The sequence below is a fragment of the Semicossyphus pulcher genome, unplaced genomic scaffold (genome assembly GCF_022749685.1).
Source record: "Semicossyphus pulcher isolate SPU_LCO1_2020_fin unplaced genomic scaffold, fSemPul1.0.p SCAF_15, whole genome shotgun sequence".
In the NCBI taxonomy this organism is placed as follows: Eukaryota; Metazoa; Chordata; class Actinopteri; order Labriformes; family Labridae; genus Semicossyphus; species Semicossyphus pulcher.
The window spans coordinates 18,987,014-19,131,192 of record NW_027211659.1 but is presented as its reverse complement, the minus strand read 5'-3'; the positions used below and the strand labels follow the sequence as shown (position 1 = coordinate 19,131,192).

At 39.9% G+C, this 144,179-nt stretch overlaps 3 long non-coding RNA genes across 3 annotated transcripts; all 3 read right to left on the bottom strand.

Moving 5' to 3' along the window:
- Positions 1-3,581: 3,581 nt before the first annotated feature.
- LOC138592911 (uncharacterized) lies at positions 3,582-27,777 on the bottom strand. Its single transcript, XR_011308232.1, has 4 exons — positions 27,654-27,777; positions 18,029-18,134; positions 16,426-16,596; positions 3,582-3,682 (listed from the first exon to the last, which is right to left on the bottom strand). It is a non-coding gene; the product is annotated as an uncharacterized lncRNA (long non-coding RNA).
- A 20,901-nt stretch (positions 27,778-48,678) lies between these two features.
- Positions 48,679-71,794, bottom strand: LOC138592912 (uncharacterized). Its single transcript, XR_011308233.1, has 4 exons — positions 71,671-71,794; positions 63,112-63,217; positions 61,509-61,679; positions 48,679-48,779 (listed from the first exon to the last, which is right to left on the bottom strand). It is a non-coding gene; the product is annotated as an uncharacterized lncRNA (long non-coding RNA).
- A 5,913-nt stretch (positions 71,795-77,707) lies between these two features.
- On the bottom strand, positions 77,708-102,599 carry LOC138592930 (uncharacterized). Its single transcript, XR_011308235.1, has 4 exons — positions 102,476-102,599; positions 93,205-93,310; positions 91,602-91,772; positions 77,708-77,808 (listed from the first exon to the last, which is right to left on the bottom strand). It is a non-coding gene; the product is annotated as an uncharacterized lncRNA (long non-coding RNA).
- Positions 102,600-144,179: the final 41,580 nt, after the last annotated feature.

Below are 144,179 nucleotides of genomic sequence, written 5' to 3'. Positions count from 1 at the left end.
TCTAAAAGCAGCATGTTCCTTTCACTGAGTTAATGTTATTTTATGGTATAAATTTCATGTTGTAACTGTTTTTCCCGCTTCGCCGTTCAGTGACGTTTGATAAAGAAAAAAAAAGAAAAACCAACTATTTTTACTTGCGTCGTGGTTTTCTTTCTGAGTTTCTTTGAGAATTTTCTGTGATACAGAGCATGTTGATTTTTTTTTTCTCACCGGGGGAGGTCGCGAGATGCATTCCAAAAAACAAATAAAAATGTAACATGATTAAAAAATGGCATATTTTATCCATTATTGTCAAGATACATTCAAAATAGTAGTTACATTTGAAATATAACAAAGCGCAAAAAAAGTGTCCCTGAGGTAATTGCGACTGATTAACAGCATCGTTTCAGCAGGTCAATTTACAACAGCACAGGAAATGCAGCGCCATGTGAACGTAGGTAGGTACATTCTCAGCACACCAGCTAAATACCTTATCTTAGGCTTTAAGCTACTATGAAACGTTGGTTAATACTAACCAAAGAAGAAGCGGAGAGACCAGCGAGGAGGCCAGCGGAGCAGGAGAGATCAGCGGAGGCGGAGAGCGGACAAGCACCACCATCAGCAAGGGCGTAAAGACCTCTGAGACCACCGTGGTAATATCCATCATCAGTCGGAGCAGCTCTTCTCTAGGTGTCGAAAATATCAAGATGAATGCAATATGTATCTGCATGTGTCATCGTCAACAAACTTCAACACCTAACATGTGTTGCATGCGCCGGGGTACTTGCACTTGAAAGCCTAAAGCCTGTGAAAAGGCTACAGACACTGGAAAACCAAGCATCCCTCACTTGCTGCTAAACCAGTTGTTTTTTTTCCGCCGAAAGGAGCAAGAGTTGTAAGGCCAAAAAGCCCTTATGAAACAAACAACAATCCCAGCCAAAGCTCAAATGGCATCATAATGATGCGCCATATTTAATTGCACAGGCACAAAAGCTACACAATCGAGGAAACATGAATCAAACCCGCTGCTGTAGCAATAAGTCAGTTAATGTAAGTACAGTTTTGACGGAATTCTTAATGCTGTTTTGCACCGCGCTGGAGGGGACGTGCACAGGTGAGGACATGTTAAATAAACTTGACAATAAACTTTGGGACGATTGCATTGGTGTGTATACAGACAGTGCTGGAGCAATGCTGGGGTAGAAAGGACTGAAGCAAGAGTCTTACAAGTGGCACCTCACGTAAATTTCAGACACTGTATTGTTCACAGACTGCGCAAATTAAAATGGGCAGGGTTCATATGGTTTCTATAAGATGGAAGACTCCATGGAGGAAAATGCACTGAATGTTAACACAGTGAACAAGTCTATATCATTACGCAACCTCCAGTTCCTCCTGGAACACTTTAACAAGTATTTTCCAGAGGAAACCGATACGACTGAATAAGATCACCATTCACTGTTACGCGGGAAAATCATCTGACATCAGACCTGGAGGATGCATCAGTTGAACTGTCAAGTGGCCGAACGTTACAGACACCGTTTAATACCAAGACGCTGCTGAGACGCTGAGTTCTGGATTTCCGTCGACGGGGAAAACACGCAGCTATCCAAGATCGCTATGGATGTCCTGATGCCCTTTGGCTCTAACTTCTTATGTGGAAAGACTTTTTGAGCACTGACTTGCATGAAAAAAAACAAAAAACAGTTCGGCACGAAACATGGATGATGATCTCCGAGTGGCCGTCTCCAAAATTAAACCCTCAATGGGCTTGCTCTGCTCCATGCATTGTGCCCACCCATCTCATTAGGTGTGTCTAATGTTGAAGCAATGTGTAGAAAAAAAAATTCAAATTCAAAATGTAATTTTGCACTTGAAAGCAACAATGTAGGTGTCGCTGCTCTTCACGCACACAGACATCACCTTATTAAATATTGTATTCAGTGCTACATGGAAATTACTTGTATTCTGCGTTCTCTTGAATATTCAGATAGCAACAAGTTTTTCTTTAACTGTCATTCCCTCCCACACACAGCCCAGCTGTCACTTGACACGAAAATGATCACAAGCAACATTGTAAGCAAACCCTCAACAAGAACGATGTGATCAACAAAGCTTTTTAAAAAATCTTTTAATGCTTTTCCTCACCTTGTCAGTGCTTGCATGATTGTTGAAGTGAATCCTTTCTTCTCCAGACATGTTTTTCTGACCGCGGTGAGGTTTTATTATTGATCCAGATCCAGCAGCGTCTTCTTCAAAGTCAGCTTTGCCCAGAGTTGTCAGAAGAAGGAAACTCGGCTATCCCAGGCTGGGGTGCTCCTGAGAGAAAAGCATTTTGGAGACTCAGGATGTGGTTTTAATCCACATCAAGCAACTTCAACAAACATCCTTAGTGTTATTTAAAGCAAAAAAAAAAATAGTAAAGGTATAAAAAATTAATTTGTACTCAGTAGTTAAATATCAAACTATTATTTTATTCATCCATGTCAGAACACTTTATCACAGATTTTTTACAAACCATCAAATACTAGTGAATGAAAGAAGTAAGTAATAATAATACTTAAATTGATATAGGCAATGGCAGTCAAGTGCTCTGAAGTGCAATAGTGAACTATAGCAAACCTAAACTTTAAGAAAATTCTCATCTTGGCACAATCTGTGTCTTTATCAACAAAATTACTATAAAAGAGAAACCAAATCTGTTGGCTATAGAATACACAAAGTGGATAGTTTTTAAAAAAAGTTTACAGATTTCACTGTTGTTATATAAAAGTTGCTTATTGCTGCTTTAGGAAAATAAGACAACTATTTTCAGGAATCTCTGAACCTCTGAATCTCTAACCCGGCACCTCTCAGATTCTATTGTTTTATGAAGACTGAGAAAGTGCTCTGTTGGTTAGTGTCCATAAAGCACTGCAGAGGCAATGCTTTGCTGCTGCAGGATTCATTGTATAAGTATGGTACAATTCTGTTCTGAGCTCTGCCTTTTTCAACATGGAGCATGCGCCACTCTTTTTTAGTGCTGCATCAGGCAACCTCATACAGTGTAGTTGAAATAATTCTCCATGCAACAGAGTGTTGCACTAACAAGGTGCTTGCATGCACCAAGATAGTATCACATACCTGTAAAAGATACATCAACATCATTCATCAGCTAACATCTGAAATAAAACAATTTGATGAACACATGCATACATCCAAGTCAAGTATATGACTACTAAAACTTAAAGAGACAACATCATTATTCCTACTTGCCCTTTACAGTGTGTGTAAAGGTTGTCAGTCATCCAGGTCATTATATACAAGATTAATCCACAAGGTAACTGGACTTGGTTAAATTTGCAAGTCCAGTTTCCTTTTAGAATAAATGATCTCCCTATCAGTTTCCCCAACAAAGTCTATAGGGGCATCTCAATAAATTAACCATATCGTTCAGGTACTTTGAAGGTGGCCTCATACATTGAATTTATTTTCTGTACTTGTGAATGACCACAAGTCATCTTGATGCTTGTGACCTCTAAGTCATCAACCTGGATGAAAAAAGTAGAAAATGCAAAGATAAATTGCTGAAACACTGAAATATACATCACAGCTTACATTTGAAGCCAGCTTCTGTTCTCCTGGTTCCTGCATCCTCTGTCGTTATATAGCCTGTTACTGCTATTGAGGTGCACTCTCCCCAAACAGTGAGAAAAGGAATGGCCTGAAACAAAAAATAAAAAAATGGAATATGATAAAAGCATTTTAGCATATCTCTACTACATTCACAAGTCAGACGGAATACATTTTCATTCCTCTGTGCACTTCTCCTGTGTGTAGTCTTGAATGCCAATAGTTAATTTTCAATCTGAAATACCAACCTTTCCCTTTTTTGTTATTAGACAATGAGTTAACTGCATTATTATTCATATCTGATTGCCATTTTAATAATGATAAAATAACTGTAATTATCATTTCCAAATCTGTCATGCAGACCAGCTAACTTTGGGCCATTGTTTCCATCTCCCCAGAGTTGTTGCAAACAGCCAAAAAGAAATGCATTACTCAAACGTGTTGGAGATACAGGAACAGGATACTACTCAGTGAAGATTGATGGTGGAGTTTGACGACAGGGAGTAACCTCACATGACACACCGGGGGTGATTAAGACACAGTGGGGGATGATTGAGTGACTGACCTTAACTTTAGTCAGTTTGATCACACTGAAGGAATGACTGGCTGCTACAATTAGAGCAGAGACAGTGGAATGTTTTGAAAATCGGAACTGGGATGAACATGTGACTGCTGCCATATTGCAACGAGAAATGCTCCCCAGCCCGCAAGGCCCACGAGGAAGCCATACCTGTAGCCTAAAAGATGTACTTTCAATTTCAGTCTATATCTCCTTTCGAGAGATTGCCTTGTGGGCCCACCACCTGCAAGGAAAGGCATATGGGTCGGGTGCAATGCAAACCGGGCAGCAGGCAAAGGCGGGGGCCTTGGGGTGCTGATCCGCGGCAGCACTTTCGGTTGGCCTCAAAGAAGTTCTGGCAAACTGTTTGAATACTCAGGAAGGGGAAGCAGGGATTGGCTCAAGCTGTTTTTAACAGGGGTGGAGAACTGTTAACCCGGACTGAGGATATTGTGGAGCGGTGGAAGGAACACTTTGAGGAAATCCTGAACCCAGCCAAAACGTCCTCTGATGAGGAGGCAGAGTCTGAAGTTCCAGGGGAAGCCTTATCTATATCTGTGGCAGAGGTCGCGGAGGTAGTCTAGAAGCTCCTCAGTGGCAAGGCGCCAGGTGTGGATGAGATTCACCCTGAGATGCTAAAGGCCCTGGATGTTGTTGGGCTGTCATGGCTGGCACGCCTCTTCAATGTCACGTGGAGGTCTGGGACAGTACCTGTGGAATGGCAGACCAGGGTGGTGGTTCCCATTTTCAAAAAGGGGGTGTGTCCCAACTATCGGGGTATAACACTACTCAGCCTCCTGGGTAAAGTTTATTCCAGGGTGCTTGAAAGGAGGCTCCGGCCGATTGTCGAACCTCGGATACAGGAGGAACAATGCGGATTCCGACCTGGCCGTGGAACAGTGGACCACCCTCTCCTGGCAGGGCTGCTTAGGGGGGCATGGGATTTTGCTCATCCAGTCTACATGTGCTTTGTGGACTTGGAGAAAGCTTATGATCGTGTCCCCCGGGTGGTCCTGTGGGGGGTACTGCGGGAGTATGGGGTACTGGGGCCGTTGGTACGAGCCATCCAGTCGGCCTCCAGCAGGCATTGGGGCGGTTTGCAGCCGAGTGTGACGCGGTTGGGATTAGAGTCAGCACCTCCAAGTCTGAGGCCATGGTTCCCTGCCAGAAACCAGAAGATTGCCCCCTCCGGGTGGGGAGTGAGTCTTTGCCTCAAGCGAAGGAGTTCAAGTACCACGGGGTCTTGTGCACGAGTGAGGGTAAAATGGATCGTGAGACTGACAGTGGATCGGTGCAGCATCAGCAGTAATGCAGGCGTTGTACCGGACTGTGTTGGTGAAGAGGGAGCTGAGCCTGATGGCAAAGCTTTCAATTTACCAGTCGATCTACGTTCCAACCCTCACCTATGGTCACGAGCTTTGGGTAGTGACCGAGAGAATGAGATCGCGGATACAAACGGCCGAAATGAGTTTCCTTCGGAGGGTGTCTGGGCTCAGCCTTAGAGATAGGGTCAGGAGCTCGGAGATCCGGGGGGAGCTCGGAGTAGAGCCGCTTCTCCTTCGCGTCGAAAGGAGCCAGTTGAGGTGGTTCGTGGGCGCCTCCCTTTGGAGGTTTTCCAGGCACGTTCAACTGGGAGGAGACCCCGGGGCAGACCCAGAGCTCGCTGGAGGGATTATATATCCTGTCTGGCCTGGGAACGCCTCGGAATCACCCAGGAGGAACTGGAAAATGTTGCTGGGGAAAGGGACGCTTGGGTCACCTTGCTGAGTAGGCTGCCACCGCGCCCCGGCCCCGGATAAGCGGAAGATAATGGCATATTAAGGCTCTACATGTAGCCTTTGTCTGCTCCTTCATCAAAACGTGCTTTGCTGTTTCATATTGTTCCGTGCAGAATTGAAAGATCATCGACAACCCTAAAATGTCTGCTAAGTAAGGTGGCCTTACGAAGCTGGATGGAATAAACAGTATGGGCATGATTTATCTCACGATGCGCTAGATTGAGAAAAAAAAGTAATAATTAATCTACTATTAAGCACATCCAATTAACATTTAAACTTCATTATTATGAAAGTTGACATGGTTTTATTTGGCACATTACTGCATCTTCACCAAAGAGTTTTTCAACTCCTCTAGACGAGAGAAGTGCATTTTTACCACTTGTTGCAGGTTAAGGTGCAATGTCCTCCCCCATGCTATAAATATGTTTTGGTTCTTCAGAATTAGTAAAAGAGATGATTAAGAATGGAAAACTGTCTTATATGTCTAAAGCACTCATTGAAACAGCAAAGCACGTTTTGATCTTCTCTCGCTGCTTTAAGCGTCTTTTGACAAACATAGAATATTAAACGCTATATGACATAAAACAGTATTAAGCACATCCAAATTAACATTTAAACTTCGTTATTATGAAAGTTGGAGTTGTTTTATTTGGTACATTACTGCATCTTCACCAAAGAGGAACATATGCTGTTTTTCAACTCCTCTAGACGAGAGAAGTGCATTTTTACCACTTGTTGTAGGTACAGGTGCAATTTCCTCCCCCATGCTATAATAATGTTAAGCTTATTCAGAATTACTAAAAGAGATGATTAAGAACGGAAAACCGTCTTATATGTCTTAAAGGCACTTATTGAAACAGCAAAGCACGTTTTGATCTTCTCTCGCTGCTTTAAGCGTCTTTTGACAAGTATAGAATAATACACGCAAAATGACATGAATCCAATATAAAGCACACCCAAATAACATTTAAACTTCATTATTATGAAAGTTGACATGGTTTCATTTGGCACATTACTGCATCTTTACCATAGAGGGACATATGCTGTTTTTCAACTCCTCTAGACGAGAGAAGTGCATTTTTACCACTTGTTATAGGTAAAGGTGCAATGTCCTCCCCCATGCTATAAACATGTTTTGGTTCTTCAGAATTACTAAAAGAGATGATCTAGAAGAGATAACTGTCTTATATGTCTTAAATGCACTCACTGAAACAGCAAAGCACGTTTTGATCTTCTCTCGCAGCTTTAAGCGTCTTTTGACAAACATAGAATATTTAACGATATATGACATAAAACAGTATTAAGCACATCCAAATTAACATTTAAACTTCGTTATTATGAAAGTTGGAGTTGTTTTATTTGGTACATTACTGCATCTTCACCAAAGAGGAACATATGCTGTTTTTCAACTCCTCTAGACGGAAGAAGTGCATTTTTACCACTTGTTGTAGGTACAGGTGCAATGTCCTCCCCCATGCTATAATAATGTTAAGCTCATTCAGAATTACTAAAAGAGATGATTAAGAACGGAAAACCGTCTAATATGTCTTAAAGGCACTTATTGAAACAGCAAAGCACGTTTTGATCTTCTCTCGCTGCTTTAAGCGTCTTTTGACAACTATAGAATAATACACGCAAAATGACATGAATCCAATATAAAGCACATCCAAATAACATTAAAACTTCATTATTATGAAAAGTTGACATGGTTTCATTTGGCACATTACTGCATCTTTACCAAAAAGGGACATATGCTGTTTTTCCACTCCTCTAGACGAGAGAAGTGCATTTTTACCACTTGTTGTAGGTGAAGGTGCAATGTCCTCCCCCATGCTATAAAAATATTTTGCTTCTTCAGAATTACTAAAAGAGATGATTTAGAAGAGAAAACTGTCTTATATGTCTTAAATGCACTCACTGAAACAGCAAAGCACGTTTTGATCTTCTCTCGCTGCTTTAAGCGTCTTTTGACAAACATAGAATATTAAACGATATATGACATAAAACAGTATTAAGCACATCCAAATTAACATTTAAACTTCGTTATTATGAAAGTTGGAGTTGTTTTATTTGGTACATTACTGCATCTTCACCAAAGAGGAACATATGCTGTTTTTCAACTCCTCTAGACGAGAGAAGTGCATTTTTACCACTTGTTGTAGGTACAGGTGCAATGTCCTCTCCCATGCTATAATAATGTTAAGCTTATTCAGAATTACTAAAAGAGATGATTAAGAACGGAAAACCGTCTTATATGTCTTAAAGGCACTTATTGAAACAGCAAAGCACGTTTTGATCTTCTCTCGCTGCTTTAAGCGTCTTTTGACAAGTATAGAATAGTACACGCTATTTGACATGAATCCACTATTAAACACAACCAAATAACATTTAAACTTTATTATTATGAAAGTCGCCTTGTTTTCATTTGGCACATTACTGCATCTTTACCATAGAGGTACAAGTGGTACTAGTCAATTTTTCTCAATTGTCATTTATTTTCTACCAGTGAAAATGAGCTACCCTGGCTTTCATATGAGTTACCTCACTTTTAATACAGTGAAAGTGGTATTACTCAATTTCCCTCAATTTTCTAGCTGTCAACACCGCACAATTCAAACGCACGTACGTGTAGGCTAGGACTTTTGTGATTCACATGAGTCGTGTTTGTGTGTGTGTGTGTGTGTGTGTGTGTGTGTGTGTGTGTGTGTGTGTGTGTGTGTGTGTGTGTTGCAATTTTTCAATATGTCAAAGGATTATGACTACCAGAGATAAAACAGTATATTGACAAACTCAGTATTAGGGCTGCACAATATTGAAAGAAAAATTTACATTGCAATTTATACTTTTTCTGCGATATAAAGATAGAGATGCTGCAAGTATTTTTTCTGTCTTGTCTTTGTTCAGTATTTCTTACAATTTGCCGGTAACTATCCCCGTGAGAGTAACATATTAGACACAGAATCCTACAGCATATGTTGGCTGCGGACCCATGTAGCAACACTCTGAAAATGCATAGGAAGAGAAGCAAAAAGGTTCCCTTTAACTGCTGAATCGGACTCATTTGCCAGCTGCTTGCAATAATTATTTTCCCCAGTAGGTGTCAGTAGCAGCTTTGGTATATTATCAACTGGTTCTGAACTCCCAGTTAAGCAGGAAAAGTCCAGTCGGAAAGCATTAGACCATCGGGTTAACAAGCTGGTTTTTTAATCATTAGTTATTATTTTTTCACCCTATACCTGTTTCATCCAAGGGAACTAAAAAGAAAGCATCATTACATCAGCAGATGGGTGATCACATTTTTATTTATTTATTTTATATGTTACATTTCAGTCAAAATTGAGCAGGTGATCACAGTTTTAGTTTTACTTTTTTTAATATACAAAATATTAATGACTAAGCAGACTGACATGAAAGGTCACAGAATAATTAGTAGTCTTATTTTCTTTATTGCGTACATATTCATAGACTAAGTAAGCAGAAGCAGCAATCTCGCTGAACGCCGAGAAGGCGTTCGATAGGGTCCAGTGGGAATATCTTCTTTCCACATTCAGTCGGTTTGGATTCGGCACTCATTTTATTAAACACATCAAACTTATCTACACTGACCCAACTGCCTCAGTTTACACTATCTCGGTCTCCTCTGATTACTTCCCTCTCTTCAGGGGGACTAAACAAGGATAGCCCACTACTTTTTGTCTTTGCAATAGAACCCTCCAAGAACTCTCCATAGCTCTCATGTGCAACAATGCTATACAGGGTATTACACGCGGTGGCCTAACACATACTGTCTCACTCTACGCAGACGACTTGTTATTATATGTCACCAACCCTGTCCCAACCATACCTGAAGTCCTCAGAGTCCTGGAGGAATTTGGAAAAATATCAGGATACAAACTTAATTTCAATTAACAAGAAAGCTGAAGAATTTCCCAATCTGCCATTTAAACTCACAGCTGACTTTTTCACATATCTGGGGGTAAAAATAACCAAATCTTATCAACAGACTATTTAAAGCAAATTTTAGTACACTACTCTTTTAGAACAGTGTGAAAAGGATATTAAACACTGGTCTATTTTACCCTCATCTCTTATTGGGAGAACAAATTCTGTAAAGATGAATATTGTTCCAAAGTTTTTATATTTGGTTCAAGCGATACCTAAGCGATTTTTGACACACTCTCAAAGTCTTACGGCTGCATGGTTGTGCCCTCTCCTACAATTGGTATCTTCGGGGTATCCCTAGTTTCAGCTGGTACAAATTTCTCTCCTTACTTTCATAAAGTCATTGCCTTTTCCTCTCTAGTAGCTAGACGTTCAATTCTATTCAAATGGAAGGATGTAATCCCTCCATCACACAACCAATGGATAAAAAATGTGATGCAGAACATCAAGCTGGAAAAAATCTGATGCACCCTTAATGGAACTATCAGCAGATTCCACAAAACCTGGGACCCGTCTATGAACTTTGTGAATAATTTATCTGGCCTGGAACTATGAACTTTCATCCCCTCAGGTGGTCTCTCCTATTAATGCTTAAGAACAGAATGCACCTTATTTTTTAATTTAACTCTTTTTAAATGTTATTTATTTATATACTTTTGTTTAATCATTTTCATCTCTTTTATTGTTAAAAAAATTGTTCTTTTTCCTTGTTTGTAAGCCTTTGTCTGTGGGAGTTTTGAAATGTTTAGTTTTGTGTCTTTGAGAAAGCTGTTTGTCGATGATAGGGGTGTTTGGGTTGTAGTTTGTCCATACGTATGCTCTTGTTGAGGTATATCAATGTTTTGTTCTGCAATGCAAAATCTGTTACAAATAAAGTGTTAAAAAAAACAAAAAAGCAAGCTGATTTTATTATAAGACTGTCTTTTTGTTATGTTTGCAGTTGCAGTAGCTGTATACTATCATGATTACTTATTCAAAAAGGTATTATGTTTAAGAGCTCATAGAACTCATAGGTATTACGTTTAAGATCTCATATTACCCCTCTAGAATATTGCATTCCCTGGATGCAGGCCTGCTTGCGGTACCTTAAGTCTATGAGAGTAGTACGGGAGCCTTCAACTGTCAGGCCCCCCCACCCTGAGTCTCGTTCTGCTCAAGGTTTCTGCCTGTTAAAAGGAAGTTTTTCCTTGCCAATGTGCCGAATGTTGCTAAATGCTACTGATGGTGATTCATGTTGGATCTCTCTCTAAATAGCATAACAAAGAGTATGCTCTAGACCAACTCTTTTTGTAAAGTGTCTTGAGAGAACTTTGGTTATGATTTGGCGGCATACAAATAAAATTTGATCTGAATTTCATTTGATTGATAATGAAATAATACCATTAAGGATGATTGTATTGATTGTCATTTCAAATTTGTTAGGGTTATTTGGGGAAAACTGACAGCCCTTTTTAGCTTGCACATTGAGGAGCTGTAATGCATTTAACCTTAACTTTAAGAAAACCTTGTATATTTTTATATATATAACTTCAGCATTTTTCACTCATATTTTCACCACTTCAGATGGCAGATTTTCTTTCCACCTCATTTTCCCTTCAGTAAAGACGGCCTGAAATAGGCTGTACAAGTCATTTACAACATATTTGACAATGTGGCAGACTTATCCAGTCTGAAAATGCTTCAGCACCACCCATCAAAAACATGAACCAATGAGGAGTGGTTCGACACTCAAAAGTTTATCAAATCAAAAACACAGACAACCCTGAGCTCAGCCTCCAATACTGGGGAACACTATGAACATACAGAGGAACACTCAGAAGTAAAAAAGAACAGCATGACAGGCACCAACTAGATCTATCGAAGAGTCCATTGACTCTAATGACTTCTGGAAGAAATGGCACTCTTTCACCAAACCACACAAAGAAGAATTAGCTGTTCAAAATGGTGAAATCCGGAAAAAACAAAGACAATCATAACCCTTTAAACTATCACATAACTGAACCTGAGCTACTGGCCAAAATCCAGGCCCTGCAGCTGTGGAAAGCCAGCGGTCCTGACTGTATTTTAAATGAAATGCTGAAATTTAGCGAAGCACATGTGTCAGCCACAACCTGGGAAGGTTATTCTGCAACATCCTAAACAGCCGACTGCAAGACTTCCTCAGTGAGCACAATGTCCTGAGCAACAGTCAGATTGAATTTACACCAACACATCGAACTGCAGACCACATCCATACCCTCAACAGCCTCATTAAAAAACACGGCCGCAAAAACAAGAACAAAATCTTCTCCTGTTTTGTAGGCTTTAAAAAAAGCATTTGATTCGATTTGGCATTATGTTCTGTTCTTAAAATTAATTGAGAAGGTGTAGGAATTCATGACATCAATAAAGCATGTGTACACATATGAAACATGCTGTAAAAATTGAGAAACAGAGTTCTTTTACCAAAGAAGAGGGATGAAACAGGGCTGCAGTCTCAGTCCCACCCTCTTAAACATTTATACTGATGAATTGGCTAAATCATTGGAACAGTCTGATATCCCTGGTCTCACCCTGTCTGACACACATCAAATGCCTACTGTTTGCAGATGATCTGATATTGCTGGCTCCATCTAAGGGGGCATTTCAACAGGAACTGGATCACCTCCAACCCTTCTGTCAGGGCCCTGACAGTTAATTTAGACAAAAGAAGAATAATGATATTCCTGAAACGACCAAGGGGTCAGGGAAGTTTTTTCAGTTTTTATTGGGCCCCACTTGACATAGACTAATTTCCATTTTTCATTAGAATAAAAAAAGAGCTATCAAATGTTATAAACACCTCAAAACAAGTGACCCCAACTCGTACCATCACAAAGCACTGCAATGCCAAGAGGAGAACATGGAGAACATGGAGAACACCGTCAGCCAGCTAATCCTGAGGCTCAGCTCCTCTAACAGGCGTCAGGACAGCCCTCACACAATCCGGACCAACCACATGATAGATAAAGAAAAACAACATGACAACAACTATTGGACATGTAGCACAAACAGAGCAGCAAATTGCTGTGTTATTCGGCTCTAAACAGACAGTACACAGTGGCACTGTGACTGATGAGACTATAACCAGGTACAGACTCAGCGAACACAGCCTGTGTCTACCGAGACAGGTAGACACAGAGGCACCAGGCTCCAGAGAGGACAGACTGTGTCAGCTCTGTCCACACAGACAGTTGGAGACAGAGACACACTTCCTGCTACACTGCAGCAAATATGAACATATCTCGGAGAAATCAAATACAGCAGCCAAGCTGCAGAAAGATATGTCCAACATTTTCTACTGTTATCAACTCTTGCATGCATTGGAGTCCCTGTTAACAGTGAAAAACAGATTGGCAGCTGTGTCATAAGCACGGGTCCTAACGCAGGTTGACGAGGCATCGCTTCATCCAATTATATTGTTATCAGAATTATGCATGGGGACAATTCATCAGTAGCTTTATACTGATATTTTCCGGACATATACGAACATTTTCCCGCGCGCCTATGAAGTTTTGTTTCAGCTCAGTTGAGAGGATTCAAAGGTCCGGAGCCATGCAAGTTAGGCGGTGAGGAGTACGCAGAATTGGAGCAGACCAGCTGTTTTGCCTGAACAAGACGAGAGGTAGGGGTGCAGGGGTGCAGAGAGAAGCCTTGGAGGCGGGCTGGAGCTTTCATCCCCATTAACAACTTAGAAACGGTAGCCTATTTGTATCTCTGCTACTTTTTTGGCCATTGGCTTTTTCCTAAACTTTTGATTATGTGGGCAAAATCCACATTAGGGTGGGCTGAGCCCACACTTGCCCATAGCTGCGAGGCCGTCTTAGTATGGTAATTATGATCTCATCTCACCGAGCGTATCTTTTGACTAATAAGCTACCTACCTAATAAGTCATCTCTACCATATACACAGAGGTGAAAGTAACGAATAACAAGTACTCACATTACTGTAATTTAGTTGCTTTTTCGTGTACTTGTACTTTTTAGAGTATTCTTTAAAGTCAGTTATTTTACTTTTATTTAAGTAGGCTATGTTTTAAATGAGGCAAAGTCATTTGCTACAGATATACATCCATCCGTTAGCTACTGAGTTAAATATTTATCTACGGATATTGCGAGCTAGAAATAAAAACGGACTTGGACCAAACATCAATCAAATGCATCACATCACATCACATCCAAAACAGGCGAATCAGATCAAATTGTCATGCATCGCGTCAAAAAAAGCGGTGCTGGTTGAAGCCAAGAAGGAGAGCAGGTCTGCAACTACGAGCCCGACGCATAACGTGAGTGATGGGACAGAAGAGAGTTCGGATGATCTTGTTTCTTAGAAATGTAGGCAATTGTATATTAGAAATGGGAAAAATGGGATTATATAAAAACGCTTGTTTTTTCTGAATGATGTTTTTTTTTCTTCTAAAAGCAGCATGTTCCTTTCACTGAGTTAATGTTATTTTATGGTATAAATTTCATGTTGTAACTGTTTTTCCCGCTTCGCCGTTCAGTGACGTTTGATAAAGAAAAAAAAAGAAAAACCAACTATTTTTACTTGCGTCGTGGTTTTCTTTCTGAGTTTCTTTGAGAATTTTCTGTGATACAGAGCATGTTGATTTTTTTTTTCTCACCGGGGGAGGTCGCGAGATGCATTCCAAAAAACAAATAAAAATGTAACATGATTAAAAAATGGCATATTTTATCCATTATTGTCAAGATACATTCAAAATAGTAGTTACATTTGAAATATAACAAAGCGCAAAAAAAGTGTCCCTGAGGTAATTGCGACTGATTAACAGCATCGTTTCAGCAGGTCAATTTACAACAGCACAGGAAATGCAGCGCCATGTGAACGTAGGTAGGTACATTCTCAGCACACCAGCTAAATACCTTATCTTAGGCTTTAAGCTACTATGAAACGTTGGTTAATACTAACCAAAGAAGAAGCGGAGAGACCAGCGAGGAGGCCAGCGGAGCAGGAGAGATCAGCGGAGGCGGAGAGCGGACAAGCACCACCATCAGCAAGGGCGTAAAGACCTCTGAGACCACCGTGGTAATATCCATCATCAGTCGGAGCAGCTCTTCTCCAGGTGTCGAAAATATCAAGATGAATGCAATATGTATCTGCATGTGTCATCGTCAACAAACTTCAACACCTAACATGTGTTGCATGCGCCGGGGTACTTGCACTTGAAAGCCTAAAGCCTGTGAAAAGGCTACAGACACTGGAAAACCAAGCATCCCTCACTTGCTGCTAAACCAGTTGTTTTTTTTCCGCCGAAAGGAGCAAGAGTTGTAAGGCCAAAAAGCCCTTATGAAACAAACAACAATCCCAGCCAAAGCTCAAATGGCATCATAATGATGCGCCATATTTAATTGCACAGGCACAAAAGCTACACAATCGAGGAAACATGAATCAAACCCGCTGCTGTAGCAATAAGTCAGTTAATGTAAGTGCAGTTTTGACGGAATTCTTAATGCTGTTTTGCACCGCGCTGGAGGGGACGTGCACAGGTGAGGACATGTTAATTAAACTTGACAATAAACTTTGGGACGATTGCATTGGTGTGTATACAGACAGTGCTGGAGCAATGCTGGGGTAGAAAGGACTGAAGCAAGAGTCTTACAAGTGGCACCTCACGTAAATTTCAGACACTGTATTATTCACAGACAGCGCAAATTGAAATGGGCACGATTCATATGGTTTCTATAAGATGGAAGACTCCATGGAGGAAAATGCACTGAATGTTAACACAGTGAACAAGTCTATATCATTACGCAACCTCCAGTTCCTCCTGGAACACTTTAACAAGTATTTTCCAGAGGAAACCGATACGACTGAATAAGATCACCATTCACTGTTACGCGGGAAAATCATCTGACATCAGACCTGGAGGATGCATCAGTTGAACTGTCAAGTGGCCGAACGTTACAGACACCGTTTAATACCAAGATGCTGCTGAGACGCTGAGTTCCGGATTTCCGTCGACAGGGAATACACGCAGCTATCCAAGATCGCTATGGATGTCCTGATGCCCTTTGGCTCTAACTTCTTATGTGGAAAGACTTTTTGAGCACTGACTTGCATGAAAAAAAACAAAAAACAGTTCGGCACGAAACATGGATGATGATCTCCGAGTGGCCGTCTCCAAGATTAAACCCACAATGGGCTTGCTCTGCTCCATGCATTGTGCCCACCCATCTCATTAGGTCTGTCTAATGTTGAAGCAATGTGTAGAAAAATGAATTCTAAAATGTAATTTTGCACTTGAAAGCAACAATGTAGGTGTCGCTGCTCTTCACGCACACAGACATCACCTTATTAAATATTGTATTCAGTGCTACATGGAAATTACTTGTATTCTGCATTCTCTTGAATATTCAGATAGTAACAAGTTTTTCTTTAACTGTCATTCCCTCCCACACACAGCCCAGCTGTCACTTGACACGAAAATTATCACAAGCGACATTGTAAGCAAACCCTCAACAAGAACGATGTGATCAACAAAGCTTTTTAAAAAATCTTTTAATGCTTTTCTTCACCTTGTCAGTGCTTGCATGATTGTTGAAGTGAATCCTTTCTTCTCCAGACATGTTTTTCTGACCGCGGTGAGGTTTTATTATTGATCCAGATCCAGCAGCGTCTTCTTCAAAGTCAGCTTTGCTCAGAGTTGTCAGAAGAAGGAAACTCGGCTATCCCAGGCTGGGGTGCTCCTGAGAGAAAAGCATTTTGGAGACTCAGGATGTGGTTTTAATCCACATCAAGCAACTTCAACAAACATCCTTAGTGTTATTTAAAGCAAAAAAAAAATAGTAAAGGTATAAAAAATTAATTTGTACTCAGTAGTTAAACATCAAACTATTATTTTATTCATCCGTGTCAGAACACTTTATCACACATTTTTTACAAACCATCAAATACTAGTGAATGAAAGAAGTAAGTAATAATAATACTTAAATTGATATAGGCATGGCAGTCAAGTGCTCTGAAGTGCAATAGTGAACTATAGCAAACTTAAACTTTAAGAAAATTCTCATCTTGGCACAATCTGTGTCTTTATCAACAAAATTACTATAAAAGACAAACCAAATCTGTTGGCTATAGAATACACAAAGTGGATAGTTTTTAAAAAAAGTTTACAGATTTCACTGTTGTTATATAAAAGTTGCTTAATGCTGCTTTAGGAAAATAAGACAACTATTTTCAGGAAAAGACAATGTGCTGAGAAACCCTGCATGTTTTTCTATTTGTGGTTGAATTGCTCTCTACTTTCCTTCTGAGAGCCAAAGACCTTTCAATCCCACGGTGCCAGGAGTGTTTAGCCAGAGCATTTCAGACAATCCAATTGTCATGGTGTTTTTAGGAAAGTCTTGATGCTTTTCAAAGTAAAGCGGCACCTCTCAGATTCTATTGTTTTATGAAGACTGAGAAAGTGCTCTGTTGGTTAGTGTCCATAAAGCACTGCAGAGGCAATGCTTTGCTGCTGCAGGATTCATTGTATAAGTATGGTACAATTCTGTTCTGAGCTCTGCCTTTTTCAACATGGAGCATGCGCCACTCTTTCTTAGTGCTGCATCAGGCAACCTCATACAGTGTAGTTGAAATAATTCTCCATGCAACAGAGTGTTGCACTAACAAGGTGCTTGCATGCACCAGGATAGTATCACATACCTGTAAAAGATACATCAACATCATTCATCAGCTAACATTTGAAATAAAACAATTTGATGAACACATGCATACATCCAAGTCAAGTATATGACTACTAAAACTTAAAGAGACAACATCATTATTCCTACTTGCCCTTTACAGTATGTGTAAAGGTTGTCAGTCATCCAGGTCATTATATACAAGATTAATCCACAAGGCAACTGGACTTGGTTAAATTTGCAAGTCCAGTTTCCTTTTAGAATAAATGATCTCCCTATCAGTTTCCCCAACAAAGTCTATAGGGGCATCTCAATAAATTAACCATATCGTTCAGGTACTTTGAAGGTGGCCTCATACATTGAATTTATTTTCTGTATTTGTGAATGACCACAAGTCATCTTGATGCTTGTGACCTCTAAGTCATCAACCTGGATGAAAAAAGTAGAAAATGCAAAGATAAATTGCTGAAACACTGAAATATACATCACAGCTTACATTTGAAGCCAGCTTCTGTTCTCCTGGTTCCAGCATCCTCTGTCGTTATATAGCCTGTTACTGCTATTGAGGTGCACTCTCCCCAAACAGTGAGAAAAGGAATGGCCTGAAACAAAAAATAAAAAAATGGAATATAATAAAAGCATTTTAGCATATCTCTACTACATTCACAAGTCAGACGGAATACATTTTCATTCCTCTGTGCACTTCTCCTGTGTGTAGTCTTGAATGCCAATAGTTAATTTTCAATCTGAAATACCAACCTTTCCCTTTTTTGTTATTAGACAATGAGTTATCTGCATTATTATTCATATCTGATTGCCATTTCAATAATGATAAAATAACTGTAATTATCATTTCCAAATCTGTCATGCAGACCAGCTAACTTTGGGCCATTGTTTCCATCTCCCCAGAGTTGTTGCAAACAGCCAAAAAGAAATGCATTACTCAAACATGTTGGAGATACAGGAACAGGATACTACTCAGTGAAGATTGATGGTGGAGTTTGACGACAGGGAGTAACCTCACATGACACACCGGGGGTGATTAAGACACAGTGGGGGATGATTGAGTGACTGACCTTAACTTTAGTCAGTTTGATCACACTGAAGGAATGACTGGCTGCTACAATTAGAGCAGAGACAGTGGAATGTTTTGAAAATCGGAACTGGGATGAACATGTGACTGCTGCCATATTGCAACGAGAAATGCTCCCCAGCCCGCAAGGCCCACGAGGAAGCCATACCTGTAGCCTAAAAGATGTACTTTCAATTTCAGTCTATATCTCCTTTCGAGAGATTGCCTTGTGGGCCCACCACCTGCAAGGATAGGTATATGGGTCGGGTGCAATGCAAACCGGGCAGCAGGCAAAGGCGGGGGCCTTGGGGTGCTGATCCCCGGCAGCACTTTTGGTTGGCCTCAAAGAAGTTCTGGCAAACTGTTTGAATACTCAGGAAGGGGAAGCAGGGATTGGCTCAAGCTGTTTTTAACAGGGGTGGAGAACTGTTAACCCGGACTGAGGATATTGTGGAGCGGTGGAAGGAACACTTTGAGGAACTCCTGAACCCAGCCAAAACGTCCTCTGATGAGGAGGCAGAGTCTGAAGTTCCAGGGGAAGCCTTATCTATATCCGTGGCAGAGGTCGCAGAGGTAGTCTAGAAGCTCCTCAGTGGCAAGGCGCCAGGTGTGGATGAGATTCACCCTGAGATGCTAAAGGCTCTGGACATTGTTGGGCTGTCATAGCTGGCACGCCTCTTCAATGTCGCGTGGAGGTCTGGGACAGTACCTGTGGAATGGCAGACCAGGGTGGTGTTCCCATTTTCAAAAAGGGGGACCGGAGGGTGTGTCCCAACTATTGGGGTATAACACTACTCAGCCTCCTGGTTAAAGTTTTTTCCAGGGTGCTTGAAAGGAGGCTCCGGCCGATTGTCGAACCTCGGATACAGGAGGAACAATGTGGATTCCGACCTGGCCGTGGAGCAGTGGACCACCCTGTCCTGGCAGGGCTGATTAGGGGGGCATGGGAGTTTGCTCATCCAGTCTGCATGTGCTTTGTGGACTTGGAGAAAGCTTATGATCGTGTCCCCCGGGTGGTCCTGTGGGGGGTACTGCGAGAGTATGGGGTACTGGGGCCGTTGGTACGAGCCATCCAGTCGGCCTCCAGCAGGCATTGGGGCGGTTTGCAGCCGAGTGTGACGCGGTTGGGATGAGAGTCAGCACCTCCAAGTCTGAGGCCATGGTTCCCTGCCAGAAACCAGAAGATTGCCCCCTCCGGGTGGGGAGTGAGTCTTTGCCTCAAGCGAAGGAGTTCAAGTACCACGGGGTCTTGTGCACGAGTGAGGGTAAAATGGATCGTGAGACTGACAGTGGATCGGTGCAGCATCAGCAGTAATGCAGGCGTTGTACCGGACTGTGTTGGTGAAGAGGGAGCTGAGCCTGAAGGCAAAGCTTTCAATTTACCAGTCGATCTACGTTCCAACCCTCACCTATGGTCACGAGCTTTGGGTAGTGACCGAGAGAATGAGATCGCGGATACAAACGGCCGAAATGAGTTTCCTTCGGAGGGTGTCTGGGCTCAGCCTTAGAGATAGGGTCAGGAGCTCGGAGATCCGGGGGGAGCTCGGAGTAGAGCCGCTTCTCCTTCGCGTCGAAAGGAGCCAGTTGAGGTGGTTCGTGGGCGCCTCCCTTTGGAGGTTTTCCAGGCACGTTCAACTGGGAGGAGACCCCGGGGCAGACCCAGAGCTCGCTGGAGGGATTATATATCCTGTCTGGCCTGGGAACGCCTCGGAATCACCCAGGAGGAACTGGAAAATGTTGCTGGGGAAAGGGACGCTTGGGTCACCTTGCTGAGTAGGCTGCCACCGCGCCCCGGCCCCGGAAAAGCGGAAGATAATGGCATATTAAGGCTCTACATGTAGCCTTTGTCTGCTCCTTCATAGACAGTGTATTGTTCCGTGCAGAATTGAAAGATCATTGACAACCCTAAAATGTCTGCTATGTATGGTGGCCTGACGAAGCTGGATGGAATAAACAGTATGGGCATGATTTATCTCACGATGCGCTAGATTGAGAAAAAAAGTAATGGTTCATTACTGCATCTTTACCAAAGAGGGACATATGCTGTTTTTCAACTCCTCTAGACGAGAGAAGTGCATTTTTTTACCACTTGTTGTAGGTATGTCCTCCCCCATGCAATAATAATGTTAAACTTATTCAGAATTACTAAAAGAGATGATTAAGAACGGAAAACTGTCTTATATGTCTTAAAGGCATTTATTGAAACAGCCAAAGCACGTTTTGATCTTCTCTCGCTGCTTTAAGCGTTTTTTGACAAACATAGAATATTAAACGCTATATGACATAAAACAGTATTAAGCACATCCAAATTAACATTTAAACTTCATTATAATGAAAGTTGACATGGTTTTATTTGGCACATTACTGCATCTTTGCCAAAGAGGGACATATGCTGTTTTTCAACTCCTCTAGACGAGAGAAGTGCATTTTTACCACTTGTTGTAGGTACAGGTGCAATGTCCTCCCCCATGCTATAATAATGTTAAGCTTATTCAGAATTACTAAAAGAGATGATTAAGAACGGAAAACTGTCTTATATGTCTTAAAGGCACTTATTGAAACAGCCAAAGCACGTTTTGATCTTCTCTCGCTGCTTTAAGCGTATTTTGACAAATATAGAACAATACACGCAAAATGACATGAATCCAACATTAAGCACATCCAAATAACATTCAAACTTCATTATAATGAAAGTTGACATGGTTTTATTTGGCACATTACTGCATCTTTACCAGAGAAGAACATATGCTGTTTTTCAACTCTTCTAGACGAGAGAAGTGCATTTTTACCACTTGTTGTAGGTGAAGGTGCAATGTCCTCCCCCATGCTATAATAATGTTAAGCTTATTCAGAATTACTAAAAGAGATGATTAAGAACGGAAAACTGTCTAATATGTCTAAAGCACTCATTGAAACAGCAAAGCACGTTTTGATCTTCTCTCGCTGCTTTAAGCGTCTTTTGACAAGTATAGAATAATACACGCAAAATGACATGAATCCAATATTAAGCACATCCAAATAACATTTAAACTTCATTATTATGAAAGTTGGAGTTGTTTTATTTGGTACATTACTGCATCTTCACCAAAGAGGAACATATGCTGTTTTTCAACTCCTCTAGACGAGAGAAGTGCATTTTTACCACTTGTTGCAGGTTAAGGTGCAATGTCCTCCCCCATGCTATAAAAATGTTGAGCTTATTCAGAATTACTAAAAGAGATGATTAATAACGGAAAACTGTCTTATATGTCTTAAAGGCACTTATTGAAACAGCCAGAGCACGTTTTGATCTTCTCTCGCTGCTTTAAGCGTCTTTTGACAAATATAGAACAATACACGCATAATGACATGAATCCAACATTAAGCACATCCAAATAACATTTAAACTTTATTATGAAAGTTGGAGTTGTTTTATTTGGTACATTACTGCATCTTCACCAAAGAGGAACATATGCTGTTTTTCAACTCCTCTAGACGAGAGAAGTGCCTTTTTACCACTTGTTGTAGGTGAAGGTCCTCCCCCATGCTATAATAATGTTAAGCTTATTCAGAATTACTAAAAGAGATGATTAAGAACGGAAAACTGTCTTATATGTCTTAAAGGCACTTATTGAAACAGCCAGAGCACGTTTTGATCTTCTCTCGCTGCTTTAAGCGTATTTTGACAAATATAGAACAATACACGCAAAATGACATGAATCCAACATTAAGCACATCCAAATAACATTTAAACTTTGTTATTATGAAAGTTGGAGTTGTTTTATTTGGTACATTACTGCATCTTCACCAAAGAGGAACATATGCTGTTTTTCAACTCCTTTAGACGAGAGAAGTGCATTTTTACCACTTGTTGTAGGTACAGGTGCAATGTCCTCCCCCATGCTATAATAATGTTAAGCTTATTCAGAATTACTAAAAGAGATGATTAAGAACGGAAAACTGTCTTATATGTCTTAAAGGCACTTATTGAAACAGCCAAAGCACGTTTTGATCTTCTCTCGCTGCTTTAAGCGTATTTTGACAAACATAGAACAATACACGCAAAATGACATGAATCCAACATTAAGCACATCCAAATAACATTTAAACTTTGTTATTATGAAAGTTGGAGTTGTTTTATTTGGTACATTACTGCATCTTCACCAAAGAGGAACATATGCTGTTTTTCAACTCCTCTAGACGAGAGAAGTGCATTTTTACCACTTGTTGTAGGTACAGGTGCAATGTCCTCCCCCATGCTATAATAATGTTAAGCTTATTCAGAATTACTAAAAGAGATGATTAAGAACGGAAAACTGTCTTATATGTCTTAAAGGCACTTATTGAAACAGCCAAAGCACGTTTTGATCTTCTCTCGCTGCTTTAAGCGTATTTTGACAAATATAGAACAATACACGCAAAATGACATGAATCCAACATTAAGCACATCCAATAACATTTAAACTTCATTATAATAAAAGTTGACATGGTTTTATTTTGCACATTACTGCATCTTCACCAAAGAGGGACATATGCTGTTTTTCAACTTCTCTCGTTGAGAGAAGTGCATTTTTACCACTTGTTGCAGGCTAAGGTGCAATGTCCTCCCCCATGCTATAAAAATGTTGAGCTTATTCAGAATTACTAATAGAGATGATTAAGAAGAGAAAACTGTCTTATATGTCTTAAAGGCACTTATTGAAACAGCAAAGCACGTTTTGATCTTCTCTCGCTGCTTTAAGCGTCTTTTGACAAGTATAGAATAATACACGCAAAATGACATGAATCCAATATAAAGCACACCCAAATAACATTTAAACTTCATTATTATGAAAGTTGACATGGTTTCATTTGGCACATTACTGCATCTTTACCAAAGAGGAACATATGCTGTTTTTCAACTCCTCTAGACGAGAGAAGTGCATTTTTACCACTTGTTATAGGTAAAGGTGCAATGTCCTCCCCCATGCTATAAACATGTTTTGGTTCTTCAGAATTACTAAAAGAGATGATTTAGAAGAGAAAACTGTCTTATATGTCTTAAATACACTCACTGAAACAGCAAAGCACGTTTTGATCTTCTCTCGCTGCTTTAAGCGTCTTTTGACAAACATAGAATATTAAACGATATATGACATAAAACAGTATTAAGCACATCCAAATTAACATTTAAACTTCGTTATTATGAAAGTTGGAGTTGTTTTATTTGGTACATTACTGCATCTTCACCAAAGAGAACATATGCTGTTTTTCAACTCCTCTAGACGAGAGAAGTGCATTTTTACCACTTGTTGTAGGTACAGGTGCAATGTCCTCCCCCATGCTATAATAATGTTAAGCTTATTCAGAATTACTAAAAGAGATGATTAAGAACGGAAAACTGTCTTATATGTCTTAAAGGCACTTATTGAAACAGCCAAAGCACGTTTTGATCTTCTCTCGCTGCTTTAAGCGTTTTTTGACAAATATACAACAAAACACGCAAAATGACATGAATCCAATATTAAGCACATCCAAATAACATTTAAACTTTATCATAATGAAAGTCGGCGTGGTTTCATTTGGTACATCTTTACCAAAGAGGTACAAGTGGTACTAGTCATTTTTTCTCAATTTTCATTCATTTTCTAACTGTGAAAATGAGCTGGCTGTCAGTATGAGCTACCTTACTGATAATACATTGAAAGTGGTATTACTCAATTTCCATTAATTTTCTAGCTGTCAATACCGCACAATTCAAATGCACGTACGTGTAGGCTAGGACTTTTGTGAATCACATGAGTCGTGTTTGTGTGTGTGTCGCAATATTTCAATATGTCAAAGGATTATGACTACCAGAGATAAAACAGTATTTTGAAAAACTCAATATTAGGGCTGCACAACATTGAAAGAAAAATTTATATTGCAATGTATTCTTTTTTCTGTCTTGTCTTGGTTCAGTATTTCTTACAATTTGCCGGTAACTATCCCCCGTGAGAGTAACATATTAGACACGGAATCCTACAGCATATGTTGGCTGCGGACCCATGTAGCAACACACTGAAAATGCGTGGGAAGAGAAGCAAAAAGGTTCCCTCTAACTGCTGAATCGGACTCTTATTACGGCATTGTGCTAGCTGCTTGCAATAATTATTTTCCCCAGTAGGTGTCAGTAGCAGCTTTGGTATATTATCAACTGGCGCCAGCCGGAAAAGCATAAGACCATCGGGTTAGCAGCAAAACAAGCTGATTTTTTATTATTAGTTATTAATTTTTTCACCCTTTACCTGTTTCATCCAAGGGAACTAAAAAGAAAGCATCATTACATCAGCGGTAATGATCCTTCCGCTGGTTCACCTATGGAAACCTTGTTACTTATTCTTATTTTTTTTATTTTTTCATAGCATTTCAGTAAAGACTGAGCAGACTGCAGATGGGTGATCACTGTTTTATGTATTTATTTTATATGTTACATTTCAGTCAAAATTGAGCAGGTGATCACAGTTTTAGTTTTACTTTTTTTAATATACAAAATATTAATGACTAAGCAGACTTACATGAAAGGTCATAGAATTATTTTCTTTATTCCATACATATTCATAGACGAAGTAGACATTGGGTAATAGGCAAATAGGCAGAAGTCTAAGCCCCCCCCCCCCGTCTGTCTAAAGGCATATATAGGCCTATATATAGATATATATATATATATATGTATAAATATATATACATATATATAGATATATATATGTTTTATTCATTACTTGTATTTGTTTTTTGTACGTTTAATATCTGATTTGTGCATTCATCTATGTTTTGTATTGCTTAAATGGGAATGGGATTTACATATATGAACTAGATAGTTTCAGTGGCACACAGTAATTCATATCCAGTCCCAGGTAGGAGTGATGTGAAAATAATGAGTTGGAATGTAAAAGGGCTTAAACATGCAGTCAAAAGAGAGAGGGTTCTCTCACACTTAAAACATATCGGGGTAGGCATAGCATTCTTACAGGAAACCCACCTTCAGAATAAAGACCACTTTAGGATTCACAAAGACTGAGTAGACTGGGTTTGTTCAAGGCAGACAGTCCTATTTCAATGTGAGACGATTGTTTAACATAATCTACACGAAATCCCACACTCCATCCCCGGAAGCGGTAATCTCGCTCAGCGGCGAAAAGGTGTTTGATGGTTTGGTTTTGAGTGGGAATATCTTCTTTCCACACTCAGTTGGTTTGGATTCTGCCCTAATTTTATTGAACACATCAAATGTATCTACACTGACCCAACTGCCTCAGTTTACACTAACTCTGTCTCCTCTGAGTACTTCCCTCTCTTCAGGGGGACTAAACAAGGAGATCCATTGAGCCCACTACTTTTTGTCTTAGCAACAGAACAACTCCATAGCTCACAGGTGCAACAATGCTATACAGGGTATTACACGTGGTGGCCTAACACATACTGTCTCGCTCTACTTAGACGACTTGTTATTATATGTCACCAACCCTGTCTCAACCGTACCTGAAGTCCTCAGAGTCCTGGAAGAATTTGGAAAAATATCAGAATACAAACTTAATTTTAATAAAAGTGAATACTTCCCCATAAACAAGAAAGCTGAAGAATTTCCCAATCTGCCATTTAAACTCACAGCTGACTTTTTCTCATATCTGGGGGTAAAAATAACCAAATCTTACTACAGTTTATTTAAAGCAAATTTTATTCCTCTTTTAGAACAGTGTAAAAAGAATATTAAACGCTGGTCTTTTTTTTACCCATATCTCTTATTGGGAGAACAAATTCGTAAAGATGAATATTGTTCCAAATTTTTTATATTTGGTTAAGGGATTTTTGACACACTCTCAAAGTCTTCCGGCTGCATGGTTGTGCCCTCTCCTACAATTAGTATCTTCGGGGTATCCCTAGTTTCAGCTGGTACAAATTTCCCTCCTTACTTTCAGAAAGTTATTGCCTTTTCCTTTCCAGTAGGTAGACGTTCAATTCTATTCAAATAGTTCATAGTTATCTTTATTATACTACTTTGTAAAATATCCCCCTGGTGTCTAGTCCTTATTGTGTAAATTGGGATAAATGTAACAACGGTCAAAAGTACAATGTATTATTGGTCATTAAGATAAGCTTGCATCTAATCAGAACTTAGCACAATAAATCTGGTTCTGTGTTTGTTGTGTTTTTAATATATCATTTGTTGATTGATCCTGTTAATATTGTGACACTAAAAATATATACACATAGGACTTAATCATTTTAAAACAGCTCTCACCCACTTGGAAAAACCTTATACCAACAGTATGTCGGGATGCTGTTGATGTCAGCTTAACATTTCATTCCATCAACACTGAGAGCCTACACCTTATTCCTGGTCAGGAAGACTTAGCAGTACAGAACCATCTGGGTACAACAGACTCCCTCAATAACTGTTATCATTGCACAAGAGAAGGCATTCTGACATACAGCTGCACAGTCTGGTAGTCCAGCAGCACCGAGGCTTGCCCTTTCACATTCAAGGAATATGAAGGGGCTTGGTTCTTATTGTTCAGATTAAAATGAATGTTAAAGTGGTCACTGCACGATGTATTACGTATTTGCCATAAGATAACCCTGTGTCTAATCAGAACATTGAGTAACAGTGAGACAGACACTATTGTATTTTTAACTATATGAATTCATTCAGAGTTCTTCCACTTTTAAAAACTATTGCTCATTAACTCATTCATACCCTTTGATAATAGAATAGATACTAAGAAATTAAAGAATGTAACTCAACATTGATACTACATTATGACTAATGCTACAAATGCTGTAACTCAACATTGATACTACATTATGACTAATGCTACAAATGCTTACAAATAGACATTGCGAAGTACAAATCAATGTCACTGCTGCAGATTAAAGAACAAACAGCTCAACCAGGGTTCAGCAGGTTTCCCCAAAGATTCTGGCCAAGCAGATGGTCGCACACATGCCACAATGCACAAGCAAAGGAGTTAGTTCAGGACTTGGAATCTGACTTCATCAAGTCACAATAGTCAATAGCTTATAAAGATAAATAAAATTCTGTTAAACTTACCAAAGCTGCTCATCTTTTGAATGAGTCCATCCCTCGAAAAAGGCTTTTTCAGTGTATCCGTTTCTTCTTCTCCTTAAGCCATGTAAAAAAAGAACAATGGTAAATACAAATCCACACAAAAAAAAGTGCTACCTACCCTAACTGCTGTCAGCTTAGTGACCTTCAGAACGGTTTTAAGACATGGCAGTTAGGTAGTTAGACCTAACAGGCAGTTAGGTCCATACGGTTCTTGTCAAATAATAGAGCAAGAGAGAAATTCGTTATACTCTGAAAACCACCCTCACATAAGGGGAGAAATTGGCAAATCTCTAAGAGTTTGTGTGCAAGGGAAACTGTTAATGTATTGTTTCTGCATAACGACGGCGGATTTCAGTCATTCTTCTATAAACCGGGCTCTCCTTCCACTGTGCCCCTGCAGAAGTGGAGTGAAGCAGGTGTATGTGGAGGCAGCCCCACGTCTTCCAGCATTTCTCACCAGATCGGTAACAAACCGCAAGCAGCATCATGATTTAAAGAGACGAGGGAAACAATATCTTGCCGTCTCACAGTCCCATAAACGTTATTTCAGAAAAAAAATCAGTGGGACAACAAATAAAACTTAGAGCATAAAATATATTTTAAATTATTTAAAATAAAATAATTGTATTCCTTCCTGGTCCTGACGGCCCACATTTTGGTACACACTGTACTGCCACTAACAGTAATTTTATTAACTATAATCTACAAACATCTAGACATTCTTATAAAGGGTAGCTTACATACAACTTCATTTAAAAAGCCCTAAGTCTACAATACTCCTACACTAGATCCAAATTAAAGACTGACCGCCTTATAAACAACTTGCCGACTAACGGTGACTAACTGCGCAACAAGCAAGATCAAAAAGATACACATGCACCTGCATTTCAAAGATCAAAGATGTTTGCAAACAAGTGCCCGGCTTTGCCCTTTTGCCCCCCCCCCCCCCCCCCCCTGTGTGTGTGTGTGTGTGTGTGTGTGTGTGTGTGTGTGTGTGTGTGTGTGAGAGAGAGAGAGAGAGAGAGAGAGTGAGAGTGAGAGAGAGAGAAAGAGAGAGATAACTAAATATATGGTACAGAAAAAAGTTGTTTCACAAAAAGTTCGAGTAGTTATATCAAATGCTAGTTATCATTTGAATCAAACCACGTTTAATCTTAATATTTAATATTAAGCATGTCGAGTAAAGGTCGAACCTATTTCCGTAATTTAGGCAGAATCCACGTCTGAGAGAAAAAAAAATGTGGGACGAGGATGAACTTTGATTCATTTGATTCTTCCTTCCTGGCCCTGATGGCCCACTATTGTATTGTTCTGGCACATCGATTGTACAAACTATTTTACCGCAACTCCAGAGTCATTATGCTATAATGAGCTGTAATCTAAGACATTACCAAGAATGTTAATATAATATCACTATCAGCATCATATAAAACAGCATAATATTCAGGAATTGTGCTTTGTCAAAGTGCATATTTGATTTTTAACGAAGAATGTGGATCACAATAAATATGTAGACCTACAGTTTCATCCACTGTATTCTACTCACCCAGCTCACATCTGATCAGCACCCCTGTCCACCCTAGCAGCAGATAGACCTCCGTTCCCATTCTCTTGCTCGTCCACTCATTCATTGTACCGTTAGCTGCAGTTAAAAGACCGGCGCCTGAAACCGTCAAGGCCTGTCAAATTGAGAAGTCTCCCTTCGTCCTATTGTTCTTTAGTGCGGAAAAACACATCTCTACCCACCCTGAAAGAAGCCACTCCGCCACTCCTCCAACCTCATTCGTCTTCTTACTCACTCCGGTAGTCGACTGTACTGCAGGCTAACAGTCGCATAGCTAAAGCATCTGTCGGCTCGCTTTAAACGATGCCTATACACCGCAAAAAAAGGCAACGTTCTCTGCCCCGAACTTAACTACCTACATTCAAACGTTAATCGAAACCTTTGCTGTACAACTGCTTTTACATTACAGGCTAACCTAACAATTTAAGCTAATAGCCACCGCCAGATATCGCGCAGTTAAAATTATGATATTAAATGGGGCTGCCCAAAGCTATATGCAGGGGCGTGCGTCTTGCCCATCCAATCAAAAATCGTTTTTTCACTAATATATCTGCCTTGGGCCATCACAAGTTGATAACGACCAGCATAATGAAAATTTCCGTGCACAAATTTGTGGTAAACATCTATGTCTGTTAAAGGAAAACATTAATTAAATAATTTATTATTTTGACATGTATGCCTTTTTCAATACATTCTCTGGATCTCAAATTATTATTATTATAATAATAATTATTATTTTATGTTATGTTTTACAAAAAAGAACGCTGTTTCAATTTTGCAGACAGATAGGCAACTAATCTAGTGGTAACTCGATTTTTATAATTTGAATTGAGTCAAAATATCTTTTACTTTTAATAGACTGATCAGCTCATGAGTCTCTAACCAAGCTTTAATGAAATTTTACAAGACAGACAGTCTAAAGACAGTCTAGTAAAATATGTAAATTTTCTAACAGAAATTTATATCAAAAGGTGCTTACATGTGGATTGTAACACTATTACAATTGCCCCTGATCCCAGTGTTACAATTGCCCCTGACCCGGCAGCCATGAAATCTCGTATACTAGCTAGCAACACTCATGTTAGCACAGGTTGTTTATGTTAATTTTTAACCAATAGCCTAGAGATGAAATTGATGAAGTTTAAATTCACAGTCATCTAAACTTTAAACAGCAAAAAGTAAGTAAAAGTCATCACTCAAGCTTGTTTCTTATTGGAGGAATTCAGTGTATTACAAATGCCCCCTGTTACAATTTTCTCCGGTCTCCCAAACGACCCTCATGCAGCAGAACCCATTAATCTGAAGTACAGAAACCAACCTTACAGGTTGACAAACGAAAGCAAGGACGAATATCAGAGAGCTATCAAAAATCCAATCATTCAAACTCATCTCGAGCATTTTCTTTCCACCTAATTTTCCCTTCAGTGAAGACCGCCTGAAATAGGCTGTACACGTCATTTACAACATATTTGACAATGTGGCAGACTTATCCAATCTGAAAAAGCCTCAGCACCACACATCAAAAACATGAAAACAGCTAAAATCCGGGCCCTGCAGCTGAGGAAAGCCAGAGGTCCTGATTGTATCTTAAATCAAATGCTGAAATTTAGCGACCATATATTTAATGCTGCTATATTAAAATTGTTCAACCTCATTCTGAGTACTGGACATTTCCCTGACCTCTGGAGTGAAGGAATTATCAGACCAATCTTTAAAAATGGAAATATATTCGGCCCAAACAATTACAGAGGCATATGTGTCAGCCACAACCTGGGAAAGTTATTCTGCAGCATCCTAAACAGCCGACTGCAAGACTTCCTCAGTGAGCACAATGTCCTGAGCAACAGTCAGATTGAATTTACACCCTCAACACCCTCATTAAAAAACACGACCACAAAAACAAGAACAAAATCTTCTCCTGTTTTGTAGACTTTATAAAAGCATTTGATTTGATTTGGCATTATGTTCTGTTCTTAAAATTAATTGAGAAGGGTGTAGGAGGGAAAGTTCAAGACATCATTAAAAGCATGTATACACAGATGAAACATGCTGTAAAAATGGTCAATGTGGAAACAGAGTTCTTTTAACAAAGTAGATGGGTGAAACAGGGCTGCAGTCTCAGCCCCACCCTCTTAAACATTTATACTGATGAATTGGCTAAATCATTGGAACAGTCTGACATCCCTGGCCTCACCCTGTCTGACACACATCAAATACCTACTGTTTGCAGATGATCTGATATTGCTGGCTCCATCTAAGGGGGCATTTCAACAGCAACTGGATCATCTGCAAACCTTCTGTCAGACCTAGGCCCTGACAGTTAATTTAGACAAAAGAAGAATAATGATATTCCTGAAACGACCAAGGGGACAGGGAAACCAGTCAGTTCTTATTGGGCTCCATTTGACAAAGACTAATTTCCATTTTTTATTGGAATAAAAAAAATAGCTATCAAATTTTAGGAACTTTTCAAAACAAGTGACCCCAACTCTTACCATCACAAAGCACTGCAATGCCAAGAGGAGAACATGGAGAACATGGAGAACACCGTCAGCCAGCTAATCCTGAGGCTCAGCTCCTCTAACAGGCCTCAGGACAGCCCTCACACAATCCGGACCAACCACATGATAGATAAAGAAAAACAACATGACAACAACTATTGGACATGTAGCACAAACAGAGCAGCAAATTGCTGTGTTATTCGGCTCTAAACAGACAGTACACAGTGGCACTGTGACTGATGAGACTATAACCAGGTACAGACTCAGCGAACACAGCCTGGCCATCGAGACAGGTAGACACAGAGGCACCAGGCTCCAGAGAGGACAGACTGTGTCAGCTCTGTCCACACAGACAGTTGGAGACAGAGACACACTTCCTGCTACACTGCAGCAAATATGAACATATCTCGGAGAAATCAAATACAGCAGCCAAGCTGCAGCAAGATATGTCCAACATTTTCTACTGTTATTAACTCAGAAGAAGGAAACTCGGCTATCCCAGGCTGGGGTGCTCCTGAGAGAAAAGCATTTTGGAGACTCAGGATGTGGTTTTAATCCACATCAAGCAACTTCAACAAACATCCTTAGTGTTATTTAAAGCAAAAAAAAATAGTAAAGGTATAAAAAATTAATTTGTACTCAGTAGTTAAATATCAAACTATTATTTTATTCATCCATGTCAGAACATTTATCACACATTTTTTTACAAACCATCAAATACTAGTGAATGAAAGAAGTAAGTAATAATAATACTTAAATTGATATAGGCATGGCAGTCAAGTGCTCTGAAGTGCAATAGCGAACTATAGCAAACCTAAACTTTAAGAAAATTCTCATCTTGGCACAATCTGTGTCTTTATCAACAAAATTACTATAAAAGAGAAACCAAATCTGTTGGCTATAGAATACACAAAGTGGATAGTTTTTAAAAAAAGTTTACAGATTTCACTGTTGTTATATAAAAGTTGCTTATTGCTGCTTTAGGAAAATAAAACAACTATTTTCAGGAAAAGACAATGTGCTGAGAAACCCTGCATGTTTTTCTATTTGTGGTTGAATTGCTCTCTACTTTCCTTCTGAGAGCCAAAAACCTTTCAATCCCACGGTGTCAGGAGTGTTTAGCCAGAGCATTTCAGACAATCCAATTGTCATGGTGTTTTTAGGAAAGTCTTGATGCTTTTCAAAGTAAAGCGGCACCTCTCAGATTCTATTGTTTTATGAAGACTGAGAAAGTGCTCTGTTGGTTAGTGTCCATAAAGCACTGCAGAGGCAATGCTTTGCTGCTGCAGAATTCATTGTATAAGTATGGTACAATTCTGTTCTGAGCTCTGCCTTTTTCAACATGGAGCATGCGCCACTCTTTTTTAGTGCTGCATCAGGCAACCTCATACAGTGTAGTTGAAATAATTCTCCATGCAACAGAGTGTTGCACTAACAAGGTGCTTGCATGCACCAAGATAGTATCACATACCTGTAAAAGATACATCAACATCATTCATCAGCTAACATTTGAAATAAAACAATTTGATGAACACATGCATACATCCAAGTCAAGTATATGACTACTAAAACTTAAAGAGACAACATCATTATTCCTACTTGCCCTTTACAGTATGTGTAAAGGTTGTCAGTCATCCAGGTCATTATATACAAGATTAATCCACAAGGCAACTGGACTTGGTTAAATTTGCAAGTCCAGTTTCCTTTTAGAATAAATGATCTCCCTATCAGTTTCCCCAACAAAGTCTATAGGGGCATCTCAATAAATTAACCATATCGTTCAGGTACTTTGAAGGTGGCCTCATACATTGAATTTATTTTCTGTATTTGTGAATGACCACAAGTCATCTTGATGCTTGTGACCTCTAAGTCATCAACCTGGATGAAAAAAGTAGAAAATGCAAAGATAAATTGCTGAAACACTGAAATATACATCACAGCTTACATTTGAAGCCAGCTTCTGTTCTCCTGGTTCCAGCATCCTCTGTCGTTATATAGCCTGTTACTGCTATTGAGGTGCACTCTCCCCAAACAGTGAGAAAAGGAATGGCCTGAAACAAAAAATAAAAAAATTGAATATGATAAAAGCATTTTAGCATATCTCTACTACATTCACAAGTCAGACGGAATACATTTTCATTCCTCTGTGCACTTCTCCTGTGTGTAGTCTTGAATGCCAATAGTTAATTTTCAATCTGAAATACCAACCTTTCCCTTTTTTGTTATTAGACAATGAGTTAACTGCATTATTATTCATATCTGATTGCCATTTCAATAATGATAAAATAACTGTAATTATCATTTCCAAATCTGTCATGCAGACCAGCTAACTTTGGGCCATTGTTTCCATCTCCCCAGAGTTGTTGCAAACAGCCAAAAAGAAATGCATTACTCAAACGTGTTGGAGATACAGGAACAGGATACTACTCAGTGAAGATTGATGGTGGAGTTTGACGACAGGGAGTAACCTCACATGACACACCGGGGGTGATTAAGACACAGTGGGGGATGATTGAGTGACTGACCTTAACTTTAGTCAGTTTGATCACACTGAAGGAATGACTGGCTGCTACAATTAGAGCAGAGACAGTGGAATGTTTTGAAAATCGGAACTGGGATGAACATGTGACTGCTGCCATATTGCAACGAGAAATGCTCCCCAGCCCGCAAGGCCCACGAGGAAGCCATACCTGTAGCCTAAAAGATGTACTTTCAATTTCAGTCTATATCTCCTTTCGAGAGATTGCCTTGTGGGCCCACCACCTGCAAGGATAGGCATATGGGTCGGGTGCAATGCAAACCGGGCAGCAGGCAAAGGCGGGGGCCTTGGGGTGCTGATCCCCGTCAGCACTTTCGGTTGGCCTCAAAGAAGCTCTGGCAAACTGTTTGAATACTCAGGAAGGGGAAGCAGGGATTGGCTCAAGCTGTTTTTAACAGGGGTGAAGAACTGTTAACCCGGACTGAGGATATTGTGGAGCGGTGGAAGGAACACTTTGAGGAACTCCTGAACCCAGCCAAAACGTCCTCTGATGAGGAGGCAGAGTCTGAAGTTCCAGGGGAAGCCTTATCTATATCCGTGGCAGAGGTCGCGGAGGTAGTCTAGAAGCTCCTCAGTGGCAAGGCGCCAGGTGTGGATGAGATTCACCCTGAGATGCTATAGGCCCTGGACATTGTTGGGCTGTCATGGCTGGCACGCCTCTTCAATGTCGCGTGGAGGTCTGGGACAGTACCTGTGGAATGGCAGACCAGGGTGGTGGTTCCCATTTTCAAAAAGGGGGACCGGAGGGTGTGTCCCAACTATCGGGGTATAACACTACTCAGCCTCCTGGGTAAAGTTTATTCCAGGGTGCTTGAAAGGAGGCTCCGGCCGACTGTCGAACCTCGGATACAGGAGGAACAATGCGGATTCCGACCTGGCCGTGGAACAGTGGACCACCCTCTCCTGGCAGGGCTGCTTAGGGGGGCATGGGATTTTGCTCATCCAGTCTACATGTGCTTTGTGGACTTGGAGAAAGCTTATGATCGTGTCCCCCAGGTGGTCCTGTGGGGGGTACTGCGGGAGTATGGGGTACTGGGGCCGTTGGTACGAGCCATCCAGTCGGCCTCCAGCAGGCATTGGGGCGGTTTGCAGCCGAGTGTGACGCGGTTGGGATGAGAGTCAGCACCTCCAAGTCTGAGGCCATGGTTCCCTGCCAGAAACCAGAAGATTGCCCCCTCCGGGTGGGGAGTGAGTCTTTGCCTCAAGCGAAGGAGTTCAAGTACCACGGGGTCTTGTGCACGAGTGAGGGTAAAATGGATCGTGAGACTGACAGTGGATCGGTGCAGCATCAGCAGTAATGCAGGCGTTGTACCGGACTGTGTTGGTGAAGAGGGAGCTGAGCCTGAAGGCAAAGCTTTCAATTTACCAGTCGATCTACGTTCCAACCCTCACCTATGGTCACGAGCTTTGGGTAGTGACCGAGAGAATGAGATCGTGGATACAAACGGCCGAAATGAGTTTCCTTCGGAGGGTGTCTGGGCTCAGCCTTAGAGATAGGGTCAGGAGCTCGGAGATCCGGGGGGAGCTCGGAGTAGAGCCGCTTCTCCTTCGCGTCGAAAGGAGCCAGTTGAGGTGGTTCGTGGGCGCCTCCCTTTGGAGGTTTTCCAGGCACGTTCAACTGGGAGGAGACCCCGGGGCAGACCCAGAGCTCGCTGGAGGGATTATATATCCTCTGGCCTGGGAACGCCTCGGAATCACCCAGGAGGAACTTGAAAATGTTGCTGGGGAAAGGGACGCTTGGGTCACCTTGCTGAGTAGGCTGCCACCGCCCCGGCCCCGGATAAGCGGAAGATAATGGCATATTAAGGCTCTACATGTAGCCTTTGTCTGCTCCTTCATAGACAGTGTATTGTTCCGTGCAGAATTGAAAGATCATCGACAACCCTAAAATGTCTGCTAAGTAAGGTGGCCTTACGAAGCTGGATGGAATAAACAGTATGGGCATGATTTATCTCACGATGCGCTAGATTGAGAAAAAAAAGTAATAATTAATCTACTATTAAGCACATCCAATTAACATTAAAACTTCATTATTATGAAAAGTTGACATGGTTTCATTTGGCACATTACTGCATCTTTACCAAAAGGGGACATATGCTGTTTTTCAACTCCTCTAGACGAGAGAAGTGCATTTTTTTACCACTTGTTGTAGGTATGTCCTCCCCCATGCAATAATAATGTTAAACTTATTCAGAATTACTAAAAGAGATGATTAAGAACGGAAAACTGTCTTATATGTCTTAAAGGCATTTATTGAAACAGCCAAAGCACGTTTTGATCTTCTCTCGCTGCTTTAAGCGTTTTTTGACAAACATAGAATATTAAACGCTATATGACATAAAACAGTATTAAGCACATCCAAATTAACATTTAAACTTCATTATAATGAAAGTTGACATGGTTTTATTTGGCACATTACTGCATCTTTGCCAAAGAGGGACATATGCTGTTTTTCAACTCCTCTAGACGAGAGAAGTGCATTTTTACCACTTGTTGCAGGTTAAGGTGCAATGTCCTCCCCCATGCTATAAAAATGTTGAGCTTATTCAGAATTACTAAAAGAGATGATTAAGAACGGAAAACTGTCTTATATGTCTTAAAGGCACTTACTGAAACAGCCAGAGCACGTTTTGATCTTCTCTCGCTGCTTTAAGCGTATTTTGACAAATATAGAACAATACACGCATAATGACATGAATCCAACATTAAGCACATCCAAATAACATTTAAACTTTATTATTATGAAAGTTGGAGTTGTTTTATTTGGTACATTACTGCATCTTCACCAAAGAGGAACATATGCTGTTTTTCAACTCCTCTAGACGAGAGAAGTGCCTTTTTACCACTTGTTGTAGGTGAAGGTCCTCCCCCATGCTATAATAATGTTAAGCTTATTCAGAATTACTAAAAGAGATGATTAAGAACGGAAAACTGTCTTATATGTCTTAAAGGCACTTATTGAAACAGCCAGAGCACGTTTTGATCTTCTCTCGCTGCTTTAAGCGTATTTTGACAAATATAGAACAATACACGCAAAATGACATGAATCCAACATTAAGCACATCCAAATAACATTTAAACTTTGTTATTATGAAAGTTGGAGTTGTTTTATTTGGTACATTACTGCATCTTCACCAAAGAGGAACATATGCTGTTTTTCAACTCCTCTAGACGAGAGAAGTGCATTTTTACCACTTGTTGTAGGTACAGGTGCAATGTCCTCCCCCATGCTATAATAATGTTAAGCTTATTCAGAATTACTAAAAGAGATGATTAAGAATGGAAAACTGTCTTATATGTCTTAAAGGCACTTATTGAAACAGCCAAAGCACGTTTTGATCTTCTCTCGCTGCTTTAAGCGTCTTTTGACAAACATAGAATATTAAACGATATATGACATAAAACAGTATTAAGCACATCCAAATTAACATTTAAACTTCGTTATTATGAAAGTTGGAGTTGTTTTATTTGGTACATTACTGCATCTTCACCAAAGAGGAACATATGCTGTTTTTCAACTCCTCTAGACGAGAGAAGTGCATTTTTACCACTTGTTGTAGGTACAGGTGCAATGTCCTCCCCCATGCTATAAAAATATTTTGCTTCTTCAGAATTACTAAAAGAGATGATTTAGAAGAGAAAACTGTCTTATATGTCTTAAATGCACTCACTGAAACAGCAAAGCACGTTTTGATCTTCTCTCGCTGCTTTAAGCGTCTTTTGACAAACATAGAATATTAAACGATATATGACATAAAACAGTATTAAGCACATCCAAATTAACATTTAAACTTCGTTATTATGAAAGTTGGAGTTGTTTTATTTGGTACATTACTGCATCTTCACCAAAGAGGAACATATGCTGTTTTTCAACTCCTCTAGACGAGAGAAGTGCATTTTTACCACTTGTTGTAGGTACAGGTGCAACCTCCCCCATGCTATAATAATGTTAAGCTTATTCAGAATTACTAAAAGAGATGATTAATAACGGAAAACCGTCTTATATGTCTTAAAGGCACTTATGGAAACAGCAAAGCACGTTTTGATCTTCTCTCGCTGCTTTAAGCGTCTTTTGACAAGTATAGAATAATACACGCAAAATTACATGAATCCAATATTAAGCACATCCAAATAACATTTAAACTTCATTATTATGAAAGTTGACATGGTTTCATTTGGCACATTAGTGCATCTTTACCAAAGAGGGACATATGCTGTTTTTCAACTCCTCTAGACGAGAGAAGTGCATTTTTACCACTTGTTGTAGGTGAAGGTGCAATGTCCTCCCCCATGCTATAAACATGTTTTGGTTCTTCAGAATTACTAAAAGAGATGATCTAGAAGAGATAACTGTCTAATATGTCTTAAATGCACTCACTGAAACAGCAAAGCACGTTTTGATCTTCTCTCGCAGCTTTAAGCGTCTTTTGACAAACATAGAATATTTCACGATATATGACATAAAACAGTATTAAGCACATCCAAATTAACATTTAAACTTCGTTATTATGAAAGTTGGAGTTGTTTTATTTGGTACATTACTGCATCTTCACCAAAGAGGAACATATGCTGTTTTTCAACTCCTCTAGACGAGAGAAGTGCATTTTTACCACTTGTTGTAGGTACAGGTGCAATGTCCTCCCCATGCTATAATAATGTTAAGCTCATTTAGAATTACTAAAAGACATGATTAAGAACGGAAAACCGTCTTATATGTCTTAAAGGCACTTATTGAAACAGCAAAGCACGTTTTGATCTTCTCTCGCTGCTTTAAGCGTCTTTTGACAAGTATAGAATAGTACACGCTATTTGACATGAATCCACTATTAAACACAACCAAATAACATTTAAACTTTATTATTATGAAAGTCGCCTTGTTTTCATTTGGCACATTACTGCATCTTTACCATAGAGGTACAAGTGGTACTAGTCAATTTTTCTCAATTTTCATTTATTTTCTACCAGTGAAAATGAGCTACCCTGGCTTTCATATGAGCTACCTCACTTTTAATACAGTGAAAGTGGTATTACTCAATTTCCCTCAATTTTCTAGCTGTCAACACCGCACAATTCAAACGCACGTACGTGTAGGCTAGGACTTTTGTGATTCACATGAGTCGTGTTTGTGTGTGTGTGTGTGTGTGTGTGTGTGTGTGTGTGTGTGTGTGTGTGTGTGTTGCAATTTTTCAATATGTCAAAGGATTATGACTACCAGAGATAAAACAGTATATTGACAAACTCAGTATTAGGGCTGCACAATATTGAAAGAAAAATTTACATTGCAATTTATACTTTTTCTGCGATATAAAGATAGAGATGCTGCAAGTATTTTTTCTGTCTTGTCTTTGTTCAGTATTTCTTACAATTTGCCGGTAACTATCCCCGTGAGAGTAACATATTAGACACAGAATCCTACAGCATATGTTGGCTGCGGACCCATGTAGCAACACTCTGAAAATGCATAGGAAGAGAAGCAAAAAGGTTCCCTTTAACTGCTGAATCGGACTCATTTGCCAGCTGCTTGCAATAATTATTTTCCCCAGTAGGTGTCAGTAGCAGCTTTGGTATATTATCAACTGGTTCTGAACTCCCAGTTAAGCAGGAAAAGTCCAGTCGGAAAGCATTAGACCATCGGGTTAACAAGCTGGTTTTTTAATCATTAGTTATTATTTTTTCACCCTATACCTGTTTCATCCAAGGGAACTAAAAAGAAAGCATCATTACATCAGCAGATGGGTGATCACATTTTTATTTATTTATTTTATATGTTACATTTCAGTCAAAATTGAGCAGGTGATCACAGTTTTAGTTTTACTTTTTTTAATATACAAAATATTAATGACTAAGCAGACTGACATGAAAGGTCACAGAATAATTAGTAGTCTTATTTTCTTTATTGCGTACATATTCATAGACTAAGTAAGCAGAAGCAGCAATCTCGCTGAACGCCGAGAAGGCGTTCGATAGGGTCCAGTGGGAATATCTTCTTTCCACATTCAGTCGGTTTGGATTCGGCACTCATTTTATTAAACACATCAAACTTATCTACACTGACCCAACTGCCTCAGTTTACACTATCTCGGTCTCCTCTGATTACTTCCCTCTCTTCAGGGGGACTAAACAAGGATAGCCCACTACTTTTTGTCTTTGCAATAGAACCCTCCAAGAACTCTCCATAGCTCTCATGTGCAACAATGCTATACAGGGTATTACACGCGGTGGCCTAACACATACTGTCTCACTCTACGCAGACGACTTGTTATTATATGTCACCAACCCTGTCCCAACCATACCTGAAGTCCTCAGAGTCCTGGAGGAATTTGGAAAAATATCAGGATACAAACTTAATTTCAATTAACAAGAAAGCTGAAGAATTTCCCAATCTGCCATTTAAACTCACAGCTGACTTTTTCACATATCTGGGGGTAAAAATAACCAAATCTTATCAACAGACTATTTAAAGCAAATTTTAGTACACTACTCTTTTAGAACAGTGTGAAAAGGATATTAAACACTGGTCTATTTTACCCTCATCTCTTATTGGGAGAACAAATTCTGTAAAGATGAATATTGTTCCAAAGTTTTTATATTTGGTTCAAGCGATACCTAAGCGATTTTTGACACACTCTCAAAGTCTTACGGCTGCATGGTTGTGCCCTCTCCTACAATTGGTATCTTCGGGGTATCCCTAGTTTCAGCTGGTACAAATTTCTCTCCTTACTTTCATAAAGTCATTGCCTTTTCCTCTCTAGTAGCTAGACGTTCAATTCTATTCAAATGGAAGGATGTAATCCCTCCATCACACAACCAATGGATAAAAAATGTGATGCAGAACATCAAGCTGGAAAAAATCTGATGCACCCTTAATGGAACTATCAGCAGATTCCACAAAACCTGGGACCCGTCTATGAACTTTGTGAATAATTTATCTGGCCTGGAACTATGAACTTTCATCCCCTCAGGTGGTCTCTCCTATTAATGCTTAAGAACAGAATGCACCTTATTTTTTAATTTAACTCTTTTTAAATGTTATTTATTCATATACTTTTGTTTAATCATTTTCATCACTTTTATTGTTAAAAAAATTGTTCTTTTTCCTTGTTTGTAAGCCTTTGTCTGTGGGAGTTTTGAAATGTTTAGTTTTGTGTCTTTGAGAAAGCTGTTTGTCGATGATAGGGGTGTTTGGGTTGTAGTTTGTCCATACGTATGCTCTTGTTGAGGTATATCAATGTTTTGTTCTGCAATGCAAAATCTGTTACAAATAAAGTGTTAAAAAAAACAAAAAAGCAAGCTGATTTTATTATAAGACTGTCTTTTTGTTATGTTTGCAGTTGCAGTAGCTGTATACTATCATGATTACTTATTCAAAAAGGTATTATGTTTAAGAGCTCATAGAACTCATAGGTATTACGTTTAAGATCTCATATTACCCCTCTAGAATATTGCATTCCCTGGATGCAGGCCTGCTTGCGGTACCTTAAGTCTATGAGAGTAGTACGGGAGCCTTCAACTGTCAGGCCCCCCCACCCTGAGTCTCGTTCTGCTCAAGGTTTCTGCCTGTTAAAAGGAAGTTTTTCCTTGCCAATGTGCCGAATGTTGCTAAATGCTACTGATGGTGATTCATGTTGGATCTCTCTCTAAATAGCATAACAAAGAGTATGCTCTAGACCAACTCTTTTTGTAAAGTGTCTTGAGAGAACTTTGGTTATGATTTGGCGGCATACAAATAAAATTTGATCTGAATTTCATTTGATTGATAATGAAATAATACCATTAAGGATGATTGTATTGATTGTCATTTCAAATTTGTTAGGGTTATTTGGGGAAAACTGACAGCCCTTTTTAGCTTGCACATTGAGGAGCTGTAATGCATTTAACCTTAACTTTAAGAAAACCTTGTATATTTTTATATATATAACTTCAGCATTTTTCACTCATATTTTCACCACTTCAGATGGCAGATTTTCTTTCCACCTCATTTTCCCTTCAGTAAAGACGGCCTGAAATAGGCTGTACAAGTCATTTACAACATATTTGACAATGTGGCAGACTTATCCAGTCTGAAAATGCTTCAGCACCACCCATCAAAAACATGAACCAATGAGGAGTGGTTCGACACTCAAAAGTTTATCAAATCAAAAACACAGACAACCCTGAGCTCAGCCTCCAATACTGGGGAACACTATGAACATACAGAGGAACACTCAGAAGTAAAAAAGAACAGCATGACAGGCACCAACTAGATCTATCGAAGAGTCCATTGACTCTAATGACTTCTGGAAGAAATGGCACTCTTTCACCAAACCACACAAAGAAGAATTAGCTGTTCAAAATGGTGAAATCCGGAAAAAACAAAGACAATCATAACCCTTTAAACTATCACATAACTGAACCTGAGCTACTGGCCAAAATCCAGGCCCTGCAGCTGTGGAAAGCCAGCGGTCCTGATTGTATTTTAAATGAAATGCTGAAATTTAGCGAAGCACATGTGTCAGCCACAACCTGGGAAGGTTATTCTGCAACATCCTAAACAGCCGACTGCAAGACTTCCTCAGTGAGCACAATGTCCTGAGCAACAGTCAGATTGAATTTACACCAACACATCGAACTGCAGACCACATCCATACCCTCAACAGCCTCATTAAAAAACACGGCCGCAAAAACAAGAACAAAATCTTCTCCTGTTTTGTAGGCTTTAAAAAAAGCATTTGATTCGATTTGGCATTATGTTCTGTTCTTAAAATTAATTGAGAAGGTGTAGGAATTCATGACATCAATAAAGCATGTGTACACATATGAAACATGCTGTAAAAATTGAGAAACAGAGTTCTTTTACCAAAGAAGAGGGATGAAACAGGGCTGCAGTCTCAGTCCCACCCTCTTAAACATTTATACTGATGAATTGGCTAAATCATTGGAACAGTCTGATATCCCTGGTCTCACCCTGTCTGACACACATCAAATGCCTACTGTTTGCAGATGATCTGATATTGCTGGCTCCATCTAAGGGGGCATTTCAACAGGAACTGGATCACCTCCAACCCTTCTGTCAGGGCCCTGACAGTTAATTTAGACAAAAGAAGAATAATGATATTCCTGAAACGACCAAGGGGTCAGGGAAGTTTTTTCAGTTTTTATTGGGCCCCACTTGACATAGACTAATTTCCATTTTTCATTAGAATAAAAAAAGAGCTATCAAATGTTATAAACACCTCAAAACAAGTGACCCCAACTCGTACCATCACAAAGCACTGCAATGCCAAGAGGAGAACATGGAGAACATGGAGAACACCGTCAGCCAGCTAATCCTGAGGCTCAGCTCCTCTAACAGGCGTCAGGACAGCCCTCACACAATCCGGACCAACCACATGATAGATAAAGAAAAACAACATGACAACAACTATTGGACATGTAGCACAAACAGAGCAGCAAATTGCTGTGTTATTCGGCTCTAAACAGACAGTACACAGTGGCACTGTGACTGATGAGACTATAACCAGGTACAGACTCAGCGAACACAGCCTGTGTCTACCGAGACAGGTAGACACAGAGGCACCAGGCTCCAGAGAGGACAGACTGTGTCAGCTCTGTCCACACAGACAGTTGGAGACAGAGACACACTTCCTGCTACACTGCAGCAAATATGAACATATCTCGGAGAAATCAAATACAGCAGCCAAGCTGCAGAAAGATATGTCCAACATTTTCTACTGTTATCAACTCTTGCATGCATTGGAGTCCCTGTTAACAGTGAAAAACAGATTGGCAGCTGTGTCATAAGCACGGGTCCTAACGCAGGTTGACGAGGCATCGCTTCATCCAATTATATTGTTATCAGAATTATGCATGGGGACAATTCATCAGTAGCTTTATACTGATATTTTCCGGACATATACGAACATTTTCCCGCGCGCCTATGAAGTTTTGTTTCAGCTCAGTTGAGAGGATTCAAAGGTCCGGAGCCATGCAAGTTAGGCGGTGAGGAGTACGCAGAATTGGAGCAGACCAGCTGTTTTGCCTGAACAAGACGAGAGGTAGGGGTGCAGGGGTGCAGAGAGAAGCCTTGGAGGCGGGCTGGAGCTTTCATCCCCATTAACAACTTAGAAACGGTAGCCTATTTGTATCTCTGCTACTTTTTTGGCCATTGGCTTTTTCCTAAACTTTTGATTATGTGGGCAAAATCCACATTAGGGTGGGCTGAGCCCACACTTGCCCATAGCTGCGAGGCCGTCTTAGTATGGTAATTATGATCTCATCTCACCGAGCGTATCTTTTGACTAATAAGCTACCTACCTAATAAGTCATCTCTACCATATACACAGAGGTGAAAGTAACGAATAACAAGTACTCACATTACTGTAATTTAGTTGCTTTTTCGTGTACTTGTACTTTTTAGAGTATTCTTTAAAGTCAGTTATTTTACTTTTATTTAAGTAGGCTATGTTTTAAATGAGGCAAAGTCATTTGCTACAGATATACATCCATCCGTTAGCTACTGAGTTAAATATTTATCTACGGATATTGCGAGCTAGAAATAAAAACGGACTTGGACCAAACATCAATCAAATGCATCACATCACATCACATCCAAAACAGGCGAATCAGATCAAATTGTCATGCATCGCGTCAAAAAAAGCGGTGCTGGTTGAAGCCAAGAAGGAGAGCAGGTCTGCAACTACGAGCCCGACGCATAACGTGAGTGATGGGACAGAAGAGAGTTCGGATGATCTTGTTTCTTAGAAATGTAGGCAATTGTATATTAGAAATGGGAAAAATGGGATTATATAAAAACGCTTGTTTTTTCTGAATGATGTTTTTTTTTCTTCTAAAAGCAGCATGTTCCTTTCACTGAGTTAATGTTATTTTATGGTATAAATTTCATGTTGTAACTGTTTTTCCCGCTTCGCCGTTCAGTGACGTTTGATAAAGAAAAAAAAAGAAAAACCAACTATTTTTACTTGCGTCGTGGTTTTCTTTCTGAGTTTCTTTGAGAATTTTCTGTGATACAGAGCATGTTGATTTTTTTTTTCTCACCGGGGGAGGTCGCGAGATGCATTCCAAAAAACAAATAAAAATGTAACATGATTAAAAAATGGCATATTTTATCCATTATTGTCAAGATACATTCAAAATAGTAGTTACATTTGAAATATAACAAAGCGCAAAAAAAGTGTCCCTGAGGTAATTGCGACTGATTAACAGCATCGTTTCAGCAGGTCAATTTACAACAGCACAGGAAATGCAGCGCCATGTGAACGTAGGTAGGTACATTCTCAGCACACCAGCTAAATACCTTATCTTAGGCTTTAAGCTACTATGAAACGTTGGTTAATACTAACCAAAGAAGAAGCGGAGAGACCAGCGAGGAGGCCAGCGGAGCAGGAGAGATCAGCGGAGGCGGAGAGCGGACAAGCACCACCATCAGCAAGGGCGTAAAGACCTCTGAGACCACCGTGGTAATATCCATCATCAGTCGGAGCAGCTCTTCTCCAGGTGTCGAAAATATCAAGATGAATGCAATATGTATCTGCATGTGTCATCGTCAACAAACTTCAACACCTAACATGTGTTGCATGCGCCGGGGTACTTGCACTTGAAAGCCTAAAGCCTGTGAAAAGGCTACAGACACTGGAAAACCAAGCATCCCTCACTTGCTGCTAAACCAGTTGTTTTTTTTCCGCCGAAAGGAGCAAGAGTTGTAAGGCCAAAAAGCCCTTATGAAACAAACAACAATCCCAGCCAAAGCTCAAATGGCATCATAATGATGCGCCATATTTAATTGCACAGGCACAAAAGCTACACAATCGAGGAAACATGAATCAAACCCGCTGCTGTAGCAATAAGTCAGTTAATGTAAGTACAGTTTTGACGGAATTCTTAATGCTGTTTTGCACCGCGCTGGAGGGGACGTGCACAGGTGAGGACATGTTAAATAAACTTGACAATAAACTTTGGGACGATTGCATTGGTGTGTATACAGACAGTGCTGGAGCAATGCTGGGGTAGAAAGGACTGAAGCAAGAGTCTTACAAGTGGCACCTCACGTAAATTTCAGACACTGTATTATTCACAGACTGCGCAAATTAAAATGGGCAGGGTTCATATGGTTTCTATAAGATGGAAGACTCCATGGAGGAAAATGCACTGAATGTTAACACAGTGAACAAGTCTATATCATTACGCAACCTCCAGTTCCTCCTGGAACACTTTAACAAGTATTTTCCAGAGGAAACCGATACGACTGAATAAGATCACCATTCACTGTTACGCGGGAAAATCATCTGACATCAGACCTGGAGGATGCATCAGTTGAACTGTCAAGTGGCCGAACGTTACAGACACCGTTTAATACCAAGACGCTGCTGAGACGCTGAGTTCTGGATTTCCGTCGACGGGGAAAACACGCAGCTATCCAAGATCGCTATGGATGTCCTGATGCCCTTTGGCTCTAACTTCTTATGTGGAAAGACTTTTTGAGCACTGACTTGCATGAAAAAAAACAAAAAACAGTTCGGCACGAAACATGGATGATGATCTCCGAGTGGCCGTCTCCAAAATTAAACCCTCAATGGGCTTGCTCTGCTCCATGCATTGTGCCCACCCATCTCATTAGGTGTGTCTAATGTTGAAGCAATGTGTAGAAAAAAAAATTCAAATTGAAAATGTAATTTTGCACTTGAAAGCAACAATGTAGGTGTCGCTGCTCTTCACACACAGACATCACCTTATTAAATATTGTATTCAGTGCTACATGGAAATTACTTGTATTCTGCGTTCTCTTGAATATTCAGATAGCAACAAGTTTTTCTTTAACTGTCATTCCCTCCCACACACAGCCCAGCTGTCACTTGACACGAAAATGATCACAAGCAACATTGTAAGCAAACCCTCAACAAGAACGATGTGATCAACAAAGCTTTTTAAAAAATCTTTTAATGCTTTTCCTCACCTTGTCAGTGCTTGCATGATTGTTGAAGTGAATCCTTTCTTCTCCAGACATGTTTTTCTGACCGCGGTGAGGTTTTATTATTGATCCAGATCCAGCAGCGTCTTCTTCAAAGTCAGCTTTGCCCAGAGTTGTCAGAAGAAGGAAACTCGGCTATCCCAGGCTGGGGTGCTCCTGAGAGAAAAGCATTTTGGAGACTCAGGATGTGGTTTTAATCCACATCAAGCAACTTCAACAAACATCCTTAGTGTTATTTAAAGCAAAAAAAAAAATAGTAAAGGTATAAAAAATTAATTTGTACTCAGTAGTTAAATATCAAACTATTATTTTATTCATCCATGTCAGAACACTTTATCACAGATTTTTTACAAACCATCAAATACTAGTGAATGAAAGAAGTAAGTAATAATAATACTTAAATTGATATAGGCAATGGCAGTCAAGTGCTCTGAAGTGCAATAGTGAACTATAGCAAACCTAAACTTTAAGAAAATTCTCATCTTGGCACAATCTGTGTCTTTATCAACAAAATTACTATAAAAGAGAAACCAAATCTGTTGGCTATAGAATACACAAAGTGGATAGTTTTTAAAAAAAGTTTACAGATTTCACTGTTGTTATATAAAAGTTGCTTTTTGCTGCTTTAGGAAAATAAGACAACTATTTTCAGGAATCTCTGAACCTCTGAATCTCTAACCCGGCACCTCTCAGATTCTATTGTTTTATGAAGACTGAGAAAGTGCTCTGTTGGTTAGTGTCCATAAAGCACTGCAGAGGCAATGCTTTGCTGCTGCAGGATTCATTGTATAAGTATGGTACAATTCTGTTCTGAGCTCTGCCTTTTTCAACATGGAGCATGCGCCACTCTTTTTTAGTGCTGCATCAGGCAACCTCATACAGTGTAGTTGAAATAATTCTCCATGCAACAGAGTGTTGCACTAACAAGGTGCTTGCATGCACCAAGATAGTATCACATACCTGTAAAAGATACATCAACATCATTCATCAGCTAACATCTGAAATAAAACAATTTGATGAACACATGCATACATCCAAGTCAAGTATATGACTACTAAAACTTAAAGAGACAACATCATTATTCCTACTTGCCCTTTACAGTGTGTGTAAAGGTTGTCAGTCATCCAGGTCATTATATACAAGATTAATCCACAAGGCAACTGGACTTGGTTAAATTTGCAAGTCCAGTTTCCTTTTAGAATAAATGATCTCCCTATCAGTTTCCCCAACAAAGTCTATAGGGGCATCTCAATAAATTAACCATATCGTTCAGGTACTTTGAAGGTGGCCTCATACATTGAATTTATTTTCTGTACTTGTGAATGACCACAAGTCATCTTGATGCTTGTGACCTCTAAGTCATCAACCTGGATGAAAAAAGTAGAAAATGCAAAGATAAATTGCTGAAACACTGAAATATACATCACAGCTTACATTTGAAGCCAGCTTCTGTTCTCCTGGTTCCTGCATCCTCTGTCGTTATATAGCCTGTTACTGCTATTGAGGTGCACTCTCCCCAAACAGTGAGAAAAGGAATGGCCTGAAACAAAAAATAAAAAAATGGAATATGATAAAAGCATTTTAGCATATCTCTACTACATTCACAAGTCAGACGGAATACATTTTCATTCCTCTGTGCACTTCTCCTGTGTGTAGTCTTGAATGCCAATAGTTAATTTTCAATCTGAAATACCAACCTTTCCCTTTTTTGTTATTAGACAATGAGTTAACTGCATTATTATTCATATCTGATTGCCATTTTAATAATGATAAAATAACTGTAATTATCATTTCCAAATCTGTCATGCAGACCAGCTAACTTTGGGCCATTGTTTCCATCTCCCCAGAGTTGTTGCAAACAGCCAAAAAGAAATGCATTACTCAAACGTGTTGGAGATACAGGAACAGGATACTACTCAGTGAAGATTGATGGTGGAGTTTGACGACAGGGAGTAACCTCACATGACACACCGGGGGTGATTAAGACACAGTGGGGGATGATTGAGTGACTGACCTTAACTTTAGTCAGTTTGATCACACTGAAGGAATGACTGGCTGCTACAATTAGAGCAGAGACAGTGGAATGTTTTGAAAATCGGAACTGGGATGAACATGTGACTGCTGCCATATTGCAACGAGAAATGCTCCCCAGCCCGCAAGGCCCACGAGGAAGCCATACCTGTAGCCTAAAAGATGTACTTTCAATTTCAGTCTATATCTCCTTTCGAGAGATTGCCTTGTGGGCCCACCACCTGCAAGGAAAGGCATATGGGTCGGGTGCAATGCAAACCGGGCAGCAGGCAAAGGCGGGGGCCTTGGGGTGCTGATCCGCGGCAGCACTTTCGGTTGGCCTCAAAGAAGTTCTGGCAAACTGTTTGAATACTCAGGAAGGGGAAGCAGGGATTGGCTCAAGCTGTTTTTAACAGGGGTGGAGAACTGTTAACCCGGACTGAGGATATTGTGGAGCGGTGGAAGGAACACTTTGAGGAAATCCTGAACCCAGCCAAAACGTCCTCTGATGAGGAGGCAGAGTCTGAAGTTCCAGGGGAAGCCTTATCTATATCTGTGGCAGAGGTCGCGGAGGTAGTCTAGAAGCTCCTCAGTGGCAAGGCGCCAGGTGTGGATGAGATTCACCCTGAGATGCTAAAGGCCCTGGATGTTGTTGGGCTGTCATGGCTGGCACGCCTCTTCAATGTCACGTGGAGGTCTGGGACAGTACCTGTGGAATGGCAGACCAGGGTGGTGGTTCCCATTTTCAAAAAGGGGGTGTGTCCCAACTATCGGGGTATAACACTACTCAGCCTCCTGGGTAAAGTTTATTCCAGGGTGCTTGAAAGGAGGCTCCGGCCGATTGTCGAACCTCGGATACAGGAGGAACAATGCGGATTCCGACCTGGCCGTGGAACAGTGGACCACCCTCTCCTGGCAGGGCTGCTTAGGGGGGCATGGGATTTTGCTCATCCAGTCTACATGTGCTTTGTGGACTTGGAGAAAGCTTATGATCGTGTCCCCCGGGTGGTCCTGTGGGGGGTACTGCGGGAGTATGGGGTACTGGGGCCGTTGGTACGAGCCATCCAGTCGGCCTCCAGCAGGCATTGGGGCGGTTTGCAGCCGAGTGTGACGCGGTTGGGATTAGAGTCAGCACCTCCAAGTCTGAGGCCATGGTTCCCTGCCAGAAACCAGAAGATTGCCCCCTCCGGGTGGGGAGTGAGTCTTTGCCTCAAGCGAAGGAGTTCAAGTACCACGGGGTCTTGTGCACGAGTGAGGGTAAAATGGATCGTGAGACTGACAGTGGATCGGTGCAGCATCAGCAGTAATGCAGGCGTTGTACCGGACTGTGTTGGTGAAGAGGGAGCTGAGCCTGATGGCAAAGCTTTCAATTTACCAGTCGATCTACGTTCCAACCCTCACCTATGGTCACGAGCTTTGGGTAGTGACCGAGAGAATGAGATCGCGGATACAAACGGCCGAAATGAGTTTCCTTCGGAGGGTGTCTGGGCTCAGCCTTAGAGATAGGGTCAGGAGCTCGGAGATCCGGGGGGAGCTCGGAGTAGAGCCGCTTCTCCTTCGCGTCGAAAGGAGCCAGTTGAGGTGGTTCGTGGGCGCCTCCCTTTGGAGGTTTTCCAGGCACGTTCAACTGGGAGGAGACCCCGGGGCAGACCCAGAGCTCGCTGGAGGGATTATATATCCTGTCTGGCCTGGGAACGCCTCGGAATCACCCAGGAGGAACTGGAAAATGTTGCTGGGGAAAGGGACGCTTGGGTCACCTTGCTGAGTAGGCTGCCACCGCGCCCCGGCCCCGGATAAGCGGAAGATAATGGCATATTAAGGCTCTACATGTAGCCTTTGTCTGCTCCTTCATCAAAACGTGCTTTGCTGTTTCATATTGTTCCGTGCAGAATTGAAAGATCATCGACAACCCTAAAATGTCTGCTAAGTAAGGTGGCCTTACGAAGCTGGATGGAATAAACAGTATGGGCATGATTTATCTCACGATGCGCTAGATTGAGAAAAAAAAGTAATAATTAATCTACTATTAAGCACATCCAATTAACATTTAAACTTCATTATTATGAAAGTTGACATGGTTTTATTTGGCACATTACTGCATCTTCACCAAAGAGTTTTTCAACTCCTCTAGACGAGAGAAGTGCATTTTTACCACTTGTTGCAGGTTAAGGTGCAATGTCCTCCCCCATGCTATAAATATGTTTTGGTTCTTCAGAATTAGTAAAAGAGATGATTAAGAATGGAAAACTGTCTTATATGTCTAAAGCACTCATTGAAACAGCAAAGCACGTTTTGATCTTCTCTCGCTGCTTTAAGCGTCTTTTGACAAACATAGAATATTAAACGCTATATGACATAAAACAGTATTAAGCACGTCCAAATTAACATTTAAACTTCGTTATTATGAAAGTTGGAGTTGTTTTATTTGGTACATTACTGCATCTTCACCAAAGAGGAACATATGCTGTTTTTCAACTCCTCTAGACGAGAGAAGTGCATTTTTACCACTTGTTGTAGGTACAGGTGCAATTTCCTCCCCCATGCTATAATAATGTTAAGCTTATTCAGAATTACTAAAAGAGATGATTAAGAACGGAAAACCGTCTTATATGTCTTAAAGGCACTTATTGAAACAGCAAAGCACGTTTTGATCTTCTCTCGCTGCTTTAAGCGTCTTTTGACAAGTATAGAATAATACACGCAAAATGACATGAATCCAATATAAAGCACACCCAAATAACATTTAAACTTCATTATTATGAAAGTTGACATGGTTTCATTTGGCACATTACTGCATCTTTACCATAGAGGGACATATGCTGTTTTTCAACTCCTCTAGACGAGAGAAGTGCATTTTTACCACTTGTTATAGGTAAAGGTGCAATGTCCTCCCCCATGCTATAAACATGTTTTGGTTCTTCAGAATTACTAAAAGAGATGATCTAGAAGAGATAACTGTCTTATATGTCTTAAATGCACTCACTGAAACAGCAAAGCACGTTTTGATCTTCTCTCGCAGCTTTAAGCGTCTTTTGACAAACATAGAATATTTAACGATATATGACATAAAACAGTATTAAGCACATCCAAATTAACATTTAAACTTCGTTATTATGAAAGTTGGAGTTGTTTTATTTGGTACATTACTGCATCTTCACCAAAGAGGAACATATGCTGTTTTTCAACTCCTCTAGACGGAAGAAGTGCATTTTTAACACTTGTTGTAGGTACAGGTGCAATGTCCTCCCCCATGCTATAATAATGTTAAGCTCATTCAGAATTACTAAAAGAGATGATTAAGAACGGAAAACCGTCTAATATGTCTTAAAGGCACTTATTGAAACAGCAAAGCACGTTTTGATCTTCTCTCGCTGCTTTAAGCGTCTTTTGACAACTATAGAATAATACACGCAAAATGACATGAATCCAATATAAAGCACATCCAAATAACATTAAAACTTCATTATTATGAAAAGTTGACATGGTTTCATTTGGCACATTACTGCATCTTTACCAAAAAGGGACATATGCTGTTTTTCCACTCCTCTAGACGAGAGAAGTGCATTTTTACCACTTGTTGTAGGTGAAGGTGCAATGTCCTCCCCCATGCTATAAAAATATTTTGCTTCTTCAGAATTACTAAAAGAGATGATTTAGAAGAGAAAACTGTCTTATATGTCTTAAATGCACTCACTGAAACAGCAAAGCACGTTTTGATCTTCTCTCGCTGCTTTAAGCGTCTTTTGACAAACATAGAATATTAAACGATATATGACATAAAACAGTATTAAGCACATCCAAATTAACATTTAAACTTCGTTATTATGAAAGTTGGAGTTGTTTTATTTGGTACATTACTGCATCTTCACCAAAGAGGAACATATGCTGTTTTTCAACTCCTCTAGACGAGAGAAGTGCATTTTTACCACTTGTTGTAGGTACAGGTGCAATGTCCTCCCCCATGCTATAATAATGTTAAGCTTATTCAGAATTACTAAAAGAGATGATTAAGAACGGAAAACCGTCTTATATGTCTTAAAGGCACTTATTGAAACAGCAAAGCACGTTTTGATCTTCTCTCGCTGCTTTAAGCGTCTTTTGACAAGTATAGAATAGTACACGCTATTTGACATGAATCCACTATTAAACACAACCAAATAACATTTAAACTTTATTATTATGAAAGTCGCCTTGTTTTCATTTGGCACATTACTGCATCTTTACCATAGAGGTACAAGTGGTACTAGTCAATTTTTCTCAATTGTCATTTATTTTCTACCAGTGAAAATGAGCTACCCTGGCTTTCATATGAGTTACCTCACTTTTAATACAGTGAAAGTGGTATTACTCAATTTCCCTCAATTTTCTAGCTGTCAACACCGCACAATTCAAACGCACGTACGTGTAGGCTAGGACTTTTGTGATTCACATGAGTCGTGTTTGTGTGTGTGTGTGTGTGTGTGTGTGTGTGTGTGTGTGTGTGTGTGTGTGTGTTGCAATTTTTCAATATGTCAAAGGATTATGACTACCAGAGATAAAACAGTATATTGACAAACTCAGTATTAGGGCTGCACAATATTGAAAGAAAAATTTACATTGCAATTTATACTTTTTCTGCGATATAAAGATAGAGATGCTGCAAGTATTTTTTCTGTCTTGTCTTTGTTCAGTATTTCTTACAATTTGCCGGTAACTATCCCCGTGAGAGTAACATATTAGACACAGAATCCTACAGCATATGTTGGCTGCGGACCCATGTAGCAACACTCTGAAAATGCATAGGAAGAGAAGCAAAAAGGTTCCCTTTAACTGCTGAATCGGACTCATTTGCCAGCTGCTTGCAATAATTATTTTCCCCAGTAGGTGTCAGTAGCAGCTTTGGTATATTATCAACTGGTTCTGAACTCCCAGTTAAGCAGGAAAAGTCCAGTCGGAAAGCATTAGACCATCGGGTTAACAAGCTGGTTTTTTAATCATTAGTTATTATTTTTTCACCCTATACCTGTTTCATCCAAGGGAACTAAAAAGAAAGCATCATTACATCAGCAGATGGGTGATCACATTTTTATTTATTTATTTTATATGTTACATTTCAGTCAAAATTGAGCAGGTGATCACAGTTTTAGTTTTACTTTTTTTAATATACAAAATATTAATGACTAAGCAGACTGACATGAAAGGTCACAGAATAATTAGTAGTCTTATTTTCTTTATTGCGTACATATTCATAGACTAAGTAAGCAGAAGCAGCAATCTCGCTGAACGCCGAGAAGGCGTTCGATAGGGTCCAGTGGGAATATCTTCTTTCCACATTCAGTCGGTTTGGATTCGGCACTCATTTTATTAAACACATCAAACTTATCTACACTGACCCAACTGCCTCAGTTTACACTATCTCGGTCTCCTCTGATTACTTCCCTCTCTTCAGGGGGACTAAACAAGGATAGCCCACTACTTTTTGTCTTTGCAATAGAACCCTCCAAGAACTCTCCATAGCTCTCATGTGCAACAATGCTATACAGGGTATTACACGCGGTGGCCTAACACATACTGTCTCACTCTACGCAGACGACTTGTTATTATATGTCACCAACCCTGTCCCAACCATACCTGAAGTCCTCAGAGTCCTGGAGGAATTTGGAAAAATATCAGGATACAAACTTAATTTCAATTAACAAGAAAGCTGAAGAATTTCCCAATCTGCCATTTAAACTCACAGCTGACTTTTTCACATATCTGGGGGTAAAAATAACCAAATCTTATCAACAGACTATTTAAAGCAAATTTTAGTACACTACTCTTTTAGAACAGTGTGAAAAGGATATTAAACACTGGTCTATTTTACCCTCATCTCTTATTGGGAGAACAAATTCTGTAAAGATGAATATTGTTCCAAAGTTTTTATATTTGGTTCAAGCGATACCTAAGCGATTTTTGACACACTCTCAAAGTCTTACGGCTGCATGGTTGTGCCCTCTCCTACAATTGGTATCTTCGGGGTATCCCTAGTTTCAGCTGGTACAAATTTCTCTCCTTACTTTCATAAAGTCATTGCCTTTTCCTCTCTAGTAGCTAGACGTTCAATTCTATTCAAATGGAAGGATGTAATCCCTCCATCACACAACCAATGGATAAAAAATGTGATGCAGAACATCAAGCTGGAAAAAATCTGATGCACCCTTAATGGAACTATCAGCAGATTCCACAAAACCTGGGACCCGTCTATGAACTTTGTGAATAATTTATCTGGCCTGGAACTATGAACTTTCATCCCCTCAGGTGGTCTCTCCTATTAATGCTTAAGAACAGAATGCACCTTATTTTTTAATTTAACTCTTTTTAAATGTTATTTATTTATATACTTTTGTTTAATCATTTTCATCTCTTTTATTGTTAAAAAAATTGTTCTTTTTCCTTGTTTGTAAGCCTTTGTCTGTGGGAGTTTTGAAATGTTTAGTTTTGTGTCTTTGAGAAAGCTGTTTGTCAATGATAGGGGTGTTTGGGTTGTAGTTTGTCCATACGTATGCTCTTGTTGAGGTATATCAATGTTTTGTTCTGCAATGCAAAATCTGTTACAAATAAAGTGTTAAAAAAAACAAAAAAGCAAGCTGATTTTATTATAAGACTGTCTTTTTGTTATGTTTGCAGTTGCAGTAGCTGTATACTATCATGATTACTTATTCAAAAAGGTATTATGTTTAAGAGCTCATAGAACTCATAGGTATTACGTTTAAGATCTCATATTACCCCTCTAGAATATTGCATTCCCTGGATGCAGGCCTGCTTGCGGTACCTTAAGTCTATGAGAGTAGTACGGGAGCCTTCAACTGTCAGGCCCCCCCACCCTGAGTCTCGTTCTGCTCAAGGTTTCTGCCTGTTAAAAGGAAGTTTTTCCTTGCCAATGTGCCGAATGTTGCTAAATGCTACTGATGGTGATTCATGTTGGATCTCTCTCTAAATAGCATAACAAAGAGTATGCTCTAGACCAACTCTTTTTGTAAAGTGTCTTGAGAGAACTTTGGTTATGATTTGGCGGCATACAAATAAAATTTGATCTGAATTTCATTTGATTGATAATGAAATAATACCATTAAGGATGATTGTATTGATTGTCATTTCAAATTTGTTAGGGTTATTTGGGGAAAACTGACAGCCCTTTTTAGCTTGCACATTGAGGAGCTGTAATGCATTTAACCTTAACTTTAAGAAAACCTTGTATATTTTTATATATATAACTTCAGCATTTTTCACTCATATTTTCACCACTTCAGATGGCAGATTTTCTTTCCACCTCATTTTCCCTTCAGTAAAGACGGCCTGAAATAGGCTGTACAAGTCATTTACAACATATTTGACAATGTGGCAGACTTATCCAGTCTGAAAATGCTTCAGCACCACCCATCAAAAACATGAACCAATGAGGAGTGGTTCGACACTCAAAAGTTTATCAAATCAAAAACACAGACAACCCTGAGCTCAGCCTCCAATACTGGGGAACACTATGAACATACAGAGGAACACTCAGAAGTAAAAAAGAACAGCATGACAGGCACCAACTAGATCTATCGAAGAGTCCATTGACTCTAATGACTTCTGGAAGAAATGGCACTCTTTCACCAAACCACACAAAGAAGAATTAGCTGTTCAAAATGGTGAAATCCGGAAAAAACAAAGACAATCATAACCCTTTAAACTATCACATAACTGAACCTGAGCTACTGGCCAAAATCCAGGCCCTGCAGCTGTGGAAAGCCAGCGGTCCTGACTGTATTTTAAATGAAATGCTGAAATTTAGCGAAGCACATGTGTCAGCCACAACCTGGGAAGGTTATTCTGCAACATCCTAAACAGCCGACTGCAAGACTTCCTCAGTGAGCACAATGTCCTGAGCAACAGTCAGATTGAATTTACACCAACACATCGAACTGCAGACCACATCCATACCCTCAACAGCCTCATTAAAAAACACGGCCGCAAAAACAAGAACAAAATCTTCTCCTGTTTTGTAGGCTTTAAAAAAAGCATTTGATTCGATTTGGCATTATGTTCTGTTCTTAAAATTAATTGAGAAGGTGTAGGAATTCATGACATCAATAAAGCATGTGTACACATATGAAACATGCTGTAAAAATTGAGAAACAGAGTTCTTTTACCAAAGAAGAGGGATGAAACAGGGCTGCAGTCTCAGTCCCACCCTCTTAAACATTTATACTGATGAATTGGCTAAATCATTGGAACAGTCTGATATCCCTGGTCTCACCCTGTCTGACACACATCAAATGCCTACTGTTTGCAGATGATCTGATATTGCTGGCTCCATCTAAGGGGGCATTTCAACAGGAACTGGATCACCTCCAACCCTTCTGTCAGGGCCCTGACAGTTAATTTAGACAAAAGAAGAATAATGATATTCCTGAAACGACCAAGGGGTCAGGGAAGTTTTTTCAGTTTTTATTGGGCCCCACTTGACATAGACTAATTTCCATTTTTCATTAGAATAAAAAAAGAGCTATCAAATGTTATAAACACCTCAAAACAAGTGACCCCAACTCGTACCATCACAAAGCACTGCAATGCCAAGAGGAGAACATGGAGAACATGGAGAACACCGTCAGCCAGCTAATCCTGAGGCTCAGCTCCTCTAACAGGCGTCAGGACAGCCCTCACACAATCCGGACCAACCACATGATAGATAAAGAAAAACAACATGACAACAACTATTGGACATGTAGCACAAACAGAGCAGCAAATTGCTGTGTTATTCGGCTCTAAACAGACAGTAGTGGCACTGTGACTGATGAGACTATAACCAGGTACAGACTCAGCGAACACAGCCTGTGTCTACCGAGACAGGTAGACACAGAGGCACCAGGCTCCAGAGAGGACAGACTGTGTCAGCTCTGTCCACACAGACAGTTGGAGACAGAGACACACTTCCTGCTACACTGCAGCAAATATGAACATATCTCGGAGAAATCAAATACAGCAGCCAAGCTGCAGAAAGATATGTCCAACATTTTCTACTGTTATCAACTCTTGCATGCATTGGAGTCCCTGTTAACAGTGAAAAACAGATTGGCAGCTGTGTCATAAGCACGGGTCCTAACGCAGGTTGACGAGGCATCGCTTCATCCAATTATATTGTTATCAGAATTATGCATGGGGACAATTCATCAGTAGCTTTATACTGATATTTTCCGGACATATACGAACATTTTCCCGCGCGCCTATGAAGTTTTGTTTCAGCTCAGTTGAGAGGATTCAAAGGTCCGGAGCCATGCAAGTTAGGCGGTGAGGAGTACGCAGAATTGGAGCAGACCAGCTGTTTTGCCTGAACAAGACGAGAGGTAGGGGTGCAGGGGTGCAGAGAGAAGCCTTGGAGGCGGGCTGGAGCTTTCATCCCCATTAACAACTTAGAAACGGTAGCCTATTTGTATCTCTGCTACTTTTTTGGCCATTGGCTTTTTCCTAAACTTTTGATTATGTGGGCAAAATCCACATTAGGGTGGGCTGAGCCCACACTTGCCCATAGCTGCGAGGCCGTCTTAGTATGGTAATTATGATCTCATCTCACCGAGCGTATCTTTTGACTAATAAGCTACCTACCTAATAAGTCATCTCTACCATATACACAGAGGTGAAAGTAACGAATAACAAGTACTCACATTACTGTAATTTAGTTGCTTTTTCGTGTACTTGTACTTTTTAGAGTATTCTTTAAAGTCAGTTATTTTACTTTTATTTAAGTAGGCTATGTTTTAAATGAGGCAAAGTCATTTGCTACAGATATACATCCATCCGTTAGCTACTGAGTTAAATATTTATCTACGGATATTGCGAGCTAGAAATAAAAACGGACTTGGACCAAACATCAATCAAATGCATCACATCACATCACATCCAAAACAGGCGAATCAGATCAAATTGTCATGCATCGCGTCAAAAAAAGCGGTGCTGGTTGAAGCCAAGAAGGAGAGCAGGTCTGCAACTACGAGCCCGACGCATAACGTGAGTGATGGGACAGAAGAGAGTTCGGATGATCTTGTTTCTTAGAAATGTAGGCAATTGTATATTAGAAATGGGAAAAATGGGATTATATAAAAACGCTTGTTTTTTCTGAATGATGTTTTTTTTTCTTCTAAAAGCAGCATGTTCCTTTCACTGAGTTAATGTTATTTTATGGTATAAATTTCATGTTGTAACTGTTTTTCCCGCTTCGCCGTTCAGTGACGTTTGATAAAGAAAAAAAAAGAAAAACCAACTATTTTTACTTGCGTCGTGGTTTTCTTTCTGAGTTTCTTTGAGAATTTTCTGTGATACAGAGCATGTTGATTTTTTTTTTCTCACCGGGGGAGGTCGCGAGATGCATTCCAAAAAACAAATAAAAATGTAACATGATTAAAAAATGGCATATTTTATCCATTATTGTCAAGATACATTCAAAATAGTAGTTACATTTGAAATATAACAAAGCGCAAAAAAAGTGTCCCTGAGGTAATTGCGACTGATTAACAGCATCGTTTCAGCAGGTCAATTTACAACAGCACAGGAAATGCAGCGCCATGTGAACGTAGGTAGGTACATTCTCAGCACACCAGCTAAATACCTTATCTTAGGCTTTAAGCTACTATGAAACGTTGGTTAATACTAACCAAAGAAGAAGCGGAGAGACCAGCGAGGAGGCCAGCGGAGCAGGAGAGATCAGCGGAGGCGGAGAGCGGACAAGCACCACCATCAGCAAGGGCGTAAAGACCTCTGAGACCACCGTGGTAATATCCATCATCAGTCGGAGCAGCTCTTCTCCAGGTGTCGAAAATATCAAGATGAATGCAATATGTATCTGCATGTGTCATCGTCAACAAACTTCAACACCTAACATGTGTTGCATGCGCCGGGGTACTTGCACTTGAAAGCCTAAAGCCTGTGAAAAGGCTACAGACACTGGAAAACCAAGCATCCCTCACTTGCTGCTAAACCAGTTGTTTTTTTTCCGCCGAAAGGAGCAAGAGTTGTAAGGCCAAAAAGCCCTTATGAAACAAACAACAATCCCAGCCAAAGCTCAAATGGCATCATAATGATGCGCCATATTTAATTGCACAGGCACAAAAGCTACACAATCGAGGAAACATGAATCAAACCCGCTGCTGTAGCAATAAGTCAGTTAATGTAAGTGCAGTTTTGACGGAATTCTTAATGCTGTTTTGCACCGCGCTGGAGGGGACGTGCACAGGTGAGGACATGTTAATTAAACTTGACAATAAACTTTGGGACGATTGCATTGGTGTGTATACAGACAGTGCTGGAGCAATGCTGGGGTAGAAAGGACTGAAGCAAGAGTCTTACAAGTGGCACCTCACGTAAATTTCAGACACTGTATTATTCACAGACAGCGCAAATTGAAATGGGCACGATTCATATGGTTTCTATAAGATGGAAGACTCCATGGAGGAAAATGCACTGAATGTTAACACAGTGAACAAGTCTATATCATTACGCAACCTCCAGTTCCTCCTGGAACACTTTAACAAGTATTTTCCAGAGGAAACCGATACGACTGAATAAGATCACCATTCACTGTTACGCGGGAAAATCATCTGACATCAGACCTGGAGGATGCATCAGTTGAACTGTCAAGTGGCCGAACGTTACAGACACCGTTTAATACCAAGATGCTGCTGAGACGCTGAGTTCCGGATTTCCGTCGACAGGGAATACACGCAGCTATCCAAGATCGCTATGGATGTCCTGATGCCCTTTGGCTCTAACTTCTTATGTGGAAAGACTTTTTGAGCACTGACTTGCATGAAAAAAAACAAAAAACAGTTCGGCACGAAACATGGATGATGATCTCCGAGTGGCCGTCTCCAAGATTAAACCCACAATGGGCTTGCTCTGCTCCATGCATTGTGCCCACCCATCTCATTAGGTCTGTCTAATGTTGAAGCAATGTGTAGAAAAATGAATTCTAAAATGTAATTTTGCACTTGAAAGCAACAATGTAGGTGTCGCTGCTCTTCACGCACACAGACATCACCTTATTAAATATTGTATTCAGTGCTACATGGAAATTACTTGTATTCTGCATTCTCTTGAATATTCAGATAGTAACAAGTTTTTCTTTAACTGTCATTCCCTCCCACACACAGCCCAGCTGTCACTTGACACGAAAATTATCACAAGCGACATTGTAAGCAAACCCTCAACAAGAACGATGTGATCAACAAAGCTTTTTAAAAAATCTTTTAATGCTTTTCTTCACCTTGTCAGTGCTTGCATGATTGTTGAAGTGAATCCTTTCTTCTCCAGACATGTTTTTCTGACCGCGGTGAGGTTTTATTATTGATCCAGATCCAGCAGCGTCTTCTTCAAAGTCAGCTTTGCTCAGAGTTGTCAGAAGAAGGAAACTCGGCTATCCCAGGCTGGGGTGCTCCTGAGAGAAAAGCATTTTGGAGACTCAGGATGTGGTTTTAATCCACATCAAGCAACTTCAACAAACATCCTTAGTGTTATTTAAAGCAAAAAAAAAATAGTAAAGGTATAAAAAATTAATTTGTACTCAGTAGTTAAACATCAAACTATTATTTTATTCATCCGTGTCAGAACACTTTATCACACATTTTTTACAAACCATCAAATACTAGTGAATGAAAGAAGTAAGTAATAATAATACTTAAATTGATATAGGCATGGCAGTCAAGTGCTCTGAAGTGCAATAGTGAACTATAGCAAACTTAAACTTTAAGAAAATTCTCATCTTGGCACAATCTGTGTCTTTATCAACAAAATTACTACAAAAGACAAACCAAATCTGTTGGCTATAGAATACACAAAGTGGATAGTTTTTAAAAAAAGTTTACAGATTTCACTGTTGTTATATAAAAGTTGCTTAATGCTGCTTTAGGAAAATAAGACAACTATTTTCAGGAAAAGACAATGTGCTGAGAAACCCTGCATGTTTTTCTATTTGTGGTTGAATTGCTCTCTACTTTCCTTCTGAGAGCCAAAGACCTTTCAATCCCACGGTGCCAGGAGTGTTTAGCCAGAGCATTTCAGACAATCCAATTGTCATGGTGTTTTTAGGAAAGTCTTGATGCTTTTCAAAGTAAAGCGGCACCTCTCAGATTCTATTGTTTTATGAAGACTGAGAAAGTGCTCTGTTGGTTAGTGTCCATAAAGCACTGCAGAGGCAATGCTTTGCTGCTGCAGGATTCATTGTATAAGTATGGTACAATTCTGTTCTGAGCTCTGCCTTTTTCAACATGGAGCATGCGCCACTCTTTCTTAGTGCTGCATCAGGCAACCTCATACAGTGTAGTTGAAATAATTCTCCATGCAACAGAGTGTTGCACTAACAAGGTGCTTGCATGCACCAGGATAGTATCACATACCTGTAAAAGATACATCAACATCATTCATCAGCTAACATTTGAAATAAAACAATTTGATGAACACATGCATACATCCAAGTCAAGTATATGACTACTAAAACTTAAAGAGACAACATCATTATTCCTACTTGCCCTTTACAGTATGTGTAAAGGTTGTCAGTCATCCAGGTCATTATATACAAGATTAATCCACAAGGCAACTGGACTTGGTTAAATTTGCAAGTCCAGTTTCCTTTTAGAATAAATGATCTCCCTATCAGTTTCCCCAACAAAGTCTATAGGGGCATCTCAATAAATTAACCATATCGTTCAGGTACTTTGAAGGTGGCCTCATACATTGAATTTATTTTCTGTATTTGTGAATGACCACAAGTCATCTTGATGCTTGTGACCTCTAAGTCATCAACCTGGATGAAAAAAGTAGAAAATGCAAAGATAAATTGCTGAAACACTGAAATATACATCACAGCTTACATTTGAAGCCAGCTTCTGTTCTCCTGGTTCCAGCATCCTCTGTCGTTATATAGCCTGTTACTGCTATTGAGGTGCACTCTCCCCAAACAGTGAGAAAAGGAATGGCCTGAAACAAAAAATAAAAAAATGGAATATAATAAAAGCATTTTAGCATATCTCTACTACATTCACAAGTCAGACGGAATACATTTTCATTCCTCTGTGCACTTCTCCTGTGTGTAGTCTTGAATGCCAATAGTTAATTTTCAATCTGAAATACCAACCTTTCCCTTTTTTGTTATTAGACAATGAGTTATCTGCATTATTATTCATATCTGATTGCCATTTCAATAATGATAAAATAACTGTAATTATCATTTCCAAATCTGTCATGCAGACCAGCTAACTTTGGGCCATTGTTTCCATCTCCCCAGAGTTGTTGCAAACAGCCAAAAAGAAATGCATTACTCAAACATGTTGGAGATACAGGAACAGGATACTACTCAGTGAAGATTGATGGTGGAGTTTGACGACAGGGAGTAACCTCACATGACACACCGGGGGTGATTAAGACACAGTGGGGGATGATTGAGTGACTGACCTTAACTTTAGTCAGTTTGATCACACTGAAGGAATGACTGGCTGCTACAATTAGAGCAGAGACAGTGGAATGTTTTGAAAATCGGAACTGGGATGAACATGTGACTGCTGCCATATTGCAACGAGAAATGCTCCCCAGCCCGCAAGGCCCACGAGGAAGCCATACCTGTAGCCTAAAAGATGTACTTTCAATTTCAGTCTATATCTCCTTTCGAGAGATTGCCTTGTGGGCCCACCACCTGCAAGGATAGGTATATGGGTCGGGTGCAATGCAAACCGGGCAGCAGGCAAAGGCGGGGGCCTTGGGGTGCTGATCCCCGGCAGCACTTTTGGTTGGCCTCAAAGAAGTTCTGGCAAACTGTTTGAATACTCAGGAAGGGGAAGCAGGGATTGGCTCAAGCTGTTTTTAACAGGGGTGGAGAACTGTTAACCCGGACTGAGGATATTGTGGAGCGGTGGAAGGAACACTTTGAGGAACTCCTGAACCCAGCCAAAACGTCCTCTGATGAGGAGGCAGAGTCTGAAGTTCCAGGGGAAGCCTTATCTATATCCGTGGCAGAGGTCGCAGAGGTAGTCTAGAAGCTCCTCAGTGGCAAGGCGCCAGGTGTGGATGAGATTCACCCTGAGATGCTAAAGGCTCTGGACATTGTTGGGCTGTCATAGCTGGCACGCCTCTTCAATGTCGCGTGGAGGTCTGGGACAGTACCTGTGGAATGGCAGACCAGGGTGGTGTTCCCATTTTCAAAAAGGGGGACCGGAGGGTGTGTCCCAACTATTGGGGTATAACACTACTCAGCCTCCTGGTTAAAGTTTTTTCCAGGGTGCTTGAAAGGAGGCTCCGGCCGATTGTCGAACCTCGGATACAGGAGGAACAATGTGGATTCCGACCTGGTTGTGGAGCAGTGGACCACCCTGTCCTGGCAGGGCTGATTAGGGGGGCATGGGAGTTTGCTCATCCAGTCTGCATGTGCTTTGTGGACTTGGAGAAAGCTTATGATCGTGTCCCCCGGGTGGTCCTGTGGGGGGTACTGCGAGAGTATGGGGTACTGGGGCCGTTGGTACGAGCCATCCAGTCGGCCTCCAGCAGGCATTGGGGCGGTTTGCAGCCGAGTGTGACGCGGTTGGGATGAGAGTCAGCACCTCCAAGTCTGAGGCCATGGTTCCCTGCCAGAAACCAGAAGACTGCCCCCTCCGGGTGGGGAGTGAGTCTTTGCCTCAAGCGAAGGAGTTCAAGTACCACGGGGTCTTGTGCACGAGTGAGGGTAAAATGGATCGTGAGACTGACAGTGGATCGGTGCAGCATCAGCAGTAATGCAGGCGTTGTACCGGACTGTGTTGGTGAAGAGGGAGCTGAGCCTGAAGGCAAAGCTTTCAATTTACCAGTCGATCTACGTTCCAACCCTCACCTATGGTCACGAGCTTTGGGTAGTGACCGAGAGAATGAGATCGCGGATACAAACGGCCGAAATGAGTTTCCTTCGGAGGGTGTCTGGGCTCAGCCTTAGAGATAGGGTCAGGAGCTCGGAGATCCGGGGGGAGCTCGGAGTAGAGCCGCTTCTCCTTCGCGTCGAAAGGAGCCAGTTGAGGTGGTTCGTGGGCGCCTCCCTTTGGAGGTTTTCCAGGCACGTTCAACTGGGAGGAGACCCCGGGGCAGACCCAGAGCTCGCTGGAGGGATTATATATCCTGTCTGGCCTGGGAACGCCTCGGAATCACCCAGGAGGAACTGGAAAATGTTGCTGGGGAAAGGGACGCTTGGGTCACCTTGCTGAGTAGGCTGCCACCGCGCCCCGGCCCCGGAAAAGCGGAAGATAATGGCATATTAAGGCTCTACATGTAGCCTTTGTCTGCTCCTTCATAGACAGTGTATTGTTCCGTGCAGAATTGAAAGATCATTGACAACCCTAAAATGTCTGCTATGTATGGTGGCCTGACGAAGCTGGATGGAATAAACAGTATGGGCATGATTTATCTCACGATGCGCTAGATTGAGAAAAAAAGTAATGGTTCATTACTGCATCTTTACCAAAGAGGGACATATGCTGTTTTTCAACTCCTCTAGACGAGAGAAGTGCATTTTTTTACCACTTGTTGTAGGTATGTCCTCCCCCATGCAATAATAATGTTAAACTTATTCAGAATTACTAAAAGAGATGATTAAGAACGGAAAACTGTCTTATATGTCTTAAAGGCATTTATTGAAACAGCCAAAGCACGTTTTGATCTTCTCTCGCTGCTTTAAGCGTTTTTTGACAAACATAGAATATTAAACGCTATATGACATAAAACAGTATTAAGCACATCCAAATTAACATTTAAACTTCATTATAATGAAAGTTGACATGGTTTTATTTGGCACATTACTGCATCTTTGCCAAAGAGGGACATATGCTGTTTTTCAACTCCTCTAGACGAGAGAAGTGCATTTTTACCACTTGTTGTAGGTACAGGTGCAATGTCCTCCCCCATGCTATAATAATGTTAAGCTTATTCAGAATTACTAAAAGAGATGATTAAGAACGGAAAACTGTCTAATATGTCTAAAGCACTCATTGAAACAGCAAAGCACGTTTTGATCTTCTCTCGCTGCTTTAAGCGTCTTTTGACAAGTATAGAATAATACACGCAAAATGACATGAATCCAATATTAAGCACATCCAAATAACATTTAAACTTCATTATTATGAAAGTTGGAGTTGTTTTATTTGGTACATTACTGCATCTTCACCAAAGAGGAACATATGCTGTTTTTCAACTCCTCTAGACGAGAGAAGTGCATTTTTACCACTTGTTGCAGGTTAAGGTGCAATGTCCTCCCCCATGCTATAAAAATGTTGAGCTTATTCAGAATTACTAAAAGAGATGATTAATAACGGAAAACTGTCTTATATGTCTTAAAGGCACTTATTGAAACAGCCAGAGCACGTTTTGATCTTCTCTCGCTGCTTTAAGCGTCTTTTGACAAATATAGAACAATACACGCATAATGACATGAATCCAACATTAAGCACATCCAAATAACATTTAAACTTTATTATGAAAGTTGGAGTTGTTTTATTTGGTACATTACTGCATCTTCACCAAAGAGGAACATATGCTGTTTTTCAACTCCTCTAGACGAGAGAAGTGCCTTTTTACCACTTGTTGTAGGTGAAGGTCCTCCCCCATGCTATAATAATGTTAAGCTTATTCAGAATTACTAAAAGAGATGATTAAGAACGGAAAACTGTCTTATATGTCTTAAAGGCACTTATTGAAACAGCCAGAGCACGTTTTGATCTTCTCTCGCTGCTTTAAGCGTATTTTGACAAATATAGAACAATACACGCAAAATGACATGAATCCAACATTAAGCACATCCAAATAACATTTAAACTTTGTTATTATGAAAGTTGGAGTTGTTTTATTTGGTACATTACTGCATCTTCACCAAAGAGGAACATATGCTGTTTTTCAACTCCTTTAGACGAGAGAAGTGCATTTTTACCACTTGTTGTAGGTACAGGTGCAATGTCCTCCCCCATGCTATAATAATGTTAAGCTTATTCAGAATTACTAAAAGAGATGATTAAGAACGGAAAACTGTCTTATATGTCTTAAAGGCACTTATTGAAACAGCCAAAGCACGTTTTGATCTTCTCTCGCTGCTTTAAGCGTATTTTGACAAATATAGAACAATACACGCAAAATGACATGAATCCAACATTAAGCACATCCAATAACATTTAAACTTCATTATAATAAAAGTTGACATGGTTTTATTTTGCACATTACTGCATCTTCACCAAAGAGGGACATATGCTGTTTTTCAACTTCTCTCGTTGAGAGAAGTGCATTTTTACCACTTGTTGCAGGCTAAGGTGCAATGTCCTCCCCCATGCTATAAAAATGTTGAGCTTATTCAGAATTACTAATAGAGATGATTAAGAAGAGAAAACTGTCTTATATGTCTTAAAGGCACTTATTGAAACAGCAAAGCACGTTTTGATCTTCTCTCGCTGCTTTAAGCGTCTTTTGACAAACATAGAATATTAAACGATATATGACATAAAACAGTATTAAGCACATCCAAATTAACATTTAAACTTCGTTATTATGAAAGTTGGAGTTGTTTTATTTGGTACATTACTGCATCTTCACCAAAGAGAACATATGCTGTTTTTCAACTCCTCTAGACGAGAGAAGTGCATTTTTACCACTTGTTGTAGGTACAGGTGCAATGTCCTCCCCCATGCTATAATAATGTTAAGCTTATTCAGAATTACTAAAAGAGATGATTAAGAACGGAAAACTGTCTTATATGTCTTAAAGGCACTTATTGAAACAGCCAAAGCACGTTTTGATCTTCTCTCGCTGCTTTAAGCGTTTTTTGACAAATATACAACAAAACACGCAAAATGACATGAATCCAATATTAAGCACATCCAAATAACATTTAAACTTTATCATAATGAAAGTCGGCGTGGTTTCATTTGGTACATCTTTACCAAAGAGGTACAAGTGGTACTAGTCATTTTTTCTCAATTTTCATTCATTTTCTAACTGTGAAAATGAGCTGGCTGTCAGTATGAGCTACCTTACTGATAATACATTGAAAGTGGTATTACTCAATTTCCATTAATTTTCTAGCTGTCAATACCGCACAATTCAAATGCACGTACGTGTAGGCTAGGACTTTTGTGAATCACATGAGTCGTGTTTGTGTGTGTGTCGCAATATTTCAATATGTCAAAGGATTATGACTACCAGAGATAAAACAGTATTTTGAAAAACTCAATATTAGGGCTGCACAACATTGAAAGAAAAATTTATATTGCAATGTATTCTTTTTTCTGTCTTGTCTTGGTTCAGTATTTCTTACAATTTGCCGGTAACTATCCCCCGTGAGAGTAACATATTAGACACGGAATCCTACAGCATATGTTGGCTGCGGACCCATGTAGCAACACACTGAAAATGCGTGGGAAGAGAAGCAAAAAGGTTCCCTCTAACTGCTGAATCGGACTCTTATTACAGCATTGTGCTAGCTGCTTGCAATAATTATTTTCCCCAGTAGGTGTCAGTAGCAGCTTTGGTATATTATCAACTGGCGCCAGCCGGAAAAGCATAAGACCATCGGGTTAGCAGCAAAACAAGCTGATTTTTTATTATTAGTTATTAATTTTTTCACCCTTTACCTGTTTCATCCAAGGGAACTAAAAAGAAAGCATCATTACATCAGCGGTAATGATCCTTCCGCTGGTTCACCTATGGAAACCTTGTTACTTATTCTTATTTTTTTTATTTTTTCATAGCATTTCAGTAAAGACTGAGCAGACTGCAGATGGGTGATCACTGTTTTATGTATTTATTTTATATGTTACATTTCAGTCAAAATTGAGCAGGTGATCACAGTTTTAGTTTTACTTTTTTTAATATACAAAATATTAATGACTAAGCAGACTTACATGAAAGGTCATAGAATTATTTTCTTTATTCCATACATATTCATAGACGAAGTAGACATTGGGTAATAGGCAAATAGGCAGAAGTCTAAGCCCCCCCCCCCCCGTCTGTCTAAAGGCATATATAGGCCTATATATAGATATATATATATATATATGTATAAATATATATACATATATATAGATATATATATGTTTTATTCATTACTTGTATTTGTTTTTTGTACGTTTAATATCTGATTTGTGCATTCATCTATGTTTTGTATTGCTTAAATGGGAATGGGATTTACATATATGAACTAGATAGTTTCAGTGGCACACAGTAATTCATATCCAGTCCCAGGTAGGAGTGATGTGAAAATAATGAGTTGGAATGTAAAAGGGCTTAAACATGCAGTCAAAAGAGAGAGGGTTCTCTCACACTTAAAACATATCGGGGTAGGCATAGCATTCTTACAGGAAACCCACCTTCAGAATAAAGACCACTTTAGGATTCACAAAGACTGAGTAGACTGGGTTTGTTCAAGGCAGACAGTCCTATTTCAATGTGAGACGATTGTTTAACATAATCTACACGAAATCCCACACTCCATCCCCGGAAGCGGTAATCTCGCTCAGCGGCGAAAAGGTGTTTGATGGTTTGGTTTTGAGTGGGAATATCTTCTTTCCACACTCAGTTGGTTTGGATTCTGCCCTAATTTTATTGAACACATCAAATGTATCTACACTGACCCAACTGCCTCAGTTTACACTAACTCTGTCTCCTCTGAGTACTTCCCTCTCTTCAGGGGGACTAAACAAGGAGATCCATTGAGCCCACTACTTTTTGTCTTAGCAACAGAACAACTCCATAGCTCACAGGTGCAACAATGCTATACAGGGTATTACACGTGGTGGCCTAACACATACTGTCTCGCTCTACTTAGACGACTTGTTATTATATGTCACCAACCCTGTCTCAACCGTACCTGAAGTCCTCAGAGTCCTGGAAGAATTTGGAAAAATATCAGAATACAAACTTAATTTTAATAAAAGTGAATACTTCCCCATAAACAAGAAAGCTGAAGAATTTCCCAATCTGCCATTTAAACTCACAGCTGACTTTTTCTCATATCTGGGGGTAAAAATAACCAAATCTTACTACAGTTTATTTAAAGCAAATTTTATTCCTCTTTTAGAACAGTGTAAAAAGAATATTAAACGCTGGTCTTTTTTTTACCCATATCTCTTATTGGGAGAACAAATTCGTAAAGATGAATATTGTTCCAAATTTTTTATATTTGGTTAAGGGATTTTTGACACACTCTCAAAGTCTTCCGGCTGCATGGTTGTGCCCTCTCCTACAATTAGTATCTTCGGGGTATCCCTAGTTTCAGCTGGTACAAATTTCCCTCCTTACTTTCAGAAAGTTATTGCCTTTTCCTTTCCAGTAGGTAGACGTTCAATTCTATTCAAATAGTTCATAGTTATCTTTATTATACTACTTTGTAAAATATCCCCCTGGTGTCTAGTCCTTATTGTGTAAATTGGGATAAATGTAACAACGGTCAAAAGTACAATGTATTATTGGTCATTAAGATAAGCTTGCATCTAATCAGAACTTAGCACAATAAATCTGGTTCTGTGTTTGTTGTGTTTTTAATATATCATTTGTTGATTGATCCTGTTAATATTGTGACACTAAAAATATATACACATAGGACTTAATCATTTTAAAACAGCTCTCACCCACTTGGAAAAACCTTATACCAACAGTATGTCGGGATGCTGTTGATGTCAGCTTAACATTTCATTCCATCAACACTGAGAGCCTACACCTTATTCCTGGTCAGGAAGACTTAGCAGTACAGAACCATCTGGGTACAACAGACTCCCTCAATAACTGTTATCATTGCACAAGAGAAGGCATTCTGACATACAGCTGCACAGTCTGGTAGTCCAGCAGCACCGAGGCTTGCCCTTTCACATTCAAGGAATATGAAGGGGCTTGGTTCTTATTGTTCAGATTAAAATGAATGTTAAAGTGGTCACTGCACGATGTATTACGTATTTGCCATAAGATAACCCTGTGTCTAATCAGAACATTGAGTAACAGTGAGACAGACACTATTGTATTTTTAACTATATGAATTCATTCAGAGTTCTTCCACTTTTAAAAACTATTGCTCATTAACTCATTCATACCCTTTGATAATAGAATAGATACTAAGAAATTAAAGAATGTAACTCAACATTGATACTACATTATGACTAATGCTACAAATGCTGTAACTCAACATTGATACTACATTATGACTAATGCTACAAATGCTTACAAATAGACATTGCGAAGTACAAATCAATGTCACTGCTGCAGATTAAAGAACAAACAGCTCAACCAGGGTTCAGCAGGTTTCCCCAAAGATTCTGGCCAAGCAGATGGTCGCACACATGCCACAATGCACAAGCAAAGGAGTTAGTTCAGGACTTGGAATCTGACTTCATCAAGTCACAATAGTCAATAGCTTATAAAGATAAATAAAATTCTGTTAAACTTACCAAAGCTGCTCATCTTTTGAATGAGTCCATCCCTCGAAAAAGGCTTTTTCAGTGTATCCGTTTCTTCTTCTCCTTAAGCCATGTAAAAAAAGAACAATGGTAAATACAAATCCACACAAAAAAAAGTGCTACCTACCCTAACTGCTGTCAGCTTAGTGACCTTCAGAACGGTTTTAAGACATGGCAGTTAGGTAGTTAGACCTAACAGGCAGTTAGGTCCATACGGTTCTTGTCAAATAATAGAGCAAGAGAGAAATTCGTTATACTCTGAAAACCACCCTCACATAAGGGGAGAAATTGGCAAATCTCTAAGAGTTTGTGTGCAAGGGAAACTGTTAATGTATTGTTTCTGCATAACGACGGCGGATTTCAGTCATTCTTCTATAAACCGGGCTCTCCTTCCACTGTGCCCCTGCAGAAGTGGAGTGAAGCAGGTGTATGTGGAGGCAGCCCCACGTCTTCCAGCATTTCTCACCAGATCGGTAACAAACCGCAAGCAGCATCATGATTTAAAGAGACGAGGGAAACAATATCTTGCCGTCTCACAGTCCCATAAACGTTATTTCAGAAAAAAAATCAGTGGGACAACAAATAAAACTTAGAGCATAAAATATATTTTAAATTATTTAAAATAAAATAATTGTATTCCTTCCTGGTCCTGACGGCCCACATTTTGGTACACACTGTACTGCCACTAACAGTAATTTTATTAACTATAATCTACAAACATCTAGACATTCTTATAAAGGGTAGCTTACATACAACTTCATTTAAAAAGCCCTAAGTCTACAATACTCCTACACTAGATCCAAATTAAAGACTGACCGCCTTATAAACAACTTGCCGACTAACGGTGACTAACTGCGCAACAAGCAAGATCAAAAAGATACACATGCACCTGCATTTCAAAGATCAAAGATGTTTGCAAACAAGTGCCCGGCTTTGCCCTTTTGCCCCCCCCCCCCCCCCCCTGTGTGTGTGTGTGTGTGTGTGTGTGTGTGTGTGTGTGTGTGTGTGTGTGTGTGTGAGAGAGAGAGAGAGAGAGAGAGAGTGAGAGTGAGAGAGAGAGAAAGAGAGAGATAACTAAATATATGGTACAGAAAAAAGTTGTTTCACAAAAAGTTCGAGTAGTTATATCAAATGCTAGTTATCATTTGAATCAAACCACGTTTAATCTTAATATTTAATATTAAGCATGTCGAGTAAAGGTCGAACCTATTTCCGTAATTTAGGCAGAATCCACGTCTGAGAGAAAAAAAAATGTGGGACGAGGATGAACTTTGATTCATTTGATTCTTCCTTCCTGGCCCTGATGGCCCACTATTGTATTGTTCTGGCACATCGATTGTACAAACTATTTTACCGCAACTCCAGAGTCATTATGCTATAATGAGCTGTAATCTAAGACATTACCAAGAATGTTAATATAATATCACTATCAGCATCATATAAAACAGCATAATATTCAGGAATTGTGCTTTGTCAAAGTGCATATTTGATTTTTAACGAAGAATGTGGATCACAATAAATATGTAGACCTACAGTTTCATCCACTGTATTCTACTCACCCAGCTCACATCTGATCAGCACCCCTGTCCACCCTAGCAGCAGATAGACCTCCGTTCCCATTCTCTTGCTCGTCCACTCATTCATTGTACCGTTAGCTGCAGTTAAAAGACCGGCGCCTGAAACCGTCAAGGCCTGTCAAATTGAGAAGTCTCCCTTCGTCCTATTGTTCTTTAGTGCGGAAAAACACATCTCTACCCACCCTGAAAGAAGCCACTCCGCCACTCCTCCAACCTCATTCGTCTTCTTACTCACTCCGGTAGTCGACTGTACTGCAGGCTAACAGTCGCATAGCTAAAGCATCTGTCGGCTCGCTTTAAACGATGCCTATACACCGCAAAAAAAGGCAACGTTCTCTGCCCCGAACTTAACTACCTACATTCAAACGTTAATCGAAACCTTTGCTGTACAACTGCTTTTACATTACAGGCTAACCTAACAATTTAAGCTAATAGCCACCGCCAGATATCGCGCAGTTAAAATTATGATATTAAATGGGGCTGCCCAAAGCTATATGCAGGGGCGTGCGTCTTGCCCATCCAATCAAAAATCGTTTTTTCACTAATATATCTGCCTTGGGCCATCACAAGTTGATAACGACCAGCATAATGAAAATTTCCGTGCACAAATTTGTGGTAAACATCTATGTCTGTTAAAGGAAAACATTAATTAAATAATTTATTATTTTGACATGTATGCCTTTTTCAATACATTCTCTGGATCTCAAATTATTATTATTATAATAATAATTATTATTTTATGTTATGTTTTACAAAAAAGAACGCTGTTTCAATTTTGCAGACAGATAGGCAACTAATCTAGTGGTAACTCGATTTTTATAATTTGAATTGAGTCAAAATATCTTTTACTTTTAATAGACTGATCAGCTCATGAGTCTCTAACCAAGCTTTAATGAAATTTTACAAGACAGACAGTCTAAAGACAGTCTAGTAAAATATGTAAATTTTCTAACAGAAATTTATATCAAAAGGTGCTTACATGTGGATTGTAACACTATTACAATTGCCCCTGATCCCAGTGTTACAATTGCCCCTGACCCGGCAGCCATGAAATCTCGTATACTAGCTAGCAACACTCATGTTAGCACAGGTTGTTTATGTTAATTTTTAACCAATAGCCTAGAGATGAAATTGATGAAGTTTAAATTCACAGTCATCTAAACTTTAAACAGCAAAAAGTAAGTAAAAGTCATCACTCAAGCTTGTTTCTTATTGGAGGAATTCAGTGTATTACAAATGCCCCCTGTTACAATTTTCTCCGGTCTCCCAAACGACCCTCATGCAGCAGAACCCATTAATCTGAAGTACAGAAACCAACCTTACAGGTTGACAAACGAAAGCAAGGACGAATATCAGAGAGCTATCAAAAATCCAATCATTCAAACTCATCTCGAGCATTTTCTTTCCACCTAATTTTCCCTTCAGTGAAGACCGCCTGAAATAGGCTGTACACGTCATTTACAACATATTTGACAATGTGGCAGACTTATCCAATCTGAAAAAGCCTCAGCACCACACATCAAAAACATGAAAACAGCTAAAATCCGGGCCCTGCAGCTGAGGAAAGCCAGAGGTCCTGATTGTATCTTAAATCAAATGCTGAAATTTAGCGACCATATATTTAATGCTGCTATATTAAAATTGTTCAACCTCATTCTGAGTACTGGACATTTCCCTGACCTCTGGAGTGAAGGAATTATCAGACCAATCTTTAAAAATGGAAATATATTCGGCCCAAACAATTACAGAGGCATATGTGTCAGCCACAACCTGGGAAAGTTATTCTGCAGCATCCTAAACAGCCGACTGCAAGACTTCCTCAGTGAGCACAATGTCCTGAGCAACAGTCAGATTGAATTTACACCCTCAACACCCTCATTAAAAAACACGACCACAAAAACAAGAACAAAATCTTCTCCTGTTTTGTAGACTTTATAAAAGCATTTGATTTGATTTGGCATTATGTTCTGTTCTTAAAATTAATTGAGAAGGGTGTAGGAGGGAAAGTTCAAGACATCATTAAAAGCATGTATACACAGATGAAACATGCTGTAAAAATGGTCAATGTGGAAACAGAGTTCTTTTAACAAAGTAGATGGGTGAAACAGGGCTGCAGTCTCAGCCCCACCCTCTTAAACATTTATACTGATGAATTGGCTAAATCATTGGAACAGTCTGACATCCCTGGCCTCACCCTGTCTGACACACATCAAATACCTACTGTTTGCAGATGATCTGATATTGCTGGCTCCATCTAAGGGGGCATTTCAACAGCAACTGGATCATCTGCAAACCTTCTGTCAGACCTAGGCCCTGACAGTTAATTTAGACAAAAGAAGAATAATGATATTCCTGAAACGACCAAGGGGACAGGGAAACCAGTCAGTTCTTATTGGGCTCCATTTGACAAAGACTAATTTCCATTTTTTATTGGAATAAAAAAAATAGCTATCAAATTTTAGGAACTTTTCAAAACAAGTGACCCCAACTCTTACCATCACAAAGCACTGCAATGCCAAGAGGAGAACATGGAGAACATGGAGAACACCGTCAGCCAGCTAATCCTGAGGCTCAGCTCCTCTAACAGGCCTCAGGACAGCCCTCACACAATCCGGACCAACCACATGATAGATAAAGAAAAACAACATGACAACAACTATTGGACATGTAGCACAAACAGAGCAGCAAATTGCTGTGTTATTCGGCTCTAAACAGACAGTACACAGTGGCACTGTGACTGATGAGACTATAACCAGGTACAGACTCAGCGAACACAGCCTGGCCATCGAGACAGGTAGACACAGAGGCACCAGGCTCCAGAGAGGACAGACTGTGTCAGCTCTGTCCACACAGACAGTTGGAGACAGAGACACACTTCCTGCTACACTGCAGCAAATATGAACATATCTCGGAGAAATCAAATACAGCAGCCAAGCTGCAGCAAGATATGTCCAACATTTTCTACTGTTATTAACTCAGAAGAAGGAAACTCGGCTATCCCAGGCTGGGGTGCTCCTGAGAGAAAAGCATTTTGGAGACTCAGGATGTGGTTTTAATCCACATCAAGCAACTTCAACAAACATCCTTAGTGTTATTTAAAGCAAAAAAAAAATAGTAAAGGTATAAAAAATTAATTTGTACTCAGTAGTTAAATATCAAACTATTATTTTATTCATCCATGTCAGAACATTTATCACACATTTTTTACAAACCATCAAATACTAGTGAATGAAAGAAGTAAGCAATAATAATACTTAAATTGATATAGGCATGGCAGTCAAGTGCTCTGAAGTGCAATAGCGAACTATAGCAAACCTAAACTTTAAGAAAATTCTCATCTTGGCACAATCTGTGTCTTTATCAACAAAATTACTATAAAAGAGAAACCAAATCTGTTGGCTATAGAATACACAAAGTGGATAGTTTTTAAAAAAAGTTTACAGATTTCACTGTTGTTATATAAAAGTTGCTTATTGCTGCTTTAGGAAAATAAAACAACTATTTTCAGGAAAAGACAATGTGCTGAGAAACCCTGCATGTTTTTCTATTTGTGGTTGAATTGCTCTCTACTTTCCTTCTGAGAGCCAAAAACCTTTCAATCCCACGGTGTCAGGAGTGTTTAGCCAGAGCATTTCAGACAATCCAATTGTCATGGTGTTTTTAGGAAAGTCTTGATGCTTTTCAAAGTAAAGCGGCACCTCTCAGATTCTATTGTTTTATGAAGACTGAGAAAGTGCTCTGTTGGTTAGTGTCCATAAAGCACTGCAGAGGCAATGCTTTGCTGCTGCAGAATTCATTGTATAAGTATGGTACAATTCTGTTCTGAGCTCTGCCTTTTTCAACATGGAGCATGCGCCACTCTTTTTTAGTGCTGCATCAGGCAACCTCATACAGTGTAGTTGAAATAATTCTCCATGCAACAGAGTGTTGCACTAACAAGGTGCTTGCATGCACCAAGATAGTATCACATACCTGTAAAAGATACATCAACATCATTCATCAGCTAACATTTGAAATAAAAAAATTTGATGAACACATGCATACATCCAAGTCAAGTATATGACTACTAAAACTTAAAGAGACAACATCATTATTCCTACTTGCCCTTTACAGTATGTGTAAAGGTTGTCAGTCATCCAGGTCATTATATACAAGATTAATCCACAAGGCAACTGGACTTGGTTAAATTTGCAAGTCCAGTTTCCTTTTAGAATAAATGATCTCCCTATCAGTTTCCCCAACAAAGTCTATAGGGGCATCTCAATAAATTAACCATATCGTTCAGGTACTTTGAAGGTGGCCTCATACATTGAATTTATTTTCTGTATTTGTGAATGACCACAAGTCATCTTGATGCTTGTGACCTCTAAGTCATCAACCTGGATGAAAAAAGTAGAAAATGCAAAGATAAATTGCTGAAACACTGAAATATACATCACAGCTTACATTTGAAGCCAGCTTCTGTTCTCCTGGTTCCAGCATCCTCTGTCGTTATATAGCCTGTTACTGCTATTGAGGTGCACTCTCCCCAAACAGTGAGAAAAGGAATGGCCTGAAACAAAAAATAAAAAAATTGAATATGATAAAAGCATTTTAGCATATCTCTACTACATTCACAAGTCAGACGGAATACATTTTCATTCCTCTGTGCACTTCTCCTGTGTGTAGTCTTGAATGCCAATAGTTAATTTTCAATCTGAAATACCAACCTTTCCCTTTTTTGTTATTAGACAATGAGTTAACTGCATTATTATTCATATCTGATTGCCATTTCAATAATGATAAAATAACTGTAATTATCATTTCCAAATCTGTCATGCAGACCAGCTAACTTTGGGCCATTGTTTCCATCTCCCCAGAGTTGTTGCAAACAGCCAAAAAGAAATGCATTACTCAAACGTGTTGGAGATACAGGAACAGGATACTACTCAGTGAAGATTGATGGTGGAGTTTGACGACAGGGAGTAACCTCACATGACACACCGGGGGTGATTAAGACACAGTGGGGGATGATTGAGTGACTGACCTTAACTTTAGTCAGTTTGATCACACTGAAGGAATGACTGGCTGCTACAATTAGAGCAGAGACAGTGGAATGTTTTGAAAATCGGAACTGGGATGAACATGTGACTGCTGCCATATTGCAACGAGAAATGCTCCCCAGCCCACAAGGCCCACGAGGAAGCCATACCTGTAGCCTAAAAGATGTACTTTCAATTTCAGTCTATATCTCCTTTCGAGAGATTGCCTTGTGGGCCCACCACCTGCAAGGATAGGCATATGGGTCGGGTGCAATGCAAACCGGGCAGCAGGCAAAGGCGGGGGCCTTGGGGTGCTGATCCCCGTCAGCACTTTCGGTTGGCCTCAAAGAAGCTCTGGCAAACTGTTTGAATACTCAGGAAGGGGAAGCAGGGATTGGCTCAAGCTGTTTTTAACAGGGGTGAAGAACTGTTAACCCGGACTGAGGATATTGTGGAGCGGTGGAAGGAACACTTTGAGGAACTCCTGAACCCAGCCAAAACGTCCTCTGATGAGGAGGCAGAGTCTGAAGTTCCAGGGGAAGCCTTATCTATATCCGTGGCAGAGGTCGCGGAGGTAGTCTAGAAGCTCCTCAGTGGCAAGGCGCCAGGTGTGGATGAGATTCACCCTGAGATGCTATAGGCCCTGGACATTGTTGGGCTGTCATGGCTGGCACGCCTCTTCAATGTCGCGTGGAGGTCTGGGACAGTACCTGTGGAATGGCAGACCAGGGTGGTGGTTCCCATTTTCAAAAAGGGGGACCGGAGGGTGTGTCCCAACTATCGGGGTATAACACTACTCAGCCTCCTGGGTAAAGTTTATTCCAGGGTGCTTGAAAGGAGGCTCCGGCCGACTGTCGAACCTCGGATACAGGAGGAACAATGCGGATTCCGACCTGGCCGTGGAACAGTGGACCACCCTCTCCTGGCAGGGCTGCTTAGGGGGGCATGGGATTTTGCTCATCCAGTCTACATGTGCTTTGTGGACTTGGAGAAAGCTTATGATCGTGTCCCCCAGGTGGTCCTGTGGGGGGTACTGCGGGAGTATGGGGTACTGGGGCCGTTGGTACGAGCCATCCAGTCGGCCTCCAGCAGGCATTGGGGCGGTTTGCAGCCGAGTGTGACGCGGTTGGGATGAGAGTCAGCACCTCCAAGTCTGAGGCCATGGTTCCCTGCCAGAAACCAGAAGATTGCCCCCTCCGGGTGGGGAGTGAGTCTTTGCCTCAAGCGAAGGAGTTCAAGTACCACGGGGTCTTGTGCACGAGTGAGGGTAAAATGGATCGTGAGACTGACAGTGGATCGGTGCAGCATCAGCAGTAATGCAGGCGTTGTACCGGACTGTGTTGGTGAAGAGGGAGCTGAGCCTGAAGGCAAAGCTTTCAATTTACCAGTCGATCTACGTTCCAACCCTCACCTATGGTCACGAGCTTTGGGTAGTGACCGAGAGAATGAGATCGTGGATACAAACGGCCGAAATGAGTTTCCTTCGGAGGGTGTCTGGGCTCAGCCTTAGAGATAGGGTCAGGAGCTCGGAGATCCGGGGGGAGCTCGGAGTAGAGCCGCTTCTCCTTCGCGTCGAAAGGAGCCAGTTGAGGTGGTTCGTGGGCGCCTCCCTTTGGAGGTTTTCCAGGCACGTTCAACTGGGAGGAGACCCCGGGGCAGACCCAGAGCTCGCTGGAGGGATTATATATCCTCTGGCCTGGGAACGCCTCGGAATCACCCAGGAGGAACTTGAAAATGTTGCTGGGGAAAGGGACGCTTGGGTCACCTTGCTGAGTAGGCTGCCACCGCCCCGGCCCCGGATAAGCGGAAGATAATGGCATATTAAGGCTCTACATGTAGCCTTTGTCTGCTCCTTCATAGACAGTGTATTGTTCCGTGCAGAATTGAAAGATCATCGACAACCCTAAAATGTCTGCTAAGTAAGGTGGCCTTACGAAGCTGGATGGAATAAACAGTATGGGCATGATTTATCTCACGATGCGCTAGATTGAGAAAAAAAAGTAATAATTAATCTACTATTAAGCACATCCAATTAACATTAAAACTTCATTATTATGAAAAGTTGACATGGTTTCATTTGGCACATTACTGCATCTTTACCAAAAGGGGACATATGCTGTTTTTCAACTCCTCTAGACGAGAGAAGTGCATTTTTTTACCACTTGTTGTAGGTATGTCCTCCCCCATGCAATAATAATGTTAAACTTATTCAGAATTACTAAAAGAGATGATTAAGAACGGAAAACTGTCTTATATGTCTTAAAGGCATTTATTGAAACAGCCAAAGCACGTTTTGATCTTCTCTCGCTGCTTTAAGCGTTTTTTGACAAACATAGAATATTAAACGCTATATGACATAAAACAGTATTAAGCACATCCAAATTAACATTTAAACTTCATTATAATGAAAGTTGACATGGTTTTATTTGGCACATTACTGCATCTTTGCCAAAGAGGGACATATGCTGTTTTTCAACTCCTCTAGACGAGAGAAGTGCCTTTTTACCACTTGTTGCAGGTTAAGGTTCAATGTCCTCCCCCATGCTATAAAAATGTTGAGCTTATTCAGAATTACTAAAAGAGATGATTAAGAACGGAAAACTGTCTTATATGTCTTAAAGGCACTTACTGAAACAGCCAGAGCACGTTTTGATCTTCTCTCGCAGCTTTAAGCGTATTTTGACAAATATAGAACAATACACGCATAATGACATGAATCCAACATTAAGCACATCCAAATAACATTTAAACTTTGTTATTATGAAAGTTGGAGTTGTTTTATTTGGTACATTACTGCATCTTCACCAAAGAGGAACATATGCTGTTTTTCAACTCCTCTAGACGAGAGAAGTGCCTTTTTACCACTTGTTGTAGGTGAAGGTCCTCCCCCATGCTATAATAATGTTAAACTTATTCAGAATTACTAAAAGAGATGATTAAGAACGGAAAACTGTCTTATATGTCTTAAAGGCACTTATTGAAACAGCCAGAGCACGTTTTGATCTTCTCTCGCTGCTTTAAGCGTATTTTGACAAATATAGAACAATACACGCAAAATGACATGAATCCAACATTAAGCACATCCAAATAACATTTAAACTTTGTTATTATGAAAGTTGGAGTTGTTTTATTTGGTACATTACTGCATCTTCACCAAAGAGGAACATATGCTGTTTTTCAACTCCTTTAGACGAGAGAAGTGCATTTTTACCACTTGTTGTAGGTACAGGTGCAATGTCCTCCCCCATGCTATAATAATGTTAAGCTTATTCAGAATTACTAAAAGAGATGATTAAGAATGGAAAACTGTCTTATATGTCTTAAAGGCACTTATTGAAACAGCCAAAGCACGTTTTGATCTTCTCTCGCTGCTTTAAGCGTCTTTTGACAAACATAGAATATTAAACGATATATGACATAAAACAGTATTAAGCACATCCAAATTAACATTTAAACTTCGTTATTATGAAAGTTGGAGTTGTTTTATTTGGTACATTACTGCATCTTCACCAAAGAGGAACATATGCTGTTTTTCAACTCCTCTAGACGAGAGAAGTGCATTTTTACCACTTGTTGTAGGTACAGGTGCAATGTCCTCCCCCATGCTATAAAAATATTTTGCTTCTTCAGAATTACTAAAAGAGATGATTAAGAACGGAAAACCGTCTTATATGTCTTAAAGGCACTTATGGAAACAGCAAAGCACGTTTTGATCTTCTCTCGCTGCTTTAAGCGTCTTTTGACAAGTATAGAATAATACACGCAAAATTACATGAATCCAATATTAAGCACATCCAAATAACATTTAAACTTCATTATTATGAAAGTTGACATGGTTTCATTTGGCACATTAGTGCATCTTTACCAAAGAGGGACATATGCTGTTTTTCAACTCCTCTAGACGAGAGAAGTGCATTTTTACCACTTGTTGTAGGTGAAGGTGCAATGTCCTCCCCCATGCTATAAACATGTTTTGGTTCTTCAGAATTACTAAAAGAGATGATCTAGAAGAGATAACTGTTTTATATGTCTTAAATGCACTCACTGAAACAGCAAAGCACGTTTTGATCTTCTCTCGCAGCTTTAAGCGTCTTTTGACAAACATAGAATATTTCACGATATATGACATAAAACAGTATTAAGCACATACAAATTAACATTTAAACTTCGTTATTATGAAAGTTGGAGTTGTTTTATTTGGTACATTACTGCATCTTCACCAAAGAGGAACATATGCTGTTTTTCAACTCCTCTAGACGAGAGAAGTGCATTTTTACCACTTGTTGTAGGTACAGGTGCAATGTCCTCCCCATGCTATAATAATGTTAAGCTCATTTAGAATTACTAAAAGACATGATTAAGAACGGAAAACCGTCTAATATGTCTTAAAGGCACTTATTGAAACAGCAAAGCACGTTTTGATCTTCTCTCGCTGCTTTAAGCGTCTTTTGACAAGTATAGAATAATACACGCAAAATGACATGAATCCAATATAAAGCACATCCAAATAACATTAAAACTTCATTATTATGAAAAGTTGACATGGTTTCATTTGGCACATTACTGCATCTTTACCAAAAAGGGACATATGCTGTTTTTCCACTCCTCTAGACGAGAGAAGTGCATTTTTACCACTTGTTGTAGGTGAAGGTGCAATGTCCTCCCCCATGCTATAAAAATATTTTGCTTCTTCAGAATTACTAAAAGAGATGATTTAGAAGAGAAAACTGTCTTATATGTCTTAAATGCACTCACTGAAACAGCAAAGCACGTTTTGATCTTCTCTCGCTGCTTTAAGCGTCTTTTGACAAACATAGAATATTAAACGATATATGACATAAAACAGTATTAAGCACATCCAAATTAACATTTAAACTTCGTTATTATGAAAGTTGGAGTTGTTTTATTTGGTACATTACTGCATCTTCACCAAAGAGGAACATATGCTGTTTTTCAACTCCTCTAGACGAGAGAAGTGCATTTTTACCACTTGTTGTAGGTACAGGTGCAATGTCCTCCCCCATGCTATAATAATGTTAAGCTTATTCAGAATTACTAAAAGAGATGATTAAGAACGGAAAACCGTCTTATATGTCTTAAAGGCACTTATTGAAACAGCAAAGCACGTTTTGATCTTCTCTCGCTGCTTTAAGCGTCTTTTGACAAGTATAGAATAGTACACGCTATTTGACATGAATCCACTATTAAACACAACCAAATAACATTTAAACTTTATTATTATGAAAGTCGCCTTGTTTTCATTTGGCACATTACTGCATCTTTACCATAGAGGTACAAGTGGTACTAGTCAATTTTTCTCAATTGTCATTTATTTTCTACCAGTGAAAATGAGCTACCCTGGCTTTCATATGAGTTACCTCACTTTTAATACAGTGAAAGTGGTATTACTCAATTTCCCTCAATTTTCTAGCTGTCAACACCGCACAATTCAAACGCACGTACGTGTAGGCTAGGACTTTTGTGATTCACATGAGTCGTGTTTGTGTGTGTGTGTGTGTGTGTGTGTGTGTGTGTGTGTGTGTGTGTGTGTGTGTTGCAATTTTTCAATATGTCAAAGGATTATGACTACCAGAGATAAAACAGTATATTGACAAACTCAGTATTAGGGCTGCACAATATTGAAAGAAAAATTTACATTGCAATTTATACTTTTTCTGCGATATAAAGATAGAGATGCTGCAAGTATTTTTTCTGTCTTGTCTTTGTTCAGTATTTCTTACAATTTGCCGGTAACTATCCCCGTGAGAGTAACATATTAGACACAGAATCCTACAGCATATGTTGGCTGCGGACCCATGTAGCAACACTCTGAAAATGCATAGGAAGAGAAGCAAAAAGGTTCCCTTTAACTGCTGAATCGGACTCATTTGCCAGCTGCTTGCAATAATTATTTTCCCCAGTAGGTGTCAGTAGCAGCTTTGGTATATTATCAACTGGTTCTGAACTCCCAGTTAAGCAGGAAAAGTCCAGTCGGAAAGCATTAGACCATCGGGTTAACAAGCTGGTTTTTTAATCATTAGTTATTATTTTTTCACCCTATACCTGTTTCATCCAAGGGAACTAAAAAGAAAGCATCATTACATCAGCAGATGGGTGATCACATTTTTATTTATTTATTTTATATGTTACATTTCAGTCAAAATTGAGCAGGTGATCACAGTTTTAGTTTTACTTTTTTTAATATACAAATTATTAATGACTAAGCAGACTGACATGAAAGGTCACAGAATAATTAGTAGTCTTATTTTCTTTATTGCGTACATATTCATAGACTAAGTAAGCAGAAGCAGCAATCTCGCTGAACGCCGAGAAGGCGTTCGATAGGGTCCAGTGGGAATATCTTCTTTCCACATTCAGTCGGTTTGGATTCGGCACTCATTTTATTAAACACATCAAACTTATCTACACTGACCCAACTGCCTCAGTTTACACTATCTCGGTCTCCTCTGATTACTTCCCTCTCTTCAGGGGGACTAAACAAGGATAGCCCACTACTTTTTGTCTTTGCAATAGAACCCTCCAAGAACTCTCCATAGCTCTCATGTGCAACAATGCTATACAGGGTATTACACGCGGTGGCCTAACACATACTGTCTCACTCTACGCAGACGACTTGTTATTATATGTCACCAACCCTGTCCCAACCATACCTGAAGTCCTCAGAGTCCTGGAGGAATTTGGAAAAATATCAGGATACAAACTTAATTTCAATTAACAAGAAAGCTGAAGAATTTCCCAATCTGCCATTTAAACTCACAGCTGACTTTTTCACATATCTGGGGGTAAAAATAACCAAATCTTATCAACAGACTATTTAAAGCAAATTTTAGTACACTACTCTTTTAGAACAGTGTGAAAAGGATATTAAACACTGGTCTATTTTACCCTCATCTCTTATTGGGAGAACAAATTCTGTAAAGATGAATATTGTTCCAAAGTTTTTATATTTGGTTCAAGCGATACCTAAGCGATTTTTGACACACTCTCAAAGTCTTACGGCTGCATGGTTGTGCCCTCTCCTACAATTGGTATCTTCGGGGTATCCCTAGTTTCAGCTGGTACAAATTTCTCTCCTTACTTTCATAAAGTCATTGCCTTTTCCTCTCTAGTAGCTAGACGTTCAATTCTATTCAAATGGAAGGATGTAATCCCTCCATCACACAACCAATGGATAAAAAATGTGATGCAGAACATCAAGCTGGAAAAAATCTGATGCACCCTTAATGGAACTATCAGCAGATTCCACAAAACCTGGGACCCGTCTATGAACTTTGTGAATAATTTATCTGGCCTGGAACTATGAACTTTCATCCCCTCAGGTGGTCTCTCCTATTAATGCTTAAGAACAGAATGCACCTTATTTTTTAATTTAACTCTTTTTAAATGTTATTTATTTATATACTTTTGTTTAATCATTTTCATCTCTTTTATTGTTAAAAAAATTGTTCTTTTTCCTTGTTTGTAAGCCTTTGTCTGTGGGAGTTTTGAAATGTTTAGTTTTGTGTCTTTGAGAAAGCTGTTTGTCGATGATAGGGGTGTTTGGGTTGTAGTTTGTCCATACGTATGCTCTTGTTGAGGTATATCAATGTTTTGTTCTGCAATGCAAAATCTGTTACAAATAAAGTGTTAAAAAAAACAAAAAAGCAAGCTGATTTTATTATAAGACTGTCTTTTTGTTATGTTTGCAGTTGCAGTAGCTGTATACTATCATGATTACTTATTCAAAAAGGTATTATGTTTAAGAGCTCATAGAACTCATAGGTATTACGTTTAAGATCTCATATTACCCCTCTAGAATATTGCATTCCCTGGATGCAGGCCTGCTTGCGGTACCTTAAGTCTATGAGAGTAGTACGGGAGCCTTCAACTGTCAGGCCCCCCCACCCTGAGTCTCGTTCTGCTCAAGGTTTCTGCCTGTTAAAAGGAAGTTTTTCCTTGCCAATGTGCCGAATGTTGCTAAATGCTACTGATGGTGATTCATGTTGGATCTCTCTCTAAATAGCATAACAAAGAGTATGCTCTAGACCAACTCTTTTTGTAAAGTGTCTTGAGAGAACTTTGGTTATGATTTGGCGGCATACAAATAAAATTTGATCTGAATTTCATTTGATTGATAATGAAATAATACCATTAAGGATGATTGTATTGATTGTCATTTCAAATTTGTTAGGGTTATTTGGGGAAAACTGACAGCCCTTTTTAGCTTGCACATTGAGGAGCTGTAATGCATTTAACCTTAACTTTAAGAAAACCTTGTATATTTTTATATATATAACTTCAGCATTTTTCACTCATATTTTCACCACTTCAGATGGCAGATTTTCTTTCCACCTCATTTTCCCTTCAGTAAAGACGGCCTGAAATAGGCTGTACAAGTCATTTACAACATATTTGACAATGTGGCAGACTTATCCAGTCTGAAAATGCTTCAGCACCACCCATCAAAAACATGAACCAATGAGGAGTGGTTCGACACTCAAAAGTTTATCAAATCAAAAACACAGACAACCCTGAGCTCAGCCTCCAATACTGGGGAACACTATGAACATACAGAGGAACACTCAGAAGTAAAAAAGAACAGCATGACAGGCACCAACTAGATCTATCGAAGAGTCCATTGACTCTAATGACTTCTGGAAGAAATGGCACTCTTTCACCAAACCACACAAAGAAGAATTAGCTGTTCAAAATGGTGAAATCCGGAAAAAACAAAGACAATCATAACCCTTTAAACTATCACATAACTGAACCTGAGCTACTGGCCAAAATCCAGGCCCTGCAGCTGTGGAAAGCCAGCGGTCCTGACTGTATTTTAAATGAAATGCTGAAATTTAGCGAAGCACATGTGTCAGCCACAACCTGGGAAGGTTATTCTGCAACATCCTAAACAGCCGACTGCAAGACTTCCTCAGTGAGCACAATGTCCTGAGCAACAGTCAGATTGAATTTACACCAACACATCGAACTGCAGACCACATCCATACCCTCAACAGCCTCATTAAAAAACACGGCCGCAAAAACAAGAACAAAATCTTCTCCTGTTTTGTAGGCTTTAAAAAAAGCATTTGATTCGATTTGGCATTATGTTCTGTTCTTAAAATTAATTGAGAAGGTGTAGGAATTCATGACATCAATAAAGCATGTGTACACATATGAAACATGCTGTAAAAATTGAGAAACAGAGTTCTTTTACCAAAGAAGAGGGATGAAACAGGGCTGCAGTCTCAGTCCCACCCTCTTAAACATTTATACTGATGAATTGGCTAAATCATTGGAACAGTCTGATATCCCTGGTCTCACCCTGTCTGACACACATCAAATGCCTACTGTTTGCAGATGATCTGATATTGCTGGCTCCATCTAAGGGGGCATTTCAACAGGAACTGGATCACCTCCAACCCTTCTGTCAGGGCCCTGACAGTTAATTTAGACAAAAGAAGAATAATGATATTCCTGAAACGACCAAGGGGTCAGGGAAGTTTTTTCAGTTTTTATTGGGCCCCACTTGACATAGACTAATTTCCATTTTTCATTAGAATAAAAAAAGAGCTATCAAATGTTATAAACACCTCAAAACAAGTGACCCCAACTCGTACCATCACAAAGCACTGCAATGCCAAGAGGAGAACATGGAGAACATGGAGAACACCGTCAGCCAGCTAATCCTGAGGCTCAGCTCCTCTAACAGGCGTCAGGACAGCCCTCACACAATCCGGACCAACCACATGATAGATAAAGAAAAACAACATGACAACAACTATTGGACATGTAGCACAAACAGAGCAGCAAATTGCTGTGTTATTCGGCTCTAAACAGACAGTACACAGTGGCACTGTGACTGATGAGACTATAACCAGGTACAGACTCAGCGAACACAGCCTGTGTCTACCGAGACAGGTAGACACAGAGGCACCAGGCTCCAGAGAGGACAGACTGTGTCAGCTCTGTCCACACAGACAGTTGGAGACAGAGACACACTTCCTGCTACACTGCAGCAAATATGAACATATCTCGGAGAAATCAAATACAGCAGCCAAGCTGCAGAAAGATATGTCCAACATTTTCTACTGTTATCAACTCTTGCATGCATTGGAGTCCCTGTTAACAGTGAAAAACAGATTGGCAGCTGTGTCATAAGCACGGGTCCTAACGCAGGTTGACGAGGCATCGCTTCATCCAATTATATTGTTATCAGAATTATGCATGGGGACAATTCATCAGTAGCTTTATACTGATATTTTCCGGACATATACGAACATTTTCCCGCGCGCCTATGAAGTTTTGTTTCAGCTCAGTTGAGAGGATTCAAAGGTCCGGAGCCATGCAAGTTAGGCGGTGAGGAGTACGCAGAATTGGAGCAGACCAGCTGTTTTGCCTGAACAAGACGAGAGGTAGGGGTGCAGGGGTGCAGAGAGAAGCCTTGGAGGCGGGCTGGAGCTTTCATCCCCATTAACAACTTAGAAACGGTAGCCTATTTGTATCTCTGCTACTTTTTTGGCCATTGGCTTTTTCCTAAACTTTTGATTATGTGGGCAAAATCCACATTAGGGTGGGCTGAGCCCACACTTGCCCATAGCTGCGAGGCCGTCTTAGTATGGTAATTATGATCTCATCTCACCGAGCGTATCTTTTGACTAATAAGCTACCTACCTAATAAGTCATCTCTACCATATACACAGAGGTGAAAGTAACGAATAACAAGTACTCACATTACTGTAATTTAGTTGCTTTTTCGTGTACTTGTACTTTTTAGAGTATTCTTTAAAGTCAGTTATTTTACTTTTATTTAAGTAGGCTATGTTTTAAATGAGGCAAAGTCATTTGCTACAGATATACATCCATCCGTTAGCTACTGAGTTAAATATTTATCTACGGATATTGCGAGCTAGAAATAAAAACGGACTTGGACCAAACATCAATCAAATGCATCACATCACATCACATCCAAAACAGGCGAATCAGATCAAATTGTCATGCATCGCGTCAAAAAAAGCGGTGCTGGTTGAAGCCAAGAAGGAGAGCAGGTCTGCAACTACGAGCCCGACGCATAACGTGAGTGATGGGACAGAAGAGAGTTCGGATGATCTTGTTTCTTAGAAATGTAGGCAATTGTATATTAGAAATGGGAAAAATGGGATTATATAAAAACGCTTGTTTTTTCTGAATGATGTTTTTTTTTCTTCTAAAAGCAGCATGTTCCTTTCACTGAGTTAATGTTATTTTATGGTATAAATTTCATGTTGTAACTGTTTTTCCCGCTTCACCGTTCAGTGACGTTTGATAAAGAAAAAAAAAGAAAAACCAACTATTTTTACTTGCGTCGTGGTTTTCTTTCTGAGTTTCTTTGAGAATTTTCTGTGATACAGAGCATGTTGATTTTTTTTTTCTCACCGGGGGAGGTCGCGAGATGCATTCCAAAAAACAAATAAAAATGTAACATGATTAAAAAATGGCATATTTTATCCATTATTGTCAAGATACATTCAAAATAGTAGTTACATTTGAAATATAACAAAGCGCAAAAAAAGTGTCCCTGAGGTAATTGCGACTGATTAACAGCATCGTTTCAGCAGGTCAATTTACAACAGCACAGGAAATGCAGCGCCATGTGAACGTAGGTAGGTACATTCTCAGCACACCAGCTAAATACCTTATCTTAGGCTTTAAGCTACTATGAAACGTTGGTTAATACTAACCAAAGAAGAAGCGGAGAGACCAGCGAGGAGGCCAGCGGAGCAGGAGAGATCAGCGGAGGCGGAGAGCGGACAAGCACCACCATCAGCAAGGGCGTAAAGACCTCTGAGACCACCGTGGTAATATCCATCATCAGTCGGAGCAGCTCTTCTCCAGGTGTCGAAAATATCAAGATGAATGCAATATGTATCTGCATGTGTCATCGTCAACAAACTTCAACACCTAACATGTGTTGCATGCGCCGGGGTACTTGCACTTGAAAGCCTAAAGCCTGTGAAAAGGCTACAGACACTGGAAAACCAAGCATCCCTCACTTGCTGCTAAACCAGTTGTTTTTTTTCCGCCGAAAGGAGCAAGAGTTGTAAGGCCAAAAAGCCCTTATGAAACAAACAACAATCCCAGCCAAAGCTCAAATGGCATCATAATGATGCGCCATATTTAATTGCACAGGCACAAAAGCTACACAATCGAGGAAACATGAATCAAACCCGCTGCTGTAGCAATAAGTCAGTTAATGTAAGTGCAGTTTTGACGGAATTCTTAATGCTGTTTTGCACCGCGCTGGAGGGGACGTGCACAGGTGAGGACATGTTAATTAAACTTGACAATAAACTTTGGGACGATTGCATTGGTGTGTATACAGACAGTGCTGGAGCAATGCTGGGGTAGAAAGGACTGAAGCAAGAGTCTTACAAGTGGCACCTCACGTAAATTTCAGACACTGTATTATTCACAGACAGCGCAAATTGAAATGGGCACGATTCATATGGTTTCTATAAGATGGAAGACTCCATGGAGGAAAATGCACTGAATGTTAACACAGTGAACAAGTCTATATCATTACGCAACCTCCAGTTCCTCCTGGAACACTTTAACAAGTATTTTCCAGAGGAAACCGATACGACTGAATAAGATCACCATTCACTGTTACGCGGGAAAATCATCTGACATCAGACCTGGAGGATGCATCAGTTGAACTGTCAAGTGGCCGAACGTTACAGACACCGTTTAATACCAAGATGCTGCTGAGACGCTGAGTTCCGGATTTCCGTCGACAGGGAATACACGCAGCTATCCAAGATCGCTATGGATGTCCTGATGCCCTTTGGCTCTAACTTCTTATGTGGAAAGACTTTTTGAGCACTGACTTGCATGAAAAAAAACAAAAAACAGTTCGGCACGAAACATGGATGATGATCTCCGAGTGGCCGTCTCCAAGATTAAACCCACAATGGGCTTGCTCTGCTCCATGCATTGTGCCCACCCATCTCATTAGGTCTGTCTAATGTTGAAGCAATGTGTAGAAAAATGAATTCTAAAATGTAATTTTGCACTTGAAAGCAACAATGTAGGTGTCGCTGCTCTTCACGCACACAGACATCACCTTATTAAATATTGTATTCAGTGCTACATGGAAATTACTTGTATTCTGCATTCTCTTGAATATTCAGATAGTAACAAGTTTTTCTTTAACTGTCATTCCCTCCCACACACAGCCCAGCTGTCACTTGACACGAAAATTATCACAAGCGACATTGTAAGCAAACCCTCAACAAGAACGATGTGATCAACAAAGCTTTTTAAAAAATCTTTTAATGCTTTTCTTCACCTTGTCAGTGCTTGCATGATTGTTGAAGTGAATCCTTTCTTCTCCAGACATGTTTTTCTGACCGCGGTGAGGTTTTATTATTGATCCAGATCCAGCAGCGTCTTCTTCAAAGTCAGCTTTGCTCAGAGTTGTCAGAAGAAGGAAACTCGGCTATCCCAGGCTGGGGTGCTCCTGAGAGAAAAGCATTTTGGAGACTCAGGATGTGGTTTTAATCCACATCAAGCAACTTCAACAAACATCCTTAGTGTTATTTAAAGCAAAAAAAAAATAGTAAAGGTATAAAAAATTAATTTGTACTCAGTAGTTAAACATCAAACTATTATTTTATTCATCCGTGTCAGAACACTTTATCACACATTTTTTACAAACCATCAAATACTAGTGAATGAAAGAAGTAAGTAATAATAATACTTAAATTGATATAGGCATGGCAGTCAAGTGCTCTGAAGTGCAATAGTGAACTATAGCAAACTTAAACTTTAAGAAAATTCTCATCTTGGCACAATCTGTGTCTTTATCAACAAAATTACTATAAAAGACAAACCAAATCTGTTGGCTATAGAATACACAAAGTGGATAGTTTTTAAAAAAAGTTTACAGATTTCACTGTTGTTATATAAAAGTTGCTTAATGCTGCTTTAGGAAAATAAGACAACTATTTTCAGGAAAAGACAATGTGCTGAGAAACCCTGCATGTTTTTCTATTTGTGGTTGAATTGCTCTCTACTTTCCTTCTGAGAGCCAAAGACCTTTCAATCCCACGGTGCCAGGAGTGTTTAGCCAGAGCATTTCAGACAATCCAATTGTCATGGTGTTTTTAGGAAAGTCTTGATGCTTTTCAAAGTAAAGCGGCACCTCTCAGATTCTATTGTTTTATGAAGACTGAGAAAGTGCTCTGTTGGTTAGTGTCCATAAAGCACTGCAGAGGCAATGCTTTGCTGCTGCAGGATTCATTGTATAAGTATGGTACAATTCTGTTCTGAGCTCTGCCTTTTTCAACATGGAGCATGCGCCACTCTTTCTTAGTGCTGCATCAGGCAACCTCATACAGTGTAGTTGAAATAATTCTCCATGCAACAGAGTGTTGCACTAACAAGGTGCTTGCATGCACCAGGATAGTATCACATACCTGTAAAAGATACATCAACATCATTCATCAGCTAACATTTGAAATAAAACAATTTGATGAACACATGCATACATCCAAGTCAAGTATATGACTACTAAAACTTAAAGAGACAACATCATTATTCTTACTTGCCCTTTACAGTATGTGTAAAGGTTGTCAGTCATCCAGGTCATTATATACAAGATTAATCCACAAGGCAACTGGACTTGGTTAAATTTGCAAGTCCAGTTTCCTTTTAGAATAAATGATCTCCCTATCAGTTTCCCCAACAAAGTCTATAGGGGCATCTCAATAAATTAACCATATCGTTCAGGTACTTTGAAGGTGGCCTCATACATTGAATTTATTTTCTGTATTTGTGAATGACCACAAGTCATCTTGATGCTTGTGACCTCTAAGTCATCAACCTGGATGAAAAAAGTAGAAAATGCAAAGATAAATTGCTGAAACACTGAAATATACATCACAGCTTACATTTGAAGCCAGCTTCTGTTCTCCTGGTTCCAGCATCCTCTGTCGTTATATAGCCTGTTACTGCTATTGAGGTGCACTCTCCCCAAACAGTGAGAAAAGGAATGGCCTGAAACAAAAAATAAAAAAATGGAATATAATAAAAGCATTTTAGCATATCTCTACTACATTCACAAGTCAGACGGAATACATTTTCATTCCTCTGTGCACTTCTCCTGTGTGTAGTCTTGAATGCCAATAGTTAATTTTCAATCTGAAATACCAACCTTTCCCTTTTTTGTTATTAGACAATGAGTTATCTGCATTATTATTCATATCTGATTGCCATTTCAATAATGATAAAATAACTGTAATTATCATTTCCAAATCTGTCATGCAGACCAGCTAACTTTGGGCCATTGTTTCCATCTCCCCAGAGTTGTTGCAAACAGCCAAAAAGAAATGCATTACTCAAACATGTTGGAGATACAGGAACAGGATACTACTCAGTGAAGATTGATGGTGGAGTTTGACGACAGGGAGTAACCTCACATGACACACCGGGGGTGATTAAGACACAGTGGGGGATGATTGAGTGACTGACCTTAACTTTAGTCAGTTTGATCACACTGAAGGAATGACTGGCTGCTACAATTAGAGCAGAGACAGTGGAATGTTTTGAAAATCGGAACTGGGATGAACATGTGACTGCTGCCATATTGCAACGAGAAATGCTCCCCAGCCCGCAAGGCCCACGAGGAAGCCATACCTGTAGCCTAAAAGATGTACTTTCAATTTCAGTCTATATCTCCTTTCGAGAGATTGCCTTGTGGGCCCACCACCTGCAAGGATAGGTATATGGGTCGGGTGCAATGCAAACCGGGCAGCAGGCAAAGGCGGGGGCCTTGGGGTGCTGATCCCCGGCAGCACTTTTGGTTGGCCTCAAAGAAGTTCTGGCAAACTGTTTGAATACTCAGGAAGGGGAAGCAGGGATTGGCTCAAGCTGTTTTTAACAGGGGTGGAGAACTGTTAACCCGGACTGAGGATATTGTGGAGCGGTGGAAGGAACACTTTGAGGAACTCCTGAACCCAGCCAAAACGTCCTCTGATGAGGAGGCAGAGTCTGAAGTTCCAGGGGAAGCCTTATCTATATCCGTGGCAGAGGTCGCAGAGGTAGTCTAGAAGCTCCTCAGTGGCAAGGCGCCAGGTGTGGATGAGATTCACCCTGAGATGCTAAAGGCTCTGGACATTGTTGGGCTGTCATAGCTGGCACGCCTCTTCAATGTCGCGTGGAGGTCTGGGACAGTACCTGTGGAATGGCAGACCAGGGTGGTGTTCCCATTTTCAAAAAGGGGGACCGGAGGGTGTGTCCCAACTATTGGGGTATAACACTACTCAGCCTCCTGGTTAAAGTTTTTTCCAGGGTGCTTGAAAGGAGGCTCCGGCCGATTGTCGAACCTCGGATACAGGAGGAACAATGTGGATTCCGACCTGGTTGTGGAGCAGTGGACCACCCTGTCCTGGCAGGGCTGATTAGGGGGGCATGGGAGTTTGCTCATCCAGTCTGCATGTGCTTTGTGGACTTGGAGAAAGCTTATGATCGTGTCCCCCGGGTGGTCCTGTGGGGGGTACTGCGAGAGTATGGGGTACTGGGGCCGTTGGTACGAGCCATCCAGTCGGCCTCCAGCAGGCATTGGGGCGGTTTGCAGCCGAGTGTGACGCGGTTGGGATGAGAGTCAGCACCTCCAAGTCTGAGGCCATGGTTCCCTGCCAGAAACCAGAAGACTGCCCCCTCCGGGTGGGGAGTGAGTCTTTGCCTCAAGCGAAGGAGTTCAAGTACCACGGGGTCTTGTGCACGAGTGAGGGTAAAATGGATCGTGAGACTGACAGTGGATCGGTGCAGCATCAGCAGTAATGCAGGCGTTGTACCGGACTGTGTTGGTGAAGAGGGAGCTGAGCCTGAAGGCAAAGCTTTCAATTTACCAGTCGATCTACGTTCCAACCCTCACCTATGGTCACGAGCTTTGGGTAGTGACCGAGAGAATGAGATCGCGGATACAAACGGCCGAAATGAGTTTCCTTCGGAGGGTGTCTGGGCTCAGCCTTAGAGATAGGGTCAGGAGCTCGGAGATCCGGGGGGAGCTCGGAGTAGAGCCGCTTCTCCTTCGCGTCGAAAGGAGCCAGTTGAGGTGGTTCGTGGGCGCCTCCCTTTGGAGGTTTTCCAGGCACGTTCAACTGGGAGGAGACCCCGGGGCAGACCCAGAGCTCGCTGGAGGGATTATATATCCTGTCTGGCCTGGGAACGCCTCGGAATCACCCAGGAGGAACTGGAAAATGTTGCTGGGGAAAGGGACGCTTGGGTCACCTTGCTGAGTAGGCTGCCACCGCGCCCCGGCCCCGGAAAAGCGGAAGATAATGGCATATTAAGGCTCTACATGTAGCCTTTGTCTGCTCCTTCATAGACAGTGTATTGTTCCGTGCAGAATTGAAAGATCATTGACAACCCTAAAATGTCTGCTATGTATGGTGGCCTGACGAAGCTGGATGGAATAAACAGTATGGGCATGATTTATCTCACGATGCGCTAGATTGAGAAAAAAAGTAATGGTTCATTACTGCATCTTTACCAAAGAGGGACATATGCTGTTTTTCAACTCCTCTAGACGAGAGAAGTGCATTTTTTTACCACTTGTTGTAGGTATGTCCTCCCCCATGCAATAATAATGTTAAACTTATTCAGAATTACTAAAAGAGATGATTAAGAACGGAAAACTGTCTTATATGTCTTAAAGGCATTTATTGAAACAGCCAAAGCACGTTTTGATCTTCTCTCGCTGCTTTAAGCGTTTTTTGACAAACATAGAATATTAAACGCTATATGACATAAAACAGTATTAAGCACATCCAAATTAACATTTAAACTTCATTATAATGAAAGTTGACATGGTTTTATTTGGCACATTACTGCATCTTTGCCAAAGAGGGACATATGCTGTTTTTCAACTCCTCTAGACGAGAGAAGTGCATTTTTACCACTTGTTGTAGGTACAGGTGCAATGTCCTCCCCCATGCTATAATAATGTTAAGCTTATTCAGAATTACTAAAAGAGATGATTAAGAACGGAAAACTGTCTTATATGTCTTAAAGGCACTTATTGAAACAGCCAAAGCACGTTTTGATCTTCTCTCGCTGCTTTAAGCGTATTTTGACAAATATAGAACAATACACGCAAAATGACATGAATCCAACATTAAGCACATCCAAATAACATTCAAACTTCATTATAATGAAAGTTGACATGGTTTTATTTGGCACATTACTGCATCTTTACCAGAGAAGAACATATGCTGTTTTTCAACTCTTCTAGACGAGAGAAGTGCATTTTTACCACTTGTTGTAGGTGAAGGTGCAATGTCCTCCCCCATGCTATAATAATGTTAAGCTTATTCAGAATTACTAAAAGAGATGATTAAGAACGGAAAACTGTCTAATATGTCTAAAGCACTCATTGAAACAGCAAAGCACGTTTTGATCTTCTCTCGCTGCTTTAAGCGTCTTTTGACAAGTATAGAATAATACACGCAAAATGACATGAATCCAATATTAAGCACATCCAAATAACATTTAAACTTCATTATTATGAAAGTTGGAGTTGTTTTATTTGGTACATTACTGCATCTTCACCAAAGAGGAACATATGCTGTTTTTCAACTCCTCTAGACGAGAGAAGTGCATTTTTACCACTTGTTGCAGGTTAAGGTGCAATGTCCTCCCCCATGCTATAAAAATGTTGAGCTTATTCAGAATTACTAAAAGAGATGATTAATAACGGAAAACTGTCTTATATGTCTTAAAGGCACTTATTGAAACAGCCAGAGCACGTTTTGATCTTCTCTCGCTGCTTTAAGCGTCTTTTGACAAATATAGAACAATACACGCATAATGACATGAATCCAACATTAAGCACATCCAAATAACATTTAAACTTTATTATGAAAGTTGGAGTTGTTTTATTTGGTACATTACTGCATCTTCACCAAAGAGGAACATATGCTGTTTTTCAACTCCTCTAGACGAGAGAAGTGCCTTTTTACCACTTGTTGTAGGTGAAGGTCCTCCCCCATGCTATAATAATGTTAAGCTTATTCAGAATTACTAAAAGAGATGATTAAGAACGGAAAACTGTCTTATATGTCTTAAAGGCACTTATTGAAACAGCCAGAGCACGTTTTGATCTTCTCTCGCTGCTTTAAGCGTATTTTGACAAATATAGAACAATACACGCAAAATGACATGAATCCAACATTAAGCACATCCAAATAACATTTAAACTTTGTTATTATGAAAGTTGGAGTTGTTTTATTTGGTACATTACTGCATCTTCACCAAAGAGGAACATATGCTGTTTTTCAACTCCTTTAGACGAGAGAAGTGCATTTTTACCACTTGTTGTAGGTACAGGTGCAATGTCCTCCCCCATGCTATAATAATGTTAAGCTTATTCAGAATTACTAAAAGAGATGATTAAGAACGGAAAACTGTCTTATATGTCTTAAAGGCACTTATTGAAACAGCCAAAGCACGTTTTGATCTTCTCTCGCTGCTTTAAGCGTATTTTGACAAACATAGAACAATACACGGAAAATGACATGAATCCAACATTAAGCACATCCAAATAACATTTAAACTTTGTTATTATGAAAGTTGGAGTTGTTTTATTTGGTACATTACTGCATCTTCACCAAAGAGGAACATATGCTGTTTTTCAACTCCTCTAGACGAGAGAAGTGCATTTTTACCACTTGTTGTAGGTACAGGTGCAATGTCCTCCCCCATGCTATAATAATGTTAAGCTTATTCAGAATTACTAAAAGAGATGATTAAGAACGGAAAACTGTCTTATATGTCTTAAAGGCACTTATTGAAACAGCCAAAGCACGTTTTGATCTTCTCTCGCTGCTTTAAGCGTATTTTGACAAATATAGAACAATACACGCAAAATGACATGAATCCAACATTAAGCACATCCAATAACATTTAAACTTCATTATAATAAAAGTTGACATGGTTTTATTTTGCACATTACTGCATCTTCACCAAAGAGGGACATATGCTGTTTTTCAACTTCTCTCGTTGAGAGAAGTGCATTTTTACCACTTGTTGCAGGCTAAGGTGCAATGTCCTCCCCCATGCTATAAAAATGTTGAGCTTATTCAGAATTACTAATAGAGATGATTAAGAAGAGAAAACTGTCTTATATGTCTTAAAGGCACTTATTGAAACAGCAAAGCACGTTTTGATCTTCTCTCGCTGCTTTAAGCGTCTTTTGACAAACATAGAATATTAAACGATATATGACATAAAACAGTATTAAGCACATCCAAATTAACATTTAAACTTCGTTATTATGAAAGTTGGAGTTGTTTTATTTGGTACATTACTGCATCTTCACCAAAGAGAACATATGCTGTTTTTCAACTCCTCTAGACGAGAGAAGTGCATTTTTACCACTTGTTGTAGGTACAGGTGCAATGTCCTCCCCCATGCTATAATAATGTTAAGCTTATTCAGAATTACTAAAAGAGATGATTAAGAACGGAAAACTGTCTTATATGTCTTAAAGGCACTTATTGAAACAGCCAAAGCACGTTTTGATCTTCTCTCGCTGCTTTAAGCGTTTTTTGACAAATATACAACAAAACACGCAAAATGACATGAATCCAATATTAAGCACATCCAAATAACATTTAAACTTTATCATAATGAAAGTCGGCGTGGTTTCATTTGGTACATCTTTACCAAAGAGGTACAAGTGGTACTAGTCATTTTTTCTCAATTTTCATTCATTTTCTAACTGTGAAAATGAGCTGGCTGTCAGTATGAGCTACCTTACTGATAATACATTGAAAGTGGTATTACTCAATTTCCATTAATTTTCTAGCTGTCAATACCGCACAATTCAAATGCACGTACGTGTAGGCTAGGACTTTTGTGAATCACATGAGTCGTGTTTGTGTGTGTGTCGCAATATTTCAATATGTCAAAGGATTATGACTACCAGAGATAAAACAGTATTTTGAAAAACTCAATATTAGGGCTGCACAACATTGAAAGAAAAATTTATATTGCAATGTATTCTTTTTTCTGTCTTGTCTTGGTTCAGTATTTCTTACAATTTGCCGGTAACTATCCCCCGTGAGAGTAACATATTAGACACGGAATCCTACAGCATATGTTGGCTGCGGACCCATGTAGCAACACACTGAAAATGCGTGGGAAGAGAAGCAAAAAGGTTCCCTCTAACTGCTGAATCGGACTCTTATTACAGCATTGTGCTAGCTGCTTGCAATAATTATTTTCCCCAGTAGGTGTCAGTAGCAGCTTTGGTATATTATCAACTGGCGCCAGCCGGAAAAGCATAAGACCATCGGGTTAGCAGCAAAACAAGCTGATTTTTTATTATTAGTTATTAATTTTTTCACCCTTTACCTGTTTCATCCAAGGGAACTAAAAAGAAAGCATCATTACATCAGCGGTAATGATCCTTCCGCTGGTTCACCTATGGAAACCTTGTTACTTATTCTTATTTTTTTTATTTTTTCATAGCATTTCAGTAAAGACTGAGCAGACTGCAGATGGGTGATCACTGTTTTATGTATTTATTTTATATGTTACATTTCAGTCAAAATTGAGCAGGTGATCACAGTTTTAGTTTTACTTTTTTTAATATACAAAATATTAATGACTAAGCAGACTTACATGAAAGGTCATAGAATTATTTTCTTTATTCCATACATATTCATAGACGAAGTAGACATTGGGTAATAGGCAAATAGGCAGAAGTCTAAGCCCCCCCCCCCCCGTCTGTCTAAAGGCATATATAGGCCTATATATAGATATATATATATATATATGTATAAATATATATACATATATATAGATATATATATGTTTTATTCATTACTTGTATTTGTTTTTTGTACGTTTAATATCTGATTTGTGCATTCATCTATGTTTTGTATTGCTTAAATGGGAATGGGATTTACATATATGAACTAGATAGTTTCAGTGGCACACAGTAATTCATATCCAGTCCCAGGTAGGAGTGATGTGAAAATAATGAGTTGGAATGTAAAAGGGCTTAAACATGCAGTCAAAAGAGAGAGGGTTCTCTCACACTTAAAACATATCGGGGTAGGCATAGCATTCTTACAGGAAACCCACCTTCAGAATAAAGACCACTTTAGGATTCACAAAGACTGAGTAGACTGGGTTTGTTCAAGGCAGACAGTCCTATTTCAATGTGAGACGATTGTTTAACATAATCTACACGAAATCCCACACTCCATCCCCGGAAGCGGTAATCTCGCTCAGCGGCGAAAAGGTGTTTGATGGTTTGGTTTTGAGTGGGAATATCTTCTTTCCACACTCAGTTGGTTTGGATTCTGCCCTAATTTTATTGAACACATCAAATGTATCTACACTGACCCAACTGCCTCAGTTTACACTAACTCTGTCTCCTCTGAGTACTTCCCTCTCTTCAGGGGGACTAAACAAGGAGATCCATTGAGCCCACTACTTTTTGTCTTAGCAACAGAACAACTCCATAGCTCACAGGTGCAACAATGCTATACAGGGTATTACACGTGGTGGCCTAACACATACTGTCTCGCTCTACTTAGACGACTTGTTATTATATGTCACCAACCCTGTCTCAACCGTACCTGAAGTCCTCAGAGTCCTGGAAGAATTTGGAAAAATATCAGAATACAAACTTAATTTTAATAAAAGTGAATACTTCCCCATAAACAAGAAAGCTGAAGAATTTCCCAATCTGCCATTTAAACTCACAGCTGACTTTTTCTCATATCTGGGGGTAAAAATAACCAAATCTTACTACAGTTTATTTAAAGCAAATTTTATTCCTCTTTTAGAACAGTGTAAAAAGAATATTAAACGCTGGTCTTTTTTTTACCCATATCTCTTATTGGGAGAACAAATTCGTAAAGATGAATATTGTTCCAAATTTTTTATATTTGGTTAAGGGATTTTTGACACACTCTCAAAGTCTTCCGGCTGCATGGTTGTGCCCTCTCCTACAATTAGTATCTTCGGGGTATCCCTAGTTTCAGCTGGTACAAATTTCCCTCCTTACTTTCAGAAAGTTATTGCCTTTTCCTTTCCAGTAGGTAGACGTTCAATTCTATTCAAATAGTTCATAGTTATCTTTATTATACTACTTTGTAAAATATCCCCCTGGTGTCTAGTCCTTATTGTGTAAATTGGGATAAATGTAACAACGGTCAAAAGTACAATGTATTATTGGTCATTAAGATAAGCTTGCATCTAATCAGAACTTAGCACAATAAATCTGGTTCTGTGTTTGTTGTGTTTTTAATATATCATTTGTTGATTGATCCTGTTAATATTGTGACACTAAAAATATATACACATAGGACTTAATCATTTTAAAACAGCTCTCACCCACTTGGAAAAACCTTATACCAACAGTATGTCGGGATGCTGTTGATGTCAGCTTAACATTTCATTCCATCAACACTGAGAGCCTACACCTTATTCCTGGTCAGGAAGACTTAGCAGTACAGAACCATCTGGGTACAACAGACTCCCTCAATAACTGTTATCATTGCACAAGAGAAGGCATTCTGACATACAGCTGCACAGTCTGGTAGTCCAGCAGCACCGAGGCTTGCCCTTTCACATTCAAGGAATATGAAGGGGCTTGGTTCTTATTGTTCAGATTAAAATGAATGTTAAAGTGGTCACTGCACGATGTATTACGTATTTGCCATAAGATAACCCTGTGTCTAATCAGAACATTGAGTAACAGTGAGACAGACACTATTGTATTTTTAACTATATGAATTCATTCAGAGTTCTTCCACTTTTAAAAACTATTGCTCATTAACTCATTCATACCCTTTGATAATAGAATAGATACTAAGAAATTAAAGAATGTAACTCAACATTGATACTACATTATGACTAATGCTACAAATGCTGTAACTCAACATTGATACTACATTATGACTAATGCTACAAATGCTTACAAATAGACATTGCGAAGTACAAATCAATGTCACTGCTGCAGATTAAAGAACAAACAGCTCAACCAGGGTTCAGCAGGTTTCCCCAAAGATTCTGGCCAAGCAGATGGTCGCACACATGCCACAATGCACAAGCAAAGGAGTTAGTTCAGGACTTGGAATCTGACTTCATCAAGTCACAATAGTCAATAGCTTATAAAGATAAATAAAATTCTGTTAAACTTACCAAAGCTGCTCATCTTTTGAATGAGTCCATCCCTCGAAAAAGGCTTTTTCAGTGTATCCGTTTCTTCTTCTCCTTAAGCCATGTAAAAAAAGAACAATGGTAAATACAAATCCACACAAAAAAAAGTGCTACCTACCCTAACTGCTGTCAGCTTAGTGACCTTCAGAACGGTTTTAAGACATGGCAGTTAGGTAGTTAGACCTAACAGGCAGTTAGGTCCATACGGTTCTTGTCAAATAATAGAGCAAGAGAGAAATTCGTTATACTCTGAAAACCACCCTCACATAAGGGGAGAAATTGGCAAATCTCTAAGAGTTTGTGTGCAAGGGAAACTGTTAATGTATTGTTTCTGCATAACGACGGCGGATTTCAGTCATTCTTCTATAAACCGGGCTCTCCTTCCACTGTGCCCCTGCAGAAGTGGAGTGAAGCAGGTGTATGTGGAGGCAGCCCCACGTCTTCCAGCATTTCTCACCAGATCGGTAACAAACCGCAAGCAGCATCATGATTTAAAGAGACGAGGGAAACAATATCTTGCCGTCTCACAGTCCCATAAACGTTATTTCAGAAAAAAAATCAGTGGGACAACAAATAAAACTTAGAGCATAAAATATATTTTAAATTATTTAAAATAAAATAATTGTATTCCTTCCTGGTCCTGACGGCCCACATTTTGGTACACACTGTACTGCCACTAACAGTAATTTTATTAACTATAATCTACAAACATCTAGACATTCTTATAAAGGGTAGCTTACATACAACTTCATTTAAAAAGCCCTAAGTCTACAATACTCCTACACTAGATCCAAATTAAAGACTGACCGCCTTATAAACAACTTGCCGACTAACGGTGACTAACTGCGCAACAAGCAAGATCAAAAAGATACACATGCACCTGCATTTCAAAGATCAAAGATGTTTGCAAACAAGTGCCCGGCTTTGCCCTTTTGCCCCCCCCCCTGTGTGTGTGTGTGTGTGTGTGTGTGTGTGTGTGTGTGTGTGTGTGTGTGAGAGAGAGAGAGAGAGAGAGAGAGTGAGAGTGAGAGAGAGAGAAAGAGAGAGATAACTAAATATATGGTACAGAAAAAAGTTGTTTCACAAAAAGTTCGAGTAGTTATATCAAATGCTAGTTATCATTTGAATCAAACCACGTTTAATCTTAATATTTAATATTAAGCATGTCGAGTAAAGGTCGAACCTATTTCCGTAATTTAGGCAGAATCCACGTCTGAGAGAAAAAAAAATGTGGGACGAGGATGAACTTTGATTCATTTGATTCTTCCTTCCTGGCCCTGATGGCCCACTATTGTATTGTTCTGGCACATCGATTGTACAAACTATTTTACCGCAACTCCAGAGTCATTATGCTATAATGAGCTGTAATCTAAGACATTACCAAGAATGTTAATATAATATCACTATCAGCATCATATAAAACAGCATAATATTCAGGAATTGTGCTTTGTCAAAGTGCATATTTGATTTTTAACGAAGAATGTGGATCACAATAAATATGTAGACCTACAGTTTCATCCACTGTATTCTACTCACCCAGCTCACATCTGATCAGCACCCCTGTCCACCCTAGCAGCAGATAGACCTCCGTTCCCATTCTCTTGCTCGTCCACTCATTCATTGTACCGTTAGCTGCAGTTAAAAGACCGGCGCCTGAAACCGTCAAGGCCTGTCAAATTGAGAAGTCTCCCTTCGTCCTATTGTTCTTTAGTGCGGAAAAACACATCTCTACCCACCCTGAAAGAAGCCACTCCGCCACTCCTCCAACCTCATTCGTCTTCTTACTCACTCCGGTAGTCGACTGTACTGCAGGCTAACAGTCGCATAGCTAAAGCATCTGTCGGCTCGCTTTAAACGATGCCTATACACCGCAAAAAAAGGCAACGTTCTCTGCCCCGAACTTAACTACCTACATTCAAACGTTAATCGAAACCTTTGCTGTACAACTGCTTTTACATTACAGGCTAACCTAACAATTTAAGCTAATAGCCACCGCCAGATATCGCGCAGTTAAAATTATGATATTAAATGGGGCTGCCCAAAGCTATATGCAGGGGCGTGCGTCTTGCCCATCCAATCAAAAATCGTTTTTTCACTAATATATCTGCCTTGGGCCATCACAAGTTGATAACGACCAGCATAATGAAAATTTCCGTGCACAAATTTGTGGTAAACATCTATGTCTGTTAAAGGAAAACATTAATTAAATAATTTATTATTTTGACATGTATGCCTTTTTCAATACATTCTCTGGATCTCAAATTATTATTATTATAATAATAATTATTATTTTATGTTATGTTTTACAAAAAAGAACGCTGTTTCAATTTTGCAGACAGATAGGCAACTAATCTAGTGGTAACTCGATTTTTATAATTTGAATTGAGTCAAAATATCTTTTACTTTTAATAGACTGATCAGCTCATGAGTCTCTAACCAAGCTTTAATGAAATTTTACAAGACAGACAGTCTAAAGACAGTCTAGTAAAATATGTAAATTTTCTAACAGAAATTTATATCAAAAGGTGCTTACATGTGGATTGTAACACTATTACAATTGCCCCTGATCCCAGTGTTACAATTGCCCCTGACCCGGCAGCCATGAAATCTCGTATACTAGCTAGCAACACTCATGTTAGCACAGGTTGTTTATGTTAATTTTTAACCAATAGCCTAGAGATGAAATTGATGAAGTTTAAATTCACAGTCATCTAAACTTTAAACAGCAAAAAGTAAGTAAAAGTCATCACTCAAGCTTGTTTCTTATTGGAGGAATTCAGTGTATTACAAATGCCCCCTGTTACAATTTTCTCCGGTCTCCCAAACGACCCTCATGCAGCAGAACCCATTAATCTGAAGTACAGAAACCAACCTTACAGGTTGACAAACGAAAGCAAGGACGAATATCAGAGAGCTATCAAAAATCCAATCATTCAAACTCATCTCGAGCATTTTCTTTCCACCTAATTTTCCCTTCAGTGAAGACCGCCTGAAATAGGCTGTACACGTCATTTACAACATATTTGACAATGTGGCAGACTTATCCAATCTGAAAAAGCCTCAGCACCACACATCAAAAACATGAAAACAGCTAAAATCCGGGCCCTGCAGCTGAGGAAAGCCAGAGGTCCTGATTGTATCTTAAATCAAATGCTGAAATTTAGCGACCATATATTTAATGCTGCTATATTAAAATTGTTCAACCTCATTCTGAGTACTGGACATTTCCCTGACCTCTGGAGTGAAGGAATTATCAGACCAATCTTTAAAAATGGAAATATATTCGGCCCAAACAATTACAGAGGCATATGTGTCAGCCACAACCTGGGAAAGTTATTCTGCAGCATCCTAAACAGCCGACTGCAAGACTTCCTCAGTGAGCACAATGTCCTGAGCAACAGTCAGATTGAATTTACACCCTCAACACCCTCATTAAAAAACACGACCACAAAAACAAGAACAAAATCTTCTCCTGTTTTGTAGACTTTATAAAAGCATTTGATTTGATTTGGCATTATGTTCTGTTCTTAAAATTAATTGAGAAGGGTGTAGGAGGGAAAGTTCAAGACATCATTAAAAGCATGTATACACAGATGAAACATGCTGTAAAAATGGTCAATGTGGAAACAGAGTTCTTTTAACAAAGTAGATGGGTGAAACAGGGCTGCAGTCTCAGCCCCACCCTCTTAAACATTTATACTGATGAATTGGCTAAATCATTGGAACAGTCTGACATCCCTGGCCTCACCCTGTCTGACACACATCAAATACCTACTGTTTGCAGATGATCTGATATTGCTGGCTCCATCTAAGGGGGCATTTCAACAGCAACTGGATCATCTGCAAACCTTCTGTCAGACCTAGGCCCTGACAGTTAATTTAGACAAAAGAAGAATAATGATATTCCTGAAACGACCAAGGGGACAGGGAAACCAGTCAGTTCTTATTGGGCTCCATTTGACAAAGACTAATTTCCATTTTTTATTGGAATAAAAAAAATAGCTATCAAATTTTAGGAACTTTTCAAAACAAGTGACCCCAACTCTTACCATCACAAAGCACTGCAATGCCAAGAGGAGAACATGGAGAACATGGAGAACACCGTCAGCCAGCTAATCCTGAGGCTCAGCTCCTCTAACAGGCCTCAGGACAGCCCTCACACAATCCGGACCAACCACATGATAGATAAAGAAAAACAACATGACAACAACTATTGGACATGTAGCACAAACAGAGCAGCAAATTGCTGTGTTATTCGGCTCTAAACAGACAGTACACAGTGGCACTGTGACTGATGAGACTATAACCAGGTACAGACTCAGCGAACACAGCCTGGCCATCGAGACAGGTAGACACAGAGGCACCAGGCTCCAGAGAGGACAGACTGTGTCAGCTCTGTCCACACAGACAGTTGGAGACAGAGACACACTTCCTGCTACACTGCAGCAAATATGAACATATCTCGGAGAAATCAAATACAGCAGCCAAGCTGCAGCAAGATATGTCCAACATTTTCTACTGTTATTAACTCAGAAGAAGGAAACTCGGCTATCCCAGGCTGGGGTGCTCCTGAGAGAAAAGCATTTTGGAGACTCAGGATGTGGTTTTAATCCACATCAAGCAACTTCAACAAACATCCTTAGTGTTATTTAAAGCAAAAAAAAAATAGTAAAGGTATAAAAAATTAATTTGTACTCAGTAGTTAAATATCAAACTATTATTTTATTCATCCATGTCAGAACATTTATCACACATTTTTTACAAACCATCAAATACTAGTGAATGAAAGAAGTAAGCAATAATAATACTTAAATTGATATAGGCATGGCAGTCAAGTGCTCTGAAGTGCAATAGCGAACTATAGCAAACCTAAACTTTAAGAAAATTCTCATCTTGGCACAATCTGTGTCTTTATCAACAAAATTACTATAAAAGAGAAACCAAATCTGTTGGCTATAGAATACACAAAGTGGATAGTTTTTTAAAAAAGTTTACAGATTTCACTGTTGTTATATAAAAGTTGCTTATTGCTGCTTTAGGAAAATAAAACAACTATTTTCAGGAAAAGACAATGTGCTGAGAAACCCTGCATGTTTTTCTATTTGTGGTTGAATTGCTCTCTACTTTCCTTCTGAGAGCCAAAAACCTTTCAATCCCACGGTGTCAGGAGTGTTTAGCCAGAGCATTTCAGACAATCCAATTGTCATGGTGTTTTTAGGAAAGTCTTGATGCTTTTCAAAGTAAAGCGGCACCTCTCAGATTCTATTGTTTTATGAAGACTGAGAAAGTGCTCTGTTGGTTAGTGTCCATAAAGCACTGCAGAGGCAATGCTTTGCTGCTGCAGAATTCATTGTATAAGTATGGTACAATTCTGTTCTGAGCTCTGCCTTTTTCAACATGGAGCATGCGCCACTCTTTTTTAGTGCTGCATCAGGCAACCTCATACAGTGTAGTTGAAATAATTCTCCATGCAACAGAGTGTTGCACTAACAAGGTGCTTGCATGCACCAAGATAGTATCACATACCTGTAAAAGATACATCAACATCATTCATCAGCTAACATTTGAAATAAAAAAATTTGATGAACACATGCATACATCCAAGTCAAGTATATGACTACTAAAACTTAAAGAGACAACATCATTATTCCTACTTGCCCTTTACAGTATGTGTAAAGGTTGTCAGTCATCCAGGTCATTATATACAAGATTAATCCACAAGGCAACTGGACTTGGTTAAATTTGCAAGTCCAGTTTCCTTTTAGAATAAATGATCTCCCTATCAGTTTCCCCAACAAAGTCTATAGGGGCATCTCAATAAATTAACCATATCGTTCAGGTACTTTGAAGGTGGCCTCATACATTGAATTTATTTTCTGTATTTGTGAATGACCACAAGTCATCTTGATGCTTGTGACCTCTAAGTCATCAACCTGGATGAAAAAAGTAGAAAATGCAAAGATAAATTGCTGAAACACTGAAATATACATCACAGCTTACATTTGAAGCCAGCTTCTGTTCTCCTGGTTCCAGCATCCTCTGTCGTTATATAGCCTGTTACTGCTATTGAGGTGCACTCTCCCCAAACAGTGAGAAAAGGAATGGCCTGAAACAAAAAATAAAAAAATTGAATATGATAAAAGCATTTTAGCATATCTCTACTACATTCACAAGTCAGACGGAATACATTTTCATTCCTCTGTGCACTTCTCCTGTGTGTAGTCTTGAATGCCAATAGTTAATTTTCAATCTGAAATACCAACCTTTCCCTTTTTTGTTATTAGACAATGAGTTAACTGCATTATTATTCATATCTGATTGCCATTTCAATAATGATAAAATAACTGTAATTATCATTTCCAAATCTGTCATGCAGACCAGCTAACTTTGGGCCATTGTTTCCATCTCCCCAGAGTTGTTGCAAACAGCCAAAAAGAAATGCATTACTCAAACGTGTTGGAGATACAGGAACAGGATACTACTCAGTGAAGATTGATGGTGGAGTTTGACGACAGGGAGTAACCTCACATGACACACCGGGGGTGATTAAGACACAGTGGGGGATGATTGAGTGACTGACCTTAACTTTAGTCAGTTTGATCACACTGAAGGAATGACTGGCTGCTACAATTAGAGCAGAGACAGTGGAATGTTTTGAAAATCGGAACTGGGATGAACATGTGACTGCTGCCATATTGCAACGAGAAATGCTCCCCAGCCCACAAGGCCCACGAGGAAGCCATACCTGTAGCCTAAAAGATGTACTTTCAATTTCAGTCTATATCTCCTTTCGAGAGATTGCCTTGTGGGCCCACCACCTGCAAGGATAGGCATATGGGTCGGGTGCAATGCAAACCGGGCAGCAGGCAAAGGCGGGGGCCTTGGGGTGCTGATCCCCGTCAGCACTTTCGGTTGGCCTCAAAGAAGCTCTGGCAAACTGTTTGAATACTCAGGAAGGGGAAGCAGGGATTGGCTCAAGCTGTTTTTAACAGGGGTGAAGAACTGTTAACCCGGACTGAGGATATTGTGGAGCGGTGGAAGGAACACTTTGAGGAACTCCTGAACCCAGCCAAAACGTCCTCTGATGAGGAGGCAGAGTCTGAAGTTCCAGGGGAAGCCTTATCTATATCCGTGGCAGAGGTCGCGGAGGTAGTCTAGAAGCTCCTCAGTGGCAAGGCGCCAGGTGTGGATGAGATTCACCCTGAGATGCTATAGGCCCTGGACATTGTTGGGCTGTCATGGCTGGCACGCCTCTTCAATGTCGCGTGGAGGTCTGGGACAGTACCTGTGGAATGGCAGACCAGGGTGGTGGTTCCCATTTTCAAAAAGGGGGACCGGAGGGTGTGTCCCAACTATCGGGGTATAACACTACTCAGCCTCCTGGGTAAAGTTTATTCCAGGGTGCTTGAAAGGAGGCTCCGGCCGACTGTCGAACCTCGGATACAGGAGGAACAATGTGGATTCCGACCTGGTTGTGGAGCAGTGGACCACCCTGTCCTGGCAGGGCTGCTTAGGGGGGCATGGGATTTTGCTCATCCAGTCTACATGTGCTTTGTGGACTTGGAGAAAGCTTATGATCGTGTCCCCCAGGTGGTCCTGTGGGGGGTACTGCGGGAGTATGGGGTACTGGGGCCGTTGGTACGAGCCATCCAGTCGGCCTCCAGCAGGCATTGGGGCGGTTTGCAGCCGAGTGTGACGCGGTTGGGATGAGAGTCAGCACCTCCAAGTCTGAGGCCATGGTTCCCTGCCAGAAACCAGAAGATTGCCCCCTCCGGGTGGGGAGTGAGTCTTTGCCTCAAGCGAAGGAGTTCAAGTACCACGGGGTCTTGTGCACGAGTGAGGGTAAAATGGATCGTGAGACTGACAGTGGATCGGTGCAGCATCAGCAGTAATGCAGGCGTTGTACCGGACTGTGTTGGTGAAGAGGGAGCTGAGCCTGAAGGCAAAGCTTTCAATTTACCAGTCGATCTACGTTCCAACCCTCACCTATGGTCACGAGCTTTGGGTAGTGACCGAGAGAATGAGATCGTGGATACAAACGGCCGAAATGAGTTTCCTTCGGAGGGTGTCTGGGCTCAGCCTTAGAGATAGGGTCAGGAGCTCGGAGATCCGGGGGGAGCTCGGAGTAGAGCCGCTTCTCCTTCGCGTCGAAAGGAGCCAGTTGAGGTGGTTCGTGGGCGCCTCCCTTTGGAGGTTTTCCAGGCACGTTCAACTGGGAGGAGACCCCGGGGCAGACCCAGAGCTCGCTGGAGGGATTATATATCCTCTGGCCTGGGAACGCCTCGGAATCACCCAGGAGGAACTTGAAAATGTTGCTGGGGAAAGGGACGCTTGGGTCACCTTGCTGAGTAGGCTGCCACCGCCCCGGCCCCGGATAAGCGGAAGATAATGGCATATTAAGGCTCTACATGTAGCCTTTGTCTGCTCCTTCATAGACAGTGTATTGTTCCGTGCAGAATTGAAAGATCATCGACAACCCTAAAATGTCTGCTAAGTAAGGTGGCCTTACGAAGCTGGATGGAATAAACAGTATGGGCATGATTTATCTCACGATGCGCTAGATTGAGAAAAAAAAGTAATAATTAATCTACTATTAAGCACATCCAATTAACATTAAAACTTCATTATTATGAAAAGTTGACATGGTTTCATTTGGCACATTACTGCATCTTTACCAAAAGGGGACATATGCTGTTTTTCAACTCCTCTAGACGAGAGAAGTGCATTTTTTTACCACTTGTTGTAGGTATGTCCTCCCCCATGCAATAATAATGTTAAACTTATTCAGAATTACTAAAAGAGATGATTAAGAACGGAAAACTGTCTTATATGTCTTAAAGGCATTTATTGAAACAGCCAAAGCACGTTTTGATCTTCTCTCGCTGCTTTAAGCGTTTTTTGACAAACATAGAATATTAAACGCTATATGACATAAAACAGTATTAAGCACATCCAAATTAACATTTAAACTTCATTATAATGAAAGTTGACATGGTTTTATTTGGCACATTACTGCATCTTTGCCAAAGAGGGACATATGCTGTTTTTCAACTCCTCTAGACGAGAGAAGTGCCTTTTTACCACTTGTTGCAGGTTAAGGTTCAATGTCCTCCCCCATGCTATAAAAATGTTGAGCTTATTCAGAATTACTAAAAGAGATGATTAAGAACGGAAAACTGTCTTATATGTCTTAAAGGCACTTACTGAAACAGCCAGAGCACGTTTTGATCTTCTCTCGCTGCTTTAAGCGTATTTTGACAAATATAGAACAATACACGCATAATGACATGAATCCAACATTAAGCACATCCAAATAACATTTAAACTTTGTTATTATGAAAGTTGGAGTTGTTTTATTTGGTACATTACTGCATCTTCACCAAAGAGGAACATATGCTGTTTTTCAACTCCTCTAGACGAGAGAAGTGCCTTTTTACCACTTGTTGTAGGTGAAGGTCCTCCCCCATGCTATAATAATGTTAAACTTATTCAGAATTACTAAAAGAGATGATTAAGAACGGAAAACTGTCTTATATGTCTTAAAGGCACTTATTGAAACAGCCAGAGCACGTTTTGATCTTCTCTCGCTGCTTTAAGCGTATTTTGACAAATATAGAACAATACACGCAAAATGACATGAATCCAACATTAAGCACATCCAAATAACATTTAAACTTTGTTATTATGAAAGTTGGAGTTGTTTTATTTGGTACATTACTGCATCTTCACCAAAGAGGAACATATGCTGTTTTTCAACTCCTTTAGACGAGAGAAGTGCATTTTTACCACTTGTTGTAGGTACAGGTGCAATGTCCTCCCCCATGCTATAATAATGTTAAGCTTATTCAGAATTACTAAAAGAGATGATTAAGAATGGAAAACTGTCTTATATGTCTTAAAGGCACTTATTGAAACAGCCAAAGCACGTTTTGATCTTCTCTCGCTGCTTTAAGCGTCTTTTGACAAACATAGAATATTAAACGATATATGACATAAAACAGTATTAAGCACATCCAAATTAACATTTAAACTTCGTTATTATGAAAGTTGGAGTTGTTTTATTTGGTACATTACTGCATCTTCACCAAAGAGGAACATATGCTGTTTTTCAACTCCTCTAGACGAGAGAAGTGCATTTTTACCACTTGTTGTAGGTACAGGTGCAATGTCCTCCCCCATGCTATAAAAATATTTTGCTTCTTCAGAATTACTAAAAGAGATGATTAAGAACGGAAAACCGTCTTATATGTCTTAAAGGCACTTATGGAAACAGCAAAGCACGTTTTGATCTTCTCTCGCTGCTTTAAGCGTCTTTTGACAAGTATAGAATAATACACGCAAAATTACATGAATCCAATATTAAGCACATCCAAATAACATTTAAACTTCATTATTATGAAAGTTGACATGGTTTCATTTGGCACATTAGTGCATCTTTACCAAAGAGGGACATATGCTGTTTTTCAACTCCTCTAGACGAGAGAAGTGCATTTTTACCACTTGTTGTAGGTGAAGGTGCAATGTCCTCCCCCATGCTATAAACATGTTTTGGTTCTTCAGAATTACTAAAAGAGATGATCTAGAAGAGATAACTGTTTTATATGTCTTAAATGCACTCACTGAAACAGCAAAGCACGTTTTGATCTTCTCTCGCAGCTTTAAGCGTCTTTTGACAAACATAGAATATTTCACGATATATGACATAAAACAGTATTAAGCACATACAAATTAACATTTAAACTTCGTTATTATGAAAGTTGGAGTTGTTTTATTTGGTACATTACTGCATCTTCACCAAAGAGGAACATATGCTGTTTTTCAACTCCTCTAGACGAGAGAAGTGCATTTTTACCACTTGTTGTAGGTACAGGTGCAATGTCCTCCCCATGCTATAATAATGTTAAGCTCATTTAGAATTACTAAAAGACATGATTAAGAACGGAAAACCGTCTAATATGTCTTAAAGGCACTTATTGAAACAGCAAAGCACGTTTTGATCTTCTCTCGCTGCTTTAAGCGTCTTTTGACAAGTATAGAATAATACACGCAAAATGACATGAATCCAATATAAAGCACATCCAAATAACATTAAAACTTCATTATTATGAAAAGTTGACATGGTTTCATTTGGCACATTACTGCATCTTTACCAAAAAGGGACATATGCTGTTTTTCCACTCCTCTAGACGAGAGAAGTGCATTTTTACCACTTGTTGTAGGTGAAGGTGCAATGTCCTCCCCCATGCTATAAAAATATTTTGCTTCTTCAGAATTACTAAAAGAGATGATTTAGAAGAGAAAACTGTCTTATATGTCTTAAATGCACTCACTGAAACAGCAAAGCACGTTTTGATCTTCTCTCGCTGCTTTAAGCGTCTTTTGACAAACATAGAATATTAAACGATATATGACATAAAACAGTATTAAGCACATCCAAATTAACATTTAAACTTCGTTATTATGAAAGTTGGAGTTGTTTTATTTGGTACATTACTGCATCTTCACCAAAGAGGAACATATGCTGTTTTTCAACTCCTCTAGACGAGAGAAGTGCATTTTTACCACTTGTTGTAGGTACAGGTGCAATGTCCTCCCCCATGCTATAATAATGTTAAGCTTATTCAGAATTACTAAAAGAGATGATTAAGAACGGAAAACCGTCTTATATGTCTTAAAGGCACTTATTGAAACAGCAAAGCACGTTTTGATCTTCTCTCGCTGCTTTAAGCGTCTTTTGACAAGTATAGAATAGTACACGCTATTTGACATGAATCCACTATTAAACACAACCAAATAACATTTAAACTTTATTATTATGAAAGTCGCCTTGTTTTCATTTGGCACATTACTGCATCTTTACCATAGAGGTACAAGTGGTACTAGTCAATTTTTCTCAATTGTCATTTATTTTCTACCAGTGAAAATGAGCTACCCTGGCTTTCATATGAGTTACCTCACTTTTAATACAGTGAAAGTGGTATTACTCAATTTCCCTCAATTTTCTAGCTGTCAACACCGCACAATTCAAACGCACGTACGTGTAGGCTAGGACTTTTGTGATTCACATGAGTCGTGTTTGTGTGTGTGTGTGTGTGTGTGTGTGTGTGTGTGTGTGTGTGTGTGTGTGTGTTGCAATTTTTCAATATGTCAAAGGATTATGACTACCAGAGATAAAACAGTATATTGACAAACTCAGTATTAGGGCTGCACAATATTGAAAGAAAAATTTACATTGCAATTTATACTTTTTCTGCGATATAAAGATAGAGATGCTGCAAGTATTTTTTCTGTCTTGTCTTTGTTCAGTATTTCTTACAATTTGCCGGTAACTATCCCCGTGAGAGTAACATATTAGACACAGAATCCTACAGCATATGTTGGCTGCGGACCCATGTAGCAACACTCTGAAAATGCATAGGAAGAGAAGCAAAAAGGTTCCCTTTAACTGCTGAATCGGACTCATTTGCCAGCTGCTTGCAATAATTATTTTCCCCAGTAGGTGTCAGTAGCAGCTTTGGTATATTATCAACTGGTTCTGAACTCCCAGTTAAGCAGGAAAAGTCCAGTCGGAAAGCATTAGACCATCGGGTTAACAAGCTGGTTTTTTAATCATTAGTTATTATTTTTTCACCCTATACCTGTTTCATCCAAGGGAACTAAAAAGAAAGCATCATTACATCAGCAGATGGGTGATCACATTTTTATTTATTTATTTTATATGTTACATTTCAGTCAAAATTGAGCAGGTGATCACAGTTTTAGTTTTACTTTTTTTAATATACAAATTATTAATGACTAAGCAGACTGACATGAAAGGTCACAGAATAATTAGTAGTCTTATTTTCTTTATTGCGTACATATTCATAGACTAAGTAAGCAGAAGCAGCAATCTCGCTGAACGCCGAGAAGGCGTTCGATAGGGTCCAGTGGGAATATCTTCTTTCCACATTCAGTCGGTTTGGATTCGGCACTCATTTTATTAAACACATCAAACTTATCTACACTGACCCAACTGCCTCAGTTTACACTATCTCGGTCTCCTCTGATTACTTCCCTCTCTTCAGGGGGACTAAACAAGGATAGCCCACTACTTTTTGTCTTTGCAATAGAACCCTCCAAGAACTCTCCATAGCTCTCATGTGCAACAATGCTATACAGGGTATTACACGCGGTGGCCTAACACATACTGTCTCACTCTACGCAGACGACTTGTTATTATATGTCACCAACCCTGTCCCAACCATACCTGAAGTCCTCAGAGTCCTGGAGGAATTTGGAAAAATATCAGGATACAAACTTAATTTCAATTAACAAGAAAGCTGAAGAATTTCCCAATCTGCCATTTAAACTCACAGCTGACTTTTTCACATATCTGGGGGTAAAAATAACCAAATCTTATCAACAGACTATTTAAAGCAAATTTTAGTACACTACTCTTTTAGAACAGTGTGAAAAGGATATTAAACACTGGTCTATTTTACCCTCATCTCTTATTGGGAGAACAAATTCTGTAAAGATGAATATTGTTCCAAAGTTTTTATATTTGGTTCAAGCGATACCTAAGCGATTTTTGACACACTCTCAAAGTCTTACGGCTGCATGGTTGTGCCCTCTCCTACAATTGGTATCTTCGGGGTATCCCTAGTTTCAGCTGGTACAAATTTCTCTCCTTACTTTCATAAAGTCATTGCCTTTTCCTCTCTAGTAGCTAGACGTTCAATTCTATTCAAATGGAAGGATGTAATCCCTCCATCACACAACCAATGGATAAAAAATGTGATGCAGAACATCAAGCTGGAAAAAATCTGATGCACCCTTAATGGAACTATCAGCAGATTCCACAAAACCTGGGACCCGTCTATGAACTTTGTGAATAATTTATCTGGCCTGGAACTATGAACTTTCATCCCCTCAGGTGGTCTCTCCTATTAATGCTTAAGAACAGAATGCACCTTATTTTTTAATTTAACTCTTTTTAAATGTTATTTATTTATATACTTTTGTTTAATCATTTTCATCTCTTTTATTGTTAAAAAAATTGTTCTTTTTCCTTGTTTGTAAGCCTTTGTCTGTGGGAGTTTTGAAATGTTTAGTTTTGTGTCTTTGAGAAAGCTGTTTGTCGATGATAGGGGTGTTTGGGTTGTAGTTTGTCCATACGTATGCTCTTGTTGAGGTATATCAATGTTTTGTTCTGCAATGCAAAATCTGTTACAAATAAAGTGTTAAAAAAAACAAAAAAGCAAGCTGATTTTATTATAAGACTGTCTTTTTGTTATGTTTGCAGTTGCAGTAGCTGTATACTATCATGATTACTTATTCAAAAAGGTATTATGTTTAAGAGCTCATAGAACTCATAGGTATTACGTTTAAGATCTCATATTACCCCTCTAGAATATTGCATTCCCTGGATGCAGGCCTGCTTGCGGTACCTTAAGTCTATGAGAGTAGTACGGGAGCCTTCAACTGTCAGGCCCCCCCACCCTGAGTCTCGTTCTGCTCAAGGTTTCTGCCTGTTAAAAGGAAGTTTTTCCTTGCCAATGTGCCGAATGTTGCTAAATGCTACTGATGGTGATTCATGTTGGATCTCTCTCTAAATAGCATAACAAAGAGTATGCTCTAGACCAACTCTTTTTGTAAAGTGTCTTGAGAGAACTTTGGTTATGATTTGGCGGCATACAAATAAAATTTGATCTGAATTTCATTTGATTGATAATGAAATAATACCATTAAGGATGATTGTATTGATTGTCATTTCAAATTTGTTAGGGTTATTTGGGGAAAACTGACAGCCCTTTTTAGCTTGCACATTGAGGAGCTGTAATGCATTTAACCTTAACTTTAAGAAAACCTTGTATATTTTTATATATATAACTTCAGCATTTTTCACTCATATTTTCACCACTTCAGATGGCAGATTTTCTTTCCACCTCATTTTCCCTTCAGTAAAGACGGCCTGAAATAGGCTGTACAAGTCATTTACAACATATTTGACAATGTGGCAGACTTATCCAGTCTGAAAATGCTTCAGCACCACCCATCAAAAACATGAACCAATGAGGAGTGGTTCGACACTCAAAAGTTTATCAAATCAAAAACACAGACAACCCTGAGCTCAGCCTCCAATACTGGGGAACACTATGAACATACAGAGGAACACTCAGAAGTAAAAAAGAACAGCATGACAGGCACCAACTAGATCTATCGAAGAGTCCATTGACTCTAATGACTTCTGGAAGAAATGGCACTCTTTCACCAAACCACACAAAGAAGAATTAGCTGTTCAAAATGGTGAAATCCGGAAAAAACAAAGACAATCATAACCCTTTAAACTATCACATAACTGAACCTGAGCTACTGGCCAAAATCCAGGCCCTGCAGCTGTGGAAAGCCAGCGGTCCTGATTGTATTTTAAATGAAATGCTGAAATTTAGCGAAGCACATGTGTCAGCCACAACCTGGGAAGGTTATTCTGCAACATCCTAAACAGCCGACTGCAAGACTTCCTCAGTGAGCACAATGTCCTGAGCAACAGTCAGATTGAATTTACACCAACACATCGAACTGCAGACCACATCCATACCCTCAACAGCCTCATTAAAAAACACGGCCGCAAAAACAAGAACAAAATCTTCTCCTGTTTTGTAGGCTTCAAAAAAAGCATTTGATTCGATTTGGCATTATGTTCTGTTCTTAAAATTAATTGAGAAGGTGTAGGAATTCATGACATCAATAAAGCATGTGTACACATATGAAACATGCTGTAAAAATTGAGAAACAGAGTTCTTTTACCAAAGAAGAGGGATGAAACAGGGCTGCAGTCTCAGTCCCACCCTCTTAAACATTTATACTGATGAATTGGCTAAATCATTGGAACAGTCTGATATCCCTGGTCTCACCCTGTCTGACACACATCAATGCCTACTGTTTGCAGATGATCTGATATTGCTGGCTCCATCTAAGGGGGCATTTCAACAGGAACTGGATCACCTCCAACCCTTCTGTCAGACCTATAGGCCCTGACAGTTAATTTAGACAAAAGAAGAATAATGATATTCCTGAAACGACCAAGGGGTCAGGGAAGTTTTTTCAGTTTTTATTGGGCCCCACTTGACATAGACTAATTTCCATTTTTCATTAGAATAAAAAAAGAGCTATCAAATGTTATAAACACCTCAAAACAAGTGACCCCAACTCGTACCATCACAAAGCACTGCAATGCCAAGAGGAGAACATGGAGAACATGGAGAACACCGTCAGCCAGCTAATCCTGAGGCTCAGCTCCTCTAACAGGCGTCAGGACAGCCCTCACACAATCCGGACCAACCACATGATAGATAAAGAAAAACAACATGACAACAACTATTGGACATGTAGCACAAACAGAGCAGCAAATTGCTGTGTTATTCGGCTCTAAACAGACAGTACACAGTGGCACTGTGACTGATGAGACTATAACCAGGTACAGACTCAGCGAACACAGCCTGTGTCTACCGAGACAGGTAGACACAGAGGCACCAGGCTCCAGAGAGGACAGACTGTGTCAGCTCTGTCCACACAGACAGTTGGAGACAGAGACACACTTCCTGCTACACTGCAGCAAATATGAACATATCTCGGAGAAATCAAATACAGCAGCCAAGCTGCAGCAAGATATGTCCAACATTTTCTACTGTTATCAACTCTTGCATGCATTGGAGTCCCTGTTAACAGTGAAAAACAGATTAGCAGCTGTGTCATAAGCACGGGTCCTAACGCAGGTTGACGAGGCATCGCTTCATCCAATTATATTGTTATCAGAATTATGCATGGGGACAATTCATCAGTAGCTTTATACTGATATTTTCCGGACATATACGAACATTTTCCCGCGCGCCTATGAAGTTTTGTTTCAGCTCAGTTGAGAGGATTCAAAGGTCCGGAGCCATGCAAGTTAGGCGGTGAGGAGTACGCAGAATTGGAGCAGACCAGCTGTTTTGCCTGAACAAGACGAGAGGTAGGGGTGCAGGGGTGCAGAGAGAAGCCTTGGAGGCGGGCTGGAGCTTTCATCCCCATTAACAACTTAGAAACGGTAGCCTATTTGTATCTCTGCTACTTTTTTGGCCATTGGCTTTTTCCTAAACTTTTGATTATGTGGGCAAAATCCACATTAGGGTGGGCTGAGCCCACACTTGCCCATAGCTGCGAGGCCGTCTTAGTATGGTAATTATGATCTCATCTCACCGAGCGTATCTTTTGACTAATAAGCTACCTACCTAATAAGTCATCTCTACCATATACACAGAGGTGAAAGTAACGAATAACAAGTACTCACATTACTGTAATTTAGTTGCTTTTTCGTGTACTTGTACTTTTTAGAGTATTCTTTAAAGTCAGTTATTTTACTTTTATTTAAGTAGGCTATGTTTTAAATGAGGCAAAGTCATTTGCTACAGATATACATCCATCCGTTAGCTACTGAGTTAAATATTTATCTACGGATATTGCGAGCTAGAAATAAAAACGGACTTGGACCAAACATCAATCAAATGCATCACATCACATCACATCCAAAACAGGCGAATCAGATCAAATTGTCATGCATCGCGTCAAAAAAAGCGGTGCTGGTTGAAGCCAAGAAGGAGAGCAGGTCTGCAACTACGAGCCCGACGCATAACGTGAGTGATGGGACAGAAGAGAGTTCGGATGATCTTGTTTCTTAGAAATGTAGGCAATTGTATATTAGAAATGGGAAAAATGGGATTATATAAAAACGCTTGTTTTTTCTGAATGATGTTTTTTTTTCTTCTAAAAGCAGCATGTTCCTTTCACTGAGTTAATGTTATTTTATGGTATAAATTTCATGTTGTAACTGTTTTTCCCGCTTCGCCGTTCAGTGACGTTTGATAAAGAAAAAAAAAGAAAAACCAACTATTTTTACTTGCGTCGTGGTTTTCTTTCTGAGTTTCTTTGAGAATTTTCTGTGATACAGAGCATGTTGATTTTTTTTTTCTCACCGGGGGAGGTCGCGAGATGCATTCCAAAAAACAAATAAAAATGTAACATGATTAAAAAATGGCATATTTTATCCATTATTGTCAAGATACATTCAAAATAGTAGTTACATTTGAAATATAACAAAGCGCAAAAAAAGTGTCCCTGAGGTAATTGCGACTGATTAACAGCATCGTTTCAGCAGGTCAATTTACAACAGCACAGGAAATGCAGCGCCATGTGAACGTAGGTAGGTACATTCTCAGCACACCAGCTAAATACCTTATCTTAGGCTTTAAGCTACTATGAAACGTTGGTTAATACTAACCAAAGAAGAAGCGGAGAGACCAGCGAGGAGGCCAGCGGAGCAGGAGAGATCAGCGGAGGCGGAGAGCGGACAAGCACCACCATCAGCAAGGGCGTAAAGACCTCTGAGACCACCGTGGTAATATCCATCATCAGTCGGAGCAGCTCTTCTCCAGGTGTCGAAAATATCAAGATGAATGCAATATGTATCTGCATGTGTCATCGTCAACAAACTTCAACACCTAACATGTGTTGCATGCGCCGGGGTACTTGCACTTGAAAGCCTAAAGCCTGTGAAAAGGCTACAGACACTGGAAAACCAAGCATCCCTCACTTGCTGCTAAACCAGTTGTTTTTTTTCCGCCGAAAGGAGCAAGAGTTGTAAGGCCAAAAAGCCCTTATGAAACAAACAACAATCCCAGCCAAAGCTCAAATGGCATCATAATGATGCGCCATATTTAATTGCACAGGCACAAAAGCTACACAATCGAGGAAACATGAATCAAACCCGCTGCTGTAGCAATAAGTCAGTTAATGTAAGTGCAGTTTTGACGGAATTCTTAATGCTGTTTTGCACCGCGCTGGAGGGGACGTGCACAGGTGAGGACATGTTAATTAAACTTGACAATAAACTTTGGGACGATTGCATTGGTGTGTATACAGACAGTGCTGGAGCAATGCTGGGGTAGAAAGGACTGAAGCAAGAGTCTTACAAGTGGCACCTCACGTAAATTTCAGACACTGTATTATTCACAGACAGCGCAAATTGAAATGGGCACGATTCATATGGTTTCTATAAGATGGAAGACTCCATGGAGGAAAATGCACTGAATGTTAACACAGTGAACAAGTCTATATCATTACGCAACCTCCAGTTCCTCCTGGAACACTTTAACAAGTATTTTCCAGAGGAAACCGATACGACTGAATAAGATCACCATTCACTGTTACGCGGGAAAATCATCTGACATCAGACCTGGAGGATGCATCAGTTGAACTGTCAAGTGGCCGAACGTTACAGACACCGTTTAATACCAAGATGCTGCTGAGACGCTGAGTTCCGGATTTCCGTCGACAGGGAATACACGCAGCTATCCAAGATCGCTATGGATGTCCTGATGCCCTTTGGCTCTAACTTCTTATGTGGAAAGACTTTTTGAGCACTGACTTGCATGAAAAAAAACAAAAAACAGTTCGGCACGAAACATGGATGATGATCTCCGAGTGGCCGTCTCCAAGATTAAACCCACAATGGGCTTGCTCTGCTCCATGCATTGTGCCCACCCATCTCATTAGGTCTGTCTAATGTTGAAGCAATGTGTAGAAAAATGAATTCTAAAATGTAATTTTGCACTTGAAAGCAACAATGTAGGTGTCGCTGCTCTTCACGCACACAGACATCACCTTATTAAATATTGTATTCAGTGCTACATGGAAATTACTTGTATTCTGCATTCTCTTGAATATTCAGATAGTAACAAGTTTTTCTTTAACTGTCATTCCCTCCCACACACAGCCCAGCTGTCACTTGACACGAAAATTATCACAAGCGACATTGTAAGCAAACCCTCAACAAGAACGATGTGATCAACAAAGCTTTTTAAAAAATCTTTTAATGCTTTTCTTCACCTTGTCAGTGCTTGCATGATTGTTGAAGTGAATCCTTTCTTCTCCAGACATGTTTTTCTGACCGCGGTGAGGTTTTATTATTGATCCAGATCCAGCAGCGTCTTCTTCAAAGTCAGCTTTGCTCAGAGTTGTCAGAAGAAGGAAACTCGGCTATCCCAGGCTGGGGTGCTCCTGAGAGAAAAGCATTTTGGAGACTCAGGATGTGGTTTTAATCCACATCAAGCAACTTCAACAAACATCCTTAGTGTTATTTAAAGCAAAAAAAAAATAGTAAAGGTATAAAAAATTAATTTGTACTCAGTAGTTAAACATCAAACTATTATTTTATTCATCCGTGTCAGAACACTTTATCACACATTTTTTACAAACCATCAAATACTAGTGAATGAAAGAAGTAAGTAATAATAATACTTAAATTGATATAGGCATGGCAGTCAAGTGCTCTGAAGTGCAATAGTGAACTATAGCAAACTTAAACTTTAAGAAAATTCTCATCTTGGCACAATCTGTGTCTTTATCAACAAAATTACTATAAAAGACAAACCAAATCTGTTGGCTATAGAATACACAAAGTGGATAGTTTTTAAAAAAAGTTTACAGATTTCACTGTTGTTATATAAAAGTTGCTTAATGCTGCTTTAGGAAAATAAGACAACTATTTTCAGGAAAAGACAATGTGCTGAGAAACCCTGCATGTTTTTCTATTTGTGGTTGAATTGCTCTCTACTTTCCTTCTGAGAGCCAAAGACCTTTCAATCCCACGGTGCCAGGAGTGTTTAGCCAGAGCATTTCAGACAATCCAATTGTCATGGTGTTTTTAGGAAAGTCTTGATGCTTTTCAAAGTAAAGCGGCACCTCTCAGATTCTATTGTTTTATGAAGACTGAGAAAGTGCTCTGTTGGTTAGTGTCCATAAAGCACTGCAGAGGCAATGCTTTGCTGCTGCAGGATTCATTGTATAAGTATGGTACAATTCTGTTCTGAGCTCTGCCTTTTTCAACATGGAGCATGCGCCACTCTTTCTTAGTGCTGCATCAGGCAACCTCATACAGTGTAGTTGAAATAATTCTCCATGCAACAGAGTGTTGCACTAACAAGGTGCTTGCATGCACCAGGATAGTATCACATACCTGTAAAAGATACATCAACATCATTCATCAGCTAACATTTGAAATAAAACAATTTGATGAACACATGCATACATCCAAGTCAAGTATATGACTACTAAAACTTAAAGAGACAACATCATTATTCCTACTTGCCCTTTACAGTATGTGTAAAGGTTGTCAGTCATCCAGGTCATTATATACAAGATTAATCCACAAGGCAACTGGACTTGGTTAAATTTGCAAGTCCAGTTTCCTTTTAGAATAAATGATCTCCCTATCAGTTTCCCCAACAAAGTCCATCTCAATAAATTAACCATATCGTTCAGGTACTTTGAAGGTGGCCTCATACATTGAATTTATTTTCTGTATTTGTGAATGACCACAAGTCATCTTGATGCTTGTGACCTCTAAGTCATCAACCTGGATGAAAAAAGTAGAAAATGCAAAGATAAATTGCTGAAACACTGAAATATACATCACAGCTTACATTTGAAGCTAGCTTCTGTTCTCCTGGTTCCAGCATCCTCTGTCGTTATATAGCCTGTTACTGCTATTGAGGTGCACTCTCCCCAAACAGTGAGAAAAGGAATGGCCTGAAACAAAAAATAAAAAAATGGAATATAATAAAAGCATTTTAGCATATCTCTACTACATTCACAAGTCAGACGGAATACATTTTCATTCCTCTGTGCACTTCTCCTGTGTGTAGTCTTGAATGCCAATAGTTAATTTTCAATCTGAAATACCAACCTTTCCCTTTTTTGTTATTAGACAATGAGTTATCTGCATTATTATTCATATCTGATTGCCATTTCAATAATGATAAAATAACTGTAATTATCATTTCCAAATCTGTCATGCAGACCAGCTAACTTTGGGCCATTGTTTCCATCTCCCCAGAGTTGTTGCAAACAGCCAAAAAGAAATGCATTACTCAAACATGTTGGAGATACAGGAACAGGATACTACTCAGTGAAGATTGATGGTGGAGTTTGACGACAGGGAGTAACCTCACATGACACACCGGGGGTGATTAAGACACAGTGGGGGATGATTGAGTGACTGACCTTAACTTTAGTCAGTTTGATCACACTGAAGGAATGACTGGCTGCTACAATTAGAGCAGAGACAGTGGAATGTTTTGAAAATCGGAACTGGGATGAACATGTGACTGCTGCCATATTGCAACGAGAAATGCTCCCCAGCCCGCAAGGCCCACGAGGAAGCCATACCTGTAGCCTAAAAGATGTACTTTCAATTTCAGTCTATATCTCCTTTCGAGAGATTGCCTTGTGGGCCCACCACCTGCAAGGATAGGTATATGGGTCGGGTGCAATGCAAACCGGGCAGCAGGCAAAGGCGGGGGCCTTGGGGTGCTGATCCCCGGCAGCACTTTTGGTTGGCCTCAAAGAAGTTCTGGCAAACTGTTTGAATACTCAGGAAGGGGAAGCAGGGATTGGCTCAAGCTGTTTTTAACAGGGGTGGAGAACTGTTAACCCGGACTGAGGATATTGTGGAGCGGTGGAAGGAACACTTTGAGGAACTCCTGAACCCAGCCAAAACGTCCTCTGATGAGGAGGCAGAGTCTGAAGTTCCAGGGGAAGCCTTATCTATATCCGTGGCAGAGGTCGCAGAGGTAGTCTAGAAGCTCCTCAGTGGCAAGGCGCCAGGTGTGGATGAGATTCACCCTGAGATGCTAAAGGCTCTGGACATTGTTGGGCTGTCATGGCTGGCACGCCTCTTCAATGTCGCGTGGAGGTCTGGGACAGTACCTGTGGAATGGCAGACCAGGGTGGTGTTCCCATTTTCAAAAAGGGGGACCGGAGGGTGTGTCCCAACTATTGGGGTATAACACTACTCAGCCTCCTGGTTAAAGTTTTTTCCAGGGTGCTTGAAAGGAGGCTCCGGCCGATTGTCGAACCTCGGATACAGGAGGAACAATGTGGATTCCGACCTGGTTGTGGAGCAGTGGACCACCCTGTCCTGGCAGGGCTGATTAGGGGGGCATGGGAGTTTGCTCATCCAGTCTGCATGTGCTTTGTGGACTTGGAGAAAGCTTATGATCGTGTCCCCCGGGTGGTCCTGTGGGGGGTACTGCGAGAGTATGGGGTACTGGGGCCGTTGGTACGAGCCATCCAGTCGGCCTCCAGCAGGCATTGGGGTGGTTTGCAGCCGAGTGTGACGCGGTTGGGATGAGAGTCAGCACCTCCAAGTCTGAGGCCATGGTTCCCTGCCAGAAACCAGAAGATTGCCCCCTCCGGGTGGGGAGTGAGTCTTTGCCTCAAGCGAAGGAGTTCAAGTACCACAGGGTCTTGTGCACGAGTGAGGGTAAAATGGATCGTGAGACTGACAGTGGATCGGTGCAGCATCAGCAGTAATGCAGGCGTTGTACCGGACTGTGTTGGTGAAGAGGGAGCTGAGCCTGAAGGCAAAGCTTTCAATTTACCAGTCGATCTACGTTCCAACCCTCACCTATGGTCACGAGCTTTGGGTAGTGACCGAGAGAATGAGATCGCGGATACAAACGGCCGAAATGAGTTTCCTTCGGAGGGTGTCTGGGCTCAGCCTTAGAGATAGGGTCAGGAGCTCGGAAATCCGGGGAGAGCTCGGAGTAGAGCCGCTTCTCCTTCGCGTCGAAAGGAGCCAGTTGAGGTGGTTCGTGGGCGCCTCCCTTTGGAGGTTTTCCAGGCACGTTCAACTGGGAGGAGACCCCGGGGCAGACCCAGAGCTCGCTGGAGGGATTATATATCCTGTCTGGCCTGGGAACGCCTCGGAATCACCCAGGAGGAACTGGAAAATGTTGCTGGGGAAAGGGACGCTTGGGTCACCTTGCTGAGTAGGCTGCCACCGCGCCCCGGCCCCGGATAAGCGGAAGATAATGGCATATTAAGGCTCTACATGTAGCCTTTGTCTGCTCCTTCATAGACAGTGTATTGTTCCGTGCAGAATTGAAAGATCATTGACAACCCTAAAATGTCTGCTATGTATGGTGGCCTGACGAAGCTGGATGGAATAAACAGTATGGGCATGATTTATCTCACGATGCGCTAGATTGAGAAAAAAAGTAATGGTTCATTACTGCATCTTTACCAAAGAGGGACATATGCTGTTTTTCAACTCCTCTAGACGAGAGAAGTGCATTTTTACCACTTGTTGCAGGTTAAGGTGCAATGTCCTCCCCCATGCTATAAAAATGTTGAGCTTACTCAGAATTACTAATAGAGATGATTAAGAACGGAAAACTGTCTAATATGTCTAAAGCACTCATTGAAACAGCAAAGCACGTTTCGATCTTCTCTCGCTGCTTTAAGCGTCTTTTGACAAGTATAGAATAATAGACGCAAAATGACATGAATCCAATATTAAGCACATCCAAATTAACATTTAAACTTCATTATTATGAAAGTTGACATGGTTTCATTTGGCACATTACTGCATCTTTACCAAAGAGGGACATATGCTGTTTTTCCACTCCTCTAGACGAGAGAAGTGCATTTTTACCACTTGTTGTAGGTACAGGTGCAATGTCCTCCCCCATGCTATAATAATGTTAAGCTTATTCAGAATTACTAAAAGAGATGATTAAGAACGGAAAACTGTCTTATATGTCTTAAATGCACTCACTGAAATAGCAAAGCACGTTTTGATCTTCTCTCGCTGCTTTAAGCGTCTTTTGACAAATATAGAACAATACACGCAAAATGACATGAATCCAATATTAAGCACATCCAAATAACATTCAAACTTCGTTATTATGAAAGTTGGAGTTGTTTTATTTGGTACATTACTGCATCTTCACCAAAGAGAACATATGCTGTTTTTCAACTCCTCTAGACGAGAGAAGTGCCTTGTTACCACTTGTTGTAGGTGAAGGTCCTCCCCCATGCTATGATAATGTTAAGCTTATTCAGAATTACTAAAAGAGATGATTAAGAACGGAAAACTGTCTTATATGTCTTAAAGGCACTTATTGAAACAGCCAGAGCACGTTTTGATCTTCTCTCGCTGCTTTAAGCGTATTTTGACAAATATAGAACAATACACGCAAAATGACATGAATCCAACATTAAGCACATCCAAATAACATTTAAACTTTGTTATTATGAAAGTTGGAGTTGTTTTATTTGGTACATTACTGCATCTTCACCAAAGAGGAACATATGCTGTTTTTCAACTCCTCTAGACGAGAGAAGTGCATTTTTACCACTTGTTGCAGGTTAAGGTGCAATGTCCTCCCCCATGCTATAAAAATGTTGAGCTTATTCAGAATTACTAATAGAGATGATTAAGAAGAGAAAACTGTCTTATATGTCTTAAAGGCACTTATTGAAACAGAAAAGCACGTTTTGATCTTCTCTCGCTGCTTTAAGCGTCTTTTGACAAACATAGAATATTAAACGATATATGACATAAAACAGTATTAAGCACATCCAAATTAACATTTAAACTTCGTTATTATGAAAGTTGGAGTAGTTTTATTTGGTACATTACTGCATCTTCACCAAAGAGAACATATGCTGTTTTTCAACTCCTCTAGACGAGAGAAGTGCCTTTTTACCACTTGTTGTAGGTGAAGGTCCTCCCCCATGCTATAATAATGTTAAGCTTATTCAGAATTACTAAAAGAGATGATTAAGAACGGAAAACTGTCTTATATGTCTTAAAGGCACTTATTGAAACAGCCAGAGCACGTTTTGATCTTCTCTCGCTGCTTTAAGCGTATTTTGACAAATATAGAACAATACACGCAAAATGACATGAATCCAACATTAAGCACATCCAAATAACATTTAAACTTTGTTATTATGAAAGTTGGAGTTGTTTTATTTGGTACATTACTGCATCTTCACCAAAGAGGAACATATGCTGTTTTTCAACTCCTCTAGACGAGAGAAGTGCATTTTTACCACTTGTTGTAGGTACAGGTGCAATGTCCTCCCCCATGCTATAATAATGTTAAGCTTATTCAGAATTACTAAAAGAGATGATTAAGAACGGAAAACTGTCTTATATGTCTTAAAGGCACTTATTGAAACAGCCAAAGCACGTTTTGATCTTCTCTCGCTGCTTTAAGCGTATTTTGACAAATATAGAACAATACACGCAAAATGACATGAATCCAACATTAAGCACATCCAATAACATTTAAACTTCATTATAATAAAAGTTGACATGGTTTTATTTTGCACATTACTGCATCTTCACCAAAGAGGGACATATGCTGTTTTTCAACTTCTCTCGTTGAGAGAAGTGCATTTTTACCACTTGTTGCAGGCTAAGGTGCAATGTCCTCCCCCATGCTATAAAAATGTTGAGCTTATTCAGAATTACTAATAGAGATGATTAAGAAGAGAAAACTGTCTTATATGTCTTAAATACACTCACTGAAACAGCAAAGCACGTTTTGATCTTCTCTCGCTGCTTTAAGCGTCTTTTGACAAACATAGAATATTAAACGATATATGACATAAAACAGTATTAAGCACATCCAAATTAACATTTAAACTTCGTTATTATGAAAGTTGGAGTTGTTTTATTTGGTACATTACTGCATCTTCACCAAAGAGAACATATGCTGTTTTTCAACTCCTCTAGACGAGAGAAGTGCATTTTTACCACTTGTTGTAGGTACAGGTGCAATGTCCTCCCCCATGCTATAATAATGTTAAGCTTATTCAGAATTACTAAAAGAGATGATTAAGAACGGAAAACTGTCTCATATGTCTTAAAGGCACTTATTGAAACAGCCAAAGCACGTTTTGATCTTCTCTCGCTGCTTTAAGCGTTTTTTGACAAATATACAACAAAACACGCAAAATGACATAAATCCAATATTAAGCACATCCAAATAACATTTAAACTTTATCATAATGAAAGTCGGCGTGGTTTCATTTGGTACATCTTTACCAAAGAGGTACAAGTGGTACTAGTCATTTTTTCTCAATTTTCATTCATTTTCTAACTGTGAAAATGAGCTGGCTGTCAGTATGAGCTACCTTACTGATAATACATTGAAAGTGGTATTACTCAATTTCCATTAATTTTCTAGCTGTCAATACCGCACAATTCAAATGCACGTACGTGTAGGCTAGGACTTTTGTGAATCACATGAGTCGTGTTTGTGTGTGTGTCGCAATATTTCAATATGTCAAAGGATTATGACTACCAGAGATAAAACAGTATTTTGAAAAACTCAATATTAGGGCTGCACAACATTGAAAGAAAAATTTATATTGCAATGTATTCTTTTTTCTGTCTTGTCTTGGTTCAGTATTTCTTACAGTTTGCCGGTAACTATCCCCCGTGAGAGTAACATATTAGACACGGAATCCTACAGCATATGTTGGCTGCGGACCCATGTAGCAACACACTGAAAATGCGTGGGAAGAGAAGCAAAAAGGTTCCCTCTAACTGCTGAATCGGACTCTTATTACAGCATTGTGTTAGCTGCTTGCAATAATTATTTTCCCCAGTAGGTGTCAGTAGCAGCTTTGGTATATTATCAACTGGCGCCAGCCGGAAAAGCATAAGACCATCGGGTTAGCAGCAAAACAAGCTGATTTTTTATTATTAGTTATTAATTTTTTCACCCTTTACCTGTTTCATCCAAGGGAACTAAAAAGAAAGCATCATTACATCAGCGGTAATGATCCTTCCGCTGGTTCACCTATGGAAACCTTGTTACTTATTCTTATTTTTTTTATTTTTTCATAGCATTTCAGTAAAGACTGAGCAGACTGCAGATGGGTGATCACTGTTTTATGTATTTATTTTATATGTTACATTTCAGTCAAAATTGAGCAGGTGATCACAGTTTTAGTTTTACTTTTTTTAATATACAAAATATTAATGACTAAGCAGACTTACATGAAAGGTCATAGAATTATTTTCTTTATTCCATACATATTCATAGACTAAGTAGACATTGGGTAATAGGCAAATAGGCAGAAGTCTAAGCCCCCCCCCCCCCCGGTCTGTCTAAAGGCATATATAGGCCTATATATAGATATATATATATATATATATGTATAAATATATATACATATATATAGATATATATATGTTTTATTCATTACTTGTATTTGTTTTTTGTACGTTTAATATCTGATTTGTGCATTCATCTATGTTTTGTATTGCTTAAATGGGAATGGGATTTACATATATGAACTAGATAGTTTCAGTGGCACACAGTAATTCATATCCAGTCCCAGGTAGGAGTGATGTGAAAATAATGAGTTGGAATGTAAAAGGGCTTAAACATGCAGTCAAAAGAGAGAGGGTTCTCTCACACTTAAAACATATCGGGGTAGGCATAGCATTCTTACAGGAAACCCACCTTCAGAATAAAGACCACTTTAGGATTCACAAAGACTGAGTAGACTGGGTTTGTTCAAGGCAGACAGTCCTATTTCAATGTGAGACGATTGTTTAACATAATCTACACGAAATCCCACACTCCATCCCCGGAAGCGGTAATCTCGCTCAGCGGCGAAAAGGTGTTTGATGGTTTGGTTTTGAGTGGGAATATCTTCTTTCCACACTCAGTTGGTTTGGATTCTGCCCTAATTTTATTGAACACATCAAATGTATCTACACTGACCCAACTGCCTCAGTTTACACTAACTCTGTCTCCTCTGAGTACTTCCCTCTCTTCAGGGGGACTAAACAAGGAGATCCATTGAGCCCACTACTTTTTGTCTTAGCAACAGAACAACTCCATAGCTCACAGGTGCAACAATGCTATACAGGGTATTACACGTGGTGGCCTAACACATACTGTCTTGCTCTACTTAGACGACTTGTTATTATATGTCACCAACCCTGTCTCAACCGTACCTGAAGTCCTCAGAGTCCTGGAAGAATTTGGAAAAATATCAGAATACAAACTTAATTTTAATAAAAGTGAATACTTCCCCATAAACAAGAAAGCTGAAGAATTTCCCAATCTGCCATTTAAACTCACAGCTGACTTTTTCTCATATCTGGGGGTAAAAATAACCAAATCTTACTACAGTTTATTTAAAGCAAATTTTATTCCTCTTTTAGAACAGTGTAAAAAGAATATTAAACGCTGGTCTTTTTTTTACCCATATCTCTTATTGGGAGAACAAATTCGTAAAGATGAATATTGTTCCAAATTTTTTATATTTGGTTAAGGGATTTTTGACACACTCTCAAAGTCTTCCGGCTGCATGGTTGTGCCCTCTCCTACAATTAGTATCTTCGGGGTATCCCTAGTTTCAGCTGGTACAAATTTCCCTCCTTACTTTCAGAAAGTTATTGCCTTTTCCTTTCCAGTAGGTAGACGTTCAATTCTATTCAAATAGTTCATAGTTATCTTTATTATACTACTTTGTAAAATATCCCCCTGGTGTCTAGTCCTTATTGTGTAAATTGGGATAAATGTAACAACGGTCAAAAGTACAATGTATTATTGGTCATTAAGATAAGCTTGCATCTAATCAGAACTTAGCACAATAAATCTGGTTCTGTGTTTGTTGTGTTTTTAATATATCATTTGTTGATTGATCCTGTTAATATTGTGACACTAAAAATATATACACATAGGACTTAATCATTTTAAAACAGCTCTCACCCACTTGGAAAAACCTTATACCAACAGTATGTCGGGATGCTGTTGATGTCAGCTTAACATTTCATTCCATCAACACTGAGAGCCTACACCTTATTCCTGGTCAGGAAGACTTAGCAGTACAGAACCATCTGGGTACAACAGACTCCCTCAATAACTGTTATCATTGCACAAGAGAAGGCATTCTGACATACAGCTGCACAGTCTGGTAGTCCAGCAGCACCGAGGCTTGCCCTTTCACATTCAAGGAATATGAAGGGGCTTGGTTCTTATTGTTCAGATTAAAATGAATGTTAAAGTGGTCACTGCACGATGTATTACGTATTTGCCATAAGATAACCCTGTGTCTAATCAGAACATTGAGTAACAGTGAGACAGACACTATTGTATTTTTAACTATATGAATTCATTCAGAGTTCTTCCACTTTTAAAAACTATTGCTCATTAACTCATTCATACCCTTTGATAATAGAATAGACACTAAGAAATTAAAGAATGTAACTCAACATTGATACTACATTATGACTAATGCTACAAATGCTGTAACTCAACATTGATACTACATTATGACTAATGCTACAAATGCTTACAAATAGACATTGCGAAGTACAAATCAATGTCACTGCTGTAGATTAAAGAACAAACAGCTCAACCAGGGTTCAGCAGGTTTCCCCAAAGATTCTGGCCAAGCAGATGGTCGCACACATGCCACAATGCACAAGCAAAGGAGTTAGTTCAGGACTTGGAATCTGACTTCATCAAGTCACAATAGTCAATAGCTTATAAAGATAAATAAAATTCTGTTAAACTTACCAAAGCTGCTCATCTTTTGAATGAGTCCATCCCTCGAAAAAGGCTTTTTCAGTGTATCCGTTTCTTCTTCTCCTTAAGCCATGTAAAAAAAGAACAATGGTAAATACAAATCCACACAAAAAAAAGTGCTACCTACCCTAACTGCTGTCAGCTTAGTGACCTTCAGAACGGTTTTAAGACATGGCAGTTAGGTAGTTAGACCTAACAGGCAGTTAGGTCCATACGGTTCTTGTCAAATAATAGAGCAAGAGAGAAATTCGTTATACTCTGAAAACCACCCTCACATAAGGGGAGAAATTGGCAAATCTCTAAGAGTTTGTGTGCAAGGGAAACTGTTAATGTATTGTTTCTGCATAACGACGGCGGATTTCAGTCATTCTTCTATAAACCGGGCTCTCCTTCCACTGTGCCCCTGCAGAAGTGGAGTGAAGCAGGTGTATGTGGAGGCAGCCCCACGTCTTCCAGCATTTCTCACCAGATCGGTAACAAACCGCAAGCAGCATCATGATTTAAAGAGACGAGGGAAACAATATCTTGCCGTCTCACAGTCCCATAAACGTTATTTCAGAAAAAAAATCAGTGGGACAACAAATAAAACTTAGAGCATAAAATATATTTTAAATTATTTAAAATAAAATAATTGTATTCCTTCCTGGTCCTGACGGCCCACATTTTGGTACACACTGTACTGCCACTAACAGTAATTTTATTAACTATAATCTACAAACATCTAGACATTCTTATAAAGGGTAGCTTACATACAACTTCATTTAAAAAGCCCTAAGTCTACAATACTCCTACACTAGATCCAAATTAAAGACTGACCGCCTTATAAACAACTTGCCGACTAACGGTGACTAACTGCGCAACAAGCAAGATCAAAAAGATACACATGCACCTGCATTTCAAAGATCAAAGATGTTTGCAAACAAGTGCCCGGCTTTGCCCTTTTGCCCCCCCCCCCCCCCCGTGTGTGTGTGTGTGTGTGTGTGTGTGTGTGTGTGTGTGTGTGTGTGTGTGTGTGAGAGAGAGAGAGAGAGAGAGAGTGAGAGTGAGAGAGAGAGAAAGAGAGAGATAACTAAATATATGGTACAGAAAAAAGTTGTTTCACAAAAAGTTCGAGTAGTTATATCAAATGCTAGTTATCATTTGAATCAAACCACGTTTAATCTTAATATTTAATATTAAGCATGTCGAGTAAAGGTCGAACCTATTTCCGTAATTTAGGCAGAATCCACGTCTGAGAGAAAAAAAAATGTGGGATGAGGATGAACTTTGATTCATTTGATTCTTCCTTCCTGGCCCTGATGGCCCACTATTGTATTGTTCTGGCACATCGATTGTACAAACTATTTTACCGCAACTCCAGAGTCATTATGCTATAATGAGCTGTAATCTAAGACATTACCAAGAATGTTAATATAATATCACTATCAGCATCATATAAAACAGCATAATATTCAGGAATTGTGCTTTGTCAAAGTGCATATTTGATTTTTAACGAAGAATGTGGATCACAATAAATATGCAGACCTACAGTTTCATCCACTGTATTCTACTCACCCAGCTCACATCTGATCAGCACCCCTGTCCACCCTAGCAGCAGATAGACCTCCGTTCCCATTCTCTTGCTCGTCCACTCATTCATTGTACCGTTAGCTGCAGTTAAAAGACCGGCACCTGAAACCGTCAAGGCCTGTCAAATTGAGAAGTCTCCCTTCGTCCTATTGTTCTTTAGTGCGGAAAAACACATCTCTACCCACCCTGAAAGAAGCCACTCCGCCACTCCTCCAACCTCATTCGTCTTCTCACTCACTCCGGTAGTCGACTGTACTGCAGGCTAACAGTCGCATAGCTAAAGCATCTGTCGGCTCGCTTTAAACGATGCCTATACACCGCAAAAAAAGGCAACGTTCTCTGCCCCGAACTTAACTACCTACATTCAAACGTTAATCGAAACCTTTGCTGTACAACTGCTTTTACATTACAGGCTAACCTAACAATTTAAGCTAATAGCCACCGCCAGATATCGCGCAGTTAAAATTATGATATTAAATGGGGCTGCCCAAAGCTATATGCAGGGGCGTGCGTCTTGCCCATCCAATCAAAAATCGTTTTTTCACTAATATATCTGCCTTGGGCCATCACAAGTTGATAACGACCAGCATAATGAAAATTTCCGTGCACAAATTTGTGGTAAACATCTATGTCTGTTAAAGGAAAACATTAATTAAATAATTTATTATTTTGACATGTATGCCTTTTTCAATACATTCTCTGGATCTCAAATTATTATTATTATAATAATAATTATTATTTTATGTTATGTTTTACAAAAAAGAACGCTGTTTCAATTTTGCAGACAGATAGGCAACTAATCTAGTGGTAACTTGATTTTTATAATTTGAATTGAGTCAAAATATCTTTTACTTTTAATAGACTGATCAGCTCATGAGTCTCTAACCAAGCTTTAATGAAATTTTACAAGACAGACAGTCTAAAGACAGTCTAGTAAAATATGTAAATTTTCTAACAGAAATTTATATCAAAAGGTGCTTACATGTGGATTGTAACACTATTACAATTGCCCCTGATCCCAGTGTTACAATTGCCCCTGACCCGGCAGCCATGAAATCTCGTATACTAGCTAGCAACACTCATGTTAGCACAGGTTGTTTATGTTAATTTTTAACCAATAGCCTAGAGATGAAATTGATGAAGTTTAAATTCACAGTCATCTAAACTTTAAACAGCAAAAAGTAAGTAAAAGTCATCACTCAAGCTTGTTTCTTATTGGAGGAATTCAGTGTATTACAAATGCCCCCTGTTACAATTTTCTCCGGTCTCCCAAACGACCCTCATGCAGCAGAACCCATTAATCTGAAGTACAGAAACCAACCTTACAGGTTGACAAACGAAAGCAAGGACGAATATCAGAGAGCTATCAAAAATCCAATCATTCAAACTCATCTCGAGCATTTTCTTTCCACCTAATTTTCCCTTCAGTGAAGACCGCCTGAAATAGGCTGTACACGTCATTTACAACATATTTGACAATGTGGCAGACTTATCCAATCTGAAAAAGCCTCAGCACCACACATCAAAAACATGAAAACAGCTAAAATCCGGGCCCTGCAGCTGAGGAAAGCCAGAGGTCCTGATTGTATCTTAAATCAAATGCTGAAATTTAGCGACCATATATTTAATGCTGCTATATTAAAATTGTTCAACCTCATTCTGAGTACTGGACATTTCCCTGACCTCTGGAGTGAAGGAATTATCAGACCAATCTTTAAAAATGGAAATATATTCGGCCCAAACAATTACAGAGGCATATGTGTCAGCCACAACCTGGGAAAGTTATTCTGCAGCATCCTAAACAGCCGACTGCAAGACTTCCTCAGTGAGCACAATGTCCTGAGCAACAGTCAGATTGAATTTACACCCTCAACACCCTCATTAAAAAACACGACCACAAAAACAAGAACAAAATCTTCTCCTGTTTTGTAGACTTTATAAAAGCATTTGATTTGATTTGGCATTATGTTCTGTTCTTAAAATTAATTGAGAAGGGTGTAGGAGGGAAAGTTCAAGACATCATTAAAAGCATGTATACACAGATGAAACATGCTGTAAAAATGGTCAATATGGAAACAGAGTTCTTTTAACAAAGTAGATGGGTGAAACAGGGCTGCAGTCTCAGCCCCACCCTCTTAAACATTTATACTGATGAATTGGCTAAATCATTGGAACAGTCTGACATCCCTGGCCTCACCCTGTCTGACACACATCAAATACCTACTGTTTGCAGATGATCTGATATTGCTGGCTCCATCTAAGGGGGCATTTCAACAGCAACTGGATCATCTGCAAACCTTCTGTCAGACCTAGGCCCTGACAGTTAATTTAGACAAAAGTAGAATAATGATATTCCTGAAACGACCAAGGGGACAGGGAAACCAGTCAGTTCTTATTGGGCTCCATTTGACAAAGACTAATTTCCATTTTTTATTGGAATAAAAAAAATAGCTATCAAATTTTAGGAACTTTTCAAAACAAGTGACCCCAACTCTTACCATCACAAAGCACTGCAATGCCAAGAGGAGAACATGGAGAACATGGAGAACACCGTCAGCCAGCTAATCCTGAGGCTCAGCTCCTCTAACAGGCCTCAGGACAGCCCTCACACAATCCGGACCAACCACATGATAGATAAAGAAAAACAACATGACAACAACTATTGGACATGTAGCACAAACAGAGCAGCAAATTGCTGTGTTATTCGGCTCTAAACAGACAGTACACAGTGGCACTGTGACTGATGAGACTATAACCAGGTACAGACTCAGCGAACACAGCCTGGCCATCGAGACAGGTAGACACAGAGGCACCAGGCTCCAGAGAGGACAGACTGTGTCAGCTCTGTCCACACAGACAGTTGGAGACAGAGACACACTTCCTGCTACACTGCAGCAAATATGAACATATCTCGGAGAAATCAAATACAGCAGCCAAGCTGCAGCAAGATATGTCCAACATTTTCTACTGTTATTAACTCAGAAGAAGGAAACTCGGCTATCCCAGGCTGGGGTGCTCCTGAGAGAAAAGCATTTTGGAGACTCAGGATGTGGTTTTAATCCACATCAAGCAACTTCAACAAACATCCTTAGTGTTATTTAAAGCAAAAAAAAAATAGTAAAGGTATAAAAAATTAATTTGTACTCAGTAGTTAAATATCAAACTATTATTTTATTCATCCATGTCAGAACATTTATCACACATTTTTTACAAACCATCAAATACTAGTGAATGAAAGAAGTAAGCAATAATAATACTTAAATTGATATAGGCTTGGCAGTCAGTGCTCTGAAGTGCAATAGCGAACTATAGCAAACCTAAACTTTAAGAAAATTCTCATCTTGGCACAATCTGTGTCTTTATCAACAAAATTATTATAAAAGACAAACCAAATCTGTTGGCTATAGAATACACAAAGTGGATAGTTTTTAAAAAAAGTTTACAGATTTCACTGTTGTTATATAAAAGTTGCTTATTGCTGCTTTAGGAAAATAAAACAACTATTTTCAGGAAAAGACAATGTGCTGAGAAACCCTGCATGTTTTTCTATTTGTGGTTGAATTGCTCTCTACTTTCCTTCTGAGAGCCAAAAACCTTTCAATCCCACGGTGTCAGGAGTGTTTAGCCAGAGCATTTCAGACAATCCAATTGTCATGGTGTTTTTAGGAAAGTCTTGATGCTTTTCAAAGTAAAGCGGCACCTCTCAGATTCTATTGTTTTATGAAGACTGAGAAAGTGCTCTGTTGGTTAGTGTCCATAAAGCACTGCAGAGGCAATGCTTTGCTGCTGCAGGATTCATTGTATAAGTATGGTACAATTCTGTTCTGAGCTCTGCCTTTTTCAACATGGAGCATGCGCCACTCTTTTTTAGTGCTGCATCAGGCAACCTCATACAGTGTAGTTGAAATAATTCTCCATGCAACAGAGTGTTGCACTAACAAGGTGCTTGCATGCACCAAGATAGTATCACATACCTGTAAAAGATACATCAACATCATTCATCAGCTAACATCTGAAATAAAACAATTTGATGAACACATGCATACATCCAAGTCAAGTATATGACTACTAAAACTTAAAGAGACAACATCATTATTCCTACTTGCCCTTTACAGTGTGTGTAAAGGTTGTCAGTCATCCAGGTCATTATATACAAGATTAATCCACAAGGCAACTGGACTTGGTTAAATTTGCAAGTCCAGTTTCCTTTTAGAATAAATGATCTCCCTATCAGTTTCCCCAACAAAGTCTATAGGGGCATCTCAATAAATTAACCATATCGTTCAGGTACTTTGAAGGTGGCCTCATACATTGAATTTATTTTCTGTACTTGGGAATGACCACAAGTCATCTTGATGCTTGTGACCTCTAAGTCATCAACCTGGATGAAAAAAGTAGAAAATGCAAAGATAAATTGCTGAAACACTGAAATATACATCACAGCTTACATTTGAAGCCAGCTTCTGTTCTCCTGGTTCCTGCATCCTCTGTCGTTATATAGCCTGTTACTGCTATTGAGGTGCACTCTCCCCAAACAGTGAGAAAAGGAATGGCCTGAAACAAAAAATAAAAAAATGGAATATGATAAAAGCATTTTAGCATATCTCTACTACATTCACAAGTCAGACGGAATACATTTTCATTCCTCTGTGCACTTCTCCTGTGTGTAGTCTTGAATGCCAATAGTTAATTTTCAATCTGAAATACCAACCTTTCCCTTTTTTGTTATTAGACAATGAGTTAACTGCATTATTATTCATATCTGATTGCCATTTTAATAATGATAAAATAACTGTAATTATCATTTCCAAATCTGTCATGCAGACCAGCTAACTTTGGGCCATTGTTTCCATCTCCCCAGAGTTGTTGCAAACAGCCAAAAAGAAATGCATTACTCAAACGTGTTGGAGATACAGGAACAGGATACTACTCAGTGAAGATTGATGGTGGAGTTTGACGACAGGGAGTAACCTCACATGACACACCGGGGGTGATTAAGACACAGTGGGGGATGATTGAGTGACTGACCTTAACTTTAGTCAGTTTGATCACACTGAAGGAATGACTGGCTGCTACAATTAGAGCAGAGACAGTGGAATGTTTTGAAAATCGGAACTGGGATGAACATGTGACTGCTGCCGTATTGCAACGAGAAATGCTCCCCAGCCCGCAAGGCCCACGAGGAAGCCATACCTGTAGCCTAAAAGATGTACTTTCAATTTCAGTCTATATCTCCTTTCGAGAGATTGCCTTGTGGGCCCACCACCTGCAAGGAAAGGCATATGGGTCGGGTGCAATGCAAACCGGGCAGCAGGCAAAGGCGGGGGCCTTGGGGTGCTGATCCGCGGCAGCACTTTCGGTTGGCCTCAAAGAAGTTCTGGCAAACTGTTTGAATACTCAGGAAGGGGAAGCAGGGATTGGCTCAAGCTGTTTTTAACAGGGGTGGAGAACTGTTAACCCGGACTGAGGATATTGTGGAGCGGTGGAAGGAACACTTTGAGGAAATCCTGAACCCAGCCAAAACGTCCTCTGATGAGGAGGCAGAGTCTGAAGTTCCAGGGGAAGCCTTATCTATATCTGTGGCAGAGGTCGCGGAGGTAGTCTAGAAGCTCCTCAGTGGCAAGGCGCCAGGTGTGGATGAGATTCACCCTGAGATGCTAAAGGCCCTGGATGTTGTTGGGCTGTCATGGCTGGCACGCCTCTTCAATGTCACGTGGAGGTCTGGGACAGTACCTGTGGAATGGCAGACCAGGGTGGTGGTTCCCATTTTCAAAAAGGGGGTGTGTCCCAACTATCGGGGTATAACACTACTCAGCCTCCTGGGTAAAGTTTATTCCAGGGTGCTTGAAAGGAGGCTCCGGCCGATTGTCGAACCTCGGATACAGGAGGAACAATGCGGATTCCGACCTGGCCGTGGAACAGTGGACCACCCTCTCCTGGCAGGGCTGCTTAGGGGGGCATGGGATTTTGCTCATCCAGTCTACATGTGCTTTGTGGACTTGGAGAAAGCTTATGATCGTGTCCCCCGGGTGGTCCTGTGGGGGGTACTGCGGGAGTATGGGGTACTGGGGCCGTTGGTACGAGCCATCCAGTCGGCCTCCAGCAGGCATTGGGGCGGTTTGCAGCCGAGTGTGACGCGGTTGGGATGAGAGTCAGCACCTCCAAGTCTGAGGCCATGGTTCCCTGCCAGAAACCAGAAGATTGCCCCCTCCGGGTGGGGAGTGAGTCTTTGCCTCAAGCGAAGGAGTTCAAGTACCACGGGGTCTTGTGCACGAGTGAGGGTAAAATGGATCGTGAGACTGACAGTGGATCGGTGCAGCATCAGCAGTAATGCAGGCGTTGTACCGGACTGTGTTGGTGAAGAGGGAGCTGAGCCTGAAGGCAAAGCTTTCAATTTACCAGTCGATCTACGTTCCAACCCTCACCTATGGTCACGAGCTTTGGGTAGTGACCGAGAGAATGAGATCGCGGATACAAACGGCCGAAATGAGTTTCCTTCGGAGGGTGTCTGGGCTCAGCCTTAGAGATAGGGTCAGGAGCTCGGAGATCCGGGGGGAGCTCGGAGTAGAGCCGCTTCTCCTTCCCGTCGAAAGGAGCCAGTTGAGGTGGTTCGTGGGCGCCTCCCTTTGGAGGTTTTCCAGGCACGTTCAACTGGGAGGAGACCCCAGGGCAGACCCAGAGCTCGCTGGAGGGATTATATATCCTGTCTGGCCTGGGAACGCCTCGGAATCACCCAGGAGGAACTGGAAAATGTTGCTGGGGAAAGGGACGCTTGGGTCACCTTGCTGAGTAGGCTGCCACCGCGCCCCGGCCCCGGATAAGCGGAAGATAATGGCATATTAAGGCTCTACATGTAGCCTTTGTCTGCTCCTTCATCAAAACGTGCTTTGCTGTTTCATATTGTTCCGTGCAGAATTGAAAGATCATCGACAACCCTAAAATGTCTGCTAAGTAAGGTGGCCTTACGAAGCTGGATGGAATAAACAGTATGGGCATGATTTATCTCACGATGCGCTAGATTGAGAAAAAAAAGTAATAATTAATCTACTATTAAGCACATCCAATTAACATTTAAACTTCATTATTATGAAAGTTGACATGGTTTTATTTGGCACATTACTGCATCTTCACCAAAGAGTTTTTCAACTCCTCTAGACGAGAGAAGTGCATTTTTACCACTTGTTGTAGGTACAGGTGCAATTTCCTTCCCCATGCTATAATAATGTTAAGCTTATTCAGAATTACTAAAAGAGATGATTAAGAGCGGAAAACCGTCTTATATGTCTTAAAGGCACTTATTGAAACAGCAAAGCACGTTTTGATCTTCTCTCGCTGCTTTAAGCGTCTTTTGACAAGTATAGAATAATACACGCAAAATGACATGAATCCAATATAAAGCACACCCAAATAACATTTAAACTTCATTATTATGAAAGTTGACATGGTTTCATTTGGCACATTACTGCATCTTTACCATAGAGGGACATATGCTGTTTTTCAACTCCTCTAGACGAGAGAAGTGCATTTTTACCACTTGTTATAGGTACAGGTGCAATGTCCTCCCCCATGCTATAAATATGTTTTGGTTCTTCAGAATTAGTAAAAGAGATGATTAAGAACGGAAAACTGTCTTATATGTCTAAAGCACTCATTGAAACAGCAAAGCACGTTTTGATCTTCTCTCGCTGCTTTAAGCGTCTTTTGACAAGTATAGAATAATACACGCAAAATTACATGAATCCAATATTAAGCACATCCAAATAACATTTAAACTTCATTATTATGAAAGTTGACATGGTTTCATTTGGCACATTACTGCATCTTTACCAAAGAGGGACATATGCTGTTTTTCAACTCCTCTAGACGAGAGAAGTGCATTTTTACCACTTGTTGTAGGTGAAGGTGCAATGTCCTCCCCCATGCTATAAAAATATTTTGCTTCTTCAGAATTACTAAAAGAGATGATTTAGAAGAGAAAACTGTATATATGTCTTAAATGCACTCACTGAAACAGCAAAGCACGTTTTGATCTTCTCTCGCTGCTTTAAGCGTCTTTTGACAAACATAGAATATTAAATGCTATATGACATAAAACAGTATTAAGCACATCCAAATTAACATTTAAACTACGTTATTATGAAAGTTGGAGTTGTTTTATTTGGTACATTACTGCATCTTCACCAAAGAGGAACATATTCTGTTTTTCAACTCCTCTAGACGAGAGAAGTGCATTTTTACCACTTGTTGTAGGTACAGGTGCAATTTCCTCCCCCATGCTATAATAATGTTAAGCTTATTCAGAATTACTAAAAGAGATGATTAAGAACGGAAAACCGTCTTATATGTCTTAAAGGCACTTATTGAAACAGCAAAGCACGTTTTGATCTTCTCTCGCTGCTTTAAGCGTCTTTTGACAAACATAGAATATTAAACGATATATGACATAAAACAGTATTAAGCACATCCAAATTAACATTTAAACTTCGTTATTATGAAAGTTGGAGTTGTTTTATTTGGTACATTACTGCATCTTCACCAAAGAGGAACATATGCTGTTTTTCAACTCCTCTAGACGAGAGAAGTGCATTTTTACCACTTGTTGCAGGTTAAGGTGCAATGTCCTCCCCCATGCTATAAATATGTTTTGGTTCTTCAGAATTAGTAAAAGAGATGATTAAGAACGGAAAACTGTCTTATATGTCTAAAGCACTCTTTGAAACAGCTAAGCACGTTTTGATCTTATCTCGCTGCTTTAAGCGTCTTTTGACAAGTATAGAATAATACACGCAAAATTACATGAATCCAATATTAAGAACATCCAAATAACATTTAAACTTCATTATTATGAAAGTTGACATGGTTTCATTTGGCACATTACTGCATCTTTACCAAAGAGGGACATATGCTGTTTTTCAACTCCTCTAGACGAGAGAAGTGCATTTTTACCACTTGTTGTAGGTGAAGGTGCAATGTCCTCCCCCATGCTATAAAAATATTTTGCTTCTTCAGAATTACTAAAAGAGATGATTTAGAAGAGAAAACTGTATATATGTCTTAAATGCACTCACTGAAACAGCAAAGCACGTTTTGATCTTCTCTCGCTGCTTTAAGCGTCTTTTGACAAACATAGAATATTAAATGCTATATGACATAAAACAGTATTAAGCACATCCAAATTAACATTTAAACTACGTTATTATGAAAGTTGGAGTTGTTTTATTTGGTACATTACTGCATCTTCACCAAAGAGGAACATATTCTGTTTTTCAACTCCTCTAGACGAGAGAAGTGCATTTTTACCACTTGTTGTAGGTACAGGTGCAATTTCCTCCCCCATGCTATAATAATGTTAAGCTTATTCAGAATTACTAAAAGAGATGATTAAGAACGGAAAACCGTCTTATATGTCTTAAAGGCACTTATAGAAACAGCAAAGCACGTTTTGATCTTCTCTCGCTGCTTTAAGCGTCTTTTGACAAACATAGAATATTAAACGATATATGACATAAAACAGTATTAAGCACATCCAAATTAACATTTAAACTTCGTTATTATGAAAGTTGGAGTAGTTTTATTTGGTACATTACTGCATCTTCACCAAAGAGGAACATATGCTGTTTTTCAACTCCTCTAGACGAGAGAAGTGCATTTTTACCACTTGTTGCAGGTTAAGGTGCAATGTCCTCCCC